General features: G+C 35.9%; 1 protein-coding gene, 3 long non-coding RNA genes, 2 other non-coding genes and 2 pseudogenes across 8 annotated transcripts; 6 read left to right on the forward strand and 2 right to left on the reverse strand.

Annotated features, from left to right (window-relative positions):
* Positions 1–6,427: 6,427 nt before the first annotated feature.
* LOC146936394 (uncharacterized) lies at positions 6,428–8,688 on the reverse strand (annotated as a pseudogene). Its single transcript, XR_015030579.1, has 5 exons — positions 8,440–8,688; positions 8,131–8,349; positions 7,947–8,039; positions 7,761–7,865; positions 6,428–7,015 (listed from the first exon to the last, which is right to left on the reverse strand). The product of XR_015030579.1 is annotated as an uncharacterized LOC146936394 (transcript).
* Positions 8,689–35,415: 26,727 nt separating this feature from the next.
* On the forward strand, positions 35,416–37,723 carry LOC146936395 (uncharacterized). The gene is made up of 2 exons (XR_015030580.1): positions 35,416–35,712; positions 37,487–37,723. It is a non-coding gene; the product is annotated as an uncharacterized LOC146936395 (long non-coding RNA).
* A 4,582-nt stretch (positions 37,724–42,305) lies between these two features.
* On the forward strand, positions 42,306–46,063 carry LOC146936396 (uncharacterized). Its single transcript, XR_015030582.1, has 2 exons — positions 42,306–43,007; positions 45,558–46,063. It is a non-coding gene; the product is annotated as an uncharacterized LOC146936396 (long non-coding RNA).
* A 5,393-nt stretch (positions 46,064–51,456) lies between these two features.
* Positions 51,457–53,709, forward strand: LOC146936397 (uncharacterized). The gene is made up of 3 exons (XR_015030581.1): positions 51,457–51,683; positions 52,258–52,360; positions 53,431–53,709. It is a non-coding gene; the product is annotated as an uncharacterized LOC146936397 (long non-coding RNA).
* Positions 53,710–56,809: 3,100 nt separating this feature from the next.
* Positions 56,810–83,788, reverse strand: LOC146936398 (putative disease resistance RPP13-like protein 1; annotated as a pseudogene). Its single transcript, XR_015030583.1, has 5 exons — positions 83,479–83,788; positions 65,215–66,234; positions 57,958–60,693; positions 57,786–57,881; positions 56,810–56,918 (listed from the first exon to the last, which is right to left on the reverse strand). The product of XR_015030583.1 is annotated as a putative disease resistance RPP13-like protein 1 (transcript).
* Positions 75,362–75,468, forward strand: LOC146936399 (small nucleolar RNA R71). Its single transcript, XR_015033704.1, has one exon. It is a non-coding gene; the product is annotated as a small nucleolar RNA R71 (small nucleolar RNA).
* LOC146936400 (uncharacterized) lies at positions 81,149–81,589 on the forward strand. Its single transcript, XM_085749200.1, has 2 exons — positions 81,149–81,385; positions 81,458–81,589. Exons 1-2 carry the CDS (start codon positions 81,149–81,151, stop codon positions 81,587–81,589), a joined length of 369 nt encoding a protein of 122 aa, XP_085605326.1.
* A 37,960-nt stretch (positions 83,789–121,748) lies between the features above and the next one.
* Positions 121,749–121,859, forward strand: LOC146936401 (small nucleolar RNA R71). Its single transcript, XR_015033689.1, has one exon. It is a non-coding gene; the product is annotated as a small nucleolar RNA R71 (small nucleolar RNA).
* Positions 121,860–144,179: the final 22,320 nt, after the last annotated feature.

Raw genomic sequence — 144,179 nt, forward strand, 5'->3', positions numbered from 1 at the left:
GATTTTGAATCTTTTCTTGAGAGGAGAAGTAGAGAAAGATCAAACAAAATCCAAGTCTTCTTAAGCTCAAAAGATCATGAGGGAACTTAAATTAGAAGCTTGCCATCAAAGGAAGAAGCTTTGGAAAGGATTGGTAGAGAAAAGAGAGGAAGAGGGCGTGTGAGATGAGAGGGAAGGAGAAGAAAATCTTTGCCACATCTAGAGAGAGAAAGAATGAGTGAAAATGAGATATTTTTGGGGCCAATCCAAATAAATATCTCCTTTGGTGCGCAATTACCAAATTGCCCTTGCCTTAAGCGTGTTCGACACAGCACTGGTACTTTATCCGTATAAAACTGACATAGCGTAAAAATATTCTCCGTACTTAATTTCCTTAAATTTAATCCTCTGGCACGATTGACTGGTAATATTCTGATACTGACAGGCGGGATATTACATTCTACCCCCCTTAAAAAAATTTCGTCCTCGAAATTTAGCAACCATCTAACAATCTCTGAGATTAAACTCGTCTTCTTCGATTTTCAGTTAAACAAAGTCTATTCATACTCACTCCAAAGAGTTCGAAGCATATAACATGTCCTCTTTCTTCATTCGCATAACGAACATGATTTCCTCATTCTTGATATCTTTCTCAAAATCGTAAAACTATCTTAGAACCTTGTGTTTGAAACACACTTTTGCTACATGTGGACTAGTTGCCTCTAATCTATATCTAATCTGCTTAGCATAACCATTCACATAAGTAACCTTTCCCTAACTAAAACACTCAGGATTTGCCTTTATACTGGGGTCCCACCGGATTCCAGGTTTGCCCTGCAGTGCTTTCTTGCATTTGAACATCTTATCATGCATACATCTTACTATGCATACATAATCTTTCTTACCGCATTTTACGATTTATAACTCTTACTTATGTTACTTATCTTGATGATTATACAAATCTCTTAACTCTTTCAAGCTCTTCAAAAACCTTTCTAACTTGTCATGAAGAAACGAAATCCATTACGTCGATTCATCTGACAATCTATTTACCAGTCTTGCTGATTACATACTCTTAAAATCTTCTACTAAATCCCTTTTGCACTTACACTTGAACTCTTTAAGCAAAAATCCATAAATCTCGTACTATACTGATATCATAAGGACTTTGCCGTTTCCTCTTAAAATCTTATCTCCATAGTATTCTCATTCCTTCAAGTACCGCTTCTTGTTAGTTAATAACGATACTGATTCTAGCATTTTGCTTCAAAAAAAAAAAAATTCTAAACTTTGGTACATAGGTCCTTGGAACAAACATTTACTTGACTAAAAGAAAATCTCATTTTGAAACCGAGTTTGTAATGATACCGCAGAACCTCAGGACGAGTCTCTATATTATGAAAAAGGTTTTACAACTCGTCCCAAACTTGCCTATGACAAGTTGGCCCTGAAGTCTGCACGCCCTAAGTGAGCTTACTCGCTCACGACATGCCTCCTCAGTTTCAACAATGTACAATGTCATGTTTTTAAAACAAACCTCGTTCCCAAGTTCCTTAATACCAATCTTAACTTTAAAAGTCACCGAATCAAAATTTAACTTTATTCTGGCAAGTATCGTTATCACTTACAAGTAGGGTATAGGAGGGTATGTACTTCTTCGTGCATATCTCGTGAACCGTATTCTCTTATGGTAGATCATATCCTTTCCTGACTAACCAATAGCTCCTCAACACATTTAACCTCATCAATCAGGCAATCCGATTATTTCACCTATGGTAACTCTGGTCTTTCTTGTCTTGTTTAAGTGAAGATACATCCTTTCAACTTTTACCTTACTCATCACTAACAGTAAAAGCATCAATACTTACTTATCATAATGAGAGTTCCTCTCGTTCGTCTCGTAGCACTTTCTTTACTAAAACTGTATTACCAACTTGTACATTCTTCGCGAAGGTTCTTACTACTAAATTCCATAGTTATTGTCAACAATTTTACTGATTACTTCCGTCGTGCTACTCTGATTCCCACCGGTTGGCTTCAACCAATACTCTAATCTGTTGAGACGAATGTAATTCGCCCTTCTTCTATCATTACATTACTAACTTCTTGAACTCTTCTCAAAACTTTCTATGTTGCCATCAACTCTGCAACCTTGCTCTACCCTTTGTTTGCAAGATTAAACTCACGATCAACTTATCGTATACTCATAATACTTTACTCGGAAATAAACTTCACGTTCTTACCAGTTGGATTCACCTTCTGATATATACATATCATACTTAAACTTGTTTCCGTACGTACCTCAAATTCCCTTAGTAGACTCATCTTGCACTTTGACATACCTTCCTTAAATATCTATCATTGTATCTTAGTATTCTCGCATACTATATTTTGCTTAATCATTCTTATGCTTGCTCTTTAGTCCTTCTTCTAGCGAAAATTTTATAAATTAGCACATGGGTCATGGACGTTGACGATTCCTCACTATAAACATATACTGAACCTAGGCCCCATTTGTTACTCTAAAATCACAGAACGAGTTGATAACAAATCGGTACCTACAACATTTTATTTTAAATTTCGAAAATGTCAACTTCAATCACCCATATGCATATATCTTTCTAAAATCATATAAACTTTACGTTTTAACATCGTAACGAGCCTTGGCAAGTCAATTAAACAAAACATAGATTCGAGGAATACTCTTAGTTCCACAAAAACGTGAACCTTGTGATTTCACACCACTTAACATCTTGCTTCGAGCTTTCTCATCCGTGATGTCCATTCCACATACCGGAACCTTTAAACTCTTAGGCTAAGCTCATCCTTAACTCTTGATACATTAACTTCCCAAGTTACCTTAAACTGAACCGACTTCGTTAATGGTTGCCCTTGCCTTTTCCTATGGGAACCTTAGAATGTGATATGCATTTGTTACTTGATATCATAAAAAGGTTTCCGTTGCATGAAAAATATTATGAAAACAACCCTCCAATAGTCAACGAAACCCTGGAGATGAATTAACGGTTTTCATGAAATAGGAAATCTCATTCCAGGTTTGCTATTGGCGAGTTTCTTCAGTTCAATTCTCTGGAAAAATATTTTACTTACATTTATCATTCCTCAAGTAATCCAGTGCACATCAGTCACTCCTACCTTCATAAAATACTTTATCATCTATGCATGGCAAGCATCAACCTAATTCGATACAATGTTTGGTACGTTGGAAATTAATGCATCAGTCCTGATGACATAAAATTCTCGCTTAAATTCTTAGCTTCTTCCGCTACGAGTAGCTTCCCTCTCTTCGTGTTGCTTAACACAATCTTCCGAACACTAGAACCTTCTCCACTCTGAGCATACAGAATTTTAATTTTATCACATAACCACTTCTTGAGAGCTTACTAACTCCGTCAACATACGTCGACTTCTCCTTATCTTAAAGCCTTGCGCTGACGTTCTGGAATACAAATACTTCTTATAAAATAAGTATGTTCCAACAACAAATCTTACTGAAACTTCAGATCATACTTAGACATTTCTAAACTCTTACCTACAGTATACGAAGTTTCATTAACAACTTACCCAACACTTTCGTAACGACCCTTCTCAACATTGTCTTACACTCCCGGAGGATTCATACTTCTTACTTACTTAGTTCACCGGCCACCTATTGGCACGATCAACTTCTTACTAATACTCATTCCGAGTTCTTACTTCTGAGTTCACACTTTCCGGTGCATCTTCATCACATACTTCGTTCCTCCAGGGTCCTATTCAGCTCTCAGGCATCCATTCTAATCGTCGAATGCTAAATTGAGTTGATCAGGCTCAACTAACAACAACAACTAGAACATTTACCCGGAACCCAATGGTCCCACTACTTTTGTTGTAACTTAATGACCCAAGGCACGGTCTGAATCGACCTGCTCTGATACCAAATGTAACACCCATACTAGACGTATCTAAAAAGTCTAGCATGTGTATTAGTTTAGTAATGGATACATTAAAAATTTACAACATAAAAACTTCGAATGAATATTATATACAACAAATGCGTTCGTACAATAGATTACAACTCAATTTTCTAAAATATGTCATATGCATCCTTGAACATCCATGCCATGCTGCAGCTGGTACGAACGAACACTTGCTGAAACATCCATCCGGCTACTAGCTTGCTAAACCATCCTGATATCTGAAACAAATAAGGATTGGGATGAGACATAATGTCTCAGTGAGTTCCACCTAACCCTAGGCTATAGGCAACCACGGGGGAAACCTACGGTCACCACGTGTCTACAATACAACCTGTCGGTTGATTATACGTGTGTGGGGACTTGCTTTCTTAGACGGCGGTGCTTGCTAGGGCCGTCTTAATATTCTTAACTTGTTATAGGCTTCTCTGCTATACGTGTCATGGCGGTGAAGGGGGAACTAAAACCGAATTGCCAAGAGTACACTCTAAGCATCAAGGCTCTCTTATATCTCTATCATGACACGATTCTCAACCGGACGATTAGGGATAACCTAAGATCGTCGTCGGCATATCTTTCTTTAATTGCTTCTACTTGCTTAACATGTTGTATCTACAACATATCATCTCTTATCACCTAAGTGATTCTTGCTATTTTACTACTTCTTGACGAACTACGCCAAGTCTCTACTTGTTCTTGACGATCTACGTCAAGGCTCTATGACATAACATAAACATGTATAATAGATATGCATAGTTAGCTTCATTGGTTATGTTAGCGTGTAACAAACAACTTATCTGAGTTCATTTTACAGATTAGTCCCGAGTGGAGTAACCCCGGAAGATAATCCCTTACTATCGGTGATATGCTTAGCAAGAGCGCACCGGACTCCCTTAGTGAACGTGCGGGTCCCTTACGGCTTACCCCATTCCCCTTGGAGAACCTTTTGTGCCCAACCTTGGAAGGAATACAAAAGACACGACACCTTAACTTAGTGAAATGCGGCTCCCTTGCGGCTTAACCATTCCCCTTGGGGAACCCTTTGAATCCAATTTGGATAACAAGAGACATGACACTCTTTCTTTCTTAAAAGTCTTAGTCTTATGCATGAAAATTAACTTAAACATGCTAACTCTTTACCTCGGAACCCTAGACGATCCCACTAGAGGTAACTATATGCTTGCTCAACTTACTTTATGAATGGATATAAAATCAATTCACGTCTTGCCATACTCGTATGGCACTTGCTTCTATGCGAAGATAATACTCTCATTACCTCACGTCTATCAAGCATATTACTAATGCAAAGCATTCTATTCTTCCTAACTATTCTAGTTCTCGATAACTATACCGAGGCTCTAGTTCTTCCCTTTCCTTAAAGATTATCTTGCTACCCGAATCAACCTTCATACTCTCGCTTACCATGCTTTACCATACTTGCCAAACACTTGGTTCATTTAAAAGAAAGTCTCCTTTCAAAGCTTAACATTTAGGACCTTGGTTTGAGGGGTTCATTTCTCTTAAAAAGACTGCACCAGAAAAACCGCTCGTGAAACGCCGAAACGACCTGAGGCGAACAAACAATGGGTTTCCCCACTGTGTAGCTCGCCTAGGCGAGTAAATTGGTGTGGGAGGCGAGCTCCTACTCGCCATGGCGAGTTGGGGGCGAGCAGGACCCCGTGTTCGGCCTCCTAGCTCGCCACGCGAGCCATTTGCTCGCCGTGGCGAGCTGTGACAGTCCTGCAACTTCAAAATTGATATTTTTGACTTAAAAACATCAAACCAAGCATCTCCAAGTGCTATGTGACTCTTAGGATCATTAGAAACCTATAAAAACAGTCATGGAACAAGTATACACAAGTGTAGCAAGCATGGTAAGAAAAGGGCAACTAACTTATATTTTAAGAACCCTAAAATACATATTATCTTTGCAAGATAAATACACAATCCCAAAGGGTGGGAAACTATCTAAGGAACTCACCTAATCAATTCTTGAAGCATCACCAAGTTCCTAGCTCAAACATGCCAAAAACCCTAGCTCTAGGTCTCTTGCTTCCTTTGCCCAAACCACTCAAACTTGTTGTTCTTTCACTACAAGAAACTTGCCATTTAGCAACGGCAGAAACCGTTGGTAAAGGTCTCAAAAGCCGTTGCTATAGGTCATAAAACCTATACCAACGCCCACCTGCTACCGTCTAGGATACTATGCTTATACCAACGGCAAGAATGCCGTCCCAATAGCTTATACCAATGGAAAATTAGCTTGATGCTATAGATTTCGGAGCTATAGCAACGACATTTTACACCTATTAAATAGCTTTAGTCAACCTCCATATCCGTTGGTATAGGACCAAACTGTCCGTTGCTATAGGTTCTCTCTTTTTTTATTTTTTTAATAAAATTCACCCTAATATAAATATTTTTTAATAATAATAAAATTTTCACAATAATTCCTGACCAAAAAAATAATATATTCGGCAATACTTTTTTATTGCACTACACAAAATTTAAGGTAACATAAAAAAAAAATTAATTATATGATCAAAGTAGTAAGTCTTACAAACATATCAAAATAACAAAATAATGTCAATTTCTAATCAACACTAGATGAGCCTAAAAATATCCAAGATAAAAACAATTTCTAATCTTCCTCTCTTCCGTCTTCATCACTGCATCGACTTGAAGAATTTATCTGGTTTGGAGTACTAGCACCATTTGTGGCCTATTAAAGTATAATATACCTGTTTTGCAGCTTGTAAAATATCATTCAAATCTTCTTGAGATAATCAATTTTGTATCACTGACATCATATTTGCCATAAACACATTTGTCCTCTCTTGACTTTCTCGCATTTTCTTAAGTTCATCCCTCAATTCTTGATTTTCAGACAAAGAAGCTTTTGATTTCTTAGGTTTGGGAATATTGCCTATACAACGCACATGTCCCCTCTTTTCAGCTCCTTTTACTCGGGAATAAATGTCATTCTTCCAAGGCATATGACTTTATGTCCCAACCGATTGAGAAGTTTCTGCCTCATTATTATATTTGTTTAGTTCTTCCTGAAAAATTATAAGATATATAGATTATAAGAATACATTTTAAAATAGAAATCATTAATATGACAATCAAAACAATTGAAAAAGGTCACTTTTATGTCATAATCATAACAGAAATGTTCATTAAAATAGAACAATTGAACATAATTCAGAACAGAATTCAAAACAGAGTTCATTAATTTAAAACAAAATTCAGAACATAATTAAATTAGAACAACTGAACCAGAACAATTAAAACAGAATAAGCAGGATCAAAGTAATGGTTGTGGATGGTCATTCGAATAGGGGACCGCTCATTCGAATATATCAGTTATTTGTAACAACTAGTTCAATTTTACCAACAATAAAAACACACAGCATCATGACAAGACAATCCAAAATGAGGCCAATATAAATAACAAAATTCCCCACCTGAATGGCATCATAAAAATCATTCAAAGGGAACTAACTGAACTATACTTGCAAAACAAACTTCAGAACAGAATTCAGTCAGAGCAATTGAACCAGAACAATTGTTACAGAACAATTAAAATTGAATAAGCAAGTCCAATTTTATGTCACAATCAGAACATAATTCAGAACAATTAAAACAGAACAATTGAACCAGTTTCAATTATTTCGGTCATAATTCAATTTTATAAAACATTCAATTTTATACAACAACCGGGGATCCAATTTCATTGATTTAACATATCGTTTCAGTATAAGTTATAGAATCACAAAAGGTATGAACGAAAGAAAGTCTTACTATAAATCTTGCAGCATGTTCATTAACAATTGAACCATCTTTACGAGTACGTGTATCAATGTAAATCTCTTTGTGTGTGGGCGACACTCCTTTGGCTTTTTCTTTCTAATACCAAACAAATGAAATTATAAGTAATTTGTTTTATAAATACAATTTATTCAATTACAAGTTCAAATATTAACTAACCTTCTCATTGATCAATTTTGGGAGACTTTTTGTACCCATGCAATGAATATCTTCATATCTTTTACGATTCTGACTATTCTTTTTACTTTCTTTCTACAATTGATACAACATAATGTTAGTCGAAAGAAGGAACCAAGTTCGAAGATTTTATAGTATGATAATATCTCTTTTAAATTTGACTTACTTATGCCTCTTCAGAAAATCAATGATGAACCAATTCACGATATTGACTTCGGTCAACTCGAGAATCTAGTACAGCATTTGCAACTTCTTCTTCCGTTTTACTTACGTCAAATGTCTTTCCTTTTATAGAACACTTCCATTGTTTCCACTTCATATTCATCTCATATTTCAGATATTCTCTTATAGTCTCATTCATAGGAGGATCAAACCCAAAGAATTTCTACACATATATAGATGTGTTAAGTAAATACAGCATTTGTGATAAAAAAATTGGGTACATAATTATTTAAATATATTGTTAATATAATACCTTTATTTCCAGAACCATGTCATTCTTATTCTTATTAGGCATATCTTTCCAAGATTTGCATTGAATTGGAGAAAATTGATTCCTTCGAACCAAACTCCCTATGAAACGAGTAAGAGTCGACCCTTCCTCACCAATGAATCGACGACGCTTGTCGAACTTAACAACTATGTAACTGTTAGGATCCATATCCCATACGTCATACCTTCTCAGCCCCCGAGGTTTGAGGTTAGGTTGGAAACTTGAACACAATCAGATTACACTGATTTGCTTCCACTATTGGATGATGGAATTGAATCAGGGCTTAAAGCAGACATTCAATCATCATTACCTACAGAATCATACATGCATACCATATACCAAACATAAATAAGATTGACGTAAACATATCATAACAAAGGGACAATAAACAAGTGGACAACAATATATCGACATCTTAGCTTATGAGCTTTAGGTACTTTCTGGATTGATCAGAACTAAACTTCTGCTTATAGCTGACAAACAAATACCTGAAAATGACCATATTCAACAACTTAGACTAAAGTTTGAATTATCACTGGATGTGTGGAACTTTTCAACATCGTCAAAGCTATAATCCTCATCATATAAACTATCAGCATCACTGGAAGTATCCATTTTAACAGATTAAGATAAAAGATAAGAACAAATAACAAAATTCTGAAGGTGAGAAAAACACAAGAAGGGGGGTTGAATTGTGTTTTAGAAAAATTCTTCGTTTCTCCTAAAAACTGAACACACTGATCAGAAGCTAAGCGAGACAGCTTCTGAAGTGATAATCAGAATCTAAATGCAGCGGAATAAAACAGAGAGAGAAGAAGAACGACACAAAGCAATTATACTGGTTCCTTCCACAATCCGGAAGTAGTCCAGTCCCCCTTGCACTTCCAAGGAGATTTCACTATGAGTAATATCTGATTACAAATGCTCAAGCACACAAGCAAGAGACTTCCAATGCTCAAGCACACAAGCAAGAGACTTCCTTTGCTCAAGAACACAATCAAGAGACTTCCTGCTCAAGCACAATTGCAAGAGACTTCCTAACTAAACAAAATTACACAGAAAATTGTTTAAGGTTGAACACTTGATATACAATCAGAGGTGCTCACAATACAAATCAGATACAGACTCAATGGACTTAAGAATTTCTAAGATATGACTTTGAGACACAGAAATTCTAAGTGAATGCAGAACAATTTCAGCAGAGGTTTGGTACTTGTGAAAATCTAGTGAGTCTTTCGTTCAGCGTTCTTGCATTACCAATTCTCTAGGTCTTCACTCCTTTATATAGAGGTGTGAAAGAGACGTTGTGAAATTGCCAGCACACCAAAGAGTCGTTGTTGAAGCTTGATCTTTCACCAATGATCTTTTGCCTGATTTGGTTGTTGTCCTATGAAGAACCAATTTGAAATCCATTCCTTATCCAAAGGAACATCTATGCAGGCGAGACCGTATTCTGGAGCTGTTTTCTTGTCCTGTAGCGCGGACACAAAACAGAGTAGTGGAGAACGTGGTTGTACAATTCGTACAAAGTACAATGTCAACGCTTTCGTCCAAATTGCAAACACACACCTTCAAACACCTTTGAAATGACCGTTGCAATCTCCACTAATCCTTTGTTTGTGTTTTCGAATCCAATAGACAGCTTTTGCATTGATAATTCTTCAATTCTTGATTCTTTGCAAATCCAGTTGATATTCAGCTTCTGGTGAAATGGCTTCTGATGAGGCAGCTTCTGATGATGCGGCTTCTGATGATGCAGCTTCTGATGATGCAGCTTCTGATGAGATGACTTCTGCAGCTTCTGATGATGCAGCTTCTGATGATGTGGCTTCTGGACCTCTTGTCTTCAGGAGCACTATTCTTCAGGAGCAGCTTACTTCAGGAGCGCTATTTCTTCAGGAGCAGCTTGACTTCAGGAGCGTTTTTTCTTCAGGAGCAAGTTGCCTTCAGGAGCGTCCAAGCTTCAAACTTTTGTTGTTTCCATAGCTCTTTATTTGCTCATTCAGAACCAATGATGATGTAACTTTATAATTATGGTCCTGTACACTTGAACAAATATTAGCTAGTCCAATTTACAATTTTTAATACCTTGTTATCATCAAAACTCTTTAAGGTTCATTGTTAAACACATTTTGTTCCAACAATCTCCCCCTTTTTGATGATGACAAACAAAAGTATTTAAAATTGATCAATTGTTGTTAATCTAATTAACAAGTTGACTTTGGGGTTCTGAGGTTTGTAAGCTCAGAATCTGAGGTTTGTAAGCTCAAACTCCCCCTGAGTCTGATAGTCTTTAAGGTGAGGTTTGTAAGCTCCCCCTAAGTTCTATCCAGGTTAATTAAATTCATTTTTCGCGCAATAATATTATCAGAGCTTAAAAGCAAAATTGAATCATTGAAAGAATTAACTTATAGATAAGAAGAATGGTTCAATTAACTTTACTTGAATTTTGATACTCCTTCGTTCGTTCATAGCTTATACCAATAAGGTAAAAAGATAGAAGTTTTTCAAAAATTTCAAATGCCATTAATGGGGCTCAGAGCCTTTAAATACTTGTCACATATACTCCCCCTTTTGTCATTATCAAAAAAAATTGAAATAAATTTAAGCACAAAAGACAAAAAGATATGAGAAAAACTCAAACGTGAGAGAGTATACTAAGCAATGAACTAAATAAATCAGAGCAAAAATCATGTATAATCAATTGTCAGAAGCAGCTAAACAGTCAGAATCAGTAAGCATTCAGAAGCAAAAGAAATAAGACAAGATGATTTCAGAAGCAAGGACTAAGAAAATAAAACAAACAACAAACAAAAAGTAAAACACAAGGGTGTGCAACTAAGGGTTGGTTTGTTGTTGTTTCTTCATTTCTTCCATTTCTTCAATCTTCTTCTTCAACAGTTCTTGAAGTTGTTGTTGCCTCTGAAGAAGAGCTTGTTCCCTTTCTCTAGCTTCTTGCTGCTGCTGTGCCATCTGTTTCTTCAGAAGCTTACACAGCCTTGCTTCTCTGGTCAAGTAATCCGTTTCAAAGAAGAAAGGCTGGTTTGCCAGGAGCAGTGTAGAGCTTCTTACTCTAAGACTCTGATTCACATGCTCCATTACCCTTCTGACTGATGCTTGCTTGACTCTGATGCATTTAGCCTTGATTTCTTCAATAAGCCCAGCTGCCCGGTTCTGAAGAGATGCCCAGGAGTCTTCATATGCACCTGTGAGATCAATTGTCCTTCTTTGATCCACCAGATTATGCATCTGACTCAAGATTGTGAGAAGCTCAGAATTAATATATCCAGATTCCAGGATGTTTGAGGGTGGTTGTTCAAGGATCTCAAGATCAGAATCACTGATTTCCAAATCTTGAACAGGGTTAGGAACTGGAATGGTAAGGTGTGTTTGTGTGTTAGAAGATGAGGGCTGGTCAGAATCAATGTGTGTGGTGGAGGTTGAGGCTTGAACATTGACTAGAGAGATGTCAACATCCATGGGAGTTGGTTCTGGGGAGTGTTCAGGTAAAGGTTGAAGTTCAGTTTCAGTTGGTGGTTGTTGTGGTGAAGATGATGTTTGAGTGTTGAGTTGGGGGTCAATGGTAGCTATTGGTGATTGTGGGGGTGTTGTGGGTTTTTGTGGTTCAGGTGTTTGTTGATGGGGGTTTTCTGAAACAACATTTTCAGAAGCAGCTGCTTTTGGAGTTGTTTCAGAGGCCTTTTCTGAAGTAGATTCAACATTTTCTGGAGGAATCATGTTGAGAGGTTGAATGTTAAGAGGTTGAGGATGAAGGCGAAAAATAGTATCAATGACTCTTTCTCTCTGCTCAGCCAATTCAGCCAACTTCTCATTAATTATGTGACCAACTGGTTCATAAGTAGTTGACTGAGAGGGCTTATCGTTGGTTTTGGTTGATGTTGATTGGCTTTTTACTGGTTTTCGAAACAGTTGAGCTAAGGGTATATCATCATCAGAATCATCAGAATCTGATAATGATTTGGATGCGGAATCTGAAGATATATTAATTACCTTTTCTGGTTCAGGATCAGAATCCTCCTTAGCAGGCTCACTGGACATCTGCAACAGTTGCTTGGCTTCTGATACTACAGACTCTTGTAGCTCAGCAGCAATTTCCAAGACTTTTTCAGCTGCTGCCTTCTTCTCTTGTAACTCTTTTAACTCTAGATCAGAAGCAGCTAGAGTTGTTAAGGTGATATGAGGAAAATCCTTGGTTCTCTTCAAGGCTGGCTTCCTCTTCCTCTTTGGTATAGCAGGTTGATCAAGAGAAATGCCAACACCCATGATCATCCTGGAATCCATGTCTTCAATGGCTTCTTCAATAGAAGGTACTGATGAACTACCAATTTTGAGCTTGTCAGAAGCAACTTTTGCCTTTTTAGCAGGTTGTTCAACCTCTAGATATTCCTCTGCAGTCATCTTCCTTTTTGACTTTCTGCCTCTGGCTCGTGGCAGAGCACCACCATACATTTCCTCTGGAATATCTTCCAATCTGATTCTCTCATTGGTTGCCTCAAAATGTTCCTTGATATAGTACATCTGCACTTCAATGGGATCCTTCTTGCAGATGGGTGGAAAGTCCTTCATAAGATCAGACTTAACAAAAGATTCACTTAAATCAGTTTGAAGTTTGGTGACTTCACTGATTAGCTTCATATTCAAGAGAGTATGAGCATTAATGAATTTTCCAGTTTTTGTGTCAAGTAGCTGATCTGTGAAGCCTTGAGATTGACTGAGACTATCCAAGATACCTCCTTGATAGAATATCTCTGAGAGGAGTCTTCCATAAGGAACCCAGGGTTTATCCAGTAGCTGACTCTGTTTTAAACACTCTACCAAATATTTGAACATGTATTTGGGCACATTCACCTTTTCCTTCTTGATGAAGTGGTGGAGAAGGACCTTCTGAGCTAGATTTGGTTTCACACAGTCACCACTTGGAAACAGGTTCTCATTCTGAATCTTCAGAAGCATCTTAGTTTCCATGCTCAATTCAGCATATTTCTTCTCCTTCTCAGAATTGTATATCACCAAGTTGGCTTGCTTCTTCCAAATGCGTTTTTCAGCAGCATCTGAAAGATCAATTCCAGAGTAGTATCCAGAGGCTGCAGCCTTGAGAACATACTCTATGTGCCATTGTGCAATTCTTATTGGAATACCACAGATGCTGGACCTGATTTCATCTTCAATAAATGGCGCAAGACCCATTTCCTCTCTTGTTTTCCCTTCCAATTCAGGATACATTAGCACCATCTGACTTTCCTCAGCTAAGGATGCCGCCTTGTTGTAAAATTTTGCTCTTACCCAGAAGTGTCTAACCAGAGCTTCATATGTTGGTCCATTCAACATTTTGAAATAATCCATGAGTCCTTGCTCTTCATAGTAGCTTCTGATAGAACACCTATGAAAATTCAGAGAATCAAAGTCCACTGGATTCTCTATCTGAACCTGCAAATCCCATTCTTCCAATTTCATGCTTCTTCCTCTATAGTCATATTCAGGGACCATTCGTGAAGTAGATACTGAATCTTCTCGTTGCGAGCTTGATGATGCCATTTGATGATAGACGAAGATTTGAAGAAGATGAAGATTTTAGGGTTCTAAGGTTGAGAGAATGCGCTTACTTCGCAAAAGGTTTGAGAGCAAATGTGTTTGTTGTGAGTGAGTAGTGTGTGAATTGACAAAGTGTTAAAAGTAAAACGATTGCAATTCAAAAGAGACAAACAAACATAACATTAATGACAAAATTGGGGGCGCGTGAAAAGTACTTTCAAAGCTTTAAATCATCATTGCCCTTTTAGTTATACACCAACACAAACAGGCCACGTAAGAAGTTCACAGAGTAACTACCAAGTTAGTGGGCCAGAAGTTACTTTTTAAAAGGTAACTTCCAACGTTTCCACTAATTCAACTATTCAGAAGCAACAAATCCAGCTTCTGGACTTCAGATGCTGACGTCATCATCAGAAGCGAGTTTTCCTCAGAACCTCAATAAAGAGCTTCTGATGGACTACCGCTTCTGAACTAACTTCAGAACCTAAAATCCTATTCAGGAGCAAGCAAGCATTTAATCAGATACAAAGTGCATGTTCAAATTTTTCTTTATAAAATCAAATCTTTCAACAGTTAAAGGCTTAGTAAATATATCAGCCCATTGATTTTTAGTATCAATGAATTGTATATCTAAAATCCCTTTTTGAACATAATCTCTGATAAAATGATGTTTGATTTCAATGTGCTTCGCTCTTGAATGCAAAATTGGATTTTTAGACAAACAAATAGCAGCAGTATTATCACAATAAATGGGAATGCTGTTAGCAGTTATCTGATAATCTTCCAACTGATGTTTCATCCAAAGTAGTTGTGTACAACAACTTGCAGCTGAAATGTATTCTGCTTCTGCTGTAGACATAGCAATAGTTGTTTGTCTTTTGCTAGCCCAGGATATAAGATTATCACCCAGAAATTGACAATTGCCACTGGTTGACTTTCTTTCAATCCTATCACCAGCATAATCAGCATTACAGAATCCAATTAGCTTATAATCTAAGGATTTCCTATAAAGGAGTCCAAGATTAGTTGTTCCCTTCAAATACCTGAAGATTCTCTTGACAGCAGTCATATGAGATTCTCTAGGATCTGATTGGAATCTTGCACACAAGCATACACTGAATAAAATGTCTGGCCTAGATGCAGTGAGGTATAACAAAGAACCAATCATACCTCTATACAGCTTCTGATCTACTTTAGCTCCTTCATCTTCTTTGCTTAAAGTGCACGTAGGGTGCATTGGAGTGTTCATCACTTTACAATCTTCAAGTTTGAACTTCTTCAGAAGCTCCTTTGTGTACTTTGATTGATGAACATAGACTCCATCTTTGCATTGATTGATTTGAATGCCCAGGAAGAACTTCAGCTCTCCCATCATGCTCATTTCAAATTCATCCTGCATTAACTCAGAAAATTCCTTGCAAAGAGATGCATTAGTATAACCAAATATTATATCATCAACATATATTTGCACAACAAGAATATCTTTCCCAAGGGTCCTTCTGAAGAGTGTAGTGTCAACCTGTCCTCTCTTAAAATCATTTTTGATTAAGAAATTACTTAGTCTATCATACCAAGCTCTGGGAGCTTGTTTCAAGCCATATAGTGATTTCTTCAGTTTAAAAACATGGTCAGGATATTTAATATCCTCAAATCCAGGAGGTTGCTTGACATACACTTCTTCTTCTATGACACCATTTAGAAATGCACTCTTGACATCCATTTGATATAATATTATGCCATGATTAACTGCATAGGAAAGAAGTAACCTGATTGCTTCCAATCTTGCAACTGGAGCAAACGTTTCAGTGTAATCAATGCCTTCTTGTTGACTATACCCTTGTGCAACAAGTCTGGCTTTGTTTCTTGTTACTTCACCTTGCTCATTCAGCTTGTTTCTGAATACCCATTTTGTTCTAATAATGTTCTTGTGCTGAGGTTTGGGTACCAGATCCCACACATCATTTCTTTGAAATTGATTCAACTCTTCTTGCATAGCTAGGATCCATCCATCATCTGAAAGTGCTTCATCAACTGTTGTAGGTTCAATCATTGAGATTAGTCCAATCATTGACTCTTCTTGTCTGAAATGTGATCTTGTTCTTCTTGGACTATCTTTGTTTCCAATGATTAGCTCTTCAGGATGTGAAGACTTGTGTTTGAATGTGTTTCTGGGAGGATCTTCTTGATGTGAGCCATCTTGTGCTTCATCAGAAGCAGTTTCATCTTGCGCTTCTGATGTGGGTTCAGCTTCTGGACTATCTTCAGACTCAGCTATCTGATCAGGTTCTGGAGTAGCTTCAGGAACCTGTATCTCTGCAAAACTTTCACCTTGCTTTGAAGTTTTATCTTCAAGCTCCTTGTCATCAAATTTAACGTGCATAGATTCTTCAACACAGAGTGTTTCTGAATTATACACTCTGTATGCCTTTGACCTTTCAGAGTAACCTAAAAAGATTCCTCTTTGGGCCTTGGCATCAAATTTCTTTAGGTAGAGCTTGTTGTTCAGAATGTAACATGTACATCCAAATTGATGAAAGTAGGAGATATTGGGTTTTCTTCCTTTAAAGAGTTCATATGCTGTTTTCTCCAAAATAGGTCTAATATAGATCCTGTTTTGAACATAGCATGCTGTATTCACTGCTTCTGCCCAAAAATGTTTTGGTAAATTGTTTTCATGAATCATGGTTCTGGCCATTTCTTGTAAAGTTCTATTCTTTCTCTCTACAACCCCATTTTGTTGTGGTGTTCTAGGAGAAGAGAATTCATGGAAAATTCCATGTTTTTCACAAAAAGCTTCAAATGGCTCATTTTCAAATTCTCCACCATGATCACTTCTAACTTTCAAAATTTTTGATTCTTTTTCAGATTGAATTTGAGTGCAGAAGCTACTGAATACATCACACGCAACATCTTTACTCTTTATGAATTTCACCCAAGTCCATCTGCTGTAATCATCAACAATGACTAATCCATATCTACTTCCATATAAGGATGCAGTACTCACTGGTCCAAATAAATCAATATGGAGTAGTTCTAAAGGTCTTGAGGTTGAAACAATGTCTTTGGTTTTAAAAGATGATTTCACAATTTTCCCTCTCTGACATGCACCACACAGTGCATCTGAATGATAGTCAATGTCTGGTAGCCCTTTCACAAGTTGTAACTTACTAAGCTTAGAGATTAACCTCCAGTTAGCATGTCCCAACCTTCTGTGCCACATCCATTTCTTATCATTCACTGATAGTAGGCAAATCACCTTCTGATCAGCCAGTTCAGAAAAATTGATTTTATAGACATTGTCAACTCTCTTCCCCTTGAACACAATGGATTTGTCTTCCTTGTTGATTACTGTACAGTTGGGTTTTTCAAAAAGCACATCATAACCATTATCACAAAATTGACTAATGCTCAAAAGGTTATGTTCAAGACCATCTACCAACCATACATTATTAATTGAGGTAGAGGAATTACCAATAGTTCCTGTACCTATGATCTTGCCTGACTGGTTGCCTCCAAATTTCACATTTCCTCCCTCTTTCATTGTTAGGCTGAGGAACATGGACTTGTCTCCTGTCATGTGTCTTGAGCAACCGCTGTCTAGGTACCATGACCTTTGCTTTGGCACTGCTCTTAGACATACCTGCATCATTGACATTTTTAGATTTAGGTACCCATTGTTCTATGGGTCCTGGAAGGTTAGTACTTAAGGCTTTACTCTTCACTTCTTGTACCTTGTGCTGTGAGTTGGGTTGCTTCTGATTAACCATCACCTTAGGTTTTGGTACTTCAGAAGCAGTAACTGTCTTCTTCTGAAACTTAGACTTCAGAACCCCAGATTTTGGTTTCACCAGACTCTGAGGAATAGGTTCTGATCTTTTCAGGATCCTAACCTTTGAAGTCTTGGAATCAGATTTGATCATTGCCTTTGACTTAGAGTTATTTGGCTTTGAAGTAATCTTAGCTTTAGAACTAGAAGCTTCAGGTTCTGATTGAACAACAGTTTCCAACTTAGCCCCTTCTGGTACAAAGATTGTTTTCAGACCCTCCTTGATGCATTCACAACAAGACTTTAGATTGGTTTTCTCCAGTTTCACTTCTGGAAAACCAATTCCTCTGCCATTGTTCTTGTAAATGCTATAAATCATAGAAGCCACTCTGCTTCTGTCAATGCCAGATATAATGAAATCTTCAAGATCAATTTCATGATTACTTAAAGGTTTTTCATTACACTTTTCTTGTAGCTTCTGACATAAGAACCTGAGCTGGTCTTCATATGTTTTACACATGAAGTCAAAGCCCCTAAGTCCTTGTTCAGAAGCTTTCAGATCCAATAGAGTTGATTTTTGCTGTTGTACCAAATCAGCATATTTTTCTTTTAAATCCTTCAACTCATTGGTTCTTACTTCAAAATGTGTAAGAAGTTCTTTAAGTGACTCAACAAGTTCATCTCTGGGAATTTTGGAATATACCTCATTTTCATCTTCTGAGTCTGAATCTGATCCAGCTTCTGAAGTTGCTGTTGCTACTAACCCAACAGCTACCTTTGCATCTTCATCAGCTTCCTCTTTATCAGATCCAGATTCACTACCCAAATCATCCCAGGTTGCCATTAAACTCTGCTTAATCTGCTTCTTGAATTTGCTTGGTTTGAATGTAGACCTCTTTGATTTGTCCTTTGACTTTTCTCTTTGAAGATCAGGGCATTCAGCAATGAAGTGTCCAGGCTTCTTACAGTTGAAGCATCCCTTCTGATCTTCTTTCCTTGAGCTTCTGGAGTTACCCCTTTTGGCGAGAAACTTTCTGTTCTTCTTGGCCAGATATTGAAGTCTGTTTGAGAGCATGGCCATTTCAGCAGCATCTGGTTCAGAATCTGAACTTGACTGTTCTTCCTCTTCAGATTCAACCACTCTGAGGGCTTTTGATGACTTGCCTTTGGATGGAAGAGCTATTGATTTACTCTTCTTAGTAGACTCATGTTCATTAAGACTTAACTCATGAACTTTGAGAGAACTAACAAGATCTTCGACACTTAAAGTGTTTAAATCTTTAGCTTCCTCAATGGTAGTCACCTTCGGTCTCTATCTGGCAGGTAAGCTTCTGAGAATCTTGCTTACATGATCAGAAGCAACATAGCTCTTCTTTAGAATCTGTAGCCCAGAAACTAAGGTTTGAAACCTTGAGTACATCTCCTCAATAGTTTCATCATCCTTCATCTTGAATAGCTCATACTGATGTACAAGAAGAAGAGCCTTTGCTTCTTTGACCTTCTTGCTCCCTTCATAATTTGAACAGAGAGAAGCAAACATAGCTTTAGCAGTGGATTTGTCACTCATCTTCATGTATTCTGCTTTGGGTATGGCAGTGACAAGAGCTCCTCTGATAATATGATGCTTCTTGTAGAGTTTCCTCAGTTCTGGAGTATGTTTCTTTCTATCCACAGCAGCTCCTTCTTCATCAAGGACTAAATCACCAACACCATCTTCCAGAATATCCCATAATTCTTCATCCAGGCTCATGATGTAACTGTAAAAGTTGGTCTTCCACCAAGAGAACTCTTCAGCATCTCCATTGAACTTTGGAACTTTTCCAACACTGGTTTTCTTACTATCACTATAATCATGTGAGACATGTTTATAGCTAGTATCACTAGAACCAGAACCAGGAGTAGTCATGTTTTTCTCAGATCTTTGACTGTTGCACGGTTAAGTGATACACAACAGACCAAGGCTCTAGATACCAATTGAAGGTGAGAAAAACACAAGAAGGGGGGTTGAATTGTGTTTTAGAAAAATTCTTCGTTTCTCCTAAAAACTGAACACACTGATCAGAAGCTAAGCGAGACAGCTTCTGAAGTGATAATCAGAATCTAAATGCAGCGGAATAAAACAGAGAGAGAAGAAGAACGACACAAAGCAATTATACTGGTTCCTTCCACAATCCGGAAGTAGTCCAGTCCCCCTTGCACTTCCAAGGAGATTTCACTATGAGTAATATCTGATTACAAATGCTCAAGCACACAAGCAAGAGACTTCCAATGCTCAAGCACACAAGCAAGAGACTTCCTTTGCTCAAGAACACAATCAAGAGACTTCCTGCTCAAGCACAATTGCAAGAGACTTCCTAACTAAACAAAATTACACAGAAAATTGTTTAAGGTTGAACACTTGATATACAATCAGAGGTGCTCACAATACAAATCAGATACAGACTCAATGGACTTAAGAATTTCTAAGATATGACTTTGAGACACAGAAATTCTAAGTGAATGCAGAACAATTTCAGCAGAGGTTTGGTACTTGTGAAAATCTAGTGAGTCTTTCGTTCAGCGTTCTTGCATTACCAATTCTCTAGGTCTTCACTCCTTTATATAGAGGTGTGAAAGAGACGTTGTGAAATTGCTAGCACACCAAAGAGTCGTTGTTGAAGCTTGATCTTTCACCAATGATCTTTTGCCTGATTTGGTTGTTGTCCTATGAAGAACCAATTTGAAATCCATTCCTTATCCAAAGGAACATCTATGCAGGCGAGACCGTATTCTGGAGCTGTTTTCTTGTCCTGTAGCGCGGACACAAAACAGAGTAGTGGAGAACGTGGTTGTACAATTCGTACAAAGTACAATGTCAACGCTTTCGTCCAAATTGCAAACACACACCTTCAAACACCTTTGAAATGACCGTTGCAAACTCCACTAATCCTTTGTTTGTGTTTTCGAATCCAATAGACAGCTTTTGCATTGATAATTCTTCAATTCTCGATTCTTTGCAAATCCAGTTGATATTCAGCTTCTGGTGAAATGGCTTCTGATGAGGCAGCTTCTGATGATGCGGCTTCTGATGATGCAGCTTCTGATGATGCAGCTTCTGATGAGATGACTTCTGCAGCTTCTGATGATGCAGCTTCTGATGATGTGGCTTCTGGACCTCTTGTCTTCAGGAGCACTATTCTTCAGGAGCAGCTTACTTCAGGAGCGCTATTTCTTCAGGAGCAGCTTGACTTCAGGAGCGTTTTTTCTTCAGGAGCAAGTTGCCTTCAGGAGCGTCCAAGCTTCAAACTTTTGTTGTTTCCATAGCTCTTTATTTGCTCATTCAGAACCAATGATGATGTAACTTTATAATTATGGTCCTGTACACTTGAACAAATGTTAGCTAGTCCAATTTACAATTTTTAATACCTTGTTATCATCAAAACTCTTTAAGGTTCATTGTTAAACACATTTTGTTCCAACAAATTCGATACACCAAAACTTCTATTCTTGTGCCTACATCTCACCCAATTTCATGACAACCATTAACCAACCACAACAAATATTTATTTACCAAATCTTCATTTTGTAACAAGTCACAGAACTAGTTGTCTACATTTTTCAATCTAGTCAACAAACTATTCTATTAGACTAATTTATAGTATAGATCATGTATGTGGCAAAGTTTCTACCTAGAAAGAGAAGAATCTGAATTTATGATCCATGATTCTAAATCTTACCAAGTGAACCTGAACAACCAGCACCCAAAGGAGATCCAAGATCAGTAAACAATTCTACAACCTCCACTAAACTCTTGTTTCTTGAAACAGCACCAATCATAGCAGATCAAGTAAACAAATTCCTCACATGCATTTCATCAAACACTTTACATGCATTCTCGAAACACCCATATTTTGTATAAATTTTCACCAACTTAGTCTATATATCAGAAACATATAACAAACTGAAACAATTATACCTGAAATTGATGATGGAGAAAGATATAATAAGACTTAAATTCATCAGAAATTGTTACAATTTTCCAATTTTGCTCTAAATAGCATCACAGGGGTAAAATATTACTTTCAAAAACTAGGTACAAAAACAGAGAAGATGAAGAACCTACAGATTTAAAACTATGCAGAAGTTGATGAAAGAATTGAGAACTGTCAAAATCAAATGAACACTCTAGATGAAAAAAGCATCCTTATGATCCCTAATTCACGTAATTGAAATTGAAACCTAATCAATCGTGAATGATGAATGAATTGAAACCTAATTAAAATTGAAACCTAATTAATCATGAATGTATTGAAACCTAATTGAAATTGAAACCTAATGGATCGTGAATCATGAATCAACAGAAAGCTGATTGAACCTGAATTATCAACGAATTGAACATGGCAAAGGCAAACACGGATCGAAGGTGACAATCGGTGACGGCAATGCAAGATGACGACGAACACCGATCGAAGGTGAGAGATGGAGATTCCATGGATCGGAGATGAGTGGAAGAGACTCTGAATTATTTGAACGTTTGCGTCTTCGTTCGTTCGAAGTTCGAACACGTTTGAACTTAAATTTAAAATTAGAGGGTACATAATCAATATCTAAAAAAAATTAAGAAATTCACAATGTTACTATTTTTAAAATTTAAGAAAAAAAATAAAAAAACGCAGCTAAATCCGCAGGAAATTACATACAAAAATCCGCAGGGAAATCTGCAGGAATACCAGCGGAATTTCCTAAGGATTCATGACAGAAAACGAAAAAGGAAAAGAAAAACACTTTCGCAGGAAAAACCGCAGCAAATCTATCTGTTACCTGCGGATTTTCATGCGGTGTTGGGAACCGCAGGAAACATGTCCAGAGCAATAAGCACCGCAGGAAATTCCTCAGGAAGTCCTGCGGATTATTTTCCTTAGGAAAATCCGCAGGTAAAGCGAGAATTTCTAGTAGTGGAAGAGGAAGCGGAAATCGATTTGGAGGTTTTGAGCAGCAATCGATTTTGTGTGATTTGGGTTCAACAATAGATTTGGGGGTTTTGAGTAGCAATCGATTTGGGATTTATGAATCAGAAAGTGATTTGGGGGTTTGTGATTGGATCCATTGAGAGTGGATTCTGTGCGATTTGTGTTCAATATGGGTTTATCCTTACCTCCATTGAATAAGATTTTGTGCGTTGGGTTTTACAATTTGGGATTATTGATTTTGAGAGAGTTCTGAGTGAGAAGTTAGGATTTTGTGTTACGTTCCAGTGTGATTTGGGTTTTTTTTTTTTGAATTTTTGTTGTGGGAATTAAAGAAAATGGTGAAAATTTTAGCGGGCTTCCTTAGAGCCAAATGAATATTTCGTGGAAACTTGTGCCGCTTTTTCTCTCTTAACCTATAGCAACCCCTGTTTGAAATTTCAGTTGCTATATTTTATCTACAGCAACGCTTTTTACTGCGGTTACTAAAGGCTACCGTTGCTATATGGCAAATTTCTTGTAGTGTTTCTTGCAACCTAAACATCTTGATCCATAACCATGAAGAAACCATAAATGATCCATCCTTGACCTTACCAAGAATCAAACCCTAACTATTTCTTCCAAAATAAATTCCAACTTCCCTTCCAATCCATTGTTGTTTCTTGCTTGGTTTACCAACTCCATGAAGCATGCTCAGCAATCTATAGCCATAGCTTCTTAACAAAACCAAACACTAGATTTTGAATCTTTTCTTGAGAGGAGAAGTAGAGAAAGATCAAACAAAATCCAAGTCTTCTTAAGCTCAAAAGATCATGAGGGAACTTAAATTAGAAGCTTGCCATCAAAGGAAGAAGCTTTGGAAAGGATTGGTAGAGAAAAGAGAGGAAGAGGGCGTGTGAGATGAGAGGGAAGGAGAAGAAAATCTTTGCCACATCTAGAGAGAGAAAGAATGAGTGAAAATGAGATATTTTTGGGGCCAATCCAAATAAATATCTCCTTTGGTGCGCAATTACCAAATTGCCCTTGCCTTAAGCGTGTTCGACACAGCACTGGTACTTTATCCGTATAAAACTGACATAGCGTAAAAATATTCTCCGTACTTACTTTCCTTAAATTTAATCCTCTGGCACGATTGACTGGTAATATTCCGATACTGACAGGCGGGATATTACAATAACCCTCCTCTTCACTCACACATTTTTTTTTCTTCCACAAAGTTTGTATAAAATAGTGTCTATCCTTTTCTATTTGTTCCTGTTCTTGTTAAAATATGTGTTGTAGTAGACCTTTCATTTCCTTTAGTTTTTGTTTCATTTCATTTAATTTGTTTTTGGTTTTATTTATTACATGATTATTGTTAAGCCCTATTGAAAATGTTTTATTTGGCCCGAAATTATTCTGAAAAATAATTTTTTTGCTCGGATGGCATCAGAGTTTTTGTTCTTCCTTCCATTCTTTTATTATGTTATGTTTCTGGATGTTAACTATTTTTGTATCCATCTTCTTTTTTGTTTAATAGATTTCAAGACTTTTGTTAGGTATGCTTGTAATTTAAAGATATTCATGTAAAAACTGTGCATTGGCATATGTAAAACACTAGATCAGTCATTTTAGGACAGAGGAGTATTACATATTTTTCTTTTTAGGTTTTACAATTCAAAATTGCACAATTATCAATTATGTGATTTTGAGTTTTGCAAATTTTCTACCAATGTTTATAGAAAACTATGTGATCCTTTGTTCCTCGTTGTTTATACTATGCAGAATATTTAATAATCTATGTGCTCAAGTATGGTTATTTAGCTTCAGAAATCTAAAAACTTCAGTGCATTAATTATTATTGATGTAGAATTTGTATATGTTTTGCATTTGTAACTTGTGAGTACATGTTTTCATTTGTGTCATATTTTGATTTACATATAATGGAAATCATATTCTAAGTTGATTAATTGATTGATAGTATATTCTTGATTAATTCAATCCTCCTCAAATCTTTATAAGGAGACTGAAGAAAGCATCCTCGTAAGTTAATATAATTTATTCTTTTCAATTTTTTCTGCTACAAGATATGAATTGAACTACATTGCTGCATTTATAAAACTAATGATTAATGATAGGTATTATATTTTATCTTTTCATAATCTAGCATATGATTTTAAACCAAAATAATTGCTAAGATCAACATAATTTGAATATTGTAAAATTGAAAATGTTTGAATGAAGGAGTGGACACGGAACATGATATTAGATTAAGGTTTCATATATAGTTTCATGCTATGTAAAAAGAAAGTTGGAACCTCAAGTTGAATTGATGACACAAAGACGTCCATATCAGGTTTATGCCAAAAATTCATGTATAACTGTATATTTCATTCTTATTCAAGATAAATCAACCTCATTTCACATGGAACTGTAGTTGCACGGCGCTTTTTTGGATCAATCACATTTAATAACATTTTTTAATTTACTATCGGAAAGTATAAAACTTTCCCAACATACATTTAATAACATTTTTTAATTTACTATCGGAAAGTATAAAACTTTCCCAACATACAAAAGTAGACCATAACCATCAAATCAATTAAGGAACACAATCTTACCATACACTTCCAACACTATATTTTTTTTGTACGCTTTCCACCACCTCTCTCTCTCTCTCTCTACACCTAACAACAACATCGAAGACACCATTCTCTCTCCACACTCTTGCCGTTTCTCACAACCAATTATTTTATATTATATATTTAAAATTAATTTATGTCAGTGAATAAACAAGGGAAGAAGGAAATTTGGGACGGTGGGTTTGATGCTTTAATTTTGGTGGTTGTTGGTGAGTACGGATGGAGGAGAGAGAAATGTGTGGGAGATAGTGTGAAAAATGTTAGTGTTGAATGTCCATGACAAAATTATGTTCTTCATTTAATCTTAATAGTTAAAAGCAATTTTTCTAGGGAAATTCTATGGTACACCAAAAATTTTGAGTGTATTGGTACACCAAATCCTTAAATTAATAGTTAAATGAATTATTTTTTGAAGAAAAAAATTATTTTCCATCAACTGTAATTATAACAACTAAATCTTATTTACCAAAAACATCAGCGCAATAAAATTTAATTTTTCTGAATTTTTATTATTACTCATAATAGAGAATTATGATTATTTTGTACAATTAAATGTAAAAAAAAATAGTATGATTTCTATAAACAATGAAATTGTGTTTTTTCTTATGAAACAATATTTTCCAAAATATAAATATTAACAAATAACTTTTTATTTCATCCTTAAAAAAAACTCTTTATTTCATAAAAATGATAGTTAATTTATAGATTTTTGAAGCAAGAATACCGATTCACCTTAATTTATGAGTGGATTAGTGGGATCTTTAGTATTTAATACTGCATTTGGGTGGGATTAGTGGAAAATTAAGTTTAGGGATTAGGCAAAATTAGCTTCCAATCTTAACAGGATTTAGAATAAGTAAGTATACATATCAATAATCATAATTTGTAAGAAAAACCATTAGTTCTGGACACTGGAGATGGACTTAAAAAATCATTGAAAATTAATTGAAATTATGCATATTAAGTAGTAAAGGAGGAAAGAGATGGCAATTTATGGGCCTTTCCCGTAAAATATAAGGAACAAGAGTAAGAAATTCATTTATATGGTCAAGTGGTATTACACTATTTTAGTACAGTACAAGTTTTGTATATACACACTAGGGATGATCTAGCTTAGAGTGCCAAGAGCAAAAGGGACATGAATTACAGTAGGAATTGAAAAATTAGAGTATTAAAATTTAGGTGAAATTGATAAGTGTTTGTCGTAGTTTGTGATGAAGATTAGAAAACTTATAAAGGTCATCTGACCCTTAAAATAACAGTTGGATCAGGTGGTCCTTATACGTTTCTGGGTTTCCTTACACAAACTATGTCAATTACAAGTCTATTTCATCTAGTTTTAATTCTTGTAATTTTACAATTCCTAGCAGTAATACTATGTACTATTACCCGAAATTGTACCTTTGTCTTTTAGCACTATAGCCGAGGTAATCGTAGTGCAAATGTACAAAAACGTGGACTAAATTTTTATAATATCACTATAGTTGTAACAACCCATTTTTATCTAGAATTATTTTATTTATTAACGATATGTATTTATATGTGTTTATATGTGCTCAATGATCTTCGTGTGTACTCGATAGGCTCATTTAATATGGTCAACATTTAGTTGACTTTTAGCTTCACAGGAATCGAAGGCTCTCATTCCAAATTGAGGGTTTCGACGAGACACAAGCTTAGCGTGAAGAATTCAGAGTTCGACAAGACAAGGCCAAATGCGCGATGTTGTTGAAGTCAAGCAAAGGCAACTGAAGTGGGCATATTCAAAACCCAGCCAAAGACGGTTTGCTCAAGTGTGAACGTGGGGACAAGCAGTGGCGGAGCTAGAAAAAAAAGCTAGGGTGGGCCATTAAAATTAACCGTTGAAAAATTGTTTAAACCTCGCAAAATAGACCTATAATTGAATTATTTAAATTTTTCGGGTGGGCCACTACATCACTTTGCGGGAATTTGGATCAACCGAAACTTAAAACCGTCATAAAATTGTATAAAAGCTCGCAAAATAGACCTATAATTGAATTATTTAAATTTTTTGGGTGGGCCACTATATCACTATGCGGGAATTTGGATCAACCGAAACCTAAAACCGACACAAAATGGTATAAAATCTCGCAAAATAGACCTATAATCGTTGATTTTTTAATTTTTGGGGGTGGGCCGTGGCCCACCTCAGCCCATGAAGGGCTCCGCCACTGGGGACAAGCGGTTGTGCAAGATGGAGGAAGTGATGATCATGTGATTAGGCTTTTGCCACCTATTTTCTTTATGCATAAATAATAGTTTCCCAGTCAGAAAATAGGTCGCAAATCATTTATAAAAGTTCTACAACACTCAAACTATCAGCGCATAGGGAAACAAGTTATACAAAATGTATGTAAATTGATTTGTCGGACATTTTACTTTTATGCAATGCATTTTACCTTTCCTTTAAGTTTATGCGTTTAAACTTTTACCTTTATGCATGTCTTTTCAAGCCTGTCGAGAGACAGTGCCCTTTTTTAACCATAAAACCTGTCTTGCTCTCTAAGTAACCTGAGTGCATTTCGTGGCCTTTTTCAAATTGTTTTCCTCAACATGTCCTGGGATTTCTAGTTTGGTACTGCTTGTAATAATCAGACCTAGCCCGTAGTTTGCCGAAAACACCGGTAAACAAAAGGGTATTTTAGTCATTTTGGAGGCTATGGGTATTTTTGTCATTTGGCGAGTATGGGTAAATTAATAATCTTATTTAGAAGGTTATTTTTTGAGATTTTAGTGAGAATCATTTAGTTTTACTAAATTAACAAATTCAACAATACTTTTGAACATTCTTATTCCTAGAGATCACTAAGGTTCTCACTTGCTCATACCGAAAAAATTATGAAGTATTTAACATTATGGAAAGTTTCCACCAATTTACTTTACTTCAATACGGGTTGAAGTAATTCATAAAACTGAAATCACAACCTATTCACTTAACACATAAGAAGTTTCAAATTTTTACATGTTTTTAGCATAAATTTAATCCATGTGACAAAAGAAGAAATAGCAAAATAACATTTCTGTTTGTTAATGAATTAATTTCATTGTATTCAAGATAGCATGTTTTTCTGTTTCATTCTTTGGCTGCCAACACAAAAGTACAATATCCCAACCACACCCAACATACAGGTACGGTTTTTGTTTGCTGCTTCTCATTGCCCAAAATTTGGCATTACTCCTAACAACTCCCATTTACTATTTCTTCACAAGCTCACAACCACATATCCATCATTGACCCATTTTTTGTTTCACAAAGTTTGTAATAAAAATCTGTATAAACCAATTGCAAAAAATGTCAAACCAAAAACCCTCTCTCTCACTCACACATTTCTTTCCCACAAAGTTTGTATAAAATAATGTCTATCCTTTTTCTATTTGTTCTTGTTTTTGTTAAAAAATGTGTTCTAGAACCTTCATTTTTTTTAGTTTTGGTTTCATTTCATTTACTTTGTTTTTGTTTTTAGGAAAATGCTAACAACTGTCCTTGGATAGTTGTTAAGAAGTCTAAAATGAAAAATTTGTCTTGAAAATTGTGGATTCAAAACATTGAAAATTTAAAATGTAGATTTTCTTCATAATTTTTTTAAACTATTTCCTCCATTTCTAACTCATTAACAAGTTCTCTCGAAAAATATATTGAAAATTGTGCATTGTCATATATTTTAAAGAGTTTACCAGATCATGTATTTTAAGACAGAGGAGTACTAAATATTTGGCTTTTTAGGTTTTGTAATTCAAAATTGCACAATTATCAATTATGTGGTTTTAATTTTGGCAAAATTCCACCAATGTTTATAACAAAACTAGGTTTAATTACTATTTTGGTCCCTTAAGTTATTTGTTGGTTACATTTTGGTCTCATAAGTTATTAACGTTACAATTTGGTCCCTTAAGTTATTTGTTGGTTACATTTTGGTCCCTTAAGTTATTAACGTTACAATTTGGTCCCTTAACTTAATATTTGGTTTCATTTTGGTCCCTTAACTTATTTTTTGGTTTCGTTTTTGTACCTTAACTCTAATAACATAAAGGACCAGAGTGGTTGATGGAGGAAGAGTTAAGGTACCAAAACGAAACCAAAAAATAAGTTAAGGGACCAAATTGTAACGTTAATAACTTATGGGACCAAGATGTAACCAACAAATAACTTAAGGGACCAAATTGTAACGTTAATAACTTATGAGACCAAAATGTAACCAACAAATAACTTAAGGGACCAAATCACTAATTAAGCCAAAAAACTATGTGATCCTTTGTTCCTCGTTTTTTATACTACGCAGATTTTTTTTATAATTATATGCTCATGTATGGTTATTTAGCTTCAAGATCTAAAAATTTCAGTGCATTCTTATTGATGTAATATTTGTATAATTTTGCATTTGTAACTTTTTTTTTTTTTTTTGCAAAATAGTAGGTAGCTAAAGTGCTAGCCTACTAAAAATATATATATAAGATAAAAGAGATTACAAAATGGAGGGGACCAAACCAAAACTCCATTAAAAAGAGATGAACCTAAAGGAAGGCATCCCTATTTTGTTTTTTACATAAAACGAACTGATAAAACTAGGGATCTCTAACCATACTGTTAAAGCTTGCACAGATAGACCTGCGTTGGCTAGGGCGTCTGCTATCTCATTCCCTTCTCTGTAGATGTGGGTAACAATGCAATTCATTTGCCTGAGCTTGATTTTCATGTTATTCCACCTGTTTCTTAGACTCCAACGAATCTTATCATCTCTTTGAAAAGCCAAAACGACTAGAGATGAATCAGTTTCTATCCAGATGTTCCTCCAACCTCTTTGAGAAGCCATTTCTATAGCCCTTAAAGCTCCACTGATTTCAGCAAGATAAGAATTTGAATGACCTAGAGGCTCAGCAAAACAACATAAAAAATTGGCTTCATTATCTCTAAAAACTCCTCCGCAAGCTGAGTTTCCAAGATTGCCAATGGATGCTCCATCAATGTTACATTTAATCCAAGATGTAGCTGGGGGACTCCATATAACCTCTTTTATGATAGGTGCCCTAGGGTGATGTATTTCCACATTAAAAAATTTAATGACCGTGAAGTCTCTAATAGAGTTTGTTGAAGTTTTTCTGGTTGTGTTGCCTGATAATGATGAGTTTGCAATGATCATGGATATAGCAGACTTCCAGTTGACAGATTTATTATTGAATCTCACTTGATTCCTGGCGTACCAAATAGCATTAAACAAATTAATCAAAGCATATAGAACAACTACCTTGCATTGAGGAGACCAAGCAAGATCACATATCTTCCATATATCTTCAAGGCATGTGAAATTTAGTGTAAGATTTAGAGCGTTGGCTAGCCAAGACCATACTTTAATAGCATAAGGGCAGGTAAAAAAAATGTGAAAAGAGGTCTCAGGTTGATTATAACAAAGGCTACACATAGAGGGAATTTGACATCCTCTCATCATTAGGTTCTCATCTGTAGGAACTTTGTTGTTCATCACTCTCCAAACAAATAGAGACTTTGATGGAGGAATATCAATATTCCAAATAGTTTTGGCCCAATGGAGTTCTTGAGATTGATGATGTTTGAATTCATAGGCATCTCTTAGTTGAAGGTCACCATTCTGTATATGTTTCCAATGCAGGCTATCACTTTGAGCTTCTAAGGGGATAGTAACATGTTCAGCAAGTTGTCTTAGGTTAGGGAATTGAAGAATAAGCTGAGGAGGAAAGTACCATTCACCATTATGAATATACTCACTAACAGTTGAGGTTAGATGTTTAGAGATATGATCTGGAATATTGTAGATATCCACCAAAGCTTGACCACACCAGCAATCCTTCCAGAAATTGATTGTGCTTCCTGAGCCAATGAGCCATCTTGAGTTTTCAATGATCACATTATACTCCTCTTTGATGCTACTCCAGATTGAAGAGTAGATATGATGCCTGATGACTTTACCATTCTTTATCACTCTATCTTTAAGAAGTTTTGCCCAAGATTTCTCTGAATTCAACAAATTCCAACAAAGCCTCAAATTAGTTGCTGCATTTAAGCTCTGCAAAGATCTTAAGTTTAATCCTCCCTAATTAGATGGTCTGCAAATCTTCTTCCATCCAACAGTGACTAACTTCCTTTTTTCTCTATCACCACTCCATATGAAGTTTCTGACATTCCTTTCCACTTCTTTGATTAGGGACACAGGCCAGGAGTAAAGAGATATATTATAAATCATCATGCTTTGAATGACTGACCTTGCAAGTTGAACTCTCCCAGCCATGGAAAGGAGGGAAGCTTTCCATGCTGATAGCTTCATGTAGATTTTGTCTGCTACTGGTTGGAGATAACTTGTCTTTGGCTTGCCTTTAAAAATGGGGACACCCAAATAATTGAATGGGAAAGTACCAATAGTGAAGTTAAGAAGCTGAACAATGTTATTCATTCTTGCATTGGAGATTGAATTGGAATAAATTGTTGATTTAGAGCAATTAATAACCTGTCCTGAAATAGAGGCGTATGTTTGAAACAATTCTTTGAGGGCAATCAGACCAGACATCTTTCCTTTGCAAAAGATCATAAGATCATCTGCATAAAAGGAGTGTGATGGAACTGAACAGTGTCTTGTACCCTTGATGAGCTCAAGCTTACATTCCTCCACAAGTTTTGATATACTTCTGCTCAATACATCCTCAGCCAAGCAAAAAAGAAGGGGAGAGAGAGGGTCACCTTGTCTTACTCCCCTTGTGCAGTTGAAGTATCCTTGAGCTTTACCATTCACAGAAACAGATAAAAAAGCTGAATTTGTGTCAGTGTATACACATTTTCTTAGTTCTCGTTGATAAAATGATCTTTTAACTATTAAAAGTGCACATTTTCATCATAGAGTTTGCATCTATATATTAATATTTGTCTTGTTTGTTGGTTAGAGGTAAATGTTGTTAGAAATTGTATCATTTTTCTCTTAATTGTTCCCTCATTGTTCTTAGTTTACACGACACTTAGAGTATCGTCACTCATAATGCACACAATTGCTTAGTCTAGGGATGCCATATTTTATAACACACTTCTTAAATAACTGAATTGTTTTAGTGATGATTGAGTAGGAGAAGAGGTCATTAATTACATTTAAATGGAGATGGTAAATCCTGCTGACTAGAGTTATTGGATATAGAAAGAGGAGAGACATGAGATGAGTGCGTTTATGGCTAGGGAATTGAGGCTCATACAAAGGGAGGGATATTTTGAGGTTGAAGATTTATGGACAAAGAAAATGATGTGGAAATCTTAATTAATTGAATAAAATATCTTTCGAATGAAAGTAAACTTTATAGTTATTATAAGGTCTTAACAGAGGGAAAAAAGCAAAACCGAACTCTTAGAAAATTTAGCTTGTACCCAGTTTGCGAATTGAACAAGACAAAGGAAATTTCAAAACTAAGAGTTCAGGTGAGAAGACAAATGATTAGATGCACACTAGTAAGGAAGGCATGAACCTGAAACTTAACGAAGGGATGCTTGATGTCAGTTTCTACTATTTGTCTATGTTTTATCTCAACAAAACTATTATGATGATATGTGTGAGGACGTATAACTTGATGAGCAATACCATTTTGAGTAATAAACTTAGTGAAGACAAACTCACCACCCCAGTTAATTTTCATGGTTTTAATTTTGAATGGAAATTGGTTTTCACCTAAGTTTTTGAAATGTTTAAAGGCCGTGACCATAATATTTATGCTTTAATAGGTAATTCCGGATAAGTCTTGTATACATATCAATAAACATGACAAGCAAGGAAAACCATTAGTTTGGAAACTAGAGATGGACCCAAAATATCACTACAAATTAATTAAAGAGATGCATTTTAAGTAGAAAAGGAGGAAAGAGAGGGCAATTTATGGGCCTTTTCCATACAATATAATGAACAAGAGGAAAAAAAATTCATTTCTTTGGACAAGTGATATTACACTATTTTAGTACAAGTTTTTGTATATATGCACTAGAATGACCTAGCCTAGAGTTGCAAGAGCAAAAGGTACATGAATTATGAATTCCCGGTAGTACTATTAGCACTAGGAATTGAAAAATGATCATAGGTTCACCCAATTTTAATTTTTGTAATTTTACAATTACTGGAAATAATACTACGTACTATTACTGCAAATTTATATACTTTTTATTTTAACACTCTAGACAACGTCATCATAGTACAAATATACAAAAACGTGGACCAAAATTATACAATATCACTGAAGGAAATAAATAAATTTAGTACTTTTGTTCCTCGTATTGATTAGAAAATGATCATAGGTTTCCCCCTCTTTCGTCTTCTATTACTTACAATGCACCTCTAGAATTAATTTTCAGTCTTCTTTTATTATCCCCCATTTCCTTAACAAGTGCTTTTATTTACTACATCATATTTGTTTATCTGCATACAATATTTACCTAGATTAACCTATTAAAGCATGCTTTAGATGGTTTCATGACCTTTCAACAGTTCAAAACTTTAGTAGAAACCATTCTCCTACAAAATTAAAGCCATTGAAACTTGTTGTGGGTGGTGAATTTATGTTCGTCACACATTTTATCACTGAGATTGAACATTGGGTTATATGTCCTCATACCCATTACCACAATGGTCATGTTGAGAAGAAAAAAGGACATAATATAACTTATCTCACTTTACTAGCCTAACAAGGCAACAACCCTTCTTAAATTTTGGGATATGTATTCCTTACCAATGTGTATATACTCAATTTCCTTTCAACTTAAGCTCTTAATTTTGAAATTCCTTTTGTCAAGTTATACAATTTGCAATCAGATTACAAGTTTCTAAGAATATTTTGTTTTGTTTGTTTCTCTTTGTTTATTTAGACCTTATAATAAGCATAAATTTATTTTTCATTCTCAAGATTGTTTCTACTGTGGTTAATCCACATCTTCAAAGATGTTATATTCAATAAATTGTGTTTTCCATGTTCTTTTTTCACCATATAACATTAACCTCCAGTTATCCCTCCATTTCTCTCAGCCTCAATTTCATTACAACTAACGTAGTTATCTGAAGTCTCTTATCCTTTTGTTTCCATAGTTACTCTTCTCGCCAAGTTTCACCAGATTCTATCCATACATCTTCTCTTGCTCTATAATCACTAAACTCAAACTTTCCCTAATTAATTAGTCATACCACTTGATGCTGATACATTTTCATCATCTCTAGTCATTGACATTTCACTCGCATGTGAAACAATATTTGTATGATTCATTTTTAGAAAACAAAATGCAAAATAATACTATCCTTTAATTCTCATAAGCAGAATATTAATATCACCCACGCTTTCACAATATAGGTATGTAATAAATGCATTATCACTAGAGCACCATCCTTTCCTCTCTTGATCTAAATGACTTGTCTCAAATTAGTTAAATTAATGGCAAAATTACATTATAAATATTTTATCTTATTTATTTGTAACACTTTGGTCCTTTATCTATTTTTTCCCCATTTAGGTTCCTTATCTCTCATAAAAGCACATATAAATCATTTTTCTCATTTTTTTATTAAAAAATACATAATTTTATTTTTTAAATATATTTTTATTAAAAATAAAAAAATTCAGAAATAAGATCAACATTTTCATCATCTTCATCTTTTTCCTTTGAATCTTCATCTTTTTCATTTGAATCTTCATCATCTTCCTTTAATAAAAAAAAAAATCCTACACAATATGTAACATCCCGCTCGTCAGCTAATGGAAATTTTACCTGTTAAATGTATCAGAGGAATGATATTCATGGAAAGTAAGTTAAGGGATAATATTTTTATGAGATGTCATCTTTATACGGAAGAGTATCAGTGTCGGATTAAACGCTAAAGGCAGGGGCATAATTGTATTTTCACACGAAAGGGGTATTTATTTGGTTTTGGTACCAAAATAACTCATTTCCCATTTTCTTTCTCTCTCTAGGGTTGAGAGAAAGAGTTTTGCTCTTCCTTCCCTCTCATCTCCATCGCCCCCTTCCCTCAAGCTTCCTCTCTCAAACCTTCACAATCAATTCAAGTGGTGACCAAGCATGAAATTGTTGTTCTGTTGTTCAAGAAACAAATATTGACATTGGAATCATGTTTGAGCTTCAATTCTCTTCTCCTTCATGAATCTAGGGTTTGGTTTTGATCAAGAAGCTAGGGCTTTGGGTTATTGATTTGGGAGATCTTGATGAATATGTTACATGGGTTTACTTAGAAAGCAAGAGACAACCATGGGTTTGAAATGAAGATTGAAAGCTATTTTGGAATCAAGATTAAGAGCTAGAGTTTTGGTGGTTGGAGCTTGGGACTTGTTGATACTTCAAGTTTGTTGATAGGTGAGTTCCATAGATAGATTACCCACCTTTGGGATTGATTAATCTTGTAGAAAATCATGATTTATGTTAGTTTAGTATTTATGGAACTTTAGTAACCCAAGCCAATCCTAGGTGATTATATGTTAAAATTGCCATGAGTTATGTTTAAATAAGTCTATATATGTTGTTGGATGTATTTGGTGCATTACAGGGTCGAATTGGACGAGTTTTGGGTCGAAAATGGCGAAAACCCGTAGCCGAAAGCACCGAAAACGCAAAAGTTCGCAGCGCTGCGCCTGTACAAGGGCGCTAGGCGCCCACACACAGGGAACCAGCGCTAGGCGCCCCACTCCTGGCGCCAGGCGCCCCAGACAGGACAACGTCCGTGTTGTCTTGCGCTCGGGTGCTTGGGGGCAGTCGTGTGGGGGTCCGAGGCGATCGTTTTGAAGCATTCTTTGACTGTTTTCACTTATTTTTCAACTGGAACAAACTTGGCTTTATGAAATCATAGAATTTTCTAAATGGCTTAAGTCTTGGGTTTTGGCATTTTAGGTCTTTACAATTATTGGAAATTTGCACACGTCGTCCATTGATCCTTGCATCATTAGTCGTGGCAATCTTAGCATGTATTACAAGGATGGCTCAAGAAAGTTTAAGCATGATGGGGTAGCAAGTTATTCATTAAGCAAGGGAAAACTAGAGCCTCGACATAGTTGTCGAGAACTAGCTAGTTAGCATGAATTCTTAGAATGACAAGACGCGAAGTATAAACTCTTCGCTTATGTTTAAGAGTGTTTAGCAAGCATGATAAGTCGTGGGTTGATTAGTTAATCACTCCACCATGTTTAAGAATCTACAAGCATGAACAAGTAAGAGTTTACCACTAAACGGTTCGATTAAGGTTCCGAGGTAAACAATCAAGTATGTACGTGTTTAACTTATGTATACGACAAGACTATGATTAATATGTGTAGGTGACATGTCTCTTGCTATCCACATCAGGGGGATACAAGGGGTTCTCGTAATGAGAACGATTTAAGCCGTAAGGGACCCGCATGTCACTGAGTAAACAAGATGTAGGTGTTCGTGTCTCTTGATATCCACGTCAGGGGGATACAAGAGGTTCTCGACCTAAGGGGAACGATTCAAGCCGCAAGGGACCCGCACGACACCGAGGGAGTCCGATGTACGTACATCGGTCATGTATGGGATTGATCTCGGGGTTACTCCACCCGGGACTATCCGTAAAATGAATCAAGATAATAACTGTTTGTTCAACGCTAACCCATGAATGAACTTAGATACGTTATGCACGATATGACTATGATTATGTTTCTTGATTATGCAAGAATGAACCTATGCACAATTATGATTAAGAACAAGAGCACTAGATGCTACATGATAAGTACAAGGCATGGATTAGAACAAGTAAAGAACATGATATCGATGACGATCTTAGGTTTCCCCTTATCGTCCGGTTTAGAACCGTGCCATGACTATGTTATGTTTAGGCCTTGATACGTAGATCGTATTCTTGGCAATGCGGTTCTAGGTTCCTTTTCGACTGCCATGACACGTATAGGATGAGAAGCCTATAACAAGTAAGATATGATTATGACGGCTCTAGTATGCACTACCGTCTAAGAATGCAAGTCCCCACACACGTATAATCAACCGTCAGGTTGTAATGTAGACACGTGGTGACCGTAGGTTTCCCCTTGAGGTTTCCTATAGCCTAGGATTTAGGGGAACTCACTGAGACATTATGTCTCATCCCAATCCTTATTTATTTCAGATAAACAGGTTGGATTTGCAAGCTTGAAGTCGGATGGATATTTCAACAAGTATGCGTTCGTGTCGCTACAGGATGCTTTGGAATTTAAGGATGAATTATTTATGTATGGTTGAGATGTTTATGTTATTTATGTTCGAACGCAATTTGTTGTATAAATATTCATTCGTGTGTAGTTTATGTTGTAAGTTTTACTGTATCCAGTACTAATATTAACGCACGTGCTAGACTTTCTAGATACGTCTGGTATGGGTGTTACACAATATGTTCTGGACCGGCCAAAAGGATCTTTGGCCCATTACTTAGGCCCAATACAATCCAAAGCCCAAACTCCACGTTTGGCAGCGTTACTTGCAACACACTCCCTCTCCGCGAGGGGGGTGCACGGAGCGAATGAGACCGGTTCAAACGAACCCCAACGTCACCTTGCACATTCTGCACGTTCCCGCAATAAACTCTCTGGCGGTTACACTTCCTACGATTTCGTAACCGCTAGAGCTAGGTGTGCCACCACAACGCCTCTGCAGCCCTCCACCTCTATAAATAGGGGACTCAATGCAGTCCCCAAGGTAGAACTCTCTCTTCCCTCTAAGCCCTCACTCTCTGATCTCTACTGACTTGAGCGTCGGAGTGCCTGCAGGTACACACCCCCCATCCGCTCCAAGAAGCATTCTCATACATTCCACCATCGTAACAACAACCGCATTCAAAGCACCGGCAGTCACCTTCTGGTCAAGTACGATCACAATATATCTCCAAATATCATGAATCTAAGTTATATTTATCTCGAATCTTCTTTTAAACACAAATCAAAACCCTCGAATCCTAAAAGAATAAAAAAATAAGAAAATTTGTACGGTTGGTTGCAATACAGAGACGATAAATATAAGAAAATTGCTGAGCTACTCAGCTTCATAAACATTATTGTAGAACAAACAGAAAAAATTTGCACAAGAATTTAAATAATTATTGACAATGTAAGGAGAGTCGAGTCTGAAATGCAAATATTTTTGCAGAACAAAATGCTTGGGACTGTACTTGAGAGTATAAATGAATGAATTTAATATATAATTTCACTAATTATAGTACTCCATTATACGTTGGAATCTGTTCTTTGCTCTTCTCTTTCATTTCGCGTCAGTTCATGGAAAGGAGATGTATAGTATTTTTTATTTTTATTTTTTAGGATTTTAGGGTTTTGATTTTTGTGTTTAATAGAAGATTTGAGGTAAATATAACTTAGATTCATGATATATTTTTTTTGGTGTATTTTTATTTTCTTTTTGGTGTAATACTTGGGATTTAATCCCTTTTTATATATAATATATTTTGCCATTCAAAAAAAAAAAAAAGATTCATGATATTTTGAGATATATTTGTGTAGAAATTGTTTTAATTCAAGGAAGATGATGAAGATTCAAACGAAGAAGATGAAGATTCAAAGGAAGAAGATAAAGATAATGAACATGTTCATCTTATTTCTGATTTTTTTTATTTTTAATAAAATATATTTCAAAAAATAAAATTATGTATTTTTTAATAAAAACATGAGAAAAATGATTTATATGTGCTTTTACGAGAGATAAAGGACCTAACTGGGAAAAAATAGATAAAGGACCAAAATGCTACATACAATTAAATAAGATAAAGGACCCCAGATGTAATTTTGTCTTAAATTAATAGTGTATATTGAGTTATTAAACAGAGTAACTTATCTCTGAGGTACTCATGGAGTTAACATATTTCATTCATATATAAATAAATATAATAATTAAAATACTTATATGGATATAAAAAAAATAACAAAATGGAAGAAATATATGAAACTGAGAGAGAAATAATGAAAGTAAAAAGATTAAGATGAAATAGAAAATCAAAGACTTAAACATTAGATTAAAACTAAGACGAATGTTTGTTACCATATTTATGGGACATGTAACATCCCGCCTGACAGTATCGATATATTACCCGTTGACCGTGTCAGATGAATTTAATTCATGGAAAGTAAGTTAATGGAAATATTTTATTAGATGTCAGCTTTTTACGGGAAAAGTATCTGAGTCGTTTTTAGCACGCTTGAGGCAAGGGTATTATGGTAATTTCACGTGGAAAAGCATATTTAATTGGTTTAACCCAAAAATATCTCATTTCTCATATCCTTTTCTCTCTCTAAGTTGGAAAAATTCTCCTCTTTCTCTCTTCTCTTCTCTCACGCCATTCCTTCTTCTCCCAACCACCATCAAGCTTGCAAACTTCTTCCTTCTTGGATTCCTAGGTTAGAGAAGGATCTTTTATCATGGTTTTATTCTTCTTCCTCTCTCCCAAGAACAATTAGAAGCTTGGATGTTTTCACAACTTCTTCTCCTCACCAAGAGAAGTTCATGAAACTAGAGTTTATTTATTCAATGGTTCCTTTGTTGATTCAAGAGAAGTAATATTTCTTTTATGGAATCATGGGCACAAGGAAACTAGAGGATCAAAGTTAGGGTTTCTTTGAAGAGGTGATTTGAGGATGATGTTTGAAGCATGGTCTTGGGCATAATAAGGTGTTTACATGGTAAGAGTGAAGAGGGGTAAAGATTTGAAGATGGAATCAAGAACTAGGGTTTCAAGAAAGGCAAGAAGCAAGAGTTAGGGTTGTGGGTTGGTAAGTTTAAAGATGATTCAAGTATGGTTTCTTCATGATCAATCAAGGTCATGATGTTATGAATTGCAAGAAAAGATAACAAGAATGTATGGTTTGAGCAAAGGAATCAAAGGGAGCAAAGCTAGGGTTTTGGCTTGATTGGGCTTGGATCTTTATGATGCTTCAAGAACATATTTATGTGAGTTCCATAGATAGAATTTCCACCCTTTGGGATTATGATTATGCCATGTATGTTTAGTATGAATAACATGAAATTCTAGGGTTTATGCATTAGTCTAGTTGCCCCTTTTTATGTCATGCATGCTATACATGTTAATACTTGCCATATGCATGTTTAAAAGTTTCCTATGATCAATTATGTTCCAATATGCTTAGAGACACTTGGTTTGAGGTTTTTGGGTCAAAAATACCAATTTTGAGTGTTCTGGACTGTCCTAACTCGCCACGGCGAGCAATTACTCGCCATGGCGAGCTAGAACTGCGAATGGGGGGTTTTGCTCGCCCCCAACTCGCAGCTGTGAGCTGCTGCTCGCCTCCCCAGCAAATCTACTCGCTTAGGCGAGTAAGACAGGGAGAAATCCCATTGTTTTGCTCGCTTCAGGCAGGCGTGGGGAATCGCGACGCAGTTTTCTCTGTGGTGTCTTTTTACGAATGTAAACCCCTCAAACCAAGGTCCCAATTGATGATCAAGGAAAGCAAGATTCTTATGTTAAAGAGGCAAGTATTATGCATGTTAATAAGGCATGGTATACGAAAGAATCATGTTATGAATCGGGTAGTAAGTTACTCATTAAGCAAGGGAAAACTAGAGCCTCGACATAGTTGTCGAGAACTAGCTAGTTAGCATGAATTCTTAGAATGACAAGACGCGAAGTATAAGCTCTTCGCATATGTTTAAGAGTGTTTAGCAAGCATGTTAAGTCGTGGTTTGATTAGTTAATCACTCCACCATGATTAGGAATGAACAAGTATAAGAGTACCGCTAATCGGATCGACTCAAGGGTCCGAGGTAATAAGCAAGCATATATGAATATGTTTAAGTATATGTACGACAAGACTATGATTATCATAAGTAGGTGGCATGTCTCTTGCTATCCACATCAGGGGGATACAAGAGGTTCTCCATCTAAGGGGAACGATTCAAGCCGTAAGGGACCCGCATGTCACTGAAATTAACAAGACGTAGGTGTTCGTGTCTCTTGTTATCCACGCCAGGGGGATACGGGAGGTTCTCGACCTAAGGGGAACGGTTTAAGCCGCAAGGGACCCGCACGACACCGAGGGAGTCCGATGTACGTACATCGGTCATGTATGGGATTGTTCTCGGGGTTACTCCACCCGGGGCTCTCCGTAAAATGAACCAAGATAACTGTTTGTTCAACGCTAACATAATGAATGAACTTAGATACGTTTATGTATGATATGATTATGATTATGTTATGTTCATGATTATGCAAGAGTGAATCCATGCAAGTTTATGTTTAAGAATAAGAGCATTAGATGCTACATGATAAGTACAAGGCATGGACTAGAGCAAGTAAAGAACATGATACCGATGACGATCTTAGGTTTCCCCTAATCGTCCGGTTTAGAATCGTGCCATGATTATGTTATGATTAGGCCTCGATACGTAAGCGTATTCTTGGCAATGCGGTCCTAGGTTCCCTCGGCCGCCATGACACGTATAGGAAGTGAAGCCTATAACAAGTTAAGGTAAGACTATGACGGCCCTAGTATGCACGACCGTCAAGTATGCAAGTCCCCACACACGTATAATCAACCGTCAGGTTGTAATGTAGACACGTGGTGACCGTAGGTTTCCCTTGAGGTTACCTATAGCCTAGGATTTAGGGGAACTCACTGAGACATTATGACTCATCCCAATCCTTATTTGTTTCAGATATCAGGTGGGACGTCAAGGTAGTAGCCGGATGGATTTTTCAGCAAGAGCTCGTTCGTACCCGAAGCATGAAGAATATGGATCTCAAGGATGTATTTATTTCTAAATAAGATAAGATATGATGTATTGATATTGTACGAACGCGTTTTGTTGTATATAAATTCATTCGAAGTTTTTATGTTGTATATTTTAATGTATCCAGTACTAAATTAAACGCACGTGTCAGACTTTCTAGATACGTCTGGTATGGGTGTTACAGGACAATACTCACACAATAACCTTCCTTGTATATTGGATTTAGATGACTTAAATGGGGATATATCATATAACAATCCGATTCAAAAACACATTCGTCTATAATATAAAGTAATAAGAAAGAAACATTACAAAAATGGGGTGAAAGATTGCTAATAAGATAAACAAAGAAAACTGAAAATGTGCTTACCTTCAACAAAAGCTACAACAAGAAGTATAGAAGAAAAAATGATCACGGTATAAAAAACCTTGAAATCTCAGCCATTTTTTCACCTTTGCGTTAAACAAATATAAATTGTTTTATCCCTTTATATAATAAAAATTATCAAGAAAATAAAACAATTGCTAACTATTTTAAAAGTACATTAATGTAGCATGTTTGACCCTTTAGCTCACATAATATAGCATATGTAAAAATGATATGTTTATTTGTATCTAGCCTTTCATAGTTTTAAGTTATTTGATTTAATTTATTGATTTATAGTTCTTGAATCTAATAAGATGTTTATGCTTTCATTTACTTCTTTAACCATGACTTTACATTGTTTTGTGTTCTTTAATTTGTTTAACGTTGTAACATCCTAATTTTTAACGGCGTGAGTCTTTTTTTTTAACAACTTCACGTCACAAAAGAAATAATAACCACCACTTTTTTTAAATAAATTAGAGCGCATGATTTTAGAAGGTTAACCCAATAAATTGAAGATTTAAAAAAAAACAAGGTAACAAATACAAATTGTTTCTTTGTCAAAAAAATACAAATTGTTTCATAATTTTTTATAGTAAAAACCTCATGATATGTTTGCATTGATTAAATAATTATCAATAACAATGTTGCTGCAAGAATTTATTCATTAAAATTTTAAATTTGTACGAATGTTAAATGTTTCAAAAAAACATTGGTGTATAATGTTTGTTCCTTTAGCTTAAAGAATAGAGGTTGCACAAAATTATTGTGTGTTCTTTTGTCAGCTCTCCCAGTCTACTTCCTCTCTTTTTCAAGGCTCCGACAGGTATCATCTCAAAGCTCGAGTATCTTTTCAAACAATTTATTTGGGGGGGAAGTGAGGAGGAGAAAAATAAACTGGATAAAATGGGAGAGTTTGTAGGCCTATTGACGAGGGCGGTTTGGGAATTAGAGATTTAAGGGCGTTTAATCTTGCCCTTCTAGGAAAGTGGGATTAGGAAATAAAAACAGAGAAATGGTCTTTGGTATAGAGCTTTGGTTAATAGATATGGTTCAACTGATTTGGATTTTAGAATGGGGGGTAGAGGAAGTTCCAATTGGTGGATTGATATCTGTCAATTAGAATTAGGCGAGGGGGAGGCAAGAAATAATTACGTAGTTAAAGAGGTTTATAATGATTTGTTGTCTGTAATTCCTAATGCATCTGATTCTATCTGGTCAAAGGCTTGGCATAAATTTACTCCGTCCAAGATTTCTTGCTTCGTGTGGAGATTTTTCCAAAATAGAATAGCTACAAAAGACAATTTGCATAAGAGAGGTGTTTTGGGGCAGGATAATTTGCATTGTGTAGGAGGGTCTGGGAGGGAAGAAACTGTGTCTCATCTTTTTTTCGAGTGTCCATTATTTTCAAGTGTTTGGTTCGCTATATGTCAATGGATCGGGATTTCTACGGCATTTCAAAAAGAAAGCCTCGCACATATGGAATAATTTGAAGGGCTGATGGATGGCAGAAGAAATTTTGATAGGCGAGTTAGTGTGATTTGGTTCGCGTGCATATGGAGTATTTGGAAAGCAAGAAACGGAAAGCTTTTTCAAAATAGGGAGATTGATGTCGATAGAATGGTTGAAGAAGTGAAAGTGGCATCGTGGAACTGGTTGCATACTAAATCAAATATTCTTAACTATAATATTACTCACTGGTGTTTAAATCCTAGGGCATGTCTTGGTAATGTATCAGTTTAAACTTTTGTGTTTGAAGTGTTTGAAGCTGAGGCAGATCAGGAATTCCTTTTAGAGTTCATGGCTGAGTTGGCTTTTGATCTGTTGCAGTGGGGATTTTCTCAGTGTATCGGGTGTTTGCTCAGAAGTAGAGAGAGTATAGTGGTGCTAAGTGTAACCATATTTAAGTCTGTTAGAATTGGGCAGCAAGAGGAAGCGAAGGTTTTAGCATGATTGCTAATTAATTTTGGTTTTTGTCAGTGTTTTTATCTATAAACAGGCGCAGGTGTCCATTGTGGGACAGCATGGAATTTTGTTTCTTGTCTTTTTGAGTGCAGATAATGGCATGAGAAGGCAGCAAATTGATAGAGCAATTTTTTATTATAGAAAAGATGCTTCTCTTTGTCTTGGCAGATTAGGAGGCATTGATGTTCGCTTAATTGGCAGCACCAATTTCATGCTGATTTTCTTATTTAATATTAAGGTTCCAGTTAGTGCAAGCTTGGCAAGCGCTATAATTTGTTTTCCATCAAAAGTGGAGTTAAAGGTAGCAAGTTGCAGTGTTCAGAGTAGTATATTGAATCTCATTGAGTTGTTGTTAGGCGCTTATGTGCATAAGTGTGTAAGGATTTTCAAATCTTGGTGGTAAAATCATTCTTAAAAAAAGTGAGAAGCAGGTGTTTTTTTTGTCTTACGTTTTGGGATCGCGTGTTAAGAGTCTTCTTGGTTGCATCTCAAAATCCTTGGCCGTTTAGCTTCGGAGAAGTAGTTGATGCTCCTTGCATTGTCTACGGTTTCAGGTAGCTTGTTAGTGGCTTTGGAGCGAGATCCTAAGAAGTCTCTTTTATTTCGATTCCCAAGCATTTTTAGGCATTTTGTTCAAATGGGGGCTTTTAGTGGTTGTATTGGTGTTTGAGACTCTATATCCCTTTAGGAGTTCTTTGGCATCCTTGTTGTTGTATTTGTTGATCTATAGGGGTTATGTCCTCTAAAAACATTCTTGTTGTTCTTTGGACATATTTTTAACATTTCTTGTGCTTTGAGATGTTTTTCCTATATTTTAATAATATTTTTTTGCTTCAAAAAAAAATATTGTGTGTTGTTTTTTATGTATCATGTTTGCCCTTTAGTTCATAAAATATATATATAATCTAAAAATGATTCTTGAAAGTACATTGAAGTAGCATGTTTGTCCCTTTAGCTTAAAGAATAGAGCTTGCACATATTATTGTGTGTAATTAGACTTTTGATGAGTCAATAATTAGTATTTTTAAGTGTTTATTTTAGTTTATTTTATTTAGATTTTATATGTTTTTATTTACTTTCTCGGACTATTTTACTTCAATTGCTTGTTATTTAATTTCAGGAACAAATATGGTGAAAAATTGAGTCTTGGAGCAAAAGAAAGGGTTTTGGAGCATGATTAAAGGATGAAAGGATCTAGAGCATGATTTGGAGCTGATTGGAGACAAAAATATAAAGATCCTGTGCAAATATACCAGGCATGGTCGTGCCTAACAACGGTGTGGCCGTGCCTCCAAGTGTTCAAAGAAGTGCCATTTTCCATAGAGCTGGGCACGGCCCGTGCTTGTGGTGGCACAGCCGTGCTTAATACCCAGCTTCCCTTTTGCTGCTTTTGTTTACTTGACAGGCACGGCCGTGCCAAGGTTCCAGCTGCCTTTTTATGTAATATTTCTAACCTAAAGCCCATGGGTTGCCATGTGGAACATTCTAGTGATTTATTTCTTGGGGCTTAAGTTAGTTTTAGGCTATAAATAGAGCAGCCACCGGACATATCTAATCATCTTTTGTTCTTGGGAACTATATGTGACAATTTTTTCCATTAATAAAAGTTCTTCTTTTTCTTGTTTATTTTCTTGTTATTTACTTTCATGTTCTTCTTCTTCTTCTCTGATGAACATGAGTGAGTAGACTTCTTTGTCTTGGGATTGTTGCATACAAGTATTAATCGAAGGACGGAAAGGTAAAGTTTAATAGTTGTTATTTCATCATCTCAAATATCAAGCAAAGGATCAAAAGATGAAGTTTGATATTGGAACAAATGAAATTAGACAAGGATTACAAAACATGAGATTACTCTAGTAAACCTTGAGACCTTAAAATTTCGTTCTTAAAGGGTTTCAATAACAATCAACCATGAGAATAGGCGTGGTTGTTATTGAAATACATTCATTGAGACCGAAAGGAGATATGAAAAGCCAAAGAGAAACTTGTCTTTAGAAAATAGATCCAACGTAAGATTTAGGTTTACGGCTTGGTTTGTGAAAGATTTGTTATCAAGATGAACCAATAATCACAAGTCGCTTTTATCATTATTAATTTTCAATCAACAAAAATCCCAAATTTTAACCTTTAAAACTTTCAGCTAATCATTGTTTCAAAAGTAAATCAAATACACAACTCCCTGTCGGAACGATAACTCTTTTTACTACTTCAGTAAACCGTGCACTTGCGGAATTACGACATCAACTTCATTATTGTTTTTTACGTATCATGTCTCTCCCCTTAGCTAATGAAATATAGATATTATAAAAATAATTTTTTTTGGTCAAGTTGGATTTTTTTTGGTCAAGTTGGCTAGAGCTCACACAATTAAAATTAAATGTGGAGAAGTGGGGTGTCTGGGGTTCGAACCCCAGCCCCTGCATATAACATTGAATATCCCTACCAACTGAGCTATGCTCACGGGGATAGATATTATAAAAATAGTTGCTGTAATTATAATTCATTCTTGTTTATCAAAGTTTCATTATTAGTTTTTATTTCTTATTTAGCCTTTCGTTATATAATCTACTGATTTTTAGTTCTAGAATTGATGGTTAGATTAGGCAAGTGTACCAAATCGTTTACCAAGTAATAACTTGATAAGTGAGTATCGTATCCACAAGGATTGTCGTTTCATTCAAACAACTCTTGTTACTTAGTTTAAGTTGACGATATAAAACAAAGAGTTAACGGTTGAGAGATTGCAATTTTTATATATTTACAACAGAGCAAGTTATCTACTTTTGGTTGCAGAAATGTAACAGTGGTTAGAGGATTCTTCGAATCCCGCCTTTATATAGTAAAAAATATGAAGAAACTAAAACAATTGCTAACTATTTTGAAAGTACATTAATGTAGCATGTTTGTCCCTTTAGCTCATATAATATAGCATATGTAAAAATGATGTGTATTTGTATCTAGCCTTTCAAAGTTTTAAGTTATTTGATTTGATTTATTGATTTCAAGTTCTTGAATTTAATAAGAATTTTATGCTTTCATTTAGCTCTTTAACCATAACTTTTCATTGTTTTGTGTTCTTTCGTTTGTTTAACGTTGTAACACCCTGATTTTTAATGGCGTGAGTCTTTTTTTTTTTTTTTACTTTACGTCACAAGAGAAATAATAACCACCACTTTTTAAAAATAAAGTAGAGTGCATGATTTTAGAAGGTTAGCCCAATAAATTGAAGATTTGAAAAAAAAAACAAGGTAACAAATAAAAACTGTTTCATACTTTTATGCAGTAAAAACCTCATGATATGTTTGCACTGATTAAATAATTATCAATAACAATGTTGCTGCAAGAATTTATTCATTAAAATTTGTACAAATGGTAAATGTTTAAAAAAAACATTGGTGTATCATGTTTGTTCGTTTAGCTTAAAGAATAGAGCTTGCATAAAATTATTGTGTGTAATTAGACTTTATTGTTGTTTTTTTACATATCATGTTTGTCCATTTAGTTCATAAAATATATATAATCTAAAAATGGTTCTTGAAAGTACATTGAAGTAGCATGTTTGTCCTTTTAGCTTGAAGATTAGAGCTTTGCACATATTATTGTGTGTAATTAGACTTCATTATTGTTTTTTACGTATCATGTCTCTCCCCTTAGTTCATAAAATATAGATATTATAAAAATAGTTCTTGTAATTATAATTCATTCTTGTTTACCAAAGTTTCATTATTATTTTTATTTCTTATCTAACCTTTCATAGTTTTAAGTGATTTTATATAGTCTATCGATTTTTAGTTCTAGAGTTGATGGTCGGATTAAGCAAGTGTACCAAATCGTTTACCAAATCATATTATAAAGTGCTAAACCCATGAGTCAAAAGAGGCGCCACCAATCTCCTTAAAAGGCACAGGCCTCCAGAGAAATAATAGAGGGGATGTTGCAGGATAAATTTATCTCCGAAATTAATTACACGCAATGGCTCTCCAACGTGGTCGTCGTGAAGAAAGTAAGCGGAAATTGGCGGATGTACGTAGATTACACAGACCTGAATAAAGCCTGCCCGAAAGATGCATATCCGCTCCCTAATATCTACAAGTTGGTAGACAGTTCCTACGACTACAAATTACTGTCCTTTAAGGACACTTACTCAGGCTACAACGAAATCCCCATGGACAAAAATGACAGAAAACACACGACCTTTATAACCGAAGGCGACAACTACATATACAATGTCATGTCGTTCGGACTACGAAATGTGGGTGCCAGCTATCAGAGTATGATGAACAAAGTCTTTAAGAAGCAGATAAGAGACATGCTCAAAGTTTACATGGACGGCATGATAGTCGAATCGGCCGAAGAGTCCTAACACATGCACCACTTGGAGGTGGTATCCGCCTGTGCACAATATTACAACATGCGCCTCAACCCTGAAAAATGCACTTTTGGCGTCAAGGCAGGAAAATTCTTAGGATTCTACCTGACGGAGAGGGGGATTGAGGCCAACCCGGACAAATGTTGGGATGTCCTTGAAATGGAACCTTCATTATCAAAAGAACGAGTCATGAATTTGAATGGGATGCTGACAGCGTTCAGTAGATTTATTTCCAGATCCGCCCATCCAACTACGAGCACATCATGGCTCCTAGCAAAACCCAGTTTTCGTCCCGATCCCACCGAAGCTGCATTGTACCTCACCGGAAAAAGAAGAAAATGTCACACCCAACAACACTGATACATCTACCCCAACCTCTCCCAACTCTAACTCTCTGGATTCTTCCTTGAAACTCACTAAAGTGCCTTTATGTCAGCAAACTCCTCACTCTCTTTTCAAGGGACCTCTCCTCACCCTGTTCTTGTTTTATAGTTGGCACCATCTAAATTGGTAGTCTAATGATAGACCCTCCTTCCTTAGTATTTACCACATGAACATAATTTGTCTATCCCTGGAGCTCACCTAAACAGAACAGGGTGCTTGCTCTAATCCTAATTGAAATTCTAGTCCTCGTAGGACAGATGTTCTACATGATGTCCTAGACAACAGGTACGACAATATAGTGCAATAATCAACAGACAGGAAATAAAGTAAAGGCAATAAAGAGGAACACAAGAGATTTGGTAACCTAGTTCAGTGCAACTCATCTACATCTGTGGGGCATCCACCCAAGAAAGGAAATCAACTCTCAATAGTATCAGTTCCTAGTCTTATGTGAACAAACCTTGTTCAGTGCCTCTTCACCTATTACTACCCGTGTATTTCTATCTAGGACTCTCCCTAAATATGAGAAACCCGTCTCACTTTCCCTCAATCACTATGCCTAGTGACTGACTCAATCACAATTACAATGAAATAGGAGAACAACTCCAAAAGAGAAATCAATTCTTGCTTGAAGCACTAGAGTGGTATACAAAGAACAAAATACAACTCAACTAAAACAAACCAACTCTAAGATTTTGATAATCAGTAGCAGCACTATGGTGGTATACAGTAAAATACAAAGATTAAAAAACAACGAAAGCCTAAAACTCAATTCTTCATTGACGCCTTCATTGTTGTTATTAGGTAGAGTCATCCATATATAGCCATTGTTTTGCATGAGAGTTTTCTTCAATGGGCTAAACAATTCAGTTTTCCATAATTATATTTTCAGCAACAATCTTCTAGAAGTATAAAATGTATTTTAACCAAATCTATTATATTTTCGGCACCAATCTTCTAGATACACAAAAATATATTTGCTTCAAATCTTCCTTCTAGAAACATAAGGCATAAAAATATATTTGCATCAAATTTTCCATCTACAAATATATTTGCATCAAATCTTCTATATATTTGGAACAAATCTTTTGGAAGCAGACTATCTATTTGAAGTAAATCATTCTTGGAAATAAATTCAAACACACGACAGCTTAAGCTGACATTTGGAGTACTTCTAGAAACACATGCTTCTTGGAGCACAAGTAACATAACCAAAGCTTCTGGAAAAATATGCGAAAATATATAACTCCAAGGAATGCGAAATACAGCACAACTCCTTAAGTCCAAATGTATATGTCTAGGACATCTGGTACCACATCTTGTCAGAACATATTATTTTAACAAAATGAAGACAACACAACAAACACAATCACAACATGTATATTTGACTAAGAGCATAGTCTTCTTTTTTTGGGATATGTATTTTGACTTGTTTGTATGGTACTTCACTGACTTAAACCATTTTTTCTTATATTTAATCAAATAACGAATTTGCTTGTCGATGTGTATTATTCAAGTTGTGGTATATTGCATGTGCAGAATGTTATATGTTTGTATTGATGTTTATATTTAATCAAATAACTTAAAACAACTATTAAAGGCTAGATAAGAAATAAAAAATAATAATGAAACTTTGAAATACAAGAACTATTTTTATATTAGCTACACCGTGAGAGCTAGAGGGACAAACAAGACACGTCAATATAGTTTTGAAATATTATTTAACATTTGTTCTAATTTTAATAAAGAAATAATTGCAACAACATTATTATTGAAAATTGTTTAATTGACAAAACTATATCATGATGTTTTTTTATACTATATAAAGTTATGAAACAATTTATATGTGTTACCATGTTTTGTTTTATTTTTTAAATCATCAATTTATTGGGCCAACCTTTTAAAATCAGACACTCTAATTATTTTAAGAAATTGGTGATTATTATTTCTATTATTTCTTCTATGACGTGAAATTGTTTAAAAAAAAATAGACTTGCACAGTTAAAAATCAGGGTGTTAGAACGCTAAAGAATTTGTCAAAAAAAAAAAAAAAGAACGCTAAACAAATGAAACAATAAAGAACAATGAAAAATGTTGTGTTAAGCAAATAAATGAAAGTATAAACATCTTATTAAATACTAATCAATAAAGTAAATCAAATAACTTAAAACTATGAAAGGCTAGATAAGAAATAAAAGATATTAATGAAAGGTTTGTAAACAAAAATGAACTATAAAGACAAGAAATATTTTTATATTTGCTCTATTATGAAGCTAAAGGGACAAACATGCTACATCAATGTACTTTCAAAATATTTAGCAATTGTTTTAATTTTAATGAAGGAATTCTTGCACGAGAATTTTTACGATATAAAGTGATAAAAACAATTTATATTTCTTAAACGTAAAGGTGAAAAAATGGCTGAGATTTTCAAGGTTTTCTATACCCTGGTCATTTTTGCTTCCCTATATCTTGTTGTAGCCTTGGTGCAAAGTAAGCACATTCTCTATTTTCTTGTTTATCTTAGGCTTAAATCCACTTTTCACCCCTTATGTTTTAAAAAGTTGGGATTTTGGCCCCCTATAAAAAATGGATATTTTGACCCCTTAACTTTTGGCCTTCTTTTGATTAGCTGATTTTGATGGAGATTATGACAATTTCTCAGTCTCTGATGGTGTAAAGTGGCATGGGGATAGAAGGATGCTGATAAGTGGAGTCCAAACTGACATGGTGTAACTTTTGGCCCCTCTAAAGAAGAATCCACTTATCAGTTTGGACTCCATTTATCATGTCAGTTTGGACATCATGCAAGTTTGGACTCCACTTATCAGCATCCTTCTATCCCCATGTCATTTTACACCATCAGAGACTGAGAAATTGGCATAAAATCAGCTAATCAAAAGAGAGCCAAAAGTTAGGGGGTCAAAATATCCATTTTTTTTATAGGGGGACCAAAATTGCAACTTTTTGAAACATAGGGGGTGAAAAATGCATTTACGCCTTTATCTTATTATCAATCTTTCACCCCATTTTTGTAATATTTCTTTATTATTACTTTATATTTTAGACGAATGTGTTACTGACGGCGATTGTCGTAGATTATATCCCCATTTAATTCCTCGATATCCGATGTGCAATGAAGGTACTTGTGTGTGTATTTTCGAATAAAGGTAAAAAATATTTATTTATTATGTCTAAGTCTTTGATTTTCTATGCTCATCATAATCTTTTTACTTTTATAATTACTCTCTCTATTTCATATATTTCATCAATTTTGTAATTTTCTTGATAGCTATAGAAGTATATTAATTATTATATATTTATGGAAAATGCTAGATATCAAGAATGGATTTTCTTGATGAATTCAAGAATGACATGGCAGAATAATCACCCTTAGATTTTAATCTTATTTATTAAAGTTTCATAAAAAAAAAAATACATAACACCCACCACCCCATGATTTCCGGCCAGGCTGAGATTTTATTGGCTAACATTAATTTCGGGACAATTTCTTGATAAAATCTTTCTTGATAAATAGCATTGCTCTATATTTATATACGAATGGAACATGTTGACTCTATGAGTACATTCGTGATAAGTTACTATGTTTAATAACTCATTATATACAATTAATTTAACTAATCTTGAGACGAGTCACCTAGATCAATAGAGGAAGGGATAGTTCTCTAGTGATTATGTGTTTATTATGCACCTATATTGTGAAAGCGAGGATGGTATTAATATTTTTCCGATGAGAATTAAATGATAATATTGTTTTCATTTTATTTTTAAACATTAACATACAAATATTCATTATGGAAATGACAACATGATTTATTATGAAAAACCTAATGACTCTTGCTAATCCCGAGATGTTGGGGATTACTTATAAAGTCATGCAATCCTTACTAGTGAAAAAACAAAAATACACTTGTATGAGTGTGATCTACTAAAGTTCACCTCGAGGGGTGCTATTCATTTTTGACTTCTGATGTCCTCCAAGTCTACTATTTTGAGTATGACCTATTGGTACAACATGCTCGTGGAGAGAAGGTGTATGAACATTGCATTTGAGATACATATCTTGTACAATTCTATGTGCACCTAGAAAATTATTGTATTATGAATGTATCTTTGTGTATTTGTTTCTATTCCATCCTATTGTTATACCACTTTAAGTGACTTGGAACATATTCCACCAATATTTACCAAGTGTTTCTCTTATATGAATTATATGAAGGATATCCCCAAGATATGTCTGAACAACAATACAAGGTTTTTGCTTACGGGAATAAAGTGTAGAACTATTCTCTCACATATGCTATGGTGTTCTTGAAAGTTTGTTTGAATATTGTTTTTGTTTAAATTATGTTGGAAGGATCTATAATTGTGGTAGCAGGGTTGGGTTTAATAATTCTGTCTTGACATTTTTTTTGGGTCCTTAAAAAAAATTATGTAGACTATTTTACTATGAGGATAATTGTAAAGCTTTAAGAAGCAAAAATATTGTATCTCAAATATTGCATGAATATATACTATTCTACCAAACTTTTTTATTAACATTTTTCATTGTATTTTACATTTTTATGAAAAATTAAAAGCGCTATTGTCTCAATGAAATACATTGACATCTCAACTATGTTGTCACCCTAATGTGATGCCAATATTACCTTCAAAAGTGTTCTGGACCGGCCAAAAGGACTTTAGGTCCATTTACTTAGGCCCAATACAATCCCAAGCCCAAGCTCCACGTTTGGCAAACACACTTGTGACATACCCCTTCTCCGCGAAGGGGGTGCGTGGAGCAAGCGGGACCAGTTCAAACGAGCCACAACGTCTCTTTGCACGTTCCCGCAATTATTTCTCTGGCGGTTACACTTCCCACGATTTCGTAACCGTCGGACCCAGGTGTGTCATTACAACGGCTCTGCAGCCCTCCACCTCTATATATAGGGGACTCTTAGTAGTCCCCAAGGTAGAATCTATCTTTCCTCTAAACCCTCACTCTCTGATCTCTATTGACTTGAGCGTCAGAGCGCCTGCAGGTACACACCCCCCGCCGTTCCAAGAAGCACTCTTGACACATTCTACCACCACTCAAACCACCGCATTTAAAGTACTAGAAGTCACCTTCTGATCAGGTACAATCAGTGGCGCCGTCTGTGGGAAATACAAGCTCTCCCCGTTTTTACCTTACTAAAAACCAAAGCTTTCCAAATATTTACCATGGCTGCCAACTGTGCCAACTCACAGATACAAAGTGAAGTCTGTATCCCTCAACGTGATGGGATGACATCTTCACCTTCTCCTGTGGGTACACCCAGAGAGGAACCTGTACAAATAGTTCCTCTCCAAGAAAGACCTCTTCAGGGTCCTTGACGACCGACAGAGACACCAGAAGATGCCATGCCAACCGGTGCCCTCGACCAACGTCGTTAATCGAGGAACAGAACCAACGCGTCGAGGATCTGGAGCAAGCACGCCCGCTTGCCCAAACCAGGTGGACTCCTTCCCCGACATCTAGCAGAAGAGGAAGGATCCATCGCCGCTCTCGTTCCAGATCCCCTCGGCACTCGGTCGACATCAGATCCCCTAGCCATACTACGAGATCAACTAGAAGGAGATCACCCAAACTATCTCCTCCAAGGCGATCCCCTCCAAGGAGATCTCCACCAAGACGCAACAGACGCTCTTGGTCCCTTTCCAGCTCCGAGGACAATCGCGATACCCAGAATGACTGTAATGCATACGGTCCATTCACACGGCGTATCCGAGAAGCTCCCATTCCCCGCGGGTTGAGAAGCCGCCTCAGATGGATTCGTACGACGGAACCACGTATCAAGACGAGCATATTGAGATCATTGAAGTTGTTCTCACTTATCGATCGGTACAAGGTGCCGTTAAATGTAAGCTCTTCATCACCACTTTGAGGCGAGGGGCCGTTACATGGTTTAAGAACTTACTGAGAAACTCCATCAACTCATGGAGCGACCTCTGTGACGAGTTCACAACCCACTTCACCGCTTCAAGGACACAACCAATAGAATAATAAATAATACGTCATATTTCAGAATGCGGAAAATACATTAAAAAATATTTCATAAAATAAACGAGTCTGATTCTCAATTGTCGCACTGGAAAATATCATAATGATTTCAAATACTTAACTTTCTTAAATTAAATATTCAACGTTTGGCCCTAACCCTAGTGTTACAGATCTGAGGTGGTTATTCGACTACATAAATAATTAGATAATAGCTACCGAAGTTTATCTCCGTCGTCAGCTTTCAAATGTCCCGCAAACTAGATCCCCTCGTCCTGAGTGTATGTACCCCAAGAGTACATACACCATAATACACAACAAGATATACTTTCTCCTTTCTCCTCGTGTGTTCTCTCTGTTTCTCCTTTGTTGTTCTATCTTTAGTTTGTGTTTATAACTCTCACCCACGTTGTTTTGGTTGCTTGATTAATTTGCTCAACACATCAAGAATTTTATTGGTGTTATTTTTAACGAATTCACAACAAATATCACCGGACATTATTTTTTTTTTGAAGGATCGCCGAACATTATTTGGTTTTAGGGATGAAAATGGTACCCATGGGTATGAATAATAGTCATCCACATTCTATTTGTAAAATGGTAACCATGGAGCATTACAGAAAAGCTTTTAATACAAATTTTTTGAAAGAACCCTTCACATGTCACAACCTTCTAATACTCAGTAGGATTAAGAATGTGAATGAAAATCTCTGAATCACACCAAGTACTATTACCAAGAAGACATATGATGGAAACTGGTTTTGATTTAAAAGAATTGAAACTGAAATAAATTTTTCATTACTTAATAGAGACTAATTACAACAACAGAAGAGAAAAATAGCGAGAAGAAAAGGATTTGAGTGCAATGTGACCGTTACATTGGATTCCCTTGAAATGTAAACATGGTATGTTGCCAATAAATATGTTAGAACAGAAAACCGGTTCAAAAATCAAGATTAAAGAAACAATAAACGCAAATAACGAACACATGATGTTTGGTAACGAAGTTCGGCCAATATTGCCTAGGTCTCCGACTGCAGAGCAGCTGCAGTTCCTTTGTATTATCAGTTAAAGATTAGAGTTCACAATGTACAACATATACTTAAATACAACAATTCATATTACAACATCCTCCCTGAATCGTACCCCCATTCACCACGCCACAACAAATGTTTGAACATGTCTCTCTTGCTCTGCTTGATTGACCTTTCCCTCTTACCAAGTTATCATTAACAATGATCCATACTCAGTAACAGCTGACAAACATTGTTCCTTTCACTCATTTCCTGGTCTTTTCCCTCTTTGAAGTTGGATAGTAATTTTTCTTTATCATCATCTTCTGAGATTTTCCTCCTATTCTTCTACCTCTTTTCTCTTCAGAACCCTGCATTCCAATTTTTTAACAATTATTAAGTATGTATTGATAATGATACATTGAAGAACTGTTGTAAAACAAATTACCCTTAAAATTATTAATGGATGTCGAAACATCTACTCAGTTAAAGTGTATCCTAAGAATGATGTGAGCACTTACCATTGTACATTCTATCCTTGAAAAACAAACTCAACAACATGGGAATGTCTGGTAAAATTCTGGTTTTCCATTGGGCAGGATCAACTCCCTAGATTCCTTCAGTTCTTGATACAGAGTAGTTTCAGAAGGTTTTAATTATTATGCCATCCAGCTGAATTTTTCAAAGTAAAATATTTTTCATGATTCAAATCAGCACTATAGTAAAACTAACAAAGCACTGTAATAAAGCCTTTTCATTATTGGCTTGCACAAGTGTATCGCCTAAGTTCTCTTGCGACGAAATATCAAGATTGTACACAAGCAAATCAGATGTAGCAGCATGTTTTTAAAGTTTGTACTTGCCAAATAGTGTTTTTTTTTTTTGTGCTTTAAACAAAAATATTGTCTATGAAATCTCATGGAAATTGGTTTTAATTTATAAGAATTAAAACAGAAATCAGATTTCTATTACTGAATAGAGACTGATTATAGCAACACAGCTAGAGAAAAATAGAGAGAAGAAAAGGATTTGAGTTGAATATGACAGTTTACATCGATCTCCTAACAATTGCAAAACCCCCCTAATTTTTTAACCCTTAAAAGCTAGCTCTATCAAGGAAATAATACTCCGAAGTCCCTATCAACATCCTCGATCAGAAATACTTCTACGAATTGTGTTCCTTTTTGAAGGTTCATATAAGCATGGTTCTAAACTAAGTCACATATGCACTAATTTGTATTAACATATGATAATGATGACGACGACGACTCTAGAATTTCCATGCTATGCCTAACATATGATAATGATGATGATGATGATGATAGACTATATTTGGCATATAACATGAATAATAGCTGATCAAGTTGACAAGTCTCATGCAGCAGCATCTATTACTATTTGAGGCCTATGTCAACAGATAGCCACAATCACAGGTATAGATCATGGAAGAGCAGAATGTTATCAACCACAAGAAATTTGATTTAAATCATGATGCAGGTACAATTTGAAAACACCAAAATATCCAGTTTTGTTACGTACTCTCTAAGGGTCACTTTGGAGGCAAGGAAAGGCAACAACAGATCCAGTTTTGGAGTTACAAAAGTCTTTAGCCTTCTTTCGAATTCGATCTTCCACCTGGGAAGAATGGAATAAATTCAAAAGAATAATGTAAAAAGAAAAATAATTGAAAATAAGGAAGTAAATAACAGACCTGGTATCTCATGAGTTGTGGGGGGTTGCCCAAGCAGGGTAATTGTGAAGGCGTTCATATTCACGTTGCTGCTTCTCTTGGCGACCTCTACGCAATTTCAAAACATTAAGCATCTTGGCTCCCAATATTTTAATTGATGAATTGTCATAGACAACTAGCACCTCATTCATTTCGTGCTGGTTGTTATAGTCAATGTTTATAGAAGGGATGTGAAGAATTGTATGCCAACGCTCTCCTTCCTCCTTTTGGTACTTCTGCTTAATTAATGGACAACCAATAATGCGCAAAGTAGAAAGGGTTTCAGGTAAACCCTGCTCTGGCAAGCTCTCAAGACTAGGGCAGTCTTCAATTTATAGATCTTTGAGAGATTTGAGGTGGAGAAGGCCTTTGTAGTTCATTATTCTTAGCTTTGAACAACTAGTCAAAGTAAGACAGGCAAGAGTTGGTGGCAGCAGATTCTCCTCAGGGAAGGATTCCACGTTTTCAAACTCATCACTAACAATCAAATCTTTCAGGGAATTGTGTTGGAACAAACCCCACTGCCCTCTTAAGGCAATCAGTTTTGGACAATTGCGTATTTTAAGGGATAACAAATTGGAAGGCAAACCTCCCCTGAAAAATGATTCCAGTAGTGGACAATTGTGTATTTCAAGCAATCTCAAATTGGAGGGCCAACGCCCCCCTGGGAACAATTCCAGTTGTGGACAATCAAACAACTTGAGAGAATTAAGATTGGTGAACAAGGGAAGTGCAAAAGGCAAGGAGGAGGAGCGCCAACCTTCTATTGAAAGTCTGCAAAGTGAATTATAGCAACGCAGATCCAGAGAGGGAGATTCTTCGAAGCCACTAACATCCAACTCCAACTCTTCAAGAATGTCATTGTTGAATACATTTTGATCTATGAAAAAATCAGTGAAACGATTTTGTCTGAGGATGAACGTTTTCAAGGTGGATGGAAACTCATTTACCAAAATGCTATGACATTTGCTTAGATATAACTCTTTGATATTAGAAGCCTTGGGAATTGATGCCTCCAAAACTCTGCAATCAAAAATATTCAATTTTTGCAAAGAAGGAAGGTGTTGAGGCAGGGCACTTTCCAAGCTGGGACAATATGTTATAGAAAGCTCTTTAAGAAAAGGAAAGCCTTCAAAATATGACCAAGTCTCCCATTTTTTCATTGACGAAAATCGTAAAACCTCAAGGGCACTGAATGGAACAATTGTTGAATTATTGCCGTAAAACTCTTCACTGATGATCTTTATTTCTTCACAGCCTGAAATAGAAAGCTCTTTGAGAGAAGGGAGTTGCCCAAGTGGTGGCAACCGGGAACAAAATCTACAGTGAGAAAGTTTAAGACATACTAAATTGGGTAAATAACAACCATTTATCCAATTTGGAAAGCTAGTGTCTGCATACCCTTTGATGGTAAGCCTCTTCAAGATGCTATTTGGCTGAAGAGCCTCAAAGACATCCATATCTCTGCCATTGTAATTGACTTTGTAACCGTTTTCCATGCATAATTCTTCTAGATGTTTCTTATCCTTCAAATTTGCTTCTGAAGCATGCGCAGGATTGATGACCTTTTCTGACCCTAAAATACATAGTTTTCCTTGAAGATGGTTGAGTTTATCCAGCTCTTTAATATCAGATCCACCCTTATTTCCCACAACAAAATCAGTCAACGTCTGTAGACAGTGCAGACTCTCTATTTGCTTTGGCATCTTCTTTATACGAGTGCGTTCAAGATCAAGATGACGTAAACTTGTTAGTTTGTAAAAATCTAAAGGGAGCTGAGTCAGTGGACATTTTCGCAACATCAGTGTCTGTAAATTATACAACATACAAATGGAATCTGGCAACTTTTTAATCCTTGTTTCAGATAGGTCTAGATAACGCAAAAGTTTCAAATTGCCTATCTCGTCAACTAGCTCTGTGAGATGACAACCACAAAATGATAACGTCCGCAAATATTTTAGTCTGGAACACATATCACGTTGTAGAATACTGCATATGTAAATTTGCCCTAAACACTTAGGTTCCAAAGTCCCAAATCGGTTCCTCAATTTGTTGTTTTCTGGTTGTACCAGCAAACTACGTAAACCTTCAAACTTACAAACATGCTCTATTATTTTTGGGGCGTCTTTTGATTCAACAGAGCACCAAATGTGACGTGTCCTTTCAGGGATACCTTGACCTCTATCACCCTTTATTATTAAACATAATTCTCCTGACACTGATTTTGCTAAATCATTGACAAGATCATGCATTACAAATTTCACATCACTATCCACTCGATATAGTGATTGTTGGAAAAATGAAATGGACTCCAGATCACTGAAAAATTTATCACCCAACTCTTCTTCACTTTTGTCTCTCCCGCAACACTTCAATAAACCTTCTGCCATCCAAAGCTTGATCAACATGTCCTTGTCAAAGACATGACCCTTGGGAAATATAGAACAGTAAGCAAAACAACGCTTCAGATTAGATGGGAGATTATGGTAACTCAATCTCAATGCTGAGTTAATGTTACTGTCACTGTTTGATAACTGCCACATGTCCGCCTCCAGTATCTTAACCCATTCACGTTGAGAGAATTGTTTTCGTAAGAGATTTCCCAATGTTTTCACAGCTAAAGGCAGCCCACCACACTTGCGTGCAATGTTTTTCCCAATTGATTCAAGAATTGGGTATTCACTTACATTCCTACCGTGAAAAGCAAGTGTGGAAAATGTTGAGAATATGGATCAGAACCTATTATTAGAGTTTATTGCAGTATTCCTATGGTTATGACTGTTATGATTTTAATTATAGGAATTATGGGAGGTTACGAATTTATGTTGGTCTGTTACAAATTTATAGGCAGTTTTAATTTTGTTTTATTTCTGATTATGAGTTTCTTGTATTTAAAGGTTGTTAGAAGGAATGAAATTGGTGTGTTTCAGTTTTCAGAATTCATAAGTCTGCTTAATTTCTTTTCTAAATTTCAACAGTGGTATCAAGAGCATTCTTGTTCTTGAGGGACCTGGTGAGGTTGAGAGTTCCACTAAACACCCAAATACTTACCAAAGAGTTGAAAATGCACTCTGATAACTCAGCCATAAAATTGCCAATCTTTGAGGGTGAGAATTATCACCTATGGGCAACCAGAATGGAGGCTTATCTTGATGCTCATGATCTTTGGGAGGCTGTTGAGGATGATTACGAGGTTGAGCCATTACCAGACAATCCAACGCTGGCACAAATCAGAAACCATAAGGAGAGAAAGCAGCGAAAATCAAAGGCAAGGTCTTATCTATTTTCTGCTGTTTCTGAAGCAATCTTCACAAGAATCATGACTCTGAAGTCAGCAAAAGCAATTTGGGATTTTCTCAAACAAGAGTATGAAGGAAATGAGAAAGTCAAAGGGATGCAAGTGCTGAATTTGATTAGGGAGTTTGAGATGCAGCGGATGAAGGAGTCAGAAACAATCAAGGAGTATGCTGACAAACTTCTAAGCATTGTCAACAATGTGAGGTTGCTAGGAGGTGAGTTTTCTGATATAAGGATAGTCCAAAAAATCCTTGTAACTGTTCCTGAAAGGTTTGAATCCACCATTTCTTCTTTGGAAAATTCCAAAGATATGTCAACAATTACTTTGTCAGAATTGGTGTATGCTTTGCAAGCCCAAGAACAAAGGAGACTTATGAGGGAGGAAGGCACAATTGAAGGTGCATTGCAAGCTAAACTGAAGCTCAATCAAAGTCACAAAGGAAAGAAGAAAAAGGGTCAATGGAACAACTCTGAGAAAGGAGAAAGTTCAAACAAATGGAGCAGTAAAGCTGATGATGAGAAGACAAATAATCCCGCATGTCAGCATTGCGGAAAAAGAAATCATCCACATTTTAGATGCTGGAAGAGGCCTGACATACGCTGCAACAAATGCAACCAGCTTGGACACATTGCAAAAATTTGCAAGAACAAAAAGCAGGCTCAATCTGAAGCTCAAGTGGCTGATCAACAAGATGATGAGGAGCAGTTATTTGTAGCAACCTGTTTTTCCACTAACAACCATGATGAAAGTTGGCTAATTGATAGTGGATGTACACATCATATGACCAATGATGAGGAGTTGTTCAAGGAGTTGGATAAAACAACCATTTCCAAAGTAAAAATCGGCAATGGAGAGTGCATTTCAGTTAAAGGAAAGGGCACAATTGCAATTGAAAGCTGCTCAGGTACTAAAATCATTACTGATGTGCTTTATGTACCAGATATTAATCAAAATCTGTTGAGTGTTGGCCAATTACTTGAAAAAGGTTATAAAGTGTTGTTTGAAGATAAAATGTGTTTAATTCAAGATGCAAAAGGGAATGATTTGTTTAAGGTCAAAATGAAGGGAAAAAGCTTCTCTTTAGATCTTATGGAAGAGGTGCAGGCTGCTGTTTCAAGTCCAATCAGTGCTACCGAGCTTTGGCATAAACGATTGGGACATTTCAATCATGCTGCACTGCTGTATGTTAAAAAACATAATATTGTGGAAGGCTTGCCATCGTTAGAAGACTATGTCAGTAGCTGTAGTGCATGCCAATACGGGAAGCAATTCAGGCCACCATTTCCTCAATCAAATTGGAGAGCATCACAAAAATTGCAGCTGATTCATACAGATCTTGGAGGACCACAACCTGAATTATCTTTAAAGGGAAGTCGATATTACATTGCCTTTATTGATGATTTTACTAGAATGTGCTGGATTTATTTCTTGAGATTTAAGTCTGAAGTTGCAGGAGTTTTTTGGAGGTTTAAGACTTGGATTGAAAATCAATGTGATTTTAAAATTCAAGTTATAAGATCTGACAACGGGAAAGAGTATGTATCAGATCAATTTAATTCTTTTTGTGAAGAGGCTGGAATTGAACATCAGCTCACTACTCCTTACACTCCACAACAAAATGGAGTAGTCGAGAGGAAGAATAGAACCATAATGGAGATGGCTAGATGTATGATGCACGAAAAAGGCCTTCCAAAGAAATTCTGGGCTGAAGCTGCTAATACAGCCGTGTTTCTATTAAACAGGCTTCCTACAAAGGCTGTTCAAGGAAAAACTCCTTTTGAAGTACGGTATGGTCATAAACCTTTTGTTCAAAATCTTAAAGTTTTTGGATGTATTTGTTTTACCTATGTGCCAAAGGTGAAAAGAGACAAGTTAGATAAAAAGGCAGAGGTAGGAATCTTTATTGGCTATAGCACAACTTCAAAGGCTTATAGAGTCTTTCAACCACAAACTGGTAAGATTCTAATAAGTAGAGATGTTCATTTTGCTGAAGATAAACAATGGAGTTGGGAGAAAGATAAACAAAATCAATTTTCTGATTTATCTTTAATTAAAGATGAACACATAGATGATCCACCTGTTAGAGGAACTAGATTGCTTACTGACATTTATGAAAAGTGTAATGTTGTTGTGTTAGAGCCTGAAAATTTTGCAGAAGCGAAGAAGGATCCAAAGTGGATTGTTGCAATGCAGGAGGAGCTTAACATGATTGAGAAGAACAAAACATGGGAATTGGTTTCTAGACCCCATCACAAAAATGTTATTGGTGTGAAGTGGGTGTTTAGAACCAAACTCAATGCAGATGGATCAATTAACAAGCACAAGGCCAGACTTGTAGTGAAGGGATACGCTCAAGTATTTGGAGTTGATTTCTCCGAAACATTTGCTCCAGTGGCTCGGCTTGATACAATCAGATTGGCACTTGCTTTGGCAGCTCAAAAGGGTTGGAAGGTGTTTCAACTAGATGTGAAATCTGCTTTTCTCAATGGTTATTTGCAAGAGGAGATATATGTTGACCAACCAGAAGGATTTGAAGTTAAAGGGCAGGAAGACAAGGTTTATTTGCTGAAAAAGGCCTTGTATGATTTGAAGCAGGCCCCAAGGGCCTGGTATAGCCGAATTGATGAGTACTTGCTGAGTATTGGCTTTACAAAGAGCCTCAGTGAGTCAACTCTTTATGTGAAGTGCTTGAGTTCTGATATTTTAATTGTTTCTCTGTATGTGGATGATCTTTTGGTTACAGGAAGCAATAATGTGTTTGTTGAAGAGTTTAAGCAAGATATGATGAAGGTCTTTGAAATGACTGATTGTGGAGAAATGGCTTTTTTTCTCGGAATGGAAGTCAAACAAAATGAAAAGGGAATCTTTATCAATCAGAAGAAATATGCAAAAGAGATTTTGAAGAAGTTTCAGATGGAGAACTGTAAGCATGTGGATACTCCAATGGTTCTTAAATTGAAGCTAGGCAAGGAAGATGGTGCAGAAAAGGTTGATGAGACTGACTTTAGAAGTCTTATCGGCTGCCTCATGTACCTTACAACAACAAGACCTGACATTATGCATGCTGTGAGCATTCTCTCAAGATTCATTCATTGTGCAAAAGAAGTGCATCTTCAAGCTGCTAAACGTGTGCTTAGATATATCAAAGGTACTCTTGACTATGGAGTATGGTTCAATTACGATCAAGAATTTAATTTTCATGGATTTTCTGACAGTGATTGGGGAGGATCATTGGATGATATGAAAAGCACATCAGGTTATTGTTTTACACTTGGTTCTGGAATGTTTTCTTGGTCTTCAAAGAAACAAGATATTGTAGCACAGTCAACTGCAGAAGCAGAATTCATTGCTGCTGCTGCAGCTGTTAATCAAGCTTTGTGGCTGAGAAAAATTCTAGTTGATCTACAGATGGCTCAAGCAGAACCAACTAAGGTGCTTGTAGATAATCAAGCAGCAATTGCAATCTCTAACAATTCTGTCTTTCATGGGAAGACTAAGCACTTCAATATTAAGCTCTACTTTCTTAGAGAAGTCCAAAAGGAAGGAGAAGTCTTGTTACAATATTGCAAGACAGAAGACCAATTGGCAGACATCTTTACAAAGACTCTTTCAAAAGGAAGATTTGAGAACTTGAGAGAGAAGCTTGGTGTCAATAGCTTCTGATCCAAGGAGGAGTGTTGAGAATATGGATCAGAACCTATTATTAGAGTTTATTGCAGTATTCCTATGGTTATGACTGTTATGATTTTAATTATAGGAATTATGGGAGGTTACGAATTTATGTTGGTCTGTTACAAATTTATAGGCAGTTTTAATTTTGTTTTATTTCTGATTATGAGTTTCTTGTATTTAAAGGTTGTTAGAAGGAATGAAATTGGTGTGTTTCAGTTTTCAGAATTCATAAGTCTGCTTAATTTCTTTTCTAAATTTCAACAGAAAATAAACTCCAACAATCGTTGTTCTTCAATTGTTTCAAATCAACTAACTTAGTAGATTTTATGACTGATGCTACCTCTTTGTCGCGTGTTGTCACAATAATCTTACTTGTATATGATCCATGGTTAAAAGGAAGTAGTAACTGCTCCCAACTTTCCTCATTTTTATTCCAGACATCATCAACAACAAGTAGATAGTTCTTGCCTGTTAATGTTTTTTGCAATTGTCGTTGGAGTAGATCCAAATCATCACTATTTGGGGCAGAATTAAATTTCCCAAGAATTGTTTTGGTAAGTCCAATAACATCAAAATATTCAGATACGTAGACCCAAGCTTTAAGTTCAAACGTCTCTTGTATCTTGGGGTCATTGTAGACAAGCTGAGCAAGGGTGGTCTTTCCCATCCCACCCAAACCAACTATGCTGGTTACTGACATCTGGTTGTCACTGTCATTGTCTGCAAGTAAATAGTTGATTATGTCCTCCTTGTAACCATCTCTACCATATATGTGAGATTCATTCACCAAAGATGTAGTTTGTGATCTTTCTAAAGGTTTCAAACTGTCTCCAAGTACATTACGAGCACAAGTTCCTTTATTCAATTCCAGCATATCAATTTGCTGCGCAAGAGAATCTAGGCTCTTAATCAAATCTTTGATCCTAGATTCAAATGGATTAGTAAAAGTTGGAATGAAGTTGAAAATATTGCTAGTAGATGGTTGAGATTCAGCCTTCAGCTTCTTCATTGGTGCATCAGTTGCAATCTCATCTAATAGTTGATCAGCTTCATACATAGCATGTTTAACATCACCAAGCCACATCTTCACGTCTGGATTCTCGTACTGCTTCTTTTCAGCATCATCCAACACTTGGTTGATAGAACTGAGTACAGACTCAAGTTTGTCTACCAGTGTGTCAAGTTTGACTCTTCGGAAGTAATCTATGAAATTACTTGAAGCCAACCGATCAAGAACCACATCAAATAAAGATCCAAGAAATGCCTCAACAACCATCTCTGCCATGATTCTACAGTGACACAAAAAAGGATAATAGATATTATTAGTGTACATAAATCATTACGTCTATTTAAAAATAAAAAATAAAAAAATTTGTAAAAAAAAATGTCTATTTAAAAAAGAAAATATTAAAAACATTAATACTTTAAATTTAACAGTTGACTGGTGCTTTTATCCTTAACATTTAGTTCTAGTCTCCCTTTGACGTTTGTCAAGATTAAAAATGGAAGTAGGTGTGATGTATGTAGCCTTTGTCATGATCAGGTTAGTTTTGAAATGAATAAAGATGGATAGACACTCGTAATGTGTACACCTCTTTGTATTATTCAAAAAAAATTCAGTTAACTAAATATATGGTTGACCACATTTTTTCAGCTGCGTGACCACTATTTTTCCAGCATTTAAAAGCTGAAAAATGTGGTCATGACACTAAAATGCGCGTGACCACTATTTTTCCATGTAATTAACCAAATAAATAGTGGTCACGCAACTAAATAAATGTGGTCACACATATCATATATTTAGTTAATTTAAATTTTCTAGAGTGATACAAATGAGTGTACACATTAGGGATGTTTACCTATCGTTACTCTTTTGAAATAGAAATGGTTAAAGTTTTTTTAAAAGTCTATTTAACTAAAAAATACATATTAGATGTCACTGCAAAAGTCTTTTGGGATTACCACCGAGGACTAGTGTTATATTATAAATTTTTTATCCTTTTTTGTTGTAATTTCAGCATATTAGATAGTATCAAATTTCAACATATTTCTGGGTAGTAATATAGATAGTACTTCCTGTCAAAAATATAGAGAGAACTTAATCTCTATATTTTAAACGAAACAAAAAAAGTTCTATGACATGTTTTATGTCAAACTTAGACTATAAATTTTTTTGTTACATATCACCTTGCAAAGCTTAACTTAGCTTAGGATACTACGTACTGTCCATGTTCATTTTTTTTTTTATGGACGTACTGTCCATATTCATGATGTCCACAGTGATATATTTTAAAATACACATAATATATTTCAAAAGTTGGAGAACAAAAACTCACTTTTCAAAGCTGATTAATAGTATACTTTATGATTTTTTTTTTAAGACTAAAAATATAATTAACAAACTGGTGAGGAATTAAAATAAGTGACAATAGATTTCTACTTTTGTGACAAATAGTGATAGTAAAATAATAGTCAGAAATGTCACATAATAAAAAACTGGTGACTGTGCATGCCATTTCAGCATTTTTGTACGGTCAAAAAATCTTAAAAATGGCAAAGGGAAGTCTAAACAACAAGGGGTAAATCAAAACAAGTCCAAATGATAGGGATAAATTGAAATAAATCCCAATTGCTTGGATCAAATATAAGAAGGATGATCCACCTCACCCTCCATGTTTGCATCCACCTTTGTATCCATCTACTTGATATTTATTATATAGTTTTGAGACTTTGATTGTAACTTTTAGTTTCAAGTACAATGCTAATATTATATTAGTTATGATTTCTATGTATTCTTGAGCAAAAATAGTGCTATACTTGTGGATGCAATAAAAAAATAAAATTTTTTATTAGATGTTTTTTGTAATAAAAAATTAGTGTTATTTCTTTGTATTTCTTATTTTCTAAAATGTTTTTTGATACTTGGGATTTCTCCGGTTAAATATTACAAAAATCTTTGAGAAAGAATGAATTGGAAAATGCGTCGAATAGTGAATTTCTTGCAAGCAATGATGGATGTTGTCCCTCAGAATTTTGTGACGTATTTTGCTTTTATTCTATCATTTATTAGTGATGGAATTTGTGGTTTAAAGTTTGTTTTTTTGCCGATAATTAGTAACAGATTTAATTCCTTTGTGACAGAATGCATATTGTCTGTATTTGTGACGAAAATTTAAATCCCTCGCAAGCGAGGGCCGTTTTTATTACGAATTTACATGTCATTATAAAATCCGTCACACAAAATAGCGACAGAATTTTGCTAGTTTTGAAACGGAATCCTACTATATTATTAAGCAACTAGTTAGATTTTATTGATGGGGACTCTACTATAGGAGGTTCAAGTGGTGATATGACTCCGATGGTTATGGTTTTGGGTAGGCCAGCTAGTCTGACCCCGACACACCATTCAGGCCGTGGTATGTCTTCGATCCATTTCTCTATGAATTTTTTTTTTGCCAAATATCTTTTTGTTACTGCTCAGGGGGCAGGTTTTAGTTTTGTGTGTAAGGATAGTTTGAGGTTAGTATATTGCCGATGTTTGAGGGTAGCGATTGTGTTGTTAAGGGTGTTACTGAGTCTGATAGTTGTGTTAAATGATTATTGGTTATATTAATATCAAAGGTTTGGGGGGGGGGGGGGGGGGGGGGGGGGGGTTAAGAAGAGTAAGGTTAGATTGTTTATTTCCTCCAATCATCTTGACTTTGTTGCTATTCATGAAACTAAATTGGAGATGGTGGAGGAGAGGCTCTGCAACCTTTTGTGGGGGAATTCTTTTTGTGAGTGGAGTTTTGTCCTGTCTATTGGGAATAGTGGAGGTATCATGTCTATTTGGAGCAGTTATAAAGATAAATCTATTTTCTCTTTTGTCAAGGATGTCTTCAACCATTGTCCCATTGTCTTGCAGTATTCTTCGAAACTTTGGGGCCCAAAACCTTTTCAATTCAGTAACTATTGTTTGGACCATAGAGACTTCGCGAGTTTGGTGAGGCAAAAGTGGAATACACCTCATACATCTGGCTGGATGGCTTGTTCCTTTAAAGAGATATTCTATATGTCCTTAAGAGACGAACAAGGTTATTTTTGGGGATTCAAATATGCAAATATAGCTTCAGGTTAGAGGTCTTGAGGAGTTGGATTTATAGGCAGAGATTGCACCTTTGTCTGTGGCAGAGATGGAAACACGTAAGGGCTTCACATACCTTTTGAGTTTGCTAAGGGTGAAGGATGCCCAGTTGTTCCAAAGATCTAGAAGTAAGTTGTTAAGAGAAGGTGATTCTAACACTGGTTTTTCCATTCAGCTATGAAGTTGCGGGGTAAAAGGAATTCTATCTTTGCCTTTCGGGTGGGGGAGACTTGGTTGAAAGTGTTTCAGAGGTGTGTTGTGCAATTGCGGATTACTTTAGGATGCATTTTTTAGAGACTCTGGATTTTTGACCAACTCTTGATGGAATGGATTTTCCAATTCTCTCCTTGGAGGATGTTGTTCTTCTATCGGCACTCCTCTCCCTGGAGGAGATTGCGATGGTGGTGCCAGATTCAGATGGTAATAGGAATCCGGGCTCAGATGGCTTTAATTTTTCCTTTTTCAAAAGGGTATGGGACATCTTGAAGGAGAAGTGGGAATCATGTTCCATCAATTTTTAAGTTATGTTAGTCTCCCTAGGTCCTTTCCTTCGCACTTTATCACTCTTATTACTAAGGTACCCTTTCCTTATGGTATTAGCAATTTTCAAACTATCTCTTTGGTGGGATCCTGTTTTATCTTGGTTTTTCGGGTGTCAAACATTGATTAAGTTTGAACCTTTTTAACCTTTGATATCTTATTTTTTCTTGGGAAGGGAAAAATAAGCAAAACCCTTGAGAATCGAGGTTCGAGAGTTGTTTTCTGATAGGGCCAAACCGCAAGTGCACGGCCTATCGAAGTAATAGTAGTAAGTAGAGTTATCGTTCCGCTAGGGAGTTGTTCAACTTAATTAACTTTTAGTGAATGATTAGAGGAGAGAAAGTTAATAAAAGAGAGTTTGATTGCTGAAGGTAAAAACAATAATAATAAAGGGCCTTAGGATCATTGGTTCATCATAATGACTAATCCTTCACTAGACAAAACCTAAACATCTAATTTCATGATTTACACACTAATTTCTAAAGACCGGTTTCCCTTAGCCCCTCACCTTTCCGATGAAAGTCCGGTGAGAGTTTACTTCTAGTAACCAAGCCTATTTCACTGACATGATTACTAGAAGATGCATAGAGGATTGAAACTACTCTTTGTCTCAATAATTGCAAAGACTATTTCACTGTTTTGCAATTATTGTCTAGATTCACTTGTTCCAACATCAAGACTCCGCTCTCGCTTTATGAATTGATGTTTGGGATGATGGATTAACGATTATCAAACCATCCGCTTTCGCTTCCACAGTTTGATAATTGTTAATCCACGTTAAGACGGTGAATCTAGATTAGAAATTAGGGTTACATAGAAATTAGGGTTTATGCTTGTTTTGTTTAGGATTGAGTCATTAGACTCCCCAACAATCCCAAGACGAAGAAGTCTACTCACTCATGTTCATCGTAGACATGGGGGAAGAAGAGAGAAAATAACAGTAAAGTAAATTTCAAAGAAAGTAAAAGGGAAAATAAAGACTTTTATTAAAATAGCAATTGAAATAAACAAAGTAAAGGATTCTTGTTTATGGTGGAGAGCTACTCTATTTATAGCTTTACATCTGACTTAGAAACTAAGCAACTAAAAGGATAAAACGGTAAAGCTGCAACAGGGTAACTTGGGCTTGAAGAAAAGCAGCAAAACAGGTCCTGGAGACGGGCACGGCCGTGCCACATGTTGGCACGGGCCGTGCCAAGCTTCTGACTTTGGGGGAACATATTTTTGTCCCGTATCTTCGTATTCTTGCGCTGTATTTGTTCCAGTCCTCTTTCTTTTGCTCCAAGGCACCTTCCACCATATATTTATTCCTAAAATAAAATAAAACACAATTTGAAGTAAAATATTCTAAACTAAAATAAAATGCAATAAAATAAAATCAAATCTAAAATAAAACTAAACTAAATAAGGCAATAAATAAGACTATCTATGACTCATCAAACTCACCCACACTTGAATCTTTGCTTGTCCTCAAGCAAAAGGCAGCAAACATAGCAGCAACAAAAGATTTGATTATGTCAATATTAAGAACAAATGTCTCAAAAGAAAGGCTTTGCTTCAAGTACACTAATTACAATTCCAAATACTTCTCATGAACCTATTCTACCCAACATCAAGTCTCAAGTGAGTGTGTGTGTGCAGTCCAACCCTTTTCTTGCTCCTGTATAAGACAAATATTATGAGGAATAGGTTCTATCCTTAGTGCTAAAGTAACCGAGAAAAGTCCTTTCTTCATTTCATATAAGAGTGATGGGAATTTAAGTTAAGATTAATTTAACAATTAAGCACAAGGGGCTGCAGATGCTTAGGGGCTATCTATCCTCGTAGGAAGTCTTCTCGGATGTAATTGTCTTTTCCCCCTAAATTAAAAATCACCCTAAACAGTGCTGCAAAATTATTATTTGTTTCATCTCCGCGTAGGAAGTATTTTTGGATGTAATTGTCCTTTCCCCCTAGCATTGATGAATTTGTTTCATTTAAGTTCAAATTAAGGAGTCACCACCACAATTAGGAAGTTAGGATGTAATTGTCCTTTCCCCCACATGTTGGTGCCATTCTCCCGCCCCATTTAACATTAACAAATTAAAAAGAATATAACAATTAAGAACAATTTGATTAATTTTCCCACACAAACTTATACTACTTTTACTCTTAAGACTTTAAAGGGTCTAAGTTAACACTAAAGATAGAACGTGTTCCTTAAAATACCTATTCATACATTTGCTCAAGGATTGCAACCGGGTGCTTTTCTCATTGGAGAATTTCACAATAAAACATGACATGGGTATAGCAAGAACATAAGAAACATAAGAAACTACTTTCATGTACAAGAAGCAACCTAAGGAAGAGACAAAACAAAAAAAATTTCATGCCATATTTACATTAAAAACAAGCTACTAGTCATGCCTTTCACTATAAAAACAAAACAAAAGAATAAAGTTCAAGGGAGTTTGGACACTACGACTCTAGACACTTTATTAGGCCCCCCCACACTTAGGAGAAGCATTGTCCTCAATGATTCAAAAGAAAAGAAAAGAGAAGAAGAAGAAGATGATGATGAAGAAGAAGAAGAAGAAGAAGAAGAAGAAGAAGAAGAAGAATTAGAATAGAGAAGAGTAGAGGAAGAGGAAAGCTCACAATTTTATTGAGGTCCATAAGGAGGACCTTGGAGATTGAATTGGTGCATCATCCTTCGGAGCATTGCATTGTTTTCTTCCGACAAGCGGTTGCCCCTTTGGACATCATTTCTCAGCCCCAAAAGTTCGACACCTTGCCTTTGTTGCTCGGTGCTTATCCGTTCGACCTCGGTTCACATCCATGCCCATCTTTCATCATTATTGAGTTCTCCGGCATTATGGTCATGGTGATCCTCCTCATGGTGCAAGTTAGCACCTTCTCCTTTATCATGTTGCTCATGTACCTGTTCATTATCAACATACAACCAATTTTCCTCCACCTCGGTGTTAGTCCGAGATGGGTTAGGAAGCAAAAACAGAATAGGCACATTGAGTTTAAGGGCATATTATATGGGTGGATGATGTGTAATGAATTTCATAGAGATTAGAGTCTCTATGTTAAGCCTATTGTTGCCCTGAATTTCATGTATCCCTTCCTCCTCTCTCACTCCAAACTTACTAGCAATGAATGTGATAACACCCCCCACTACTATGTCGGCTACAAGATTAGGCTTAGTTCCTATTGAGGCAAGGTAGTCAAGCATGTAAAAACAAGTATTCACGGGGTAATTATGAAGCATAGCCCAAAGCATAAAGATTTCATCCGTCCTACATGTTCCTACTTCCTTCCTACCCCAAATGGTACAAGCCATTACCCTTTGAAGGTACCTAAGAACTGGGTTCTGGATGTTACTAGCCTTGTTTGAACGTGAAACGTATTGATCTAGACCAGTTATGAGTGTCCAAAAGCTAGCAGGGTTATAGTCTTCCGGCTTTAAAGCTTGATTCCAAGAGTCATGGATGAACCCCGCATTTGCGAAGCCCATTTCAGTGCAAAAGTTTTCAAGGGACATCTCGTAATCAATATTCAAAAGCCGGAAGGAGACTCTATGATCGGGGTCATCTAAATTCAACTTATCTTTCTTGAATTGGATAGAACTTAAAAACTCATAAGTAAAATTTTCATACCCCCTCATAGGACTAAGCATCTCACCCCATCCTAATCTATTCAGCAATTCAAAAGCATTGTCCCTAATCCCTAAGGTATTCATAGTATGAAAATGAGGGTACCTACAAGGATGCAAAGGTTTAGTGATAAGGACTTTATACCTTTCTTTTTGGTTGTTATCCTTGAAGGTGATGCCATGATTCATTGCCGGTGCCCTTTTCTTTGATGGAGGTCCTCCGGAAGATGTTGTCGGTTCCTTGCCACTTCTTCTTGAAGCCATTAGACCTTTGACCTTGGGTTGATTATGGAATTTTGGTGAAGGTTAGGGTTTGTGAAGAATTTTGTAGAAAAGGGTGGTTGAGGGTTGGGGTTGATGTTCTAGTGAGGTTTATGGGTTTAGATGTGGAGATTGGTTAAGATTTTGTGGTTTTTGGGTTAGGGTTTATGGTGATAAGGGTTTGGTGAATTATGGGTTTGAGTGGATGAAAGATGTTTTTGATGGGTGGTTTGTGTTTGGAATGAAGTTTGTGATTGATTGGTGAAAGAAATGAGTGAATTGGTGAAGTTTTGAGGGAGATATGAAGGTTTGAAGGTTATGGAGGTTTAGAGAGAAGTTTGAAAGATGAAAGAGGGTTGTGGTTTGTGAATGAGGAAGAAGGAAGAAAAATTTATGTTATATGGTGTGTAGAGGTCGGGCACGGCCGTGCCACCCTTGGCACGGGCCGTGCCAACTTACTGACTTCATGCTCCAAATTTGCCTTAAAAATCTGGCACGGCCGTGCCAGCCTTAGCACGGGCCGTGCCAACCTTCTGGTCCTGGGGGCTTCAAAATTTTTCACTTTTCTTGAATCATACTTGGACAATTACCTACAAAACACTTAAAACAACCAAAAACAAACAAAACAAAAGCAATTAAATGCGTGGGTTGCCTCCCACGAAGCGCTTGTTTAGAGTCACTAGCTTGACGGTTAGAAAGTGGTTTTAACTATCCTATACCCAATCTCTCACTAAGGGATAATGGCAACAAACTAACATTCTCTCCCAAATCACACATGGCTTTCTCAAATGTTTTATATCCTATGACACAAGGTATGGAAAATCTCTCTGGATCCTTAAGTTTAGGTGGCAATTTGTTTGGAAGTATTTCAATAAAATTTCTAAACTGCTCATCTAACTTGGATTTAGCAAACTCTTGTGTTAAAGGAATTTTAGGCTCATGAGATGGTGAAACAAATGGCTTGTCATTCTCTCTTATAGCTTTCTCACTTTGAAGCTTATCACTTCCTATGTCTCCTTCATTGTTCTGAATTTTCACAACGGGGTCCTCTAATTGGTTACCATCCCTAAAAATAATAGCACTTATATGGTCTTTGGGGTTGGTTTTGGTTTGGCCTAGAAGGACTTCGGAGGTTTGAGAGGGAGTAGCCACCTGTTGGGGTACTTGAGAAGTCAGAGTCTCTATCACCTTACTGTGAGTAACTATGGAGTCTACGTTCGATGTATGTTTGGCAAGAGAGTCCTTCAAAAATTCAGTTTGATTTTTAAGCTCTTGGAGCTGCTTGGATTGATCAATAACACATTTTTCTAGTAAAATTTCCAAGCTGGATTTTTGAGGAACTCCTTGGTTGTTTGCATAACCGGGTGGTGTTGTTTGTTGTCCAAAAAGATTTTGAGGGGTTTGAAAAAAAATTTGATTGTTTTTAAACCCTTGATTATATTGAGCATAGTTTACTTGCTCAGGACTTCTAACAACACTACCTAGTTGGCAATCAATGCCAATATGGCCAAATACACCACAAACTTCACAAAGAGGTGATACAGGGGTAGGTGTGACAGCACTAGTATTTATTTTATCAAATTTTTGTGTGAGTGTGTCAACCTTAGCAGCTAGATGATCAAGGGAAGAATTTTCATACATACCTACCTCTCTCTGAGAGGGTGAAGGAGCAACATTAGTGGTGTCCCTTTCGTAGGTCCACTGAAAGTGGTTTTGTGCCATGTCCTCGATCAAAGCATATGCTTCTGTGTATGTTTTTTTCATCAGAGCTCCACCTGCAGCTGCATCAACATGAATTTTTGTGGGATACAAAAGACCATTATAAAAAGTGTGAATAATAAGCCAGTTCTTTAAACCATGATGGGGACAAAGTCTAAGCATTTCTTTGAAACGCTCCCACACATCGTAAAGAGATTCTCCATCTTTTTGAGTGAATTGTGTGATTTGATTCCTTAATTGAATTGTTTTAGAATAGGGGAAGAATCGAGCGAGAAAAGTTTGCTTCATTTGATGCCATGAAGTGATAGAACCATTTTCCAATGAATTAAACCAAGTACTAGCTCTACCCCCAGGGAAAAAGGAAAGTAGTGCAGCCTTACGACCTCTTGGTTTGCATTCACGGTTCCAGTGAGTCTTAAAAAAGTTGAAATATGAAAATTCGGATCCTCAGTGGGTGATCCGAAAAATTGATTTTGCTGCACTAACTCGATAAGTGCAGGTTCTATTTCAAAATTGTCGTCAACCGTTGGGTACACAATAGCATCGTATGACTCATTTGAAGATGGGATTGCATACTCTATGAGAATGCATTCCTTAGTCATATCGTTATTATCTTCCCAAGAAGTTAAAGGCAAAAGAAGAAATAGAAAAAGAAAGAAATAAAACAAGATAAAATAGAGGAAAAGATTTTTTTTTTTTAAGAAATATAAAAAGAAATAAAATAAGGAAAAATATTTTTTTCTCTAATCACTATTAAAAAGTTAATCAAATTACAACAACTCCCCGGCAGCGGCGCCAAAAACTTGATAGGGCCAAACCGCAAGTGCACGGCCTATCGAAGTAATAGTAGTAAGTAGAGTTATCGTTCCGCTAGGGAGTTGTTCAACTTAATTAACTTTTAGTGAATGATTAGAGGAGAGAAAGTTAATAAAAGAGAGTTTGATTGCTGAAGGTAAAAACAATAATAATAAAGGGCCTTAGGATCATTGGTTCATCATAATGACTAATCCTTCACTAGACAAAACCTAAACATCTAATTTCATGATTTACACACTAATTTCTAAAGACCGGTTTCCCTTAGCCCCTCACCTTTCCGATGAAAGTCCGGTGAGAGTTTACTTCTAGTAACCAAGCCTATTTCACTGACATGATTACTAGAAGATGCATAGAGGATTGAAACTACTCTTTGTCTCAATAATTGCAAAGACTATTTCACTGTTTTGCAATTATTGTCTAGATTCACTTGTTCCAACATCAAGACTCCGCTCTCGCTTTATGAATTGATGTTTGGGATGATGGATTAACGATTATCAAACCCTCCGCTTTCGCTTCCACAGTTTGATAATTGTTAATCCACGTTAATACGGTGAATCTAGATTAGAAATTAGGGTTACATAGAAATTAGGGTTTAGGCTTGTTTTGTTTAGGATTGAGTCATTAGACTCCCCAACAATCCCAAGACGAAGAAGTCTACTCACTCATGTTCATCGTAGACATGGGGGAAGAAGAGAGAAAATAACAGTAAAGTAAATTGCAAAGAAAGTAAAAGGGAAAATAAAGACTTTTATTAAAATAGCAATTGAAATAAACAAAGTAAAGGATTCTTGTTTATGGTGGAGAGCTACTCTATTTATAGCTTTACATCTGACTTAGAAACTAAGCAACTAAAAGGATAAAACGGTAAAGCTGCAACAGGGTAACTTGGGCTTGAAGAAAAGCAGCAAAACAGGTCCTGGAGACGGGCACGGCCGTGCCACATGTTGGCATGGGCCGTGCCAAGCTTCTGACTTTGGGGGAACATATTTTTGTCCCGTATCTTCGTATTCTTGCGCTGTATTTGTTCCAGTCCTCTTTCTTTTGCTCCAAGGCACCTTCCACCATATATTTATTCCTAAAATAAAATAAAACACAATTTGAAGTAAAATATTCTAAACTAAAATAAAATGCAATAAAATAAAATCAAATCTAAAATAAAACTAAACTAAATAAGGCAATAAATAAGACTATCTATGACTCATCATTTTCGTTATGGGAAGGTGTTAGGCACCCATAACGACTATAGTATCCTATAGGAACCGTCTTTATTTTCTACGCGCGCGCTTTATTTTTTAAATGCTATTTGAAAAATGATATTTACACCTATGGTTTTTACTAAGTGAAGAATTGGAGGGAGGAGAGTGTTTGGATTTTTATTTTATTTGAATTGAAGGAATTTTGATTCCTTGCCTACGTACCCTTTTAAGGGATCAAATCCACCGTAGTTCTCTTCCAAAATTGTTTTTGTTTTTGTTGGTTGATTTTAAGTTTGAAAATGAATTTTGAAGAATGAGAGAGAGAGGCCTCAAGGGCATGAGATTTGTGAAATTGTGAGGTTGAATTAGTCATTTGCAAAAGAAGTCCAAGTATCATTAGAATTCATTAAGGTTTTATTTAAGAAAATGAAAGGAAAATACAATGGGATTTTTGGAACCCAAGGTTTATTTAGAAAAATATTTGAGTGAAGTTATTCATAGTTCTTGGGAAATTGATTTTTCTAAGTGTAAATCCTAAGCATTCATCTAAACATGCAATCCTAAACATGCATAACCTAAGCATACATCTAAAGTAACCATGTGAAGTGTGTGCATGTGTCGGTGCTTGTGTCGGTGTACATCATTAGAGTCCATAGTCCTTTACATCTTTCACCTACATACACACTACTTTGTGATAATTTAATCTCACATGAATGAATTAAAAGCCAAAAGGAAAGTAAAGAAATGAGATGAGGAAGTGTGATGGAGAATATGCTTATGATGTATGAAACATGAAACAAGAGAATGTTAGTAGCATAGGGTAATATCAAAGAAAATAAAGCAAGTAAAATATCAAGACAAAAGCATAGAAAAATTCACAAAATAAAACCAAAATGTGCAAAGATATAACTAAAACTTACTCACAAAATGCAAGAATCCTATTGCCTAAAATTCTCACATTCCAATATATTTTCCAAAGGCTTAGAATCAAGTCTTAAAATGAGAATTAAGGCAACATGATGAACTTGACATTTACAAAGTGAACTTAGGCATATTTGCACTATTTATTCACAAATGTGATTTGTAAACCAAGCAACTAGTCAAGATTCACACACAAGCATCAAAATTATGTACAAACAGTAGCTAAAGATTCATAGAATCATATAACATGTATATCAAATAGTCATCAAGAACATAGAATGAAATTGAGCAATTTTTTAGAGGTTTTTTCTCATAAAATCAAGAAATAATGCAAGAAAATGTGACAATATCTTTTTAACAAAATTTCCAGTAAACCAAATGCATAGAAATATCACTAAAATAACAAGAAACATACATGAAATTTTTTAGAATTTTTAAGGGATTTTTAAAGCTCAAGAACATATAAAACTTCACAAAATTTAACAAAAATTAGTAAACAATTAACAGGAAAATACCACACATATTTTTAATCAAGATTTAACACATAACAACATCACAAAAATGTCAAGAAAATGATCAAGAACATATAGCAATTTTTAGGAATTTTATAGTGCAAAAATAAGCATGCAGGGGTTCAAACAAGCAAGCAAACAAGTGTATATAGCTAAAAAGAACCATAGAACGAAAAAAACAGGAAGCCTAGGCCCAAGCCCAAGGGAAACGGGTTCTGGATCTGCAAGGAAGCAACAGAGGCCACTGGATTGATCCAATTGGATCAAACCCTAGATCTAACGGCCAGGATGTAAAACCAGTGAACCAAGACTGAACCAGACCGGTTCAACTGCTTATATAAATGCCTATGGACCGGTTCACTTCATTCTTCCCATTCACTTCTCTCTCTTCTCTCATTCTAGTGAGAGAAGCTCTCACTTCTCTCTTCTTTTCCGTCGTCTTCTCTGACGAACACAACGGCGGAGGTACGATGGCCGCCGGTGGCGCCGCCGTACCTGAACCCTTTTTCTGAAAATTTTTCATCGTTTGTGTTCGTCTTTGACTCCTCTTCATGATTCTTGAACTTGTTTTTCGAAATAAGGCCTAGATGTGAACAGATCTACGCTTGAATCTTACGGTTTCTAGGTTTTCAAATCTTTTTCGAACTTCTTGAAACGAAACCCTAATCTACTCTATTTTCTATGCTGATCCTGGATTTGAACTTAGATTTCGCAAATAAACGGTGAATCTTCATGGATTTACATTTTAGGGTTTCAGTTTCAATCTTTTTCGAATGTTTTCAAAGTCCTTGCTTCGATTCACCGTTTATTTGTGTTTGTGGATCTTCGTTGAGCTTTTGCGATGAAAACGAAGGAGTTTTGATGATTACCTGAACTTTGAATTGGAGATTTCGAACAAAAAGATCCTTGAGAGCTTCTGGTAAGTTTGGACCGAAAATAAATCGGTATTCTTCTCTCTTTCTCTGGTTCAGAACTTGCTTCGATTCTCTCTTCTTCTCACTTCTCTCACTGTGATCGCACAATTTATGCTAGAATTGCAGTGGCTAGAGTTCAATGATGATGATTCAGATTCGAATCTCTGAGAACTCTCACTAATTCGTTGGAATTGTGTTGGTTTTGATGAATCTGGAAACGGTCAGGGTTTGTTAGATGATGAAGTTCTTCATGAGCTTCATCATGTTCTTGATGGAAAGTGGTTTTGATTCTGTTAGAGGAGAGAGAATTGGATGAAACGTGTTTGTTGAGTTGGCCAAATGTGATTGATTCTTTTTGTTGTGCATTGATGAGTTGGCTATTTATAGGCTGCCATGTGTGATGTTGGACATGTGAAATTGTGACACCTGGATTTGAACTTGTGAGAAATTCGGCCTTGCTGGATTTTGATAAAAGGACCCTTCTGCAAAATTAAAAATTACAAGGACTAATCTGCAATTATTGAAATTAGAGGACTGGACTGCAATTGACCTAAAAAGGACTTAAAACAAAAGTTTGACCTAAAAAAGACCAAGACCTAATTTTTACAAGAAATAAAATGAAAAAAGGACTAAAGTGCAATTTTTAAAAGTTTGAAGGATTGAAATGCAATTTTTAGAAATTTTAGGATTAAAATGAAAATTAAACTAAAATTGAATTTAAAATTGGTAAATGGAAAATAACGTAAAGTGGACCCAATAAAAAACACAAAACGGACTAAAATGAACCAATTACTTAAATGAGGTACTTCAAAGTAACCTCTCTCTGCCAAAATTTCGTGTGAAATGACCAAAATGCCCCTAGGGACTAAAACGACTCAGAATGACTCAGATACAATTTTAAAATGGTTTTTTAACAGGAAATTAAAGCAAGAGTTTATACAAGCAAATTAAAAGACTCAGAGACAATTTTTAGAGTTTAAACAGAGTTTTAACACTGGAAATGACTAAAATGCCCCTGGGGGCTAAACTGACTCAAAGTGACTTCAAATATAATTTCTGAAATGGATTTTGACATGAGATTGAACAAGAATTTATACAAGCCAAATGAAAAGACTCAAACAACTTTCAAGGACTAAAATGAGTTTGAATGCAGGAAATGACTAAAATACCCTTTTCCATGAATTTTGCAAATGATATTGAAATACAATGCAGAGAAATATGCAATTGATCAGAGACAAATTCAAATGACTTGAAATGCAAGAAAGATGTTTTAGATGGCTTGAAATGCAAGAAAACATGGACAAATGCACAGTTGAAAGGATTTTTGAAGCTAAATTGAGAGATAAAGCAGAGTAAAATGTCAGTGTAAACATAGCAAATTGGCAATTTTCAATAGTAATAGACATGTGTCAAAGATGAAAGAGAATTTTGAACAAGTATTTTTAGGTCCAAAATTAGGGTATAACAGATCCTTGTATATTTTACTTGCGAAGGTTCTGGCGGGTAGATTGGCTTTTGTTATGGAGAAGATCATTTTGCTGAACCAAGCAGCCTTTATGAAATGGAGGCAACTTTTGGATTTGTGGCGGTGAATGAAGTTATAGATGTGCCTCATAAGTCTAAGTGGGATTGTCTCATTTTTAAGGAGGAATTTGAAAAGGCATATGAATCGGTGGGATTGAGTTTTCTTGATTATATGATAAGGAGATTTGGATTTGGGGAGTGGTGGCATAGTTGGATTAGAGCTTGTGTTTTTTGTAGAAATCTATACGTGCTTGTTAATGGCTACCCTACTGAGGTAATCAATATCTAGAGAGGGATGAAACAAGAAGACCCCATTTCTCCTTTCATATTTCTTTTGGTGACGGAGGGCTTGAGCAATGTTGTGAGGACTACGGTGGAGCGTAATCTTTACTCGGGGTTTACGATTGAAAATGGAGGGATATCTGTGGCACACCATCAGTATGCTGACGACACACCTCATAAACTTGTGGGCCCTTAAATATTTTCTATGGTGCTTTGAGATGGCATCTGGTCTTGAAGTTAATTTTTTTAAAAAGCAGTGTGATGAGGATCAACGTTAGTCATATGTTTTTGACTGTGGCTGAACATTTTCTTCACAGTAAAGTGGGTTTTATCCCATTTTTGTACCTAGGGTTTCCTGTCAGGGCAAACCAATATAGGAAGCAAACTTGGAAACCCTTAGTGGATACAATCTTTAGGAGGTTAAACTCATGGAGGAACAAATATGTCAGTTTGGGTGTTAGAATGGTCCTTCTTAATTTCATGAAGATTCTGATTAAGTTGTGGAAGTAGGTTGTTCATTTTCAAAGGAATTTTTTGTGTGGTGGAATTAAGTGGGAGCAAGTCTGTAAGGTTAAATGTTATGGTGGTATTGGGGTATCAGACCTTCGTCTTGTTAACCCGTCCTTTCTTGGTAACTGGATGTAGATAAATTTGCATGGTAGCACGATATTTAGAGAGATATCCTTAAAGCTAGGTATGGTGACCTGTTTCTTTTACCCCATATGGGAGGGCACTCGCAGGGTCTCCTTACTATTTCAACTTGGTGGAGATATGTATCGTTGCTGGGGGGTCTGAGATGATGTTGTAGAGTGGTTCCCAACGAGGGTGGAAATAAGAGTCGGAAATGGTTTGTCTATCTCATTTTGGCATGATCCCTGGATGGGCGGTGAGCTTCTTCAATCTAAGTTTTAGGGGCTTGCATGTGTTAAATTAGCAGATTCGGGTGGTCAGAAAGATATGGTTTTTGGAGGATGACACCTGGAAGTGGAGCTTGACTTGGAGGACACCACTACTACTTCGAGAACTGTATCTTCAAAAAGAGCACCAAAAATCTCTTCCTCAGAAGAACCAGAATTTAATTCTTCGATTGAATACTTCTTGATCAAACTTTACATATCGCACATCCAAACTCTAAATTACCAAAGAGTTTGCGCAAAAAACAAATAGTACGCAACTAAATAATTCTTACTTTTGTTTTTATCGTGGTAAACAATTCTTATTTGTTTAAATAACTTTAGTATTAGTTTTAATTATTTTATCATTTTTTATTTTAAATTTTCTTTTTGAAGAAATTATTTTTTATATTTTTAACTATCAATTTTCATTTATTTATTTCCCTAAAAACGTTTTTTTTCCTCTTTTTTGTTGAGTTGTATTATCGATCAGTCACTACTCCCAACCACCGTATTAGTTATTTATTACTCTGTTATTTTAATTTAAATGATACTGTTATATAAATCTACACCTACATTAAAGAGAATATAATGTTTTGGATATACTACTAACTTTTTTTCTGCTTCATAAACACTAGTCATCGCCGAAATTCTTTTCGATTTATCGAAGATATGTGATTTAGAGTCAATCGCGGAAATTATTTTTCTTTTTATTTAAGTTAAACAAGTGATTTTCATGTATTTTCAGTCTTATTTTCATTTTGTTTTCGCGATTTTGTCGTCAGAGCATGACTTTGTTTGTTTTTATTTTCCGTTTTAGTGCGGTCTTTATTTGATTCAATTGAAAAAAATCAGCTTTGATGAAATGCAAATCCAATCAAAAATGACTTTGTTGTCAACGTTACATATTCGAAAACATGGGTATTTTGGAGACGTAAATTTAGTAATATTTGTATGCTTATGTATTTTGTCGTTTTATGCTAATAAAATAGATGTTGTGAGTTTGTTTACAAATTCATTTTTATAGTTTTAATTAATGAATATCGTCTATTTTTTATACTACTATTAAGGTTTAATTTGATGATTTATTCCATAAATAAACTCGCATGTATCATATCAAATAAGATTTATTACAAAAGTAAAGTGAAAATAGCATGAAGCGGAAGGCAACAGTTAAGAGAGAAAGAGTTACCTGAGGCGTATTTCAAGTTGCAGACTGGGAAAAGATTGATCACCAAAAAAAGAGAATATAGAATGAATGAATTAGGAAGAAGAGTTGTAAAGATCGAGAAGCATAAAAATGAAATGAAATGAGGCACTATATATTCTTATTTGTATTTGTATCAGATTCAGCAGAACTCCATCCCGTCAACGCAACAAAAATCCAACAATTACCATGAAGCTTCTTTCTTTATTTGTTTATTGTTAATATTCCAACAGAACATAAGTCCAACAATTACAATGATGCTTTCATGTTTTATCTGTTCACATGTTACTAGAATATGATGTATACTCCTACGTTAAATGAATATAGTATTTAGACATGAATATAGACAATAATGTTATTAAAACATTTTTGCCGGTATATACTTTTGTGAGTCTTCAAATTAAACATTTTTTTTTGCTTAATAGCAGTTTTAGCCCCCTAACTTTTTCAAAGTTGCGATTTTGGCCCCCTAAGAAAAAAACTACAAAACCGCCCCCTAAATTTTGCACCTTTGGCACTTTTGGCCCCCAAGGCCAATTTTAACTCGGTCTACACTGACTTAGCACCCTAAGTGAGTGCCACGTTTTATTTTTTTTTTTTTTTTTGTCTTGGGGGGCCAAAACTGTTACAGTTGCAAAATTTAGGGGGCGGTTTTGTAATTTTTTTTAGGGGGCCAAAATCGCAACTTCGTGAAAGTTAAGGGCGAAAACTACTATTAAGCTTTTTTTTAACGTCCATGAACTTGTTCCACGAAGTTTCATGTGAAATTATTTTAAATACGTATACATAAACGTTGATTTAATCTACGTTAGTTCACATGTGAATGTATACACGTTGATTTTGAACGTGTGAATCTAATTTTATTAAAGGAAATTCTACGGTGCAGTCACTCAAATGACTTTTCCAATAAAGTCAAATCTTTTAAATCAGTTTGTTCAAAAACCGGCTTAAAAAGTCTAAAATAATGGAATTTATTAAAGGACCAACAGGGAAGTGTATTTTACAACCCTTTATATTATGTCCAAATTATCAAGATATTACACTAGTAAAAGCACAGATTAGATGGTGTGATAAAACGGCTGAATATTTTTTAGATAAATATTTATATGAAAGCCATGAAAATGAAGATCATTTTTTATATAATGAATATAAAGGATTAGCTCAAGATTTAAGGGATAAACTTAAAGAATTAGCTAGATGAGTGAAGAAAACAATACACTCACAACCAGAGTCAAAGCTTTGCTTGACGAAACCAAGAAATTAAATGAGAGATTTGAAAGACAAATTTCTTTTCTTGAAACCTTACCTCAAATCTTTAAACAAAATAGTCTATTCACAAAAGATTATGAGCAAGGATTAGAAAGACCCTATGAAACTTGGGTAAATATGGAAAGAGATTTTCCATGTTATAACAAAAATGAGAATCATAAATATCCTCATATATATCATTCTTTTAACCCTCAATTAAACAATATTACTGACATGATTAATTATCTGATAAAAAATTGTTGTAAACAACATATTTCTCTTCAAGAAGGGGGGAAGAATAAGGAAAAGATTGAAGAAATTGAAAAAACTCTATTTTTTAACTATAAGAAATGAGTATAGAAGAAAATATAGAGTTTCAACTTGAAAAATTAGATCAACTTATGGCTACTTTAGACATAAGTGAAAAAGATTCCATTAAGGAAGAACCTGAACCTAAAGATCTAAAAGATTTTGTCTACGACTTTAGTTCTGATGATGAATCAAAAGACGATGGAAATTTCGTTCAAATAGAACAATTAGAAATGGGCGAAAGCTCAGGAACCAAAAGAGGACCCTCTTATAATTGGAATACAGAATTCCAAAGAGAATTTTCCCAAGCTAAATTCCAAAGAATTCCTATGAATTATATTCCCAAACATAGTGTAAATGATGGAAGTGGAATTCTAAATATTGATTGTGTTGACAATCTTGTTCAAGCCATAAGAAACTGGTATAATAAAAATACTATCCAAATACAGTTAGATAGTGATTTAAAAGGTCTAAAACCAAATTAGATTTTTAATTATCTTTTGTGTAGAACAGAAGGTAATGCATATAAATTTCTGGCTGAAAAACCTGAAGAAGAACAAACTGCAGAAAACAGTATGGGTATGATAAATAAAGTCTTTGAATGGCTTTTAAATGAATTCAAAGGATGACAAGATACGGTAGATTCAAATATCGCCTTTAACACTGAAAAATTATGGAGAATAATGAATTTATCCATATGTAATCCTTGTTACATAGAAAATTATATTTGTGAATTTTCACAATTATATTATGATTTAAATAAGGACACTAGAGAAAACCAAAAGGTTGTCGAATTATTCTACCAAAAACTACCTATGGCAATGTCTCAAATAATTCAAACCGAATTTAATAATGCAGTATCCTCAGGAAAGGTTAAAAATACTTTAGGAGCTAGAATTTCTATCCTTAGAAATTGGATGCAAGAACAGTGCCTAAAGAAACAATCAAAACGAGATGCACGAATAGGATTGTGCTGTGATAGAATCCAAGGAAAAATTGGAGCATATGGTTGTGACAAAAATAGGAGAAAAAGAAAATATCCTAGAAGAAAGAAATTTAAAAGATTTTCCTATGATAAAAAGAAACATAGGAAGAAAAGATTCTATAGAAGAAAAAGGGAGTACCCTAGAAAAAATAAAACCTGTCCTAAAGGTAAAAAATCATGCACATGTTATGTTGGCTATGCCATGAAACAGGACATTATGCTAATGAATGTCCAAAGAAAGTTTCTAAAGAAAAGAAACAAGTTTTAAACATGATCTATAGAATAGGTTATGAACCAGTAGAATCAGATTCAGATTCTGATTGGGAGCAACAAAGTTTCTATGAACTTTGTATAGATTCCGAAGATGAGCAAAACCAAGATTTTGAGTAAAGGAAATCCTAGTGCTACCTTTATCAAGGTAAAACTTCGCAAGAAGGAAATTTTAGCCTATTTAGATACAGGCGCAACGTTATGTTTTGGAAAACGAAACATATCAAGGAATTGGGAAGAGCTACAAAAACCCAAAGAAATAATTGTTGCCGATAAGTCAAAACATCAAATATGGTTTGTTTTGAGAAACATCTCAATTACAATAGAAGGTCATGAATTCTTCATACCAACAATTTATCTCCATGATTCAGGATTAGATTTAATCATTGGAAATAACTTTTTAAAGTTATATGCACCGTTTGTGCAAAATGTCAAAACTATTTCTTTACTTTGGAAAAATTTAGCAAACCCCAAAGAAAAGACAAAAGTTATAACTACAAAAATTATAACTAGAAATGAGATTATTCAATTAATTTCTGAAAATCTTATAAACCTAAAGAGTATTTGGGAGGAAGGAAAATTCTTTTTAAATCTTGAAGAAATAAAACAAAAACTTGATAATGTATGTTCAGAAGATCCTTTGGATAATCTGAAAAATACAAATCATGAACTTGTTACCATTAAATTACGAGATCCCAATAAGGAGATTAATGTAAGATATAAAATGCCCTATTCAGTACAAGATAAATTAGAATTTCAAAAAGATATAAAAGAACTTCAAGAAAAGAAGTTAATTACTCCATCTGCAAGTCCACATTCAGCACCCGCTTTTTATGTAACAAATCACAATGAAATAAAAAGAGGAAAAGCTAGAATGGTGATAAATTATAAGAAACTCAATGATGCTACAATCGGAGATTCTTATAAATTACCACGAAAGGATTATATTTTGCAAAAAATAAAAGGATGTGATTGGTTTTCATCTTTTGATGCAAAATCAGGATACTATCAAATCAGACTTTCAGAAGGAACTAAGCCTTTAACAGCTTTTTCATGTCCACAAGGTCATTACCAATGGAAATGTCCTTCCATTTGGACTAAAACAAGAACCATCTATATACCAAAGATTTATGGATAATGCTCTTAGAGGATTAGAACATATATGTTTGGCATATATTGATGATATTTTAAGTTTTTACAAAAGGAACTAAAGAACAGCATCTTAAAGATGTAGAAATTGTTTTAAACAGAATTTCAGAAAAGGGAATTGTTATTTCAAAAAAGAAATCACAATTAGCCAAAAAAGAAATCGAGTATTTAGGCCTTATTTTTAAAGAAAATGGCACTCTCGATTTATCTCCACATGTTCAGGAAAAGATTCAAGCTTTCCCTGATGAATTGAAAGATCGAAAACAAATTCAAAGATTTTTAGGATGTTTGAATTATATTGCCAATGAAGGATTTTTCAAAAATTTGGCAACTGAAAGAAAGATTTTACAGAAAAAGATATCTGAAAAGGTTCCATGGTCATGGACTGAACAAGATACTCTAACTGTAAAAACTATTAAAAGAAAAATTAAAGTTTTACCCAGCTTATACAATCCAACAGAAAATGATTTTTTAATTGTTGAGATTGATGCTGATAAAACAACCTGGGCAGGTTGTATGAGAGTTCTACCTAATGGTAAAGCGATACTGAATCTTGATGATTCGGGAAACTATGTTGATGATGAAGGTGAGAAAAAACACAAGAAGGGGGGTTGAATTGTGTTTTGAAAAATTCTTCGTTTCTCCTAAACAACTGAATACACTGATTAGAAGCTAAGTGAGACAGCTTCTGAAGTGATGATCAGAATCTAAATGCAGCGGAATAAAACAGAGAGAGAGAAGAAGAACGACACAAAGCAATTATACTGGTTCCTTCCACAATCCGGAAGTAGTCCAGTCCCCCTTGCACTTCCAAGGAGATTTCACTATGAGTAATATCTGATTACAAATGCTCAAGCACACAAGCAAGAGACTTCCTTTGCTCAAGAACACAATCAAGAGACTTCCTGCTCAAGCACAATTGCAAGAGACTTCCTAACTAAACAAAATTACACAGAAAATTGTTTAAGTTTGAACACTTGATATACAATCAGAGGTGCTCACAATACAAATCAGATACAGACTCAATGGACTTAAGAATTTCTAAGATATGACTTTGAGACACAGAAATTCTAAGTGAATGCAGAACAATTTCAGCAGAGGTTTGGTACTTGTGAAAATCTTGTGAGTCTTTCGTTCAGCGTTCTTGCATTACCAAAACTCTAAGTCTTCACTCCTTTATATAGTGGTGTGAAAGAGACGTTGTGAAATTGCCAGCACACCAAAGAGTCGTTGTTGAAGCTTGATCTTTCACCAATGATATATTGCCTGATTTGGTTGTTGTCCTATGAAGAACAAATTTGAATTTCATTCCTTATCCAAAGGAACATCTATGCAGGCAAAACCGTATTCTGGAGCTGTTTTCTTGTCCTGTAGCGTGGACACAAAATAGAGTAGTGGAGAACGTGGTTGTACAATTCGTACAAAGTACAATGTCAACGCTTTCGTCCAAATTGCAAGCACAAGCTTTCAAACACCTTTGAAATGACCGTTGCAAAATCCACTAATCCTTTGTTTGTGTTTTCGAATCCAATAGACAGCTTTTGCATTGATAATTCTTCAATTCTTGATTCTTTGCAAATCCAGTTGATATTCAGCTTCTGGTGAAATGGCTTCTGATGAGGCAACTTCTGATGATGCAGCTTCTGATGATATGACTTCTGCAGCTTCTGATGATGCAGCTTCTGATGATATGACTTCTGGACTTCTTGTCTTCAGGAGCACTATTCTTCAGAAGCACTAATCTTTCTTTCAGAAGCGGCTTAACTTCAGGAGCGCTTTTTCTCTTCAGTAACAAGTTGCCTTCAGGAGCGTCCAAGCTTCAAATTTTTGTTGTTTCCTTTGCTCTTTATTTGCTCATTCAGAACCAATGATGACGTAACTTTATAACTATGGTCCTGTACACTTGAACAAATATTAGCTAGTCCAATTTACAATTTTTAATACCTTGTTATCATCAAAACTCTTTAAGGTTCATTGTTAAACACATTTTGTTCCAACAATCTCCCCCTTTTTGATGATGACAAACAAAAGTATTTAAAATTGATCAATTGTTGTTAATCTAATTAACAAGTTGACTTTGGGGTTCTGAGGTTTGTAAGCTCAGAATCTGAGGTTTGTAAGCTCAAACTCCCCCTGAGTCTGATAGTCTTTAAGGTGAGGTTTGTAAGCTCCCCCTAAGTTCTATCCAGGTTAATTAAATTCATTTTTCGCACAATAAAATTATCAGAGCTTTAAAAAATTGAATCATTGAAAGAATTAACTTATGGATAAGAAGAATGGTTCAATTAATTTTACTTGAATTTTGATACTCCTTCGTTCGTTCATAGCTTATACCAATAAGGTAAAAAAATGATAGAAGTTTTTCAAAAAATTTCAAATGCCATTAATGGGGCTCAGAGCCTTTAAATACTTGTCACATATACTCCCCCTTTTGTCATTATCAAAAAAAATTAAAATAAATGTAAGCATAAAAGACAAAAAGATATGAGAAAAACTCAAACATGAGAGAGTATAATAGGAAATTAACTAAATAAATCAGAGCAAAGTACATGAACATGAATATCCAATTGTCAGAAGCAGCTAAGCAGTCAGAACCAGTAAACATTCAGAAGCATAGAGAAATAAAACAGGATGGTTTCAGAAGCAAGGACTAAGAATTTAAAACAAACAACAAACAAAAATAACACAAATGTGTGCAACTAAGGGTTGGTTTGATGTTGTTTCTTCATCTTCTCCATTTCTTCAATTTTCTTCTGCAACAGTTCTTCAAGCTGTTGTTGCCTCTGGAGAAGAGCCTGTTCCCTTTCCTTAGCCTCTGTTTCTTCAGAAGCTTACACAACCTTGCTTCTCTGGTCAAGTAGTCCTTTTCTGAGAAGAAAGGCTGGTTTGCCAGGAGCAGTGTAGAACTTCTTACTCTGAGACTCTGATTCAGATTTTCCATTAGCCTTCTGACTGATGCTTGCTTGACTCTGATGCATTTAGCCTTGATCTCTTCAATAAGCTCAGCTGCCCGGTTCTGAAGTGATGCCCAGGAGTCTTCATATGCACTTGTGAGATCAATTGTCCTTCTTTGATCCACCAGATTATGCATTTGACTCAGGATTGTGAGAAGCTCAGCATTGATATATCCAGATTCCAGGATGTTTGTGGGTGGATGTTCAAGGGTTTCAAGATCAGAATCACTGATTTCCAAGTCTTGAACAGGGTTAGGAACTGGAATGGTAAAGTGTGTTTGTGTGTTTGAAGATGAAGGCTGGTCAGAATCAATGTGTGTGGTAGAGGTTGAGGCTTGAACATTGACTTGAGAGTTGTCAACATCCATGGGAGTTGGTTCTGGTAAGTGTTCAGGTAAATGTTGAAAGTCAGTTTCAGTTGGTGGTTGTTGTGGTGAAGTTGATGTTTGAGTGTTGAGTTGGGGGTCAATGGTAGCTATTTGTGATTGTGGGGGTGTTGTGGGTTTATGTGGTTCAGGTGTTTGTTGATGGGGGTTTTCTGAAACAACATTTTCAGAAGCAGCTGCTTCTGGAGTTGTTTCAGAGGCTTTTTCTGAAGTAGACTTAACATTTTCTGGAGGAATCATGTTGAGAGGTTGAATGTTAAGGGGTTGAGGGTTAAGGCGAAAGATAGTATCAATGACTCTTTCTCTCTGCTCAGCCAGTTCAGCCAACTTCTCATTAATTATGTGACCAACTGGTTCATAAGTAGTTGACTTAGAGGGCTTTTTGTTGGTTTTGGTTGATGTTGACTGACTTTTTACTGGTTTTTGAAAAAGTTGAGCTAGAGGTATATCATCATCAGAATCATCAGAATCTGATAATGATGGGGATGCGGAATCTGATGATATATTAATTACCTTCTCGGGTTCAGGATCAGAATCCTCTTTAGCAGACTCACTGGTCATCAGCAACAGTTGCTTGGCTTCTGAGACTACAGACTCTTGTAGCTCAGCAGCAATTTCCAAGACCTTTTCAGCTGCTGCCTTCTTCTCTTGTAACTCTTTTAACTCCAAATCAGAAGCAGCTTGAGCTGTCAAGGTGATATGAGGAAAATCCTTGGTCCTCCTCAAGGCTGGCTTCCTCTTCCTCTTTGGTATAGCAGGTTGATCAAGAGAAATACCAACATCCATGATCAACCTGGAATCCATGTCTCCAATAGCCTCTTCAATTGATGGTACTGAAGAACCACCAATCTTGAGCTTGTCAGAAGCAACTCTTGCCTTCTTAATAGACTTTTCAACGTCCAGGTATTCTTCTGCAGACAATTTCCTCTTAGCTCTTCTGCCTTTTGCCAGAGGCACAGTACAACCAAACATTTCCTCAGGTACTTCATCCAACCTGATGACTTTGTTGGTTGCCTCATAGTGATCTTTAATGTACCTCATCTGCACTTCAATAGGATCCTTTTTGCAGATGGGTGGAAATTCTCTCATAAGATCAGATACAACATGAGATTCACTTAAATCAGTTTGAAGTTTGGTGACTTCACTGATTAGCTTCATATTCAAGAGAGTATGAGCATTAATGAATTTCCCAGTTTTTGTGTCAAGTAGCTGATCTGTGAAGCCTTGAGATTGACTGAGACTGTCCAAGACACCTCCTTGATAGAATATCTCTGATAGGAGTCTTCCATAAGGAACCCAGGGTTTATCCAGTAGCTGACTCTGTTTAAGACACTCTAAGAGGTACTTGAACATATATTTGGGCACGTTCACTTTTTCCTTCTTGATGAAGTGCTGGAGAAGGACCTTCTGAGCTAAATTTGGTTTCACACAGTCACCACATGGAAACAGGTTCTCATTCTGAATCTTCAGAAGCATCTTAGTTTCCATGCTCAATTCAGCATATTTCTTCTCCTTCTCAGAATTGTATATCACCAAGTTGGCTTGCTTTTTCCAAATGCGTTTTTCAGCAGCATCTGAAAGATCAATTCCAGAGTAGTATCCAGAAGCTGCAACCTTAAGAACATACTCTATGTGCCATTGTGCAATTCTTACTGGAATACCACAGATGCTAGACCTGATTTCATCTTCAACAAATGGCGCAAGACCCATTTCTTCTCTTGTTTTCCCTTCTAATTCAGGATACATTAACACCATCTGACTTTCCTCTTCTAAAGATGCCGCTTTGTTGTAAAATTTTGCTCTTACCCAGAAGTGTCTAACCAGAGCTTCATATGTTGGTCCATTCAACATTTTGAAATAATGCATGAGTCCTTGCTCTTCATAGCAGCTTCTGATCCAACACTTATGAAAATCCAGAGAATCAAAATCCACTGGATTCTCTATCTGAACTTGTAAATCCCATTCTTCCAATTTCATGCTTCTTCCTCTGTAGTCATATTCAGGGACCATTCGTGAAGTAGATACTGAATCTTCTCGTTGCGAACTTGATGATGCCATTGATGATTGACGAAGATTTGAAGAAGATGAAGATTTTAGGGTTCTAAGGTTGAGAGAATGCGCTTACTTCGCAAGAGGTTTGAGAGCAAATGTGTTTGTTGTGAGTGAGTAGTGTGTGAATAGTGTTAAAAGTAAAACGATTGCAATTCAAAAGAGACAAACAAACATAACATTAATGACAAAATTGGGGGCGCGTGAAAAGTACTTTCAAAGCTATTAAATCATCATTGCCCTTTTAGTTATACACCAACACATACAGGCCACGTAAGAAGTTCACAGAGTAACTACCAAGTTAGTGGGCCAGAAGTTACTTTTTAAAAGGTAACTTCCAACGTTTCCACTAATTCAACTATTCAGAAGCAACAAATCCAGCTTCTGGACTTCAGATGCTGACGTCATCATCAGAAGCGAGTTTTCCTCAGAACCTCAATAAAGAGCTTCTGATGGACTACCGCTTCTGAACTAACTTCAGAACCTAAAATCCTATTCAGGAGCAAGCAAACATTTAATCAGATACAAAGTGCATGTTCAAATTTTTCTTTATAAAATCAAATCTTTCAACAGTTAAAGGCTTAGTAAATATATCAGCCCATTGATTTTCTGTATCAATGAATTGTATATCTAAAATTCCTTTTTGAACATAATCTCTGATAAAATGGTGTTTGATTTCAATGTGCTTAGCTCTTGAATGCAAAATTGGATTTTTAGACAAACAAATAGCAGCAGTATTATCACAATAAATGGGAATACTGTTAGCAGTTATCTGATAATCTTCCAACTGATGTTTCATCCAAAGTAGTTGTGTACAACAACTTGCAGCTGAAATGTATTCTGCTTCTGCTGTAGACATAGCAATAGTTGTTTGTCTTTTGCTAGCCCAGGATATAAGATTATCACCCAGAAATTGACAATTGCCACTGGTTGACTTTCTTTCAATCCTATCACCAGCATAATCAGCGTCACAGAATCCAATTAGCTTATAATTTAAGGATTTCCTATAAAGGAGTCCAAGATTAGTTGTTCCTTTCAAATACCTGAAGATTCTCTTGACAGCAGTCATATGAGATTCTCTAGGATCTGATTGGAATCTTGCACACAAGCATACACTGAATAAAATATCTGGCCTAGATGCAGTGAGGTGTAACAAAGAACCAATCATACCTCTATACAACTTCTGATCTACTTTAGCTCCTTCATCTTCTTTGCTTAAGTTGCACGTAGGGTGCATTGGAGTGTTCATCACTTTACAATCTTCAAGTTTGAACTTCTTTAGAAGCTCCTTTGTGTACTTTGATTGATGAACATAAACTCCATCTTTGCATTGATTGATTTGAATGCCAAGGAAGAACTTCAGCTCTCCCATCATGCTCATTTCAAATTCATCCTGCATTAACTCAGAAAATTCCTTGCAAAGAGATGCATTAGTAGAACCAAATATTATATCATCAACATATATTTGCACAACAAGAATATCTTTCCCAAGGGTCCTTCTGAAGAGTGTAGTATCAACCAGTCCTCTTTTAAAATCATTTTTGATTAAGAAATTACTTAGTCTATCATACCAAGCTCTGGGAGCTTGTTTCAAGCCATATAGTGATTTCTTCACTTTAAAAACATGGTCAGGATATTTAATATCCTCAAATCCAGGAGGTTGCTTGACATACACTTCTTCTTCTATGACACCATTTAGAAATGCACTCTTGACATCCATTTGATATAATATTATGCCATGATTAACTGCATAGGAAAGAAGTAACCTGATTGCTTCCAATCTTGCAACTGGAGCAAACGTTTCAGTGTAATCAATGCCTTCTTGTTGACTATACCCTTGTGCAACAAGCCTGGCTTTGTTTCTTGTTACTTCACCTTGCTCATTCAGCTTGTTTCTGAATACCCATTTTGTTCCAATAATGTTCTTGTGCTGAGGTTTGGGTACCAGATCCCACACATCATTTCTTTGAAATTGATTCAACTCTTCTTGCATAGCTAGAATCCATCCATCATCTGAAAGTGCTTCATCAACTGTTGTAGGTTCAATCATTGAGATTAGTCCAATCATTGACTCTTCTTGTCTGAAATGTGATCTTGTTCTTCTTGGACTATCTTTGTTTCCAATGATTAGCTCCTCAGGATGTGAAGACTTGTGTTTGAATGTGTTTCTGGGAGGATCTTCTTGATGTGAGCCATCTTGTGCATCAGAAGCAGTTTCATCTTGCGCTTCTGATGTGGGTTCAGCTTCTGGACTATCTTCAGACTCAGCTATCTGATCAGGTTCTGGAGTAGCTTCAGGAACCTGTATCTCTGCAAAACTTTCACCTTGCTTTGAAGTTTTATCTTCAAGCTCCTTGTCATCAAATTTAACGTGCATAGATTCTTCAACACAGAGTGTCTCTGAATTATACACTCTGTATGCCTTTGACCTTTCAGAGTAACCTAAAAAGATTCCTCTTTGGGCCTTGGCATCAAATTTCTTTAGGTAGAGCTTGTTGTTCAAAATGTAACATGTACATCCAAATTGATGAAAGTAAGAGATATTGGGTTTTCTTCCTTTAAAGAGTTCATATGCTGTTTTCTCCAAAATAGGTCTAATATAGATCCTGTTTTGAACATAGCATGCTGTATTCACTGCTTCTGCCCAAAAATGTTTTGGTAAATTGTTTTCATGAATCATGGTTCTGGCCATTTCTTGTAAAGTTCTATTCTTTCTCTCTACAACCCCATTTTGTTGTGGTGTTCTAGGAGAAGAGAATTCATGGAAAATTCCATGTTTTTCACAAAAACCTTCAAATGGCTCATTTTCAAATTCTCCACCATGATCACTTCTGATTTTCAAAATTTTTGATTCTTTTTCAGATTGAATTTGAGTGCAGAAGCTACTGAATACATCACACGCAACATCTTTACTTTTTATGAATTTCACCCAAGTCCATCTGCTGTAATCATCAACAATGACTAATCCATATCTACTTCCATATAAGGATGCAGTACTCACTGGTCCAAATAAATCAATATGAAGTAATTCTAAAGGTCTTGAGGTTGAAACAATGTCTTTGGTTTTAAAAGATGATTTCACAATTTTCCCTCTCTGACATGCACCACAGAGTGCATCTGAATGATAGTCAATGTCTGGTAGCCCTTTCACAAGTTGTAACTTACTAAGCTTAGAGATTAACCTCCAGTTAGCATGTCCCAACCTTCTGTGCCACATCCATTTCTTATCATTCACTGATAGTAGGCAAATCACCTTCTGATCAGCCAGTTCAGAAAAATTGATTTTATAGACATTGTCAACTCTCTTTCCCTTGAACACAATGGATTTGTCTTCCTTGTTGATTACTGTACAGTTGGGTTTTTCAAAAAGCACATCATAACCATTATCACAAAATTGACTAATGCTCAAAAGGTTATGTTCAAGACCATCTACCAACCATACATTATTAATTGAGGTAGAGGAATTACCAATAGTTCCTGTACCTATGATCTTGCCTGACTGGTTGCCTCCAAATTTCACATTTCCTCCCTCTTTCATTGTTAGGCTGAGGAACATGGACTTGTCTCCTGTCATGTGTCTTGAGCAACCGCTGTCTAGGTACCATGATCTTTGCTTTGGCACTGCTCTTAGACATACCTGTATCATTGATATTTTTAGATTTAGGTACCCATTGTTCTATGGGTCCTGGAAGGTTAGTACTTAAGGCTTTACTCTTCACTTCTTGTACCTTGTGCTATGAGTTGGGTTGCTTCTGATTAACCATCACCTTAGGTTTTGGTACTTCAGAAGCAGTAACTGTCTTTTTCTGAAACTTAGACTTCAGAACCCCAGATTTTGGTTTCACCAGACTCTGAGGAATAGGTTCTGATCTTTTCAGGATCCTAACCTTTGAAGTCTTGGAATCAGATTTGATCATAGCCTTTGAATTAGAGTTCTTTGGCTTTGAAGTAATCTTAGCCTTGGAATTAGAAGCTTCAGGTTCTGATTGAACAACAGTTTCCAACTCAGCCCCTTCTGGTACAAAGAATGTTTTCAGACCTTCCTTGATGCATTCACAACAAGATTTTAGATTGGTTTTCTCAAGTTTCACTTCTGGAAAACCAATTCCTCTGCCATTGTTCTTGTAAATGCTATAAATTATAGAAGCTACTCTGCTTCTGTCAATGCCAGATATAATGAAATCTTCAAGAGCAATTTCATGATTACTTAAAGGTTTTTCATTACACTTTTCTTGTAGCTTCTGACATAAGAACCTGAGCTGATCTTCATATGTTTTACACATGAAATCAAAGCCCCTAAGTCCTTGTTCAGAAGCTTTCAGATCCAATAGAGTTGATTTTTGCTGTTGTACCAAATCAGCATATTTTTCTTTTAAATCCTTCAACTCATTGGTTCTTACTTCAAAATGTGTAAGAAGTTCTTTAAGTGACTCAACAAGTTCATCTCTGGGAATTTTGGAATATACCTCGTTTTCATCTTCTGAGTCTGAATCTGATCCAGCTTCTGAAGTTGCTGTTGCTACCAACCCAACGGCTACCTTTGCATCTTCATCAGCTTCCTCTTTATCAGATCCAGATTCACTACCCAAATCATCCCAGGTTGCCATTAAACTCTGCTTAATCTGCTTCTTGAATTTGCTTGGTTTGAATGTAGACCTCTTTGACTTGTCCTTTGACTTTTCTCTTTGAAGATCAGGGCATTCAGCAATGAAGTGTCCCGGCTTCTTACAGTTGAAGCATCCCTTCTGATTTTCTTTCCTTGAGCTTCTGGAGTTACCCCTTTTGGCGAGAAACTTTCTGTTCTTCTTGGCCAGATATTGAAGTCTGTTTGAGAGCATGGCCATTTCAGCAGCATCTGGTTCAGAATCTGAACTTGACTGTTCTTCCTCTTCAGATTCAACCACTTTGAGAGCTTTTGATGACTTGCCTTTGGATGAAAGAGCTATTGATTTACTCTTCTTAGTGGACTCATGTTCATTAAGATTTAACTCATGAACTTTGAGAGAACTAACAAGATCTTCGACACTTAAAGTGTTTAAATCTTTAGCTTCCTCAATGGCAGTCACCTTCGGTCTCCATCTGGCAGGTAAGCTTCTGAGAATCTTGCTTACATGATCAGAAGCAACATAGCTCTTCTTTAGAATCTGTAGCCCAGAAACTAAGGTTTGAAACCTTGAGTACATCTCCTCAATAGTTTCATCATCCTTCATCTTGAATAACTCATACTGATGTACAAGAAGGAGAGCCTTTGCTTCTTTGACCTTCTTGCTCCCTTCATAATTTGAACAGAGAGAAGCAAACATAGCTTTAGCAGTGGATTTGTCACTCATCTTCATGTATTCTGCTTTGGGTATGGTAGTGACAAGAGCTCCTCTGATAATATGATGCTTCTTGTAGAGTTTCCTCAGTTCTGGAGTATGTTTCTTTCTATCCACAGCAGCTCCTTCTTCATCAAGGACTAAACCACCAACACCATCTTCCACAATTCTTCATCTAGGCTCATGATGTAACTGTAAAAATTGGTCTTCCACCAAGAGAACTCTTCAGCATCTCCATTGAACTTTGGAACTTTACCAACACTGGTTTTCTTACTATCACTATAATCATGTGAGACATTTTTATAGCTAGTATCACCATCAGGAGGAGGAGTAGTCATGTTTTTCTCAGATCTTTGACTGTTGCACGGTTAAGTGTTACACAACAGACCAAGGCTCTAGATACCAATTGAAGGTGAGAAAAAACACAAGAAGGGGGGTTGAATTGTGTTTTGAAAAATTCTTCGTTTCTCCTAAACAACTGAATACACTGATCAGAAGCTAAGTGAGACAGCTTCTGAAGTGATGATCAGAATCTAAATGCAGCGGAATAAAACAGAGAGAGAGAAGAAGAACGACACAAAGCAATTATACTGGTTCCTTCCACAATCCGGAAGTAGTCCAGTCCCCCTTGCACTTCCAAGGAGATTTCACTATGAGTAATATCTGATTACAAATGCTCAAGCACACAAGCAAGAGACTTCCAATGCTCAAGCACACAAGCAAGAGACTTCCTTTGCTCAAGAACACAATCAAGAGACTTCCTGCTCAAGCACAATTGCAAGAGACTTCCTAACTAAACAAAATTACACAGAAAATTGTTTAAGTTTGAACACTTGATATACAATCAGAGGTGCTCACAATACAAATCAGATACAGACTCAATGGACTTAAGAATTTCTAAGATATGACTTTGAGACACAGAAATTCTAAGTGAATGCAGAACAATTTCAGCAGAGGTTTGGTACTTGTGAAAATCTTGTGAGTCTTTCGTTCAGCGTTCTTGCATTACCAAAACTCTAAGTCTTCACTCCTTTATATGGTGGTGTGAAAGAGACGTTGTGAAATTGCCAGCACCCCAAAGAGTCGTTGTTGAAGCTTGATCTTTCACCAATGATATATTGCCTGATTTGGTTGTTGTCCTATGAAGAACAAATTTGAATTTCATTCCTTATCCAAAGGAACATCTATGCAGGCAAAACCGTATTCTGGAGCTGTTTTCTTGTCCTGTAGCGTGGACACAAAACAGAGTAGTGGAGAACGTGGTTGTACAATTCGTACAAAGTACAATGTCAACGCTTCCGTCCAAATTGCAAGCACAAGCCTTCAAACACCTTTGAAATGACCGTTGCAAAATCCACTAATCCTTTGTTTGTGTTTTCGAATCCAATAGACAGCTTTTGCATTGATAATTCTTCAATTCTTGATTCTTTGCAAATCCAGTTGATATTCAGCTTCTGGTGAAATGGCTTCTGATGAGGCAACTTCTGATGATGCAGCTTCTGATGATATGACTTCTGCAGCTTCTGATGATGCAGCTTCTGATGATATGACTTCTGGACTTCTTGTCTTCAGGAGCACTATTCTTCAGAAGCACTAATCTTTCTTTTAGAAGCGGCTTAACTTCAGGAGCGCTTTTTCTCTTCAGTAACAAGTTGCCTTCAGGAGCGTCCAAGCTTCAAATTTTTGTTGTTTCCTTTGCTCTTTATTTGCTCATTCAGAACCAATGATGATGTAACTTTATAACTATGGTCCTGTACACTTGAACAAATATTAGCTAGTCCAATTTACAATTTTTAATACCTTGTTATCATCAAAACTCTTTAAGGTTCATTGTTAAACACATTTTGTTCCAACAGATGATGTAACCTATCAACAAGGAATGAAAGATACTGGAGCAACCCAGTACGCTAAGTTTAGTAGCTCGAAAGAGAAATTGGACAAACTATCTGATTCATCAGAAAAATTAGTATCAAAAGATACTAAGATTGATTATTCTTATGAAAATATTAAAAATAAGATAAAAGATGAAGATCTTTTACTTTGTAAATATGTTTCAGGATCATTTACAGATACCGAAACAAGATATCCAATTCATGAATTAGAAACATTAAGTTGTGTTAAAGTTTTAACAAAATGGCAAATGGAATTAATTCCAACCAGATTTTTATTAAGAACAGATTCCAAATATGTAACCGGATTTTGGAAATATGACCTTCGTGTCAATTATAAATATGGAAGACTTGTAAGATGGCAGATGAAACTCCAACCGTTTCACCCATATATTGAATATATAAAATCTGAAAAGAATTACTTTGCAGATGCATTGACAAGAGAATGGAAGCAGCTATAAAGACGCTACAAAATTCTCTCAGACAAAAACAGGAGCAAATTGCCTCTGCAAAAAATCGTCTAGAAACTCTTCTTTCTGAAGAGGGGGAGATGATATTAACAATTCAAAACCTTGAAAAACTTTGTAAAAAAGAAACATCAACAGTTTCAGAATCTAAAAATAGTGAAAACTGGGATCTGCTAGGTCAAGATTCTGGAAAATTCAACTACTATGTAAAATACTCAGCTCCAAAAGAGTCAAACACCCCAATTGAGTCAATAGAACCAAGAGGATGGAAATCTTCAACAACCCCAACAACTGTCCTTGCAGATTTACCAAAAACATCTTGGGCTGACAAAGTTGAAGAAGATGAAAGAAAAAATGGAAAAGAAAAAGAATCCATTGAGCAACAAACAAGCCAAAAAAATTGACAGTCAGCTTGGAGGAAAAAAGAAAGCTTATGTGATTTTTGATGGACCTATGAAAGGTATCTACCAAAACTGGGAAACCACAAAGTTACATACAAATGGCAAAAATGTCAGATACAAATGTTATGAGACCCTTGAAGAAGCAAAAACAGCCTACAACGCTGTTTACAAAGAAGTTGCAACAGCAAACAATATAGTTCAGCCATCAAAATTGGAGACTAAAAAGAAAATATCTATAGATAGAGTTATCTATGGAGAAAGCAAATTTGTTAAAGAAGTCACCATTGGAGACTACTACAAAAACTGGAGATGGTTAACCAACTACTCAGAAGAATTAAAAACAGAATGTTTTTATCCTAGCAACAACGGGATAGAAGTAAAGGCTGTAACAGTCTCAGGCGTAAGCAAAGAGTTAGTCAGATCATTCTATGATTGTGGAATGATTAAAACAATGTATCTTCAAGAAGATGCAGGAAGAAAAATCCATGAACTAGAACTTCTTCCAAAAGATATAGGCAAAATCACTTATAAATTCAACAATAGCTTCGCAAAAGGTAAAGAGTTCTTTTTATCTTTTACTTCAACTTATCCATGGTTTGAAGACGATGAAGTTATTAAAGCCAGACACTTAATCAAGATTGGCATTTCAAATCATTCATATCCAACAAATGATGGAAGAGATGTGGATCCAAGACCAGAATGTTTTCTGCATCAAATGGACAAATTCTATGATACTCTTATTAGATTTGGATCAAAATTACCTAACTTCAGGGTAATCACTGCAAAAGAAAGTTTTCTAGTCTACAGTGACTCAAGAAAACAAGCAAGAGAAGAACACCTTCAGCAAATTCTAAAGTTCGAAGAAAACTTTAGTGGGCTTGAAGCAGACTTGGGCCGTCTACCCGACCCAATCCAACAGGAGTGCTGCCGACACTTTCAAAAATACAAAGGACACCAATGCAAGTGGTGTGCAAAAGACATAAATAACGTGGCAGACAAAGAATCGTTGTATGACAGTGACGTTTCACCAAACAACGAAGAAAATGTAGAAAATTAGTGGGCATGGGACCCATTTAGAGATAAGCCTTATCTCTAAGGCAATTATGTAATATAATTTTCTTTGTTGTTTTCTTCTTTCTGTCATGTCATTTCTTTTCCGTGTGCTGTAAAGGAAAGAGACGTTGTGCCAACTATGAAGGCCAACTTGTGAGTCTCTCATCCTATAAATAAGGGCCTCGAAGCTCATTTGTATTCACCATGAATTGAAGCAATATAAGTTATATCAGTTTGATATGAGCTTGCCTCTTAGTTTTAAGAACTAGTGGTCCTATAGTGGTAAAACACTATAGCTGAGAATTCTTGAGGTAATACTCTGGAGGAATTCGCCCTGAGTTGGGAAAAACTCAAACACAAGCAGAAAAAACTGCTGAAGAAATCAAATTGCTGAAGCAAAAATCAACCATATTTCTGAAGAAATAATCAGGTATGAATTTATTGCATATTATTATAAAACATGACTGAAATATTCTGAAATTTGGAATAGTAACAGGAGAAGAAGCAATTCCTATTGAAACAACTAATGGGAAAATAGCTATATCCACTATAAACAAAGAAAATGGCACTCTCGATTTATCTCCACATGTTCAGGAAAAGATTCAAGCTTTCCCTGATGAATTGAAAGATCGAAAACAAATTCAAAGATTTTTAGGATGTTTGAATTATATTGCCAATGAAGGATTTTTCAAAAATTTGGCAACTGAAAGAAAGATTTTACAGAAAAAGATATCTGAAAAGGTTCCATGGTCATGGACTGAACAAGATACTCTAACTGTAAAAACTATTAAAAGAAAAATTAAAGTTTTACCCAGCTTATACAATCCAACAGAAAATGATTTTTTAATTGTTGAGATTGATGCTGATAAAACAACCTGGGCAGGTTGTATGAGAGTTCTACCTAATGGTAAAGCGATACTGAATCTTGATGATTCGGGAAACTATGTTGATGATGAAGGTGAGAAAAAACACAAGAAGGGGGGTTGAATTGTGTTTTGAAAAATTCTTCGTTTCTCCTAAACAACTGAATACACTGATTAGAAGCTAAGTGAGACAGCTTCTGAAGTGATGATCAGAATCTAAATGCAGCGGAATAAAACAGAGAGAGAGAAGAAGAACGACACAAAGCAATTATACTGGTTCCTTCCACAATCCGGAAGTAGTCCAGTCCCCCTTGCACTTCCAAGGAGATTTCACTATGAGTAATATCTGATTACAAATGCTCAAGCACACAAGCAAGAGACTTCCTTTGCTCAAGAACACAATCAAGAGACTTCCTGCTCAAGCACAATTGCAAGAGACTTCCTAACTAAACAAAATTACACAGAAAATTGTTTAAGTTTGAACACTTGATATACAATCAGAGGTGCTCACAATACAAATCAGATACAGACTCAATGGACTTAAGAATTTCTAAGATATGACTTTGAGACACAGAAATTCTAAGTGAATGCAGAACAATTTCAGCAGAGGTTTGGTACTTGTGAAAATCTTGTGAGTCTTTCGTTCAGCGTTCTTGCATTACCAAAACTCTAAGTCTTCACTCCTTTATATAGTGGTGTGAAAGAGACGTTGTGAAATTGCCAGCACACCAAAGAGTCGTTGTTGAAGCTTGATCTTTCACCAATGATATATTGCCTGATTTGGTTGTTGTCCTATGAAGAACAAATTTGAATTTCATTCCTTATCCAAAGGAACATCTATGCAGGCAAAACCGTATTCTGGAGCTGTTTTCTTGTCCTGTAGCGTGGACACAAAATAGAGTAGTGGAGAACGTGGTTGTACAATTCGTACAAAGTACAATGTCAACGCTTTCGTCCAAATTGCAAGCACAAGCTTTCAAACACCTTTGAAATGACCGTTGCAAAATCCACTAATCCTTTGTTTGTGTTTTCGAATCCAATAGACAGCTTTTGCATTGATAATTCTTCAATTCTTGATTCTTTGCAAATCCAGTTGATATTCAGCTTCTGGTGAAATGGCTTCTGATGAGGCAACTTCTGATGATGCAGCTTCTGATGATATGACTTCTGCAGCTTCTGATGATGCAGCTTCTGATGATATGACTTCTGGACTTCTTGTCTTCAGGAGCACTATTCTTCAGAAGCACTAATCTTTCTTTCAGAAGCGGCTTAACTTCAGGAGCGCTTTTTCTCTTCAGTAACAAGTTGCCTTCAGGAGCGTCCAAGCTTCAAATTTTTGTTGTTTCCTTTGCTCTTTATTTGCTCATTCAGAACCAATGATGACGTAACTTTATAACTATGGTCCTGTACACTTGAACAAATATTAGCTAGTCCAATTTACAATTTTTAATACCTTGTTATCATCAAAACTCTTTAAGGTTCATTGTTAAACACATTTTGTTCCAACAATCTCCCCCTTTTTGATGATGACAAACAAAAGTATTTAAAATTGATCAATTGTTGTTAATCTAATTAACAAGTTGACTTTGGGGTTCTGAGGTTTGTAAGCTCAGAATCTGAGGTTTGTAAGCTCAAACTCCCCCTGAGTCTGATAGTCTTTAAGGTGAGGTTTGTAAGCTCCCCCTAAGTTCTATCCAGGTTAATTAAATTCATTTTTCGCACAATAAAATTATCAGAGCTTTAAAAAATTGAATCATTGAAAGAATTAACTTATGGATAAGAAGAATGGTTCAATTAATTTTACTTGAATTTTGATACTCCTTCGTTCGTTCATAGCTTATACCAATAAGGTAAAAAAATGATAGAAGTTTTTCAAAAAATTTCAAATGCCATTAATGGGGCTCAGAGCCTTTAAATACTTGTCACATATACTCCCCCTTTTGTCATTATCAAAAAAAATTAAAATAAATGTAAGCATAAAAGACAAAAAGATATGAGAAAAACTCAAACATGAGAGAGTATAATAGGAAATTAACTAAATAAATCAGAGCAAAGTACATGAACATGAATATCCAATTGTCAGAAGCAGCTAAGCAGTCAGAACCAGTAAACATTCAGAAGCATAGAGAAATAAAACAGGATGGTTTCAGAAGCAAGGACTAAGAATTTAAAACAAACAACAAACAAAAATAACACAAATGTGTGCAACTAAGGGTTGGTTTGATGTTGTTTCTTCATCTTCTCCATTTCTTCAATTTTCTTCTGCAACAGTTCTTCAAGCTGTTGTTGCCTCTGGAGAAGAGCCTGTTCCCTTTCCTTAGCCTCTGTTTCTTCAGAAGCTTACACAACCTTGCTTCTCTGGTCAAGTAGTCCTTTTCTGAGAAGAAAGGCTGGTTTGCCAGGAGCAGTGTAGAACTTCTTACTCTGAGACTCTGATTCAGATTTTCCATTAGCCTTCTGACTGATGCTTGCTTGACTCTGATGCATTTAGCCTTGATCTCTTCAATAAGCTCAGCTGCCCGGTTCTGAAGTGATGCCCAGGAGTCTTCATATGCACTTGTGAGATCAATTGTCCTTCTTTGATCCACCAGATTATGCATTTGACTCAGGATTGTGAGAAGCTCAGCATTGATATATCCAGATTCCAGGATGTTTGTGGGTGGATGTTCAAGGGTTTCAAGATCAGAATCACTGATTTCCAAGTCTTGAACAGGGTTAGGAACTGGAATGGTAAAGTGTGTTTGTGTGTTTGAAGATGAAGGCTGGTCAGAATCAATGTGTGTGGTAGAGGTTGAGGCTTGAACATTGACTTGAGAGTTGTCAACATCCATGGGAGTTGGTTCTGGTAAGTGTTCAGGTAAATGTTGAAAGTCAGTTTCAGTTGGTGGTTGTTGTGGTGAAGTTGATGTTTGAGTGTTGAGTTGGGGGTCAATGGTAGCTATTTGTGATTGTGGGGGTGTTGTGGGTTTATGTGGTTCAGGTGTTTGTTGATGGGGGTTTTCTGAAACAACATTTTCAGAAGCAGCTGCTTCTGGAGTTGTTTCAGAGGCTTTTTCTGAAGTAGACTTAACATTTTCTGGAGGAATCATGTTGAGAGGTTGAATGTTAAGGGGTTGAGGGTTAAGGCGAAAGATAGTATCAATGACTCTTTCTCTCTGCTCAGCCAGTTCAGCCAACTTCTCATTAATTATGTGACCAACTGGTTCATAAGTAGTTGACTTAGAGGGCTTTTTGTTGGTTTTGGTTGATGTTGACTGACTTTTTACTGGTTTTTGAAAAAGTTGAGCTAGAGGTATATCATCATCAGAATCATCAGAATCTGATAATGATGGGGATGCGGAATCTGATGATATATTAATTACCTTCTCGGGTTCAGGATCAGAATCCTCTTTAGCAGACTCACTGGTCATCAGCAACAGTTGCTTGGCTTCTGAGACTACAGACTCTTGTAGCTCAGCAGCAATTTCCAAGACCTTTTCAGCTGCTGCCTTCTTCTCTTGTAACTCTTTTAACTCCAAATCAGAAGCAGCTTGAGCTGTCAAGGTGATATGAGGAAAATCCTTGGTCCTCCTCAAGGCTGGCTTCCTCTTCCTCTTTGGTATAGCAGGTTGATCAAGAGAAATACCAACATCCATGATCAACCTGGAATCCATGTCTCCAATAGCCTCTTCAATTGATGGTACTGAAGAACCACCAATCTTGAGCTTGTCAGAAGCAACTCTTGCCTTCTTAATAGACTTTTCAACGTCCAGGTATTCTTCTGCAGACAATTTCCTCTTAGCTCTTCTGCCTTTTGCCAGAGGCACAGTACAACCAAACATTTCCTCAGGTACTTCATCCAACCTGATGACTTTGTTGGTTGCCTCATAGTGATCTTTAATGTACCTCATCTGCACTTCAATAGGATCCTTTTTGCAGATGGGTGGAAATTCTCTCATAAGATCAGATACAACATGAGATTCACTTAAATCAGTTTGAAGTTTGGTGACTTCACTGATTAGCTTCATATTCAAGAGAGTATGAGCATTAATGAATTTCCCAGTTTTTGTGTCAAGTAGCTGATCTGTGAAGCCTTGAGATTGACTGAGACTGTCCAAGACACCTCCTTGATAGAATATCTCTGATAGGAGTCTTCCATAAGGAACCCAGGGTTTATCCAGTAGCTGACTCTGTTTAAGACACTCTAAGAGGTACTTGAACATATATTTGGGCACGTTCACTTTTTCCTTCTTGATGAAGTGCTGGAGAAGGACCTTCTGAGCTAAATTTGGTTTCACACAGTCACCACATGGAAACAGGTTCTCATTCTGAATCTTCAGAAGCATCTTAGTTTCCATGCTCAATTCAGCATATTTCTTCTCCTTCTCAGAATTGTATATCACCAAGTTGGCTTGCTTTTTCCAAATGCGTTTTTCAGCAGCATCTGAAAGATCAATTCCAGAGTAGTATCCAGAAGCTGCAACCTTAAGAACATACTCTATGTGCCATTGTGCAATTCTTACTGGAATACCACAGATGCTAGACCTGATTTCATCTTCAACAAATGGCGCAAGACCCATTTCTTCTCTTGTTTTCCCTTCTAATTCAGGATACATTAACACCATCTGACTTTCCTCTTCTAAAGATGCCGCTTTGTTGTAAAATTTTGCTCTTACCCAGAAGTGTCTAACCAGAGCTTCATATGTTGGTCCATTCAACATTTTGAAATAATGCATGAGTCCTTGCTCTTCATAGCAGCTTCTGATCCAACACTTATGAAAATCCAGAGAATCAAAATCCACTGGATTCTCTATCTGAACTTGTAAATCCCATTCTTCCAATTTCATGCTTCTTCCTCTGTAGTCATATTCAGGGACCATTCGTGAAGTAGATACTGAATCTTCTCGTTGCGAACTTGATGATGCCATTGATGATTGACGAAGATTTGAAGAAGATGAAGATTTTAGGGTTCTAAGGTTGAGAGAATGCGCTTACTTCGCAAGAGGTTTGAGAGCAAATGTGTTTGTTGTGAGTGAGTAGTGTGTGAATAGTGTTAAAAGTAAAACGATTGCAATTCAAAAGAGACAAACAAACATAACATTAATGACAAAATTGGGGGCGCGTGAAAAGTACTTTCAAAGCTATTAAATCATCATTGCCCTTTTAGTTATACACCAACACATACAGGCCACGTAAGAAGTTCACAGAGTAACTACCAAGTTAGTGGGCCAGAAGTTACTTTTTAAAAGGTAACTTCCAACGTTTCCACTAATTCAACTATTCAGAAGCAACAAATCCAGCTTCTGGACTTCAGATGCTGACGTCATCATCAGAAGCGAGTTTTCCTCAGAACCTCAATAAAGAGCTTCTGATGGACTACCGCTTCTGAACTAACTTCAGAACCTAAAATCCTATTCAGGAGCAAGCAAACATTTAATCAGATACAAAGTGCATGTTCAAATTTTTCTTTATAAAATCAAATCTTTCAACAGTTAAAGGCTTAGTAAATATATCAGCCCATTGATTTTCTGTATCAATGAATTGTATATCTAAAATTCCTTTTTGAACATAATCTCTGATAAAATGGTGTTTGATTTCAATGTGCTTAGCTCTTGAATGCAAAATTGGATTTTTAGACAAACAAATAGCAGCAGTATTATCACAATAAATGGGAATACTGTTAGCAGTTATCTGATAATCTTCCAACTGATGTTTCATCCAAAGTAGTTGTGTACAACAACTTGCAGCTGAAATGTATTCTGCTTCTGCTGTAGACATAGCAATAGTTGTTTGTCTTTTGCTAGCCCAGGATATAAGATTATCACCCAGAAATTGACAATTGCCACTGGTTGACTTTCTTTCAATCCTATCACCAGCATAATCAGCGTCACAGAATCCAATTAGCTTATAATTTAAGGATTTCCTATAAAGGAGTCCAAGATTAGTTGTTCCTTTCAAATACCTGAAGATTCTCTTGACAGCAGTCATATGAGATTCTCTAGGATCTGATTGGAATCTTGCACACAAGCATACACTGAATAAAATATCTGGCCTAGATGCAGTGAGGTGTAACAAAGAACCAATCATACCTCTATACAACTTCTGATCTACTTTAGCTCCTTCATCTTCTTTGCTTAAGTTGCACGTAGGGTGCATTGGAGTGTTCATCACTTTACAATCTTCAAGTTTGAACTTCTTTAGAAGCTCCTTTGTGTACTTTGATTGATGAACATAAACTCCATCTTTGCATTGATTGATTTGAATGCCAAGGAAGAACTTCAGCTCTCCCATCATGCTCATTTCAAATTCATCCTGCATTAACTCAGAAAATTCCTTGCAAAGAGATGCATTAGTAGAACCAAATATTATATCATCAACATATATTTGCACAACAAGAATATCTTTCCCAAGGGTCCTTCTGAAGAGTGTAGTATCAACCAGTCCTCTTTTAAAATCATTTTTGATTAAGAAATTACTTAGTCTATCATACCAAGCTCTGGGAGCTTGTTTCAAGCCATATAGTGATTTCTTCACTTTAAAAACATGGTCAGGATATTTAATATCCTCAAATCCAGGAGGTTGCTTGACATACACTTCTTCTTCTATGACACCATTTAGAAATGCACTCTTGACATCCATTTGATATAATATTATGCCATGATTAACTGCATAGGAAAGAAGTAACCTGATTGCTTCCAATCTTGCAACTGGAGCAAACGTTTCAGTGTAATCAATGCCTTCTTGTTGACTATACCCTTGTGCAACAAGCCTGGCTTTGTTTCTTGTTACTTCACCTTGCTCATTCAGCTTGTTTCTGAATACCCATTTTGTTCCAATAATGTTCTTGTGCTGAGGTTTGGGTACCAGATCCCACACATCATTTCTTTGAAATTGATTCAACTCTTCTTGCATAGCTAGAATCCATCCATCATCTGAAAGTGCTTCATCAACTGTTGTAGGTTCAATCATTGAGATTAGTCCAATCATTGACTCTTCTTGTCTGAAATGTGATCTTGTTCTTCTTGGACTATCTTTGTTTCCAATGATTAGCTCCTCAGGATGTGAAGACTTGTGTTTGAATGTGTTTCTGGGAGGATCTTCTTGATGTGAGCCATCTTGTGCATCAGAAGCAGTTTCATCTTGCGCTTCTGATGTGGGTTCAGCTTCTGGACTATCTTCAGACTCAGCTATCTGATCAGGTTCTGGAGTAGCTTCAGGAACCTGTATCTCTGCAAAACTTTCACCTTGCTTTGAAGTTTTATCTTCAAGCTCCTTGTCATCAAATTTAACGTGCATAGATTCTTCAACACAGAGTGTCTCTGAATTATACACTCTGTATGCCTTTGACCTTTCAGAGTAACCTAAAAAGATTCCTCTTTGGGCCTTGGCATCAAATTTCTTTAGGTAGAGCTTGTTGTTCAAAATGTAACATGTACATCCAAATTGATGAAAGTAAGAGATATTGGGTTTTCTTCCTTTAAAGAGTTCATATGCTGTTTTCTCCAAAATAGGTCTAATATAGATCCTGTTTTGAACATAGCATGCTGTATTCACTGCTTCTGCCCAAAAATGTTTTGGTAAATTGTTTTCATGAATCATGGTTCTGGCCATTTCTTGTAAAGTTCTATTCTTTCTCTCTACAACCCCATTTTGTTGTGGTGTTCTAGGAGAAGAGAATTCATGGAAAATTCCATGTTTTTCACAAAAACCTTCAAATGGCTCATTTTCAAATTCTCCACCATGATCACTTCTGATTTTCAAAATTTTTGATTCTTTTTCAGATTGAATTTGAGTGCAGAAGCTACTGAATACATCACACGCAACATCTTTACTTTTTATGAATTTCACCCAAGTCCATCTGCTGTAATCATCAACAATGACTAATCCATATCTACTTCCATATAAGGATGCAGTACTCACTGGTCCAAATAAATCAATATGAAGTAATTCTAAAGGTCTTGAGGTTGAAACAATGTCTTTGGTTTTAAAAGATGATTTCACAATTTTCCCTCTCTGACATGCACCACAGAGTGCATCTGAATGATAGTCAATGTCTGGTAGCCCTTTCACAAGTTGTAACTTACTAAGCTTAGAGATTAACCTCCAGTTAGCATGTCCCAACCTTCTGTGCCACATCCATTTCTTATCATTCACTGATAGTAGGCAAATCACCTTCTGATCAGCCAGTTCAGAAAAATTGATTTTATAGACATTGTCAACTCTCTTTCCCTTGAACACAATGGATTTGTCTTCCTTGTTGATTACTGTACAGTTGGGTTTTTCAAAAAGCACATCATAACCATTATCACAAAATTGACTAATGCTCAAAAGGTTATGTTCAAGACCATCTACCAACCATACATTATTAATTGAGGTAGAGGAATTACCAATAGTTCCTGTACCTATGATCTTGCCTGACTGGTTGCCTCCAAATTTCACATTTCCTCCCTCTTTCATTGTTAGGCTGAGGAACATGGACTTGTCTCCTGTCATGTGTCTTGAGCAACCGCTGTCTAGGTACCATGATCTTTGCTTTGGCACTGCTCTTAGACATACCTGTATCATTGATATTTTTAGATTTAGGTACCCATTGTTCTATGGGTCCTGGAAGGTTAGTACTTAAGGCTTTACTCTTCACTTCTTGTACCTTGTGCTATGAGTTGGGTTGCTTCTGATTAACCATCACCTTAGGTTTTGGTACTTCAGAAGCAGTAACTGTCTTTTTCTGAAACTTAGACTTCAGAACCCCAGATTTTGGTTTCACCAGACTCTGAGGAATAGGTTCTGATCTTTTCAGGATCCTAACCTTTGAAGTCTTGGAATCAGATTTGATCATAGCCTTTGAATTAGAGTTCTTTGGCTTTGAAGTAATCTTAGCCTTGGAATTAGAAGCTTCAGGTTCTGATTGAACAACAGTTTCCAACTCAGCCCCTTCTGGTACAAAGAATGTTTTCAGACCTTCCTTGATGCATTCACAACAAGATTTTAGATTGGTTTTCTCAAGTTTCACTTCTGGAAAACCAATTCCTCTGCCATTGTTCTTGTAAATGCTATAAATTATAGAAGCTACTCTGCTTCTGTCAATGCCAGATATAATGAAATCTTCAAGAGCAATTTCATGATTACTTAAAGGTTTTTCATTACACTTTTCTTGTAGCTTCTGACATAAGAACCTGAGCTGATCTTCATATGTTTTACACATGAAATCAAAGCCCCTAAGTCCTTGTTCAGAAGCTTTCAGATCCAATAGAGTTGATTTTTGCTGTTGTACCAAATCAGCATATTTTTCTTTTAAATCCTTCAACTCATTGGTTCTTACTTCAAAATGTGTAAGAAGTTCTTTAAGTGACTCAACAAGTTCATCTCTGGGAATTTTGGAATATACCTCGTTTTCATCTTCTGAGTCTGAATCTGATCCAGCTTCTGAAGTTGCTGTTGCTACCAACCCAACGGCTACCTTTGCATCTTCATCAGCTTCCTCTTTATCAGATCCAGATTCACTACCCAAATCATCCCAGGTTGCCATTAAACTCTGCTTAATCTGCTTCTTGAATTTGCTTGGTTTGAATGTAGACCTCTTTGACTTGTCCTTTGACTTTTCTCTTTGAAGATCAGGGCATTCAGCAATGAAGTGTCCCGGCTTCTTACAGTTGAAGCATCCCTTCTGATTTTCTTTCCTTGAGCTTCTGGAGTTACCCCTTTTGGCGAGAAACTTTCTGTTCTTCTTGGCCAGATATTGAAGTCTGTTTGAGAGCATGGCCATTTCAGCAGCATCTGGTTCAGAATCTGAACTTGACTGTTCTTCCTCTTCAGATTCAACCACTTTGAGAGCTTTTGATGACTTGCCTTTGGATGAAAGAGCTATTGATTTACTCTTCTTAGTGGACTCATGTTCATTAAGATTTAACTCATGAACTTTGAGAGAACTAACAAGATCTTCGACACTTAAAGTGTTTAAATCTTTAGCTTCCTCAATGGCAGTCACCTTCGGTCTCCATCTGGCAGGTAAGCTTCTGAGAATCTTGCTTACATGATCAGAAGCAACATAGCTCTTCTTTAGAATCTGTAGCCCAGAAACTAAGGTTTGAAACCTTGAGTACATCTCCTCAATAGTTTCATCATCCTTCATCTTGAATAACTCATACTGATGTACAAGAAGGAGAGCCTTTGCTTCTTTGACCTTCTTGCTCCCTTCATAATTTGAACAGAGAGAAGCAAACATAGCTTTAGCAGTGGATTTGTCACTCATCTTCATGTATTCTGCTTTGGGTATGGTAGTGACAAGAGCTCCTCTGATAATATGATGCTTCTTGTAGAGTTTCCTCAGTTCTGGAGTATGTTTCTTTCTATCCACAGCAGCTCCTTCTTCATCAAGGACTAAACCACCAACACCATCTTCCACAATTCTTCATCTAGGCTCATGATGTAACTGTAAAAATTGGTCTTCCACCAAGAGAACTCTTCAGCATCTCCATTGAACTTTGGAACTTTACCAACACTGGTTTTCTTACTATCACTATAATCATGTGAGACATTTTTATAGCTAGTATCACCATCAGGAGGAGGAGTAGTCATGTTTTTCTCAGATCTTTGACTGTTGCACGGTTAAGTGTTACACAACAGACCAAGGCTCTAGATACCAATTGAAGGTGAGAAAAAACACAAGAAGGGGGGTTGAATTGTGTTTTGAAAAATTCTTCGTTTCTCCTAAACAACTGAATACACTGATCAGAAGCTAAGTGAGACAGCTTCTGAAGTGATGATCAGAATCTAAATGCAGCGGAATAAAACAGAGAGAGAGAAGAAGAACGACACAAAGCAATTATACTGGTTCCTTCCACAATCCGGAAGTAGTCCAGTCCCCCTTGCACTTCCAAGGAGATTTCACTATGAGTAATATCTGATTACAAATGCTCAAGCACACAAGCAAGAGACTTCCAATGCTCAAGCACACAAGCAAGAGACTTCCTTTGCTCAAGAACACAATCAAGAGACTTCCTGCTCAAGCACAATTGCAAGAGACTTCCTAACTAAACAAAATTACACAGAAAATTGTTTAAGTTTGAACACTTGATATACAATCAGAGGTGCTCACAATACAAATCAGATACAGACTCAATGGACTTAAGAATTTCTAAGATATGACTTTGAGACACAGAAATTCTAAGTGAATGCAGAACAATTTCAGCAGAGGTTTGGTACTTGTGAAAATCTTGTGAGTCTTTCGTTCAGCGTTCTTGCATTACCAAAACTCTAAGTCTTCACTCCTTTATATGGTGGTGTGAAAGAGACGTTGTGAAATTGCCAGCACCCCAAAGAGTCGTTGTTGAAGCTTGATCTTTCACCAATGATATATTGCCTGATTTGGTTGTTGTCCTATGAAGAACAAATTTGAATTTCATTCCTTATCCAAAGGAACATCTATGCAGGCAAAACCGTATTCTGGAGCTGTTTTCTTGTCCTGTAGCGTGGACACAAAACAGAGTAGTGGAGAACGTGGTTGTACAATTCGTACAAAGTACAATGTCAACGCTTCCGTCCAAATTGCAAGCACAAGCCTTCAAACACCTTTGAAATGACCGTTGCAAAATCCACTAATCCTTTGTTTGTGTTTTCGAATCCAATAGACAGCTTTTGCATTGATAATTCTTCAATTCTTGATTCTTTGCAAATCCAGTTGATATTCAGCTTCTGGTGAAATGGCTTCTGATGAGGCAACTTCTGATGATGCAGCTTCTGATGATATGACTTCTGCAGCTTCTGATGATGCAGCTTCTGATGATATGACTTCTGGACTTCTTGTCTTCAGGAGCACTATTCTTCAGAAGCACTAATCTTTCTTTTAGAAGCGGCTTAACTTCAGGAGCGCTTTTTCTCTTCAGTAACAAGTTGCCTTCAGGAGCGTCCAAGCTTCAAATTTTTGTTGTTTCCTTTGCTCTTTATTTGCTCATTCAGAACCAATGATGATGTAACTTTATAACTATGGTCCTGTACACTTGAACAAATATTAGCTAGTCCAATTTACAATTTTTAATACCTTGTTATCATCAAAACTCTTTAAGGTTCATTGTTAAACACATTTTGTTCCAACAGATGATGTAACCTATCAACAAGGAATGAAAGATACTGGAGCAACCCAGTACGCTAAGTTTAGTAGCTCGAAAGAGAAATTGGACAAACTATCTGATTCATCAGAAAAATTAGTATCAAAAGATACTAAGATTGATTATTCTTATGAAAATATTAAAAATAAGATAAAAGATGAAGATCTTTTACTTTGTAAATATGTTTCAGGATCATTTACAGATACCGAAACAAGATATCCAATTCATGAATTAGAAACATTAAGTTGTGTTAAAGTTTTAACAAAATGGCAAATGGAATTAATTCCAACCAGATTTTTATTAAGAACAGATTCCAAATATGTAACCGGATTTTGGAAATATGACCTTCGTGTCAATTATAAATATGGAAGACTTGTAAGATGGCAGATGAAACTCCAACCGTTTCACCCATATATTGAATATATAAAATCTGAAAAGAATTACTTTGCAGATGCATTGACAAGAGAATGGAAGCAGCTATAAAGACGCTACAAAATTCTCTCAGACAAAAACAGGAGCAAATTGCCTCTGCAAAAAATCGTCTAGAAACTCTTCTTTCTGAAGAGGGGGAGATGATATTAACAATTCAAAACCTTGAAAAACTTTGTAAAAAAGAAACATCAACAGTTTCAGAATCTAAAAATAGTGAAAACTGGGATCTGCTAGGTCAAGATTCTGGAAAATTCAACTACTATGTAAAATACTCAGCTCCAAAAGAGTCAAACACCCCAATTGAGTCAATAGAACCAAGAGGATGGAAATCTTCAACAACCCCAACAACTGTCCTTGCAGATTTACCAAAAACATCTTGGGCTGACAAAGTTGAAGAAGATGAAAGAAAAAATGGAAAAGAAAAAGAATCCATTGAGCAACAAACAAGCCAAAAAAATTGACAGTCAGCTTGGAGGAAAAAAGAAAGCTTATGTGATTTTTGATGGACCTATGAAAGGTATCTACCAAAACTGGGAAACCACAAAGTTACATACAAATGGCAAAAATGTCAGATACAAATGTTATGAGACCCTTGAAGAAGCAAAAACAGCCTACAACGCTGTTTACAAAGAAGTTGCAACAGCAAACAATATAGTTCAGCCATCAAAATTGGAGACTAAAAAGAAAATATCTATAGATAGAGTTATCTATGGAGAAAGCAAATTTGTTAAAGAAGTCACCATTGGAGACTACTACAAAAACTGGAGATGGTTAACCAACTACTCAGAAGAATTAAAAACAGAATGTTTTTATCCTAGCAACAACGGGATAGAAGTAAAGGCTGTAACAGTCTCAGGCGTAAGCAAAGAGTTAGTCAGATCATTCTATGATTGTGGAATGATTAAAACAATGTATCTTCAAGAAGATGCAGGAAGAAAAATCCATGAACTAGAACTTCTTCCAAAAGATATAGGCAAAATCACTTATAAATTCAACAATAGCTTCGCAAAAGGTAAAGAGTTCTTTTTATCTTTTACTTCAACTTATCCATGGTTTGAAGACGATGAAGTTATTAAAGCCAGACACTTAATCAAGATTGGCATTTCAAATCATTCATATCCAACAAATGATGGAAGAGATGTGGATCCAAGACCAGAATGTTTTCTGCATCAAATGGACAAATTCTATGATACTCTTATTAGATTTGGATCAAAATTACCTAACTTCAGGGTAATCACTGCAAAAGAAAGTTTTCTAGTCTACAGTGACTCAAGAAAACAAGCAAGAGAAGAACACCTTCAGCAAATTCTAAAGTTCGAAGAAAACTTTAGTGGGCTTGAAGCAGACTTGGGCCGTCTACCCGACCCAATCCAACAGGAGTGCTGCCGACACTTTCAAAAATACAAAGGACACCAATGCAAGTGGTGTGCAAAAGACATAAATAACGTGGCAGACAAAGAATCGTTGTATGACAGTGACGTTTCACCAAACAACGAAGAAAATGTAGAAAATTAGTGGGCATGGGACCCATTTAGAGATAAGCCTTATCTCTAAGGCAATTATGTAATATAATTTTCTTTGTTGTTTTCTTCTTTCTGTCATGTCATTTCTTTTCCGTGTGCTGTAAAGGAAAGAGACGTTGTGCCAACTATGAAGGCCAACTTGTGAGTCTCTCATCCTATAAATAAGGGCCTCGAAGCTCATTTGTATTCACCATGAATTGAAGCAATATAAGTTATATCAGTTTGATATGAGCTTGCCTCTTAGTTTTAAGAACTAGTGGTCCTATAGTGGTAAAACACTATAGCTGAGAATTCTTGAGGTAATACTCTGGAGGAATTCGCCCTGAGTTGGGAAAAACTCAAACACAAGCAGAAAAAACTGCTGAAGAAATCAAATTGCTGAAGCAAAAATCAACCATATTTCTGAAGAAATAATCAGGTATGAATTTATTGCATATTATTATAAAACATGACTGAAATATTCTGAAATTTGGAATAGTAACAGGAGAAGAAGCAATTCCTATTGAAACAACTAATGGGAAAATAGCTATATCCACTATAAACAAAGAACAAATCGTAAAGAGACTTGAAACGTTTTCCGAAAACGAAAGAAGAAAAATTGGTTATATTCATATATCAACCATTCAATTCTTAATCAAAAGTACCTTCATGAAAGGTATTAATTCACCTTTAGAAATAGCCCTAGAAGACTCTAGGATTTTAGATAAAAACCATGCAATGGTTGCAAAAGGAAAGTGTAATCTTAAAGATGGAAAAATAAAATTTGATATAAATTTACAAATAGGATTATCCCTAAAAGATATAGATCTAGATAGATCCATAGTTTTTCATTATAAAATGAAAAATCCAAAATTCATGAAAGAAGGTAATCATCCTTTTACAATTTATTATAGAATTAATTATGCTCTGAGTAATTCACACCATAGCATATAATTCTTAGGAAAAGATACAATTCATATTGATGAGTTGTTTAAACCATTAGTTTCTTTGGAATCACCAATCTATAAAAATTTCGCAAGAAATAGCTTTTCTTTGATAAAAGCAGAAAAGAATATGTTTGAAGAAACAGAAAAACCATTGCTTAAAAGCCAAAGCCTTCGAATGGCATCACCTAATCTAAAAGATTTTAAATCATTAAGTTCTCAAAATATATTTGAAGATGATACCTCATCCTTAAATAATACTTCATTCGAACCTCCTAGAAAGGATTTCGAAATAAACAGAGAGAAAGAACTCAAAAATCTACATGATTCTATAAAAACTTTATCGATACAGGTTAATAAAATTAATCAAAGACTATAAAAGTCAAAATGCCTGGATTAAATCTAAAAACAGAGTTACAACTCTATAAGAAAAAACTAGAAGAAATAGTTGCTGAAATAAAATTTCAAAATGAAAGAATTATGTTAAATCAAATTCTTTTGGCTGCACAAGATCTAATACTTTACCATATAGATTCTATTTCTAAGTTATTAGAAGAAATAGAAGATTTGAATACTCTTACAAGTATTCAGCAAGAAAAAGTAAAAATGCTTTTAGAACCCTTTCAAGGTTTAACAAAAATCGAAGAAAAGTTAAAACAAATAAAAACCGAACAAATGTTAGAACAAGAAAACCTCCGCTGGAGAATCCACCAATAAATATGCCTGGTTTAACATTAAAAGAAGAACTAAGGTTATTTAAAACTAGATTACAACACTTAGTAAGTGATATAGAATGGTATTATGATTTAATAACATTCAAACAAATAATGTATAAAGCTCAATCTTTAATGAGAACACATATAGATCTAATTGAAGATCTAGAAAATGAAATTGAAGAAAATTCCGTCAATAATTCTATCCAAAAAATAGAATTCCAAAGAAAAAGGGCAAAAATACTTCTACAACCTTTTCAAGGTTTAGATAATATCGAGAAACTTCTAAAAGAAGCTCGAGAAAAATCCGCTGAAAATCCCACTCCAAATCTGGTATCAGAGCCAGGAACACAATCCTAAGGGATAAAAATGAAAATACAAATAAAAAAGAAATTAAAAATATCTTTTTTCCAAAAACAAATGCTTTTTAAAATCGCTTTTCCAATTAACCGATTTAAAAAGACATCCACGTGGCACTCTTATATCAAGCCACATAAGCGACTTTTCCAAAAAAGTCACAAAAGCAACTTCACCATAGAAGCCCCCTTTTATTAATCCATGTTAGTTCACATGTGAATCCATCAATCTTACTTAATATAAATCTTGTGCAGTCTGATAAGAAAATTTGGTTGCCCTAACCCGCCTTATGCTGCATTAATTAAGTCAACTACTCATTGAAACCACATGCTCCTAAAACTGCATGGAGCCGTGTGTGGGGTCCAGCCATGTGACAACAGCATGGCAGCTAAAGAAAATTGCAAAAGGCAATTGCAAGTTGCCTTCTTCTCCTGCATGCCTCTGCCTATAGCTATAGCTTGCGGTGCATAATTGTTGAAAACGTGAAACAACAGTGCTTATGATTTTTCTTATAAATAGCAAGGCAGCTTCAACAATTAACACAACAACAACAAAGAAAATCCTCACACAGAGAGTTGTGAGAAGAGAGAAAGAAAAAAAATAAAAATAGAGGGTTCCTCATAAGAGTGTGAGAGAAAAATATAGTGAGCCAATTTGTGAGAGTTGTATCTACAAATTGAGATACATAGTTAGGTCCATCTGAGGGTGAAGATTTGTATTCCCATTATTATTATAGTGGAGATTTAAGAGACCTACGGGTCCCGTGGTTTTTTCCCATACTCACATTGAGAAGGTTTTCCACGCTAAAAATTTGTTGTGTGTCATTTTACGTTTCCGCTGCCTATTTTGAGTTCACGGAGGAGGAAAATTATGCACACATTTCCCAACACCTTGAGCCTAATAAGTGCAGAATACAAAACTGCATTGAAAAAAGTTGGTATCAGGTGGGCTGGAGTAATTTTACAGCATCTTTCAATAACACAAACATTAATTAGATGGGCTTTCTCCATCTATTCTTCCATTTTCATTATCCTTCATTCCTTACCTATCTTAAGATTTCTGCTATATTCATACAAAAAATATTCATCCAAAAACCATGAAGGCTGTAGACAACTTCGTCATGTTTGCTAGGGATCAAGAGGTCATTGAAGCACTCATGAGTTTGAAAGATAACGTCCATTTTTTTATATAGGTTGTCCATATATTATTGTTAGATTCGCTCTAAGTTCTCATTGTCTCATACTCCTATCGCTAGCAAATCCATTGAAGCAGTCCAAGACAATGTTGGTGGTGGCCTTGGGAAGAAAGTTCGTGCAGACTTGTTATTTCAATTTTATTTATAAGATAATATTGGTGATATGCTAACTGTTCAGAGACCATATTGTTCACTCTTAATTGATGGCAAATGGGCTTACCTTATAACTAACTAAATTAAATCTTATAAATTGAATGAAATTTACGCTTAAATGTAATTATTCTTATGTTTTTTGTACGTTTTATTTCAAATGTAATTTGCTTGGTTAGTGAATTTTATAAAAATATGTCATTACATTATCAATATTTACTTCACCATATGATGTCAAACATTATAACAGACCCACTCTGTTAGACCCGCGCGATAGCGTGGGTCAAGAGTCTAGTTGAGATAACGTTTGCTCACAAGTTGCAGAATGAGAAGTAGGACCTTATTTTAAAAGAATTTTTTTTTTTTTAAGAAGTTTTAAGAGAACTAGAATCCGTTAATCTACATTATAACAATATTTGTACAACATAACTTTTGGAATAACCTTATTTTGGATATTTTTGCTTCCTTTGATGCATCTTGTACTAAAGGAGTTTGTGTTGGTTTTTATATATTTGTGTTGGAAAAACCTTTTATTGGTTAAAAACAATAATGAAAAAAAAGAGAATAAAAACCTTTTAAGGCCTAAAACACATTGAAGTGTATGTGTTAGTGTCGTGTCAGGTATTCGTGTCAAAGTCCATGCTTCATAGCATCCATGAATAGATAAGCGCATGCTCATAAAATTTGCATGTATTTTACACAATAGAAGATAGAGCATTATATCAATTGAATAAAAATGTAGTCCAATCAAACTATACATTCAATGCATTTATTTTTTACCATACAAAGATCTTGATGAATTTGTTAAAACTCTGTAGAAATTTGGTTGTCACTAAGAGATAAATGATTGAAACTTACCTCGTCTGATTAGGCTTTCCATCAGTTTTTGGGGGTCCTGATTGGGAGTTTGTGGCATTGGCTCTTGGTAGGTGTGGCTTTTGCTGTTTTAGGCCTTAGGTGCCTTGGGGTATTTGGTTAGAGGTTCCTTATGTATGCAGAGTCTTTTGTGTTCCATTTTTAAAGTGTTCCGTATATATACGACACCTCTATATTGATCTCATTGTGGTCTAAGGTTTTGGTGATCCTCTCACCTTTTTAGCTTAATAAATTTTGCTAATTACAAAAAAAATAGAAATTTCTAGAATAATGTAAAATACATAAGTGTAGAAATTTCTCCCAAAAACTCTCTAGAGAACATATAACCAACATGTCAAGCCTATAAATAGGCTACTCGTTTAAGTTAATAGAATTCAAGTTCTCTACAAATTCCATTTTCACTACTTCAACTATTTCTACTAAACTATTCCTTACTATCCGTTCCTAAATTAATATCATAAAGCATCTCAACAATTTAAATCTTTTTTTTTTATAAATGTGTTATAAATATCCATGAAAAAATATTAACCTTTTGACTGAGGATTAATTAGAGGTACATAGAATTATCCTGAACTCTTGATTCAGTCATCCATATAACAAGGAAAATTTAATTGCATAATGATGTAGCAAATCCGCAAGTGTGGACTATAAGCCACTTCTCTAAACCATGGTGGGGACAAAGTCTAAGCATTTCTTTGAAACGCTCCCACGCATCATAAAGAGATTCCCCATCTTTCTTTCTGAGTGAATCGTGTGATTTGATCCCTCAATTTAGCAGTTTTAGAAGGGGAAAGAATCGAGCAAGGAATGCTTGCCTCATTTGATCCCATTAAGTGATGGAACCAACTTCCAATGACTGGAACCAAGCACTAGCTCTATTCCTTAAGGAAAAAGGAAAGAGGTGTAGTCTTACGGCCTCTTGGTTCCTTTTCAAGGTTCCATTGAGTCTTAAGAAAGTTGAAATATGCAGATTTGGATCCTCAGTGGGTGATCCAGAAAACTGGTTTTGCTGCACCAAGTTTAGTAGTGCATGCTTAATTTCAAAATTGATACCCTCAATCGTTGGGTACACAATAATAACATGTGGCTGTCATACCCCAATTTTTGACCTAAGATCCCATTTCATTTGTCTTTTGGCCCGGAGTATATTTTTGCCTGTTAATGTACCCTCTTTAATGCTCAAGCTCTCATGAACATTGTGTTTATGCTCAAGCTCTCATGAACATTGTGATTATGCTCCAGCTCTCATGAGCATTGTGATCATGCTCAAGCTCTAAAGATGAATCTTGATGAGCAAGCAAGCAAAATATCTTAAAAAAACAAGACTTGGTGACCAAGTATGCTTAAATAATTAAATAATGGTGTCTTAGTGGCTAAGAAATGCAAGGACATTAACAGCAATGCATCTTGGAGAACAAGCATGAAACAGCTGTAAAAAGATAAGATATTTTTACTGTTCATGTACTTTTCACTGTTCACACACGCTCCTGGTACAAAGACAAGCTCAAGCTCATAGTGTTAAATGTTGAGGTCGAGGCTGACAAGCTCAAACTCAGTGTACAAAACTATGGGACAATGTCAGTTTTGCAATTCCTATCAACAGCAAGGGTCTCTACACAAGAATGAACAGCTGCATATATTGGAGGATGAGGGTTGGCTATAAATAGAAGCTTACTCTCAACAAGGAAAAAAGAGGAAAAAAAAGAGGAAAAAAGAGGGAAAAAAAGAGGAGAAAGAGGAAAAAAGAGGAAAAAAAAGAGGAAAAAAGAGGAAAAAAAGAGGGAAAAAGGAGAAGAGAAAAAAGGAGAAAGATTTGGAAATACACTCTCAAACCTACAATCAAGCAATAAATTCATCAAGCAATCTCAAGATCAAAAATACTCTCACAGTACCAAATCATATTTTCACATCATAAAACCAGTCACACAACCACCACTTAAACCACCACAAATCCATAACCCATCACACCCTAAACCAAACCGCATCACAGCTCTATCCAAGTCCACCAAGCCGATTTGAAACCTGCACAAAGCCGGTCACAGCAGAAGCCACTTTCAAGAAAAGGTAGTATTTCATTTCTTAGATCCAGGCTTAACTCTAACTCTTTCAAAAATCTTGAGGTTGTCTTGCTCGACCTCAGCTTTAATTTCTAGAGGTTGAGTTTGTCTTGCTCGACCTCAGCTTTAATTTCTAGAGGTTGAGCTTGTCTTGCTCGACCTCAGCTTTAATTTCTACCTAGAACTACGTAGCTTTGATTTCTCCATAGCACCTGGAGATACGTAGGAGCAAGATGAAACTCTTGTCAAGCACAATAATAAAAAACCCTTTTTTGCATTTAAAATCACAAAAAATATTTTCATAAACAAACCTTGATCTTAAATCAAGTGACCGTCTTTTTCATTTTTATTTTCTTAATCAAACTTCAATCAATTTAATCTTACTTCAAGTATATTCCTTTCAATATTAAAAAATACAAACCAATTCCAATTTGCCATTTGGCTTTTCATTTTTAAACCTTTTTCAAAAACCATTAAAAAAACCCAAAACCAATCAAACGTCAATTTCTACCCCGAACTACGAGGTTTTGATCCCTCACGGGTACGTAGGCAAAGGACACGCGTCCTTCCAAATCAATAAAATGTAGATAATTAGGTCTCTCTTTTCTTTTATCATTTCAAATTCCATTTTTTTAAAGCAAGCAAGTTTATAGCACAAAAGTTAAATAAAATCAAGAGGTTCTCGTAGAGTACTACGAATATTTAGGGTGCTTAACACCTTCCCTAAATATAACCAACCCCCGAACCCTTAATCCCTAAAAAATGTGGTATTTGAACCTTTTTCCACTTTCTTTTGAAAAGAATTAAATGTTCAGTCGTGAAATCAAAAACGGGTCTTTGACCGTCCGAAAAATGACGCGACAGAAATGGCGACTTCACTGGGGAATTAAAAGTAAGAGGGTTAAGCCTAACTTGGCTTTATTTAAATTTTTTGCTATAAACTTGCTGAAAAATAAAATTTTAGTAAAAGATGGAAATCCATGTATATTTGTTCTTCTTTCTTCTTTTCTTTTTAACGGGAGTGGTGAGATAAGCTCTATACCCGAGCTTGAGGGAAAATTAAGATAGGACGGTGGTATAATCATAGTGCTTTGCCAAGAGTGAATTTTGGTTATAGCACATGTGATAACCCCACTCAACTCAGGGATCTTGGAAACATACTATGTTGGCATGAGTATTCGTGCTTGACATGTAATTTTCAAGTGACCGCTAAAAGTTGAGAACCTTTAGTCACCTTTAACCCCTCTTGGCCTTTTAGGACGTAGTGCGGTGGCTAATCATGAGTCAATCTTGGTTTAGTCGATACGCGATACTACACTCGGACGAGACTTTCTTACGAACGTTGTTGGACCGGAAGTATTTCCGCAACCCGGTGACATTCGGAAGTGGTTGATGTAACGCCCTACTTCTATTAAAGCGATAAAACACGCGAATAAAACAGTTATTCAAGAAATAGACGCTACGTCTTCAACAAAAATCCAACAACATGCATTTACAAAAATATTCTGAACAGTCGCAGCGGATATAAATCATACATCTCCAATTATACATGTCATAACTCCAAATACATCAATACATAAAATCTTCAAAACCTGACATATGGGCAAAATCTCCATAACATAAACCAATGTCAAAATAAAAGACAAGACAACGTCCTAATCAGAGCCCTAAGCTAAGACTCCAAAAACAGATAGACGAGGTAGCTCCGCTATCCTCAAGCAATCACCAAGCAAGCAACAAAACTAATCCTGCATGCCGTCTACCCATTCATCCAAATAGGTAGGCGGTCCATCACAGACCACTGGGGGTAAGCTTCACATCAATCATAATCAACATAAACAAATATAAGCATTCAAGGATTTCATACATAACACATATACGTAACCATCTCTCCTAGGATACTAGCATCATATGATTATTATCCCCCATTTCAAACACCTCAAGCTATCACCTTACTAATATAGCACATTATGCATATTCAATCTCTAGTCAAGTCGTTGACATAAACTCATCATTCATCAACATCAATCAATGAAAGGATAACTCACCTTATTCCTCATTTATCCTAATCAACTCAACTCATACAATTCATCATTTCAAAGTATAAGCAAGCAATCATCATTATCAAGAAAATTGCCACATCAATACATATATATACATATACAATCCTCACGTCATTACTATTACCAAAATAATTATCATCAAATAGATTCACCAAGTGTATAAGCACAAACAAGTAAGATATGCAATTAGAGCATACTTCAATTATTCACAACCATCAACAAAGTCCACCAATGCACATATACACCAATCCACATAATCACAACATTCACCAATATCACCAATACACAAATTCACCAAGTCACATATTCATTTGTGACATAATTCATCAACCACTCAAATGTATGCAATGTTCTAGACTCTTCTAGATGCATGTGGTACCAGACTCCTCCAAGGTCGTCACCTCGTGATGCAACAAAAACATCATAGTCAACGGCTATAATCAACGGCTATATGGATACAAGTATCCGGTCAACGGCAATATGGATATAACATCCGACACGACATATGATGCATGAACATATGACTCAATCCACCATGCATATGTTCACAACAATTCAACGGCTATAATCAACGGCTATAGTCAACGGCTATAATCAACATCTATAATCATATATACATGCACTCCTCATCAATATCACCATCATTTGCATGTAATAATTCAACAACATAATTCAATACATGCAATCACCACATCCAAATATCAACATTAAGCATGTATAAATTCACCATCAACAGTTGACATTTTAGCATATTCGCATCAATATCAACGACATCACCATACATCAATAACTTCATACAATTTCTCACAATCCAAATAAAGGAGAATATACAGCACCTTATGATAAATATCATATTCAATCACCTAAAAACATTCACATATATTCATATAATCATATAAAGCTATACACGAAAGGTTTATAAGGTGATCGGCTTTAAAGAACCATTTTCGACAAAGTTCGTCTCAAAACAAAGTTATTTCAAATAAAGGAAAAACCAAGTTAGATCCAACAAGACATAGGTTTAAATACTCTTAAACCTTTCAATTAAACTCTTAGTAATTCTAGTTTTGAAGTTTGGAAACATTCCATAAGTTTTGGTTTAGCTTAGAAATAGTTAAGCTGAATTTTCATAAAGTTTTACTAAGACCCACATAGAGTATTTTCATCATAACTCAAAATATATACATCATTATAACACCATTTATAAAATCAACCCATTTTTTTTTTTTTTTTACAAAACCATCAACAACAACTCAATTCACCATTTTCACCAAAAATCAACAACACACAACAACAACACACCAAACATGAATAAACTCATGTAATCTCTACCACCCATATCATAAATTGTTGAGAATATCATAACACAACAACAACTACATCATCATCTTTCATCAAATTGAGCACAAATCAACAAAGTTTCATATAACCACAATTCAAGTATATAAAATCAACAACAACAACATGTTTAGCATCAATTTCACATACTCAAAATTACATCAAAATACTTACACGAATTTCACCATTTAAATTCACAATTAATCACTTTTCACAATAAGCACTTATGAATTTAAGAAGAAAAATAGATTATGATTGAAATCTAACCCCCTTACCTCAATTAGCAATAATCCTAGCAAAAGCTTTAAGCTTCTCCCTCTTCTCTTCCTCTTTTCTTTTCTTTCTTCCTTTCTCTTCTCTTCTTTCTCTTCTACGTTTCCTCTCTTCTCTTTCCTCACTTATTCTTCAATTATTTCTTTCTTTCCCTACCTTTCCTTTTCTATTCTTTCCACCAATCTTTCTTTCCATTATTTTATTCTTTCTTTCTATAAAATAATATAGTCCACTCACAACAGGTCTACTCACTTAACGGTAAAATAATAATAATAACGATCACTTATCGGCTCACAACTAATTAGAAATATTACTACTCACTCAACTTAGTAAATTGTCTAATTATTACCCTTCTAACACCGAATTCTAATAATCCCAACGAAAAATACACACAGAAACAATTAATCACATATGAGCACATACAACACATATTAAAAACAATTAAAATTAAGTCTAGCGAAAATCGGGCTGTTACAACTCTCCCCCACTAAAAAGAATTTTCGCCCTCGAAAATTACCTGAAGGAAACAACTCCGGGTACGAAACCTTCATCCTACTCTCCGATTCCCAAGTGGCACTCTCACCAGTTGGTCCAATCCAAATCACTTTAACTAAAACAATCTCCTTGCCACGCAAACGCTTCACATCTCGATCCTCAATCCTAACTGGCCAAGTCTCAACGGTCAAATTATTTCTTACTTCCAAATCATCCACTTGAATCACATGAGAAGCATCAAACACATACTTCCGTAACTGAGACACGTGAAACACATCATGAAGATTCGACAAAGATGGTGGCAACGCAATCCGATACGCTACAACCCCAATCTTCTCAATAATTTCAAACGGTCCAACAAAACGAGGAGTCAACTTTCGACACTTCAAAGCACGACCAACACCAGTTATAGGATTCACTCTCAAAAACACATGATCACCAACCTGAAACTCAATGTCCTTCCTCCTCTTATCATGATAACTCTTCTGCCTACTCTGAGACGCTTTCATCTTCTCTTGAATCATTTTAACCTTTTCGGTAGTCTCTCGTACAACTTCCGGTCCTAATAAAGCACTTTCGCCTGACTCATACCAACATAACGGAGTTCTACACCTTCGACCATACAACGCCTCAAACGGTGCCATACCAATACTAGAATGAAAACTGTTGTTGTAAGTAAACTCAATCAACGGTAAACATTCGACCCAACTGACACCTTGTTCCAACACACAAGCTCTCAACAAATCTTCCAAACTCTGAATAGTTCTCTCTGTTTGCCCATCCGTCTGAGGATGATAAGCAGAACTCAATCTTAACTTAGTTTCCAAAGCCGCCTGCAAGCTCTCCCAAAACTTAGAAGTAAACCTCGGATCCCGATCCGACACAATACTAGAAGGTATACCATGCAATCTAACAATCTGCTCAATGTAGATCTCAGCCAACTTTGCGACAGACATACCGGTCTTGATAGGAACAAAATGTGCCAACTTGGTCAACCGATCAACAATCACCCAAATCGAATGAAAACCCTTAGCAGTCATCGGCATTGCTCCAACAAAATCCATAGAGATATTATCCCACTTCCACTCTGGAACAAATACCGGTTGCATCAAACCCGACGGTTTCTGATGTTCAATCTTAGACTTCTGACAAACCAAACAGGCATAAACAAATTCCGCTATCTCCTTCTTCATTCCAGGCCACCAAAACAACCTCTTCAAATCCTGATACATCTTAGTCGCTCCTGGATGAATACTTAAACTACTTCTGTGACCTTCTTCCAAAATACTTTTCTTAAGCTCAAGAACATCTGGTACACAAACACGGTCACGAAACATCAAAACGTTGTTCTCACCCAATCTGAAGTCTCCACCCTTACCTTGATTAACCAACACCACTCGTTCTACAAGTTCCAAATCTTCCTTCTGACCGTTCTTAATCTCTTCCACAATATTACTCGTCAGCTTCAACATTCCTAATCTCACACCATCCGGTGTCAACTCACTAACCAAACTCAAATCTCGAAATTGTTCGATCAATTCCAACTCTTTGATCATCAAAGCAGACATATGCAACGACTTCCTACTCAAAGCATCTGCTACCACATTCGCCTTTCCAGGATGATAACTTAACTGAAAATCGAAATCCTTAAGATACTCCATCCATCTTCTTTGCCTCATATTCAATTCTTTCTGATCAAATAAGTACTTCAAACTCTTGTGGTCACTGAACACTTCGAATTTAGAACCATACAAATAATGCCTCCAAATCTTCAACACATACACAACTGCCGCCAATTCTAAATCATGAGTCGGATAATTCTTCTCATGCACTTTCAACTGCCTTGATGCATAAGCCACAACCTGACGATTCTGCATAAGCACGCCACCAAGACCCATCTTAGAAGCATCACAATACACAACAAATGATTCCTTTGGGTTTGGTAAAATCAACACTGGGGCTGAAGTCAACCTCTTTTTCAACTCTTGGAAACTCTCCTCACACTTAGCATCCCAAACATAAGCTTGTCCTTTCCGAGTCAACTGCGTCATTGGCAACGCCAACTTTGAGAATCCCTCAATAAACCTCCGATAATAACCTGCTAACCCAAGAAAGCTTCTAACCTCAAAGACTGACTTTGGCGATTCCCACTGCAACACTGCATCAACCTTTGATGGATCCACCGCAATACCACCTTTCGAAATCACATGACCAAGAAAACTCACTTCCCGCAACCAAAACTCACACTTAGACAACTTAGTACACAACTGATTCTCCTTCAAAGAACCAAACAAAATCCAAAATCAACAGGACACTTAACACAACGACAAGCAACTGAGCCTCCGCAGTCAAAGATACCTTCCCTTGCCAGACTAACACACTAGAAGCAAACTGCTACTCCCCCACTACGCTCAAACCCACCTAAAAGAACGAAACAACACAACAAGTACCGAAGGTAATTCACTACCATTCGCATACAAACAGGAAATTCAACGAATACTAGTCCGGACAAGACTGACCACGGCTCTGATACCAACTTGTAACGCCCTACTTCTATTAAAGCGATAAAACACGCGAATAAAACAGTTATTCAAGAAATAGACGCTACGTCTTCAACAAAAATCCAACAACATGCATTTACAAAAATATTCTGAACAGTCGCAGCGGATATAAATCATACATCTCCAATTATACATGTCATAACTCCAAATACATCAATACATAAAATCTTCAAAACCTGACATATGGGCAAAATCTCCATAACATAAACCAATGTCAAAATAAAAGACAAGACAACGTCCTAATCAGAGCCCTAAGCTAAGACTCCAAAAACAGATAGACGAGGTAGCTCCGCTATCCTCAAGCAATCACCAAGCAAGCAACAAAACTAATCCTGCATGCCGTCTACCCATTCATCCAAATAGGTAGGCGGTCCATCACAGACCACTGGGGGTAAGCTTCACATCAATCATAATCAACATAAACAAATATAAGCATTCAAGGATTTCATACATAACACATATACGTAACCATCTCTCCTAGGATACTAGCATCATATGATTATTATCCCCCATTTCAAACACCTCAAGCTATCACCTTACTAATATAGCACATTATGCATATTCAATCGCTAGTCAAGTCGTTGACATAAACTCATCATTCATCAACATCAATCAATGAAAGGATAACTCACCTTATTCCTCATTTATCCTAATCAACTCAACTCATACAATTCATCATTTCAAAGTATAAGCAAGCAATCATCATTATCAAGAAAATTGCCACATCAATACATATATATACATATACAATCCTCACGTCATTACTATTACCAAAATAATTATCATCAAATAGATTCACCAAGTGTATAAGCACAAACAAGTAAGATATGCAATTAGAGCATACTTCAATTATTCACAACCATCAACAAAGTCCACCAATGCACATATACACCAATCCACATAATCACAACATTCACCAATATCACCAATACACAAATTCACCAAGTCACATATTCATTTGTGACATAATTCATCAACCACTCAAATGTATGCAATGTTCTAGACTCTTCTAGATGCATGTGGTACCAGACTCCTCCAAGGTCGTCACCTCGTGATGCAACAAAAACATCATAGTCAACGGCTATAATCAACGGCTATATGGATACAAGTATCCGGTCAACGGCAATATGGATATAACATCCGACACGACATATGATGCATGAACATATGACTCAATCCACCATGCATATGTTCACAACAATTCAACGGCTATAATCAACGGCTATAGTCAACGGCTATAATCAACATCTATAATCATATATACATGCACTCCTCATCAATATCACCATCATTTGCATGTAATAATTCAACAACATAATTCAATACATGCAATCACCACATCCAAATATCAACATTAAGCATGTATAAATTCACCATCAACAGTTGACATTTTAGCATATTCGCATCAATATCAACGACATCACCATACATCAATAACTTCATACAATTTCTCACAATCCAAATAAAGGAGAATATACAGCACCTTATGATAAATATCATATTCAATCACCTAAAAACATTCACATATATTCATATAATCATATAAAGCTATACACGAAAGGTTTATAAGGTGATCGGCTTTAAAGAACCATTTTCGACAAAGTTCGTCTCAAAACAAAGTTATTTCAAATAAAGGAAAAACCAAGTTAGATCCAACAAGACATAGGTTTAAATACTCTTAAACCTTTCAATTAAACTCTTAGTAATTCTAGTTTTGAAGTTTGGAAACATTCCATAAGTTTTGGTTTAGCTTAGAAATAGTTAAGCTGAATTTTCATAAAGTTTTACTAAGACCCACATAGAGTATTTTCATCATAACTCAAAATATATACATCATTATAACACCATTTATAAAATCAACCCATTTTTTTTTTTTTTTTACAAAACCATCAACAACAACTCAATTCACCATTTTCACCAAAAATCAACAACACACAACAACAACACACCAAACATGAATAAACTCATGTAATCTCTACCACCCATATCATAAATTGTTGAGAATATCATAACACAACAACAACTACATCATCATCTTTCATCAAATTGAGCACAAATCAACAAAGTTTCATATAACCACAATTCAAGTATATAAAATCAACAACAACAACATGTTTAGCATCAATTTCACATACTCAAAATTACATCAAAATACTTACACGAATTTCACCATTTAAATTCACAATTAATCACTTTTCACAATAAGCACTTATGAATTTAAGAAGAAAAATAGATTATGATTGAAATCTAACCCCCTTACCTCAATTAGCAATAATCCTAGCAAAAGCTTTAAGCTTCTCCCTCTTCTCTTCCTCTTTTCTTTTCTTTCTTCCTTTCTCTTCTCTTCTTTCTCTTCTACGTTTCCTCTCTTCTCTTTCCTCACTTATTCTTCAATTATTTCTTTCTTTCCCTACCTTTCCTTTTCTATTCTTTCCACCAATCTTTCTTTCCATTATTTTATTCTTTCTTTCTATAAAATAATATAGTCCACTCACAACAGGTCTACTCACTTAACGGTAAAATAATAATAATAACGATCACTTATCGGCTCACAACTAATTAGAAATATTACTACTCACTCAACTTAGTAAATTGTCTAATTATTACCCTTCTAACACCGAATTCTAATAATCCCAACGAAAAATACACACAGAAACAATTAATCACATATGAGCACATATAACACATATTAAAAACAATTAAAATTAAGTCTAGCGAAAATCGGGCTGTTACAGTTGACAACTCTGGGAACTTGGTAGAACCCGTGATACAGGTACAGTTGAAAACCATAGTCCTTACCAAATGGCGTTGTTACCCTTGACTCCAACATTATGGACTTAACCTCACCATGTTTTCACCGTTTGTGTTAGCATAATCATGCATACATGCATTCATCCATAAACAAATTTTTCCATCAAATATCGAAGGATTTAGACAAGTTTTTTGCAAATATCACAAATGAACGGACTTTGTAAGAAGGAACACCAAGAAATACAAACTTTAAAAATCTTAACTAAGCTTTTGCTTTTGTTAAGAACTTCTTCCTTGGTTTCATTCTTACCTTTTGGAAATAGAACCGGTTGCAATATCTTTACAAATTTTCAAATAAAATCATGTTCATCTGCGATGTTTACAATTCACTTTGACAAATCCTTCGATAACAAAAAAATAATAATACATTTTTTGCATAAACATATCATGCATCATTCTTCATTCATAGTTTCTAGTACGTGTCTCATACTTTGTTTTCTGTCTACGAAGAGGTAGAGTGGTCCGATGTCTTCACCCAAATTCAGCTCGCAAATGCAGACACTCGTGCAAACACATCAACTTGATCAACTTAAGCAAGAAGTCCATGAACTTCATAGAGAGGTAACAACACTTCGGGTTGAGGTAGAGAAGTTAACTAGCCTAGTATCTTCATTGATGGCTACAAGGGAACCACCGCTTGTCAAGCAAAAGCTTCAGCCACCATATCAACCGAGGTGCATGCAACAGCCTCGACAACAGGCTCAACATCAGCTTACTCCTCCAAGTCAGGCCCTTCAGTCGGTTACTTCTCAAAATCAGGCTCAAAGAGCGTCGCAGTTTGACCCAATTCCTGTCAAATATGCGACTTTGCTTCCCATCTTGCTTAAGCAGAACCTTGTTCAAACGAGACCACCTCCTCGTGTGAGAGATCCCTTACCACTGTGGTATCGTACTGACCGCACATGTGTCTTCCATCAAGGGGCGCCAGGGCATGACACAGAGCAGTGTTTTGCTTTGAGGGATGAAGTGCAGAAATTAATCAAGAACAAAGTCTGGTCCTTCGAGGACCCAGATGTGCAAGTGTTACTCAAACAAACTTCTCACTCTGTTGTCGCTTTTAGGCCCACCATGGGTGCTGTTCTAAATATGGGCTATCCGCCCCAGCTACATCAATGTCAACAACAGCCTCAACAACAGGCTCGACAAGCACCACATCATGATCCGATTCCCACGAAGTATACAAAGCTGCTCCCTTTGTTGCTCCAGAAAAACCTTGTCCAAATTAGGCCACCTCCTCGCATGCAAAATCCTTTACCTCACTGGTATCGTGCCGACCGCACATGTTAATTTCACCAAGGGGCACCAGGGCACGACGTCGAACATTGCATTTGTCTTAAGAAGGAGGTCCATAAACTGATTCATAGCAAGGAATTATCCTCCACAGACCTGGATCCAAATATGCATGTCAATCCGATACCAAATCAAAATATCTAGTGTTTATGACACAAGGAATGGTCAGTCGCAGTCGGATTGTCGTCAATATTTTCTTCCGTTACTCAATTGTTCAAGAAGTGTGTTTGTTGTTTGTTTTATGCTTTCTCAAAAAAAATATCCTTCCGTCCCACCCGAAACGGAAGTGAACTTGTTTAGGGCTTTCTGCTTTATGTATTTTCATCATTAATGAAAAGTCGCCTTGATCCCGGCTTTGTTTTTATTTTGTAATTTTTCTGGAAAAATGGTAATACAAAAAAAAAAAACCTAATAAAATTTTCTTTTTCTTTAATCATTGTCACATATCTGCATAATCATAATGTTTTTATCAAACCATGCATTGTTAAAACCGTTGAACACTTAAACCCTGTACTCTCTCTCGACTTTGAGTTCCTGGTATCTGAGACTGAAGAGAAGGATGATGAAGAAGTTTCCAATGAGATTTCTAGCCTACTGGGGCATCGTGGCTGTCAAAGCTGCAAAAATCAAGAAAGATTTATCTAGAAGAGGACGTTCATTTTGCCTTGCATGGGTATTGTACTTCAGTACACACTTCAACAGGGGCAATCCCCCTCCATCCCTCAGTGTACAATGTAAGGGCAATGCTTCTCATGGAGATCAAAAGTCCCGTCGACGGAAGTTCCAATGAAAGATTTACAAGTGTTACCGCCGTATGCATTGGACAGTTATATCAACAGGATAAAGCAAGTATGCGACAAAGAAGGCTCGTCCCCGTAACTATCGAGAAAGTGACGTTGTGCTACCTAATTCCAGGGGCAAATGGATGCCAATTCACAATGAATGGTAGCAAACTTGTATGTCATGTGAATACCGATGCAGTCAAGAAATACTTTGTTAAAATGAAATAGCTCGATAAGTCGCAAACATGAAAAAGCGACTTAGACAAAAATGAGCGTCTCGGTGGACTGAAAACCCGAAAGGGCGGTCCAGGCAAAAATTAGAGACATGGACAAAAATGATTATCCTGATAGGTCGAAACCCGAAAGGGTGATCTATGCAAAAGTTAAGGATCATGACAAAGTAACTGCATCCAGTCAGTAACAATCCGCTCGGAGCATACCTGTTATCAAAGAACATCCAATTTGAAGCTTGGGGCATTTCAGTCGTAAAAAGACCTCCAATATATGGCAAGATAACTGCAGCAAGTCAGTTATGATTCATTTGGGGCATTTCAACTGTCAAAAGAATCTCTGATATGAAGCATCTGCAAATCAATGACTCGGTACAATGAAATTCAAAGTTGTGAGGGAGTATAATGGTTATTGTGTTCAATATATCTTTCCCTTTATAATTACCATTCTTCAAAACTTTTTTTAAAATCCGTGGAGCCACGCCTTTGGCATGCTACCACTCCATTACATTAATTTGAGCATGTGCCCATTTATTTGAAATTCTCGTTTATTCGGTTCGTAAAATTTTCTTCTATTTTTGATGTTAATATTTAAAGCAAAATTTTTTTTTCAAAACCTTTTTTATGTCTTTTAAAAAGCATAAACAAAATGTACATTTTCGTTGAACATATGAATAGGTGAAACATACATCAACATCTGTCTCAAGGACATTTAAACTCTGCAAGTATGACCAAATGTCGGGAGATGCCTCTGTCAAAAAAAAAAAAAACCAAAAAAGAGAGCTCGCTAAGTCGAAAACCTGAAAAGGTGACTTAGGCAAAAATGAGCGTCCCGGTGGATCGAAAACCTGAAAGGGCGGTCCAGGCAAAAATTAGGGATTCAAAAAAAATGAATGAAAAAATGATGAAAAAGACAGAGGCATCACATTTCAAGTGAGCCAAATGGAATAATGCACTTTATGCTCGCTCGATTAATGACGACTGCAGGATGGGTTTTATCCCAAAAATGGCGACTTCTGCAAGTATTTATTCAAAGGGCTTTACCCCCGACAGTGTTTTGATTCATCCCCAAGTGATGTTATCCCCAATGAAGAGTGCTGAAAGCTTGAAGCGTGATGTCGGGCCACTTTCTATCGGACCTGCCCAACTTTGTCTCATCAATCTGACCATCATATTGCCATATGAGTCTCATACATATTCATACATTCATACATAACATGCATACAAATATCATTCATACATGGTTGCATTGTCACCCAGTGGCTTATTTCAATTATGTCTCATAAAAGCGTCATCCCCAATATGACTAATTCAAAAGTCTACCACCGTTTAAAATTACTTCAAGGGGCAGGTCCCACCAATTATTTCACATTTTACCATTGTCTTCTCGAATTTCCCCAGTAATTGTTCAAACCTTATCTTGATTGTCCTTTACTAATTCAAAAGTAATTGACAAATTTATTTCTTATTCGTCTTTACCAGTTCAAAGGTAACAGACATTGTCCTTTACTAATTCAAAAGTAATTGACAAATTTATCTCTTGTACGTCTGTACCAGTTCAAAGGTAACAGACATTGTCCTTTACTAATTCAAAAGTAATTGACAAATCTATCTCTCGTTCGTCTTTACCAGTTCAAAGGTAACAGACATTGTCCTTTACTAATTCAAAAGTAATTGACAAATTTATCTCTTGTACGTCTGTACCAGTTCAAAGGTAACAGACATTGTCCTTTACTAATTCAAAAGTAATTGACAAATCTATCTCTCGTTCGTCTTTACCAGTTCAAAGGTAACAGACATTGTCCTTTACTAATTCAAAAGTAATTGACAAATTTACTTCTTGTTCGTCTTTACCAGTTCAAAGGTAACAGACATTGTCCTTTACTAATTCAAAAGTAATTGACAAATCTATCTCTCGTTCGTCTTTACCAGTTCAAAGGTAACAGACATTGTCCTTTACTAATTCAAAAGTAATTGACAAATTTTATCATGTTCGTCTGTACCAATTCAAAGGTAACAGACATTGTCCTTTACTAATTCAAAAGTAATTGACAAATCTATCTCTCGTTCGTCTTTACCAGTTCAAAGGTAACAGACATTGTCCTTTACTAATTCAAAAGTAATTGACAAATCTATCTCTCGTTCGTCTTTAGCAGTTCAAAGGTAATAGACATTGTCCTTTACTAATTCAAAAGTAATTGACAAATCTATCTCTTGTACGTCTTTACCAGTTCAAAGGCAACAGACATTGTCCTTTACTAATTCAAAAGTAATTGAAAAATTTTATCATGTTCGTCTGTACCAATTCAAAGGTAACAGACATTGTCCTTTACTAATTCAAAAGTAATTGACAAATCTATCTCTCGTTCGTCTTTACCAGTTCAAAGGTAACAGACATTGTCCTTTACTAATTCAAAAGTAATTGACAAATTTTATCATGTTCGTCTTTACCATTTCAAAGGTAACAGACATTGTCCTTTACTAATTCAAAAGTAATTGACAAATTTTATGATGTTCGTCTGTACCAATTCAAAGGTAACAGACATTGTCCTTTACTAATTCAAAAGTAATTGACAAATCTATCTCTTGTACGTCTTTACCAGTTCAAAGGTAACAGACATTGTCCTTTACTAATTCAAAAGTAATTGACAAATTTTATCATATTCGTCTGTACCAATTCAAAGGTAACAGACATTGTCCTTTACTAATTCAAAAGTAATTGACAAATTTATCTCTTGCACGTCTTTACTACTTCAAAAGTAATAGACAGTTTCATTCCTTAATGTTCGTCTTTACCACTTCAAAGGTAACAGACATGTCTTTGCTACTTCAAAGGTAATAGACAAATTTTTTTATCATGTTCGCTATTATCACTTCAAAGGTAATTGGCATTCTTTCCTCCCCAGCAATCATTATCAGTTTTGTCCCCCAGTCGGCATATGTTTGTCGTTGTTGCATTCATAATTGTATCGCATACATGCATACCACTATATTCATGAGCATTGCATTCATAACAACTTAGGTCAAAATTGGTGCACTTTTTGTATTTAAGTCTCTTCGGTCCGATCGAATCAAAGATTCCATCTTCAAAACCTCCGGACAAAGAAAACTTAAATAGGGGCATCTGTCATACCCCAATTTTTGACCTAAGATCCCATTTCATTTGTCTTTTGGCCCGGAGTATATTTTTGCCTGTTAATGTACCCTTTTTAATGCTCAAGCTCTCATGAACATTGTGTTTATGCTCAAGCTCTCATGAACATTGTGATTATGCTCCAGCTCTCATGAGCATTGTGATCATGCTCAAGCTCTAAAGATGAATCTTGATGAGCAAGCAAGCAAAATATCTTAAAAAAACAAGACTTGGTGACCAAGTATGCTTAAATAATTAAATAATGGTGTCTTAGTGGCTAAGAAATGCAAGGACATTAACAGCAATGCATCTTGGAGAACAAGCATGAAACAGCTGTAAAAAGATAAGATATTTTTACTGTTCATGTACTTTTCACTGTTCACACACGCTCCTGGTACAAAGACAAGCTCAAGCTCATAGTGTTAAATGTTGAGGTCGAGGCTGACAAGCTCAAACTCAGTGTACAAAACTATGGGACAATGGCAGTTTTGCAATTCCTATCAACAGCAAGGGTCTCTACACAAGAATGAACATCTGCAGATATTGGAGGATGAGGGTTGGCTATAAATAGAAGCTTACTCTCAACAAGGAAAAAAGAGGAAAAAAAAGAGGAAAAAAGAGGAAAAAAAAGAGGAGAAAGAGGAAAAAAAAGAGGAAAAAAGAGGAAAAAAAGAGGGAAAAAGGAGAAGAGAAAAAAGGAGAAAGATTTGGAAATACACTCTCAAACCTACAATCAAGCAATAAATTCATCAAGCAATCTCAAGATCAAAAATACTCTCACAGTACCAAATCATATTTTCACATCATAAAACCAGTCACACAACCACCACTTAAACCACCACAAATCCATAACCCATCACACCCTAAACCAAACCGCATCACAGCTCTATCCAAGTCCACCAAGCCGATTTGAAACCTGCACAAAGCCGGTCATAGCAGAAGCCACTTTCAAGAAAAGGTAGTATTTCATTTCTTAGATCCAGGCTTAACTCTAACTCTTTCAAAAATCTTGAGGTTGTCTTGCTCGACCTCAGCTTTAATTTCTAGAGGTTGAGTTTGTCTTGCTCGACCTCAGCTTTAATTTCTAGAGGTTGAGCTTGTCTTGCTCGACCTCAGCTTTAATTTCTACCTAGAACTACGTAGCTTTGATTTCTCCATAGCACCTGGAGATACGTAGGAGCAAGATGAAACTCTTGTCAAGCACAATAATAAAAAACCCTTTTTTGCATTTAAAATCACAAAAAATATTTTCATAAACAAACCTTGATCTTAAATCAAGTGACCGTCTTTTTCATTTTTATTTTCTTAATCAAACTTCAATCAATTTAATCTTACTTCAAGTCTATTCCTTTCAATATTAAAAAGTACAAACCAATTCCAATTTGCCATTTGGCTTTTCATTTTTAAACCTTTTTCAAAAACCATTAAAAAAACCCAAAACCAATCAAACGTCAATTTCTACCCCGAACTACGAGGTTTTGATCCCTCACGGGTACGTAGGCAAAGGACACGCGTCCTTCCAAATCAATAAAATGTAGATAATTAGGTCTCTCTTTTCTTTTATCATTTCAAATTCCATTTTTTTAAAGCAAGCAAGTTTATAGCACAAAAGTTAAATAAAATCAAGAGGTTCTCGTAGAGTACTACGAATATTTAGGGTGCTTAACACCTTCCCTAAATATAACCAACCCCCGAACCCTTAATCCCTAAAAAATGTGGTATTTGAACCTTTTTCCACTTTCTTTTGAAAAGAATTAAATGTTCAGTCGTGAAATCAAAAACGGGTCTTTGACCGTCCAAAAAATGACGCGACAGTGGCTCTTCCGTAAAAGGGGTTGCATACTCCTTAAGAGAGCGTTCCGCAGCCATAGCGATATTATTTCGTGCTTCTCTCTTTCTTTTATGCAAGAACCTTTCGATCTCGGGAACGAATTCACCAATACTTTTGCTTCTACGCATAACAGAACAAGAACCCAAGAAGTTAACGGTAAAACAAAGAAAGAAAGAAAGAAGAAGAAGAAAAAAAATCTAACCACTACTAAAAAAGTTAATTAAATTGCCTAACTCCCCGGCAGCGGCGCCAAAAAGTAATAAGAGTATCGTTCCGACAGGGGTTGTTTAATTCTATTAACCTTTATGACTACTACAATTTTGGCTTTTTATAGCGGCATTTTATTAGCGTTTCTATATAAATGCTATTATATAGGCAACACAGAGGCTTACCATAGCGTTTCTGGTGGAATGCTATTATAGGCTACTCAAAAATTGGGTTAGATAGCGCTTTTTAAAAAATGCTATTATTCTACTTCGCATAGATAGCGCTTTTGGTGAAGCGCTAATGTTTTACTTCACTTAGATAGAGTTTACACAAAAGTGCTATTGCTGCCTTCGTCAGGATAATAAAATAAGCGGACCCCACTGTTTTATCTTGGTTTTCGGGTGTCAAACATTGATTACGTTTGAACCTTTTAACCGGTGATACCTCATTTTTTCTTGGGAAGGGAAAAAGTAAGCAAAACCCTTGAGAATCGAGGTCCGGGAGTTGTTTTCGCTACGGGAAGGTGTTAGGCACCCATAACGACTATAGTATCCTATAGGAACCGTCTTTAACTTCTACGCGCGCGCTTTATTTTTAAATGCTATTTTGAAAGATGATATTAAGCCTAAGAGTTTATTTAAGTGAAGAATTGGAGGGAGAAGAATGTGTTTGAATTTTTATTTTATTTGAATTGAAGGAATTTTGTTCCTTGCCTACGTACCCGTTTAAGGGATCAAATCCACCGTAGTTCTCTTCCAAAAAATGTTTTTGTTTTTGTTGGTTGATTTTAAGTTTGAAAATTGGAATTTTTAAGAATGAGTGAGAGAGGCCTCAAAGGCATGAGATTTAGAAAAAAGTGAGGTGGAATTAGTCATTTTGCAAAATGTGGTCTAAGTATGATTAATTTTCATTGAAATTTGATTAAGAAAAAGAAAAGGAAAATTCAATGGGATTTTGATCCCAAGGTTTATTGTGAAAAAGATTTGAGTGAAGTTTATTCAGGTATTTTTGGAAAATTGATTTTTCTAAGTGTAAATCCTAAGCATTCATCTAAACATACAATCCTAAACATACATCTAAACATGCATATTCTAGCTATATACCTAAAGTGATGTGTGTGCATGTGTCGGTGCTTGTGTCGGTGTACATCATTAGAGTCCATTGTCCTTATTACATCATTGGCCTAGATACATTCTATGGTCTTGCAAGAATTTAAAAGCATAGGAAAAATATTACAAAATTCCTAAGTTTTACATTCTAATTTTTGCATGAACTTTAAAGTGTAGAAAAATAAAGGGATGAAGATGTGAGATGGGAGATGAAATGCTCATGATGTATGAAATACAATAGAGGAAATTGTTAGTAATATAAGGCATAGAGAGAGAGACATAGGTAAGTAAGATGGCACTAACAAAGTAGCACAATTTAGTAAAAAAAAAAGTAGTAAAATATGCCTAAAAGTTCATCACAATAGCAAGGCAAACATATGACCCATAATCCTCATATCATGACCACTTTACTAAGTATTTTAGTTCAGTTTTCAACACAAGAATTGTGAGGAAATATCAAGCCAAGCCTTGTAACACATTTTAGGCATATTTTACACCTTATTTTCACAAAAAATATTATCATCACTTGCAAAACAAGGAATTGGCAAATCCCATTCACAAACAGTAACACAAAGATGCAAATTAGTGATAAGCACATCACAAGGTTACACAACAAGCACATGCATCAATTGGACACAAAATCATGCCAAAACATAGCAAAAACTTGCAAGAATTTAACGAAAAAGGCATCCAAAACACAAGTCACATCATATACATCTTTTATCACTTTTGCCATGTAAAATACTCACAAAAATATCAAGAAACACACTAAGGACACTCAAGAAATTTTTAGATGTTTATATAAAAGGTTTTGGAGTCAAAAGAGGTGTAGAGAGCAAAAATAACGTACGACATAGAAAGAAAACAAGAAAGGGAAATGATCTGCGCAAAAGTCCAAGCCCAGGCCCAAGGGAATATGGATCTGGATTATCCAAACGCACCTGGAGCGTTGGATTGATCCAGTCCAACGAAACCCTAGATCTAACAGTCCCAATGCAGGAGAACACGCAGCTATGGTGTACGCGTGTACACGAGAACACAGGGAAGTATATAAGCAAACGTACGAAGAAAACACCACAATCCTCCCACGTTTCTCTCTCTAAACATTCTAGAGAGAGAGAGTCTGCAAGTGACTCTCCTCTCCGACCTAATTCTGATCGTCTCCTTCGTTTCTCCGACGCGGTGGCCGGCGGTGGCGCCGCCGCGTCGGAGCCTCAAACCACCCAGATCCAAGACCTAATCACATGTTTCTAAAGATCTTCCTTTCCTCTATTCGATTATGAGGCTAGTTTCTCAAAAAGACTTACGAATCAACGTAGATCGGAGAATTTGTCTTACGGCTTTGATGTTTTTTCGTTAACTTTTCTCTTTTTTCTGTTCAAATGATTCTTTGAAGGAAAACTCTTAAACCGTTCTGATCTACTTTGATTCGAAGCAACAAACGCATGTATGGAGCAAACTCTTTAGATTTTCGAAGAAAAGAAACGAAAAGAAAAGGAAATAGAGCTTGATACCTGTGTTTAGGTCGGAGATGAAACGAACGAAGGAGATGTGGATTCTTCGGTTGTTCTTCTTCTGATGAACTTCGTATTCTTCCTCTTCTCTGATACGACTTCGAATTGGATCTTTTTTCCCTCTTCTCCTCAAATCCTTCGTGATCGTGTGAGTTTCGTCATCGCTTGATGATGATCTTGCACTGGAATTGCGAAGGTGAAGCTTGATGATGATGATTCCTTGGAATCTCTGAAAGCTTCTTCCTCTTTTTTGTGAATTCGAATTGTTTTTGTGAAATTGAAAAGGGATTTCATGTTTCTGTGATGCTTCTGATTCGGTTAGGGTTTGAATTTGGTGAAGATTGAAGGATCTTGAACGGTTTTATGATGGATTGTGTTTCTGGAAATTCAGTTAGGGTTTGAGAATGATGAAGTTGTTCATCGTGTTCTTGAATTCTTTGAGTTTTTGATCTGTGATTTTGGAGAGAGAAACTGAGAAAGTGTTTGTGTGAGTTGGCCAATTCTGAATGGATCTGTGCTGATTAGGCCCCTTTTATAGACTGACACTTGGACATGCTGGGCCAATAGAATAGTGACACATGGACTGGACTTATAACTGACTGGACCAATGAAAAAATGACACGTGGACTGGATTTGTGACTTGGATCAAAAGGACTAAACTGCAAAATAATAAAAGATAAGGACCAAAATGAAAAAATGAAAAATGACACAAAAGGACTAAAATGCAAAAATTAATAAAATTGACTTTAAAAAATGTAATTTGAAATAAACGTAAAGTGAAACAATTAAAAATGACAAAACGGACTAAAACGAACCAATGGCTTAAATGAGGTACTTTAAAGTAACCTCTCTCTGTCGAAATTTCGTGGGAAATGACCAAAATGCCCCTGGGGCTAAAACGACTAAAAATGGCTCAGATGCAAATTAAAAATGGATTTTTAACAGGGAATTAAAGCAAGACCTTATACAAACAAAATTAAAAGACACAGAGACAATTTTAAGAGTTTAAACAGAGCTTTAACACATGAAAAGACTAAAATGCCCCTAGGGGCAAAACTGACTCAAAATGACTTCAAATGCAATTTTTGAAATGGGTTTTGACATAGAATTGAAATGAAGACTTATTCTAACCAATTGAAAAGACCCAAACAATTTTTAAAAGACTGAAAGAAATTTTAACATAGGAAATGACTAAAATGCCCTTTTATGTGAATTTTGCAAATAGTGTTGAAATAAAATGCAGTGAAAGATGCAATTGATCAGAGACAGTTCAAATGACTTTAAATGTAAGAAAAGAAGAATTGAGTTAGTATTTTTAGGTCCAAAATTAGGGTATAACAGCTGCCCCTATTTAAGTTTCTTTGTCCGGAGAGTCGAGAGACGAAGTCTTTGAGTTGAC

Source organism: Medicago sativa, chromosome 3 (assembly GCF_051527215.1).
Source record: "Medicago sativa cultivar Bolivia chromosome 3, Bolivia_mono, whole genome shotgun sequence".
NCBI lineage: Eukaryota > Viridiplantae > Streptophyta > Magnoliopsida > Fabales > Fabaceae > Medicago > Medicago sativa.

Bases quoted from the DNA above. Each gene is read 5' to 3' on its own strand.
- LOC146936400 (XM_085749200.1), top strand. From the start codon at position 81,149: ATGGAGGCAACTTTTGGATTTGTGGCGGTGAATGAAGTTATAGATGTG. The intron at 81,386-81,457 runs GTAATCAATATC...TTGGTGACGGAG, and splicing joins TTAATGGCTACCCTACTGAG to GGCTTGAGCAATGTTGTGAG.